This window comes from Microcebus murinus, chromosome 9, assembly GCF_040939455.1.
Source record: "Microcebus murinus isolate Inina chromosome 9, M.murinus_Inina_mat1.0, whole genome shotgun sequence".
Lineage (NCBI taxonomy): Eukaryota > Metazoa > Chordata > Mammalia > Primates > Cheirogaleidae > Microcebus > Microcebus murinus.
Genome location: NC_134112.1, coordinates 92,584,258 through 92,707,264, shown reverse-complemented (window position 1 = coordinate 92,707,264; position 123,007 = coordinate 92,584,258). Strand labels below are relative to the sequence as shown.

The following is a 123,007-nucleotide window of genomic DNA, read 5'->3' as shown; positions in this document are numbered from 1 at the left end:
AACTTTTTGGTGCCCTGGACTCCTTTGGACATCTGGAAAGCCCATGGTTTCCCTCTCAGAATAATATTAAGTGTGTAAAGTAAAATGCATTTAATTACAATGGAAGCCATTTATATCAAAATGTAGTTATAAAATTGAAGGGAATTCAAAAAGTTCATGGAAAAATACAATTGAAAGATCAAAATAAAAACTATAAACTTTATTACACAACATAAGCTCCATCAAGGTCAAGACACTTTTGTAAGCGACGACACCAGCCACTTAGTCCATGCCTAAGAACTGAGGGTCCCTGGCAATTTGTCCATGTCAATGTAGTCTTTTTTACATTGTTAACTGAAAAAAAAATGGGCATCTCATTTAGATATATATATTTTTTAAGATTAGGAAACGAAAGAAGTCAGAAGGAGCAAAATCAGGACTGTAAGGTGCATGCCTACTGATTTCCCATCGAAACTCTCACAAAATTGCCATTGTTTGAAGAGAGGAATGGGCAGGAGCATTGTCATGGTGGAGCAGGACTCCCCGGTGAAGCTCCCCCAGGTGTTTTTCTGCTAAAGCTTTGGGTGATCTTCTCCAAACACTCTCATAATAAGCAGATGTTATCATTCATTGACACTCCAGAAAACCAACAAGCAAAATGCCTTTAGCATCCCCAAAACTGTTGTCACGACCTTTGCTCTTGCCCAGTTTGCTTTCGGTTTAACTGGACCACTTCCACCTCTTGGTAGCCATTGCTTGGATTGTGCCGTCTTCAGGACTGTACTGGTAAAGCCATGTTCCATCTCCTGCCACAATTCTTAGAAGAAATACTTCAGGATCTCGATCTCACTGGTTTAAGATTTCCATCAAAAGGTCCACTCTTGTCTGTGGCCAATTTGAGCACAACGGTTTTGGTACCCACCGAGTAGAAAGTTTGTTCGACTTGGATTTTTTAGTCAGAATTGTGTAAGCTGAACTAGCTGAGATGTCTATGGTGTTGGCTATTGTTTCTACTGTTAGTCATCAGTCTCCTTCAACTAAGGCACAAACAAAATGAATGTTTTCCTTACAGATGGATTTAGATGATCTGCCACTGTAGGCTTCATCTTTAATATTGTCTAATCCCTTCTTATGATGAGTTACCTATTTGTAGACTGCTGATTTCTTTGGGACATTGTCCCTATAAACTTTTTGTGAAATGCCAATGATTTCACCACTCTTCCACCCAAGCTTTGTCATAAATTTGATGTTTGTTCTTGCTTCAATTTTAGCAGAATTTGTGTTGCTCTGATTGGAGCTGTTTCAAACTGATATCTTATCCTTCTTAGCGCGTCACACTCGATCCTGGTCAGACATCCTATAACAAGTTAGTATGAGTTTCTTTTGGTGTAGAACATTCTTGAAATCCATGCACAATTTTTTCATAATATTCATTTTCCTTGAACTTTTTAAATACCCCTCATATATTTGCTTATTTATGAAAGCATTAAATAAGAAAATATAGAGGCAGGTTCAATATTACCATAATCTCAAAGGAGTGATGCACATAAAGGATATTGTAAAAACTCTGCGACAACTTTCATGTAATATCAACATCTGTGATTTTATTGGTTAAAGACACAATATAGTATTAGTACCCCTACTACTGCTGCTTACCTGTATAACTGAAGTATGAGGAATCTCAGTTACAAGTTCATGAATATAAACATGTAAGGTCATGAACTCTCGATTCTGTCCATGGATCCTGGGAGAAGAATCCTGTTTTAGATAGTACTGTCACTGCACTTGGCTGGTTCCTTCTGTCCAAGAGCTATCCACAGGAGACCAGAAACATGAACCAGCAGCAGAAAGAATAGAAGGTATAATTTCACCTTGAGGCTGTGTCCCAAAAAGGACCAGTTAGGAAGTGCCAGTGCCACATTGGGGCATTCTGCCAAAGTCCTATATTTTTAGACTTTGGAAATGAAGTGATTAATATTGTGATTTCATTGAGGGTCAAGCCATAACCTCAGGTTTGGAGATTTATGAAATAGACTTTCCTCAGGGAGTCCCTTAAATTTCTTGGGATGGAAAGACTGGCAAACGGCAGGAAGAATATGTGTGTGTGTGTCTGTGTGTGTGTGTGTACATGTGTATAATTTTTAAACCAAAAGTGATATACTCTAATTCTTATAGCCTGATGTTTTATAATGTCACAATAGAGCATGAATAATTTTCCATGTCAACAAATACAGTTATAGAATATAATTAGTGGCTGCATAGTATTCTATTATAGACATATTTCATAATTTATTTAATAAATACCCAGGTTTGAACGTGTGGGTTATGTACAATCCTCATGATGTCAACAGTGCTCTGATGAGTGCTGTGGATTAAATATTTGCCCACATTCTCGTTTTATTTTCTTAGAGTATTTCTATAAATGGGACAGTTGTATCATAATTTAGTAATAACCACAACAGCAATGCATAGTTTAAAGATTCTTTTGATCAGTATTGTCAAACTGTCCTCCAGAAAGGTTGTTCTAGTTCATACTAGAAGTGGGACCTTTGGCCTTGGCTCAGAAAATGACAGAGACACTGGGAGAATGCCCCTAACTGGTGAGAGTAACAGGATCTCCATATAAGAAGCCCTGCAGGGAGCAGGAAGGAAGCTGGCAGGATTGTGCCTGGGATATTCTACTTTTTTTTTTTTTTTTTTGTACTAGAAATACCTTCAAGAAAAAATGTGGAATGAGACTGAGTCTCCAAGACCTGGGATCCCTCATGTTAACTAGCTTTAAATCATTTGGATAGGCCGGGCGCGGTGGCTCACGCCTGTAATCCTAGCACTCTGGGAAGCCAAGGCGGGCGGATTGCTCGAGGTCAGAAGTTTGAAACCAGCCTGAGCAACAGCGAGACCCCGTCTCTACTAAAAATAGAAAGAAATTAATTGGCCAACTAATATATATAGAAAAAATTAGCCAGGCATGGTGGCACATGCCTGTAGTCCCAGCTACTCGGGAGGCTGAGGCAGCAGGATTGCTTGAGCCCAGGAGTTTGAGGTTGCTGTGAGCTAGGCTGACGCCACGGCACTCACTCTAGCCTGGGCAACAAAGCAAGACTCTGTCTCAAAAAAATAAATAAATAAATAAATAAATAAATAAATCATTTGGACAGATCTAGCCTTATGTAGCTGTGCTAAGGAGATCAAGGGAAGGGGCTTGTATCCAAGTCTGGACCACAGTAAGGGATATATAATAATATATAAATATGTATTACTCAGGGAGCACCCCAAGGAGAGAGCAATTTCAGGTGGAAAGTGTGAGCAGAATGGCTACCTGGTGTGTTACCTCCTCACCTGGCCAGCCCCCTGTCAGTGTTTGCTCAAATAATGAGGGGGAGGGACTAGGGGTGTGTGGATTGCTGGAGTAATGAAGGCTTTTTCTTTTTCTTCTTTTTTTTTTTTGAGACAGAGTCTTACTCTGTTCCCCTGGCTAGAGCGCTGTGGCATCAGCCTAGCTCACAGCAACCTCAAACTCCTGGCCTCAAGAGATCCTCCTGCCTCAGCCTCCTGAGTAGCTGGGACTACAGGCATGCACCACCATGCCCGGCTAATTTTTTTCTATATATTTTTAGTTGGCCAATTAATTTCTTTGTATTTTTTTTTTTTTTTAGTAGAGACGGGTCTTGCTCTTGCTCAGGTTGGTTTTGAACTCCTGACCTTGAGCATTCCTCCAGCCTCGGCCTCTCAGAGTGCTAGGATTATAGGCCTGAGACACAGCACCCGGCCTTTTTATTCTTCTTTTTCTTTTTTGCCATCTTTCCGTTTTCTCTCCTTTGTAGTTAGACAATATATATATTCCACGAGGGCAGAAACCACTTGCTACTTCTCTTGTATAACCAACAACGGCAGATGTGAAAAAAGAAAATATTTTCTAATTCTCTCCACTGGTATCGGGGCCTGCCACAAACTGTACTGGATCATTAAAATCTAAGCAGACCTATAGCTGATTATTGTCTCTCCTCCATCATGGTGTTATAGATGTAGATTTGGTTTATTTCTTCATGTACCAAAGATCAATTGTCTCTCCATAATCCCATCTCCCAAATTTACAGATTGTCACTGTCTTCTCCCATATGTTCATCTGCGGTTCCATAGGATGTAGCTCCCCATTCATAATTTAAAGGTTAAAAAGTTGCATCCATCAGACTTGGTTTCCCTGTTAGGAGCCCACCCATGCCAGGGACCCCTGGCCACTGCCCTCCTCTCCAACCCCAGGAGGGACATAAAGGCAGGTGGCGACAAACAGACCCTGGATTAGCATTCGCTTCTCTGAGCACTAGCCTGGCTGCTCTGGCAACGTAGGGCTCTTTTTGGGTGTTGTTTGGACAAAAGGGTCTCCTGGCCGTTTATTATGCACCTTTTCTGGGTTCCACTTTTTGCCTGCTGCAACCGCAGTGTCTCCTTAACTTTTGCAGCTTAGATCTCAGCTCCTAACCGTGGGGCCGTGGGGCCTGCGGTATCTCCCGGGCCAGGTCCCACCAGCCAGAGAGCAATCTTCCTCTCTCTTTACTGTTCCAGGACATCCTCGCTCGCATTTGTCCCAGAAGACCAAGGCTCAGGAAAGTTAAATTGGATTTGAAGCGATGTCTCTTACCCAGGCTTGAGTCCTGAGATTTTTATTTCAGTGTAGCTGCGATTGAATTATCCGTATTTGCTCCCCATCCCCAACCAGGCCTGGAATTAGATTACCTGCACCGTCCCCACCCATCCCTGAACGTCGGAGCTCCGGGCACGGAGAAGTAGAATACACCATCACTTGCAGAGACTTCACGATGTGTTTGGGTGGCTAAAATAGCGCCCCTGAGACGCGGAGCAACCGAAGCTGTCTCCAGTCACGCTCCTGCGCGCGTCCCAGATGCGGCCCCGGGAAGAAAACAAGTGTTTGCGGAATTCGATGGCCAAGGCCCTTCAGCCCGGTTTCATTCTCACCCCACCCCACTTTCTCCCAGGGCATCTCCAGCCCCCGGCCCGCAAAATCCATCCACCAGAACCCAGGGGTGGGCTCTGGTTCCGTGCCTGGCTCCTGACCCCGAGCCGGGATTCTCCGAGCCAGCGCCGGGCGGGCACTCGGCGAGGGGCCGCGCGGGGCTGGGGGCCGCGGGGCGCGGGGACGCGGCGGCCGAGGCCCCGCAGCCCGCCCGGGGCCCGGGGGCAGCGCCGCGGCGCGGTCGGGGGCAGGGGCGGGGAGGCGCCCGGCGCAGCCAATCCCGGGGCCGCCCCCTCCCCGGCCGCGGCGAGCCGAGCCGGGGCGGGGGAGCCAGGCGGCGGCGGCGGCGGCGACGGAGGCTGCCGTGGGGAGGGATGGAGAGGGGAGGGGGGAGCGGAGCCGAGCGGAGACAGCCGCGGCGCTGCAGAGCGGCTGGGGCGGCGGCGCGGCTGCCGGTGCTCCCCCCGGTGCGCGCCCCGAGTCGGTGAGGGCCCGGCCCGGAGGCCCGGAGCCATGGGCTGCATCGGCTCCCGGACTGTGGGTGGGTACCGCGGCCCGGCGGCGGCCGGGCAGGGCTCGCCCCCTCCCCCACCCCTCGCGCGCCCCCGGGACCCCTCTCCGCACCCGCCTCGCCCAGCCTGGCTCCCGCACTTTCCCTCCGCCCGCTCGGGCTCCCTCCAGTCCTCCTTCCTCCCCGCTCCCTCGCGCCTCCAGGGCTGCCGTCCCTCCGGGCTCTTTTCCTTCTCTCGGTCGCCCTCCCCCGGGCGCGGTCCCTCGCTCCAGCATCTCTCCATCAGCCTCCTTTCCGCTCCTCTGTCGCTCGGCCCTACTCTTGGTCCCTCATCCCTGCACCTCCAGGCCATCCGCCTGGACTCAGGTCCCCTGCGCCTCCTCGCCCCCTCCGTCCTGGAGCTGCCCCTCTGCTGAGGACCCCCGCTGCGGGCCTCGGCCTCGGTCTCTGCCCGCGCGTCTTTCGCACGCCCCCACCCCACCCCCGCACCGCCTCCATCTGGCTCGGGTGTTTTGCCCCGTCCCTTTCCTCTCCGTTGCCTTTTTCTGTCGTTCCTGCCTCCTCCGATTTGCTTTGTTCACGTGCATTTTCCCTCTGGGGCGGGGGCGGGCTGCGCCGTGCCTCGGGGAGGGACTGGGTTCCGCGCCCGGAGGGAACGGGGCCGGGCTGGGGCGGGAGCAGCAGCGGCGGGAGCTGGAGGAGGCCGGGGTGAGGGACCCGAGGGGTCGGTAGCCGCCGCCCCGAGGGTGGGGCTGCACCTGTCGGCCGGGGCCGGCGGGGCGGGGCCGGCTCTTTATTTACCTTTGGCGGGAGGGGGGGAGGGAAGAGAGGCGCCTCCTAACCCGTGTTCCCCTGCAGCTTCTGCCGTGCTACGCGACCCCCCAGCCCGTGCACCCACTCCACGCTCAGCTCAACACATAGATCCAACCCTCTCCCCAAACCCCCAATTTTTCCCATTCCAACTCCCAATTTCTCCCGCCTACACCTCCCAGTGACCTCAGGCTGAGAGAATAATTCGTATTATTATTACAAACAAACTCACTCTCCAAGCCTGATTTCTGAGACCCGATTTATTTCCATGGATACCCCCTCCTCCTCTGCTGTCACCTCTCGCGTTCTCTTCCCTCCCCCTCCCTGCCCCCCGCGGCTCTGACTCAGCTCTCCCTCTTCCACAAAGGCCACCTCCCCTCCCTCCGGCTCTGCCCTCCCCCGGGGCTCTGCTCCTCACATTGTGCTCTGCTGCCCGGTCCCTGCTGTCCCTGTCCAGATGTCCACTTTCCTCTTCTTCCCCAGCCACAGCTTCTGGCCTGGCCCATCTCACCACTCCCCTGGAGCCCTAAGTGACAGCAGGCCAACTTTGGAGGGTCGGCCCCTTCCTCTGCTCCAGCTGTGCTGTTGGTTGTGCAGCGCATTCTGCCCAAGCCGCCCTTCCGTGCAGCACTTCCCAAGAATGGGCCCTACCCCTAAACTCAGAGTCACAAAGGCACACGTGTATACAGGACCTGTAAGGGCAGATGGTTGACCCTTTACATCCCATGCTTGACCCTTTACAACCACTAGCCCCAACTGCTGCTTCTCCAAGTAGTCTCCATTCCTGGGGAGCTGGGGCCTGACCTTAGCAATGACCATCCATCCTCCAGTCTCCCAGCCAGCTCTCAGACCCTGTCCACCCCCTCCCACTGTGTTGTCTTCTCTCTGACTTGAATTCCTATTCTTTTAACTCCTGTTTTAGAAAGTTCTCTCCTCTCCTGCCTGCTTCTCTCCTTCCTCTCCTCCATTCCCTCCACTTCAATCCATCCCTTGTCTCCCCACAGTCAGGGGAAATGTCTCCTCTCACCCTTCACTTCTCTGCTATCACTGCTTCTGGGAGGACACACCCAATTCCCTGCTATCCCCTCCGAGTCTTCTTCCTGAAGGACTCACCGACTCCCTGAGAGCCCGTTTAGGGAAGATACATTCCGCCCTTGAGAAGCTCTGCCTCAGTAGAGTGACGGCAGGGGCAAGGGCCAGCTCCCGCATAGAAACCCTCAAAGATTCCTCAGCACAGAGTAAGAATTGTTTTCCTGCTAAAACCCAGCCTCGGACCGCTCCATGTAAACAACAACAGACAAGGCCATAGAAAGAACACTTACTTTCTGAGTGTGCTATTCTTGGGTGAGCTAAAACTGAATATTTTGGCTCAGCGTTATTATTTCTCTCACCAAAAATGTGGGGCTGTGAGAGGAAAGGGGCCCCCAGCTGGAGGGAAGGGAGGGCTGTGAGGGGCTGGCCCCAGGGTGTGGCCTTGGCATTCTGTGGGGGCCACCCCGGGAGGTGAGGGCAGAGCAAATAGCCTCTGGCCCCTGCAGGGAACGAGGTGATAGCAGTGGACTGGAAGGGCCTGAAGGATGTCGATCAGATCAACATGGACAGCACCAGCTCGCTGCACGGGAGCAGCCTCCACCGGCCGTCCACTGAGGTGAGGCCCCCCTGGCCAACGGACCTCTGAGAGACCCGAGAACCACCATGAATAAGGCCCCCCAGCCTCTAGCTGCCTGATCCTTGAATTCTCTTTCTAAACCCCAAGGCAACAACATCCCAAACACTCCTCCTAACTGACACTTTCACAGAACATTTCTCCTGACTTTCCTCAAAACACATGCCAATCATTCCACACGGACATCCTAATTCCCTACGTCAACCTCAAGAAACCATCCCCACTCTACACACCCCTGGAGTCCCTCCGTCGAAGGTGGGGTTACTTGCATTCCTGGAAGTGGCTGGGATGCCCATTGCCTTTCCTCTCTCCTCGCAGCAAACTCGAACCGATTTCTCCTGGGACGGCATCAATGTGAGTGCAGCTGCCCCCAGACCTCCCCAGTCCTCCCTCCTCCTCCTCATACTCTCCCTTAGACCTTACACAGAACACGCTGCTCCCTGACTCTGCGAGCCCTCACATTCTCCACCTGTCCCCAGTTCCCAGGTGGTTGGGGCATACACCTCCTTGGGACTCTTGGCCATAGCAGTTTTCCTTACCACCTGCCCTAGCTCTGATCCTTCTTCCTGGAAATCATGACCTCTCCTCCATATATAAAGCACGTCCACACCTTTTTTATTCCTCTGCCCTTCCTGCCGTGTTCCCTATCCTAGCTCTCCATGGAGGACACCACTTCCATTCTTCCGAAGCTTAAGCGAAACTCCAACGCCTATGGCATTGGGGCCCTGGCCAAGTCATCATTCTCAGGTGAGACTCCCGACCTAGGGACACACCCTGGTGGGAGAATACCTTCGGGCTCCTGGTCTCAGTCTCCCTGCTCCTTCAAGCCCAATGAAGACCGGTATCCTTATCCCCCTGACCTGGCTGCCCTTCCAGTCAAGCCTCTGCCAAACTCCAGGCTACCCCCATCTCTGGAGTCCTGGGGACTACCTGCCCCAATGGATAGAGTCCCTGGGACTAAGGTGGGATAGTGGGGAGGGTCTGGTATGCGTATTGTGTGATATTCTGGAGGGTGTGGGAAATGTCTGGCCCTCTAGGGATCTCTCGAAGCATGAAGGACCATGTGACAAAGCCCACAGCCATGGGGCAAGGCCGGGTGGCCCACATGATCGAGTGGCAGGGCTGGGGGAAGACGCCCGCCATTCAGCCACAACACAGCCACGAGGCCGTGCGCAGGGACACAGATGCCTACTCTGACCTCAGCGATGGCGAGAAGGAAGCACGTTTCTTAGCAGGTACTTGTACCTTAGATCCTCAAGAGACACATTTTCAGGTTGGCCAGGGACTGACATTCCAGCCTGGCTCCCTGTGGCAGGATTGTCTCTAGCCATATGTTGACCATAGGCTTACATTTCCCAAACAGCTTGAATTTCAAGAATTCTGACTTGTTAATTCTGCTAAGTACCCTCAATCATATTTTTATGATCATTTCATAAAATGAGGGGAATTAGATGGAATTTGTGATCCTCCTGTCCCAGATGCTGTTTCTTTTCATCGTTGGGACTATCCAACCCCTGAACTCCCTTAATACAGGAGAAAAAAATGCAGGGGCCTTGGTCTTTGACAGGCCCTGCTTCTACTTACATTTCTAGAAGTAAAAGAAAGAAAGGCCTTGGGGCTCTCTTCTAGCCTTTGCCCACCAGCTTTTGGTGTCATGAATTCATTTGCGGACCCATTACAGTGACAACAACTAGGTGATCAAGAGAATTGGGTGCTGGACCAGGTGTCTGCAGAAACGGTTTAGTTCCAGGAAAGCAGTATACGTCCAATGATAGGCACACAGTGTGCCTGCAAGGGTGGCCGAGCCCTAGTGTCAGGTCTCAGTGAGAAGCCCAGGAAGAGTGGCAGGTCTGGAAGAGAAGGGAAGGGTCTTTGTGTTAGTGACATGGGTGGTAGAAGTATGGGTGAGGAGGGTGACACACTTACAGCGCAGGGTGGTGGCAGTGTTAAGCTTCAACTCACTCATGGCTTTGACCAGAATTGGGACCCCCTCCCCAAGTCTACCCACTCCCACCATGTGCCCTCCCTTCTCCCAATCCCTTGAACTTCCAACTTAATGTCATTGTGGACCCACAATCCCATGATGCTCTTGAAACCTACCTTCTAGGTTATAATTCTTAAAAACCTCAAAAATAAATTTCTGGAAATCCCTAATTTTAGTCCCCTAAGATATCTCATCAAAAGACCCCCAACAATTTCCCCTCAGGAATCCCAAATCTGACCTTTCGGGAAGCCCCCTACGATTTTGCCTTGTTTTGGGGTACACGCAAAGGCTGTGCTGTCCAGTACCGTGGCCACCGGCCACATGTAGCTCTGCACATCTCTGAATGAGGTGTGCTGTAAGTGTAAAACGCAGACAAGATTTCGCACCAATAAAAGAATGTAAAATATCTCATTAGTAATTTTTATACTGTTTTTAGGTTGAGGTGATAATCTTTTTATATCTTGGATTCAGTAAGATATATTATTCCAATTAATTTTACTTGTTTATTTTTAATTTTCTCAAATGTGGCTACTAGAAAATTTTAAGTTATATCAGTGGCTTGCGTTATATTTCTATTGAATAGTGCGGCACTAAGCTGTCTCCCCGCCCCATGCATGTGTCTGTGGGTTCCCTGAGGCATTTTGTGGTCACTGTGTTTCTTCTCACAGGCGTCATGGAGCAGTTTGCTATCTCTGAAGCCACACTCATGGCCTGGTCTTCCATGGATGGTGAGGACATGAGTGTCAACTCCACCCAGGAGCCGTTAGGCTGCAACTACAGTGACAACTACCAGGAGCTGATGGAGAGTCAGGGTGAGAGATGGCTCCAGAATCCAGCCCCTGGGGCCCACGAGGCCTCCCCAGCTATCTGGGCTGCCTCTACTCATCTCTGTTCTTTTGAGACCTCCCTGTCCATCCCTCAGCTTTCCTTCTGTCCCCTCTACTCTCTGTGTCCTCTCTGCCTGGCCCTCAGGGCTCTGTGCTGTCACTGCTGCCTTTGGTGTTCTGTGGCCCCACTGACCTCTGTGATTCTCTTTACAGATGCCCTGGCTCAAGCGCCCATGGATGGATGGCCTCACTCCTACGTGTCCCAGGGCATGTACTGTCTGGGGTCATCGGATGCCTGGGAAGCAAGCGACCAGTCCCTCATCGCCTCCCCAGCCACAGGATCTTATCTTGGCCCCGCATTTGATGACTCACAGCCCAGCTTGCATGAGATGGGGCCTTCCCAACCTGCTTCCGGATACTCTGCTCAGGAACCTGCGCCTTTGCTGGGGGGAGACAGTGACTGGGCTCCAGGGGTGGGCGGGGTGGACCTGGCACGGGGCCCTGCGGAGGAGGAGAAGAGGCCCTTGGCCCCTGAGGAGGAAGAGGATGCAGGCTGCCGGGACCTGGAGTCACTTTCCCCACGAGAGGACCCTGAGGTGTCCACCGCTCTCAGCAGGAAGGTGTCTGACGTCACATCCTCAGGCGTGCAGTCCTTTGACGAGGAGGAGGGTGAGGCCAACAACTAGTCTCCTCCCCCCAACCCTGGCTTCCACCCCCACCTGAGGGCCGTGCACCCTCCCTTCCCCCAGCGGTGCAGCTGAAACGCGGGCGAGGACGGCAGGGAAGTGGAGGAGCAGGAGGGGTTTTGCCCAGGCTTACACTCTAGAAACCACAGGTCTAGGAACTGGCACCCAGGCACCTAGATGGCTGTGCACTTGGCGTGGCTGTGGGAGAACGACCCGGGCCATGGGCTTCTGGGTCTGTGCCCGTCCGGGAAGCCACCAGTGCGTGCAGCCTGGGGACAGGAGCGCAGCGGCCCAGCCGAGACTGGACCTCAGTTCTTCACTCCCTGATTCCGTCTTCCAGGAGTCTTGACTGTGCTGTCTGAATACCTCCTTTCTCCATTTCACTCTCGCTTTCCCGACTGTTTTCTCTGGCCGTGGCCCCAGCTCACCCCTTCTGTGAGGAACAGACCTCGGGGGCCGTTGCACGCGGCTACACGGGCACAGGGCCGGCAGCCTCTGCGTGGAGGCCGGTCTGCCCTGAGCGGGTCACCTGGCTGCTGAGCTCGGCGTCGAGGAGGTGGACGCGGCAGCCGGGTTCACAGGGCGCGCAGATGTGGTTCTTTATGTCGAGGCCTGCCCAGAGACGAGTCACCGATGAGACCAAGAACCAGCACGGCCACGTGTTCTGGGATCTTGAACATCCCGTGGCTGAAAGGAGGATCCTAGAGGATCTGGGAAAAGAGCCTGCCCGGGGCTGGCCGCTCCAGCTCTTGCTTCCCTTCCTGCCTTCTTCCGTCCCTGCTCCGGGAGCCCGCGAGGGCTGTGTCTGCCCCTACCCGCCCCTAATTCTCTGGAGCTGTTTACACTTTTCTCTTTGCCTTTTCTACATTTTTATAACTTCTTGGGGACTCAGGGTTGAGTGGGGTGGAGGGAGGAGTCGGTGCTGTCACTCCCCAGGCCGGGCGGGGCTGCTGGCTGAGGGCCGGGGTGGGCGCTCGGCTCCTGCCCTTTGGTCAGCTCCTCACGGTGGCTGTCCCCGCCCCCTGCCCAGGCTTCCTGCCCAGGAAGAGAGACACAGCAGCGGACTCTTCCTTCCAGGACAGTTTACCGTGAGGCACAAGCTTGCCCTCCCACACCCTCTTGCACCCTGGTGGGGGCTCTGAGCAGCATGCAAGCCCCAGCACTACCGTAAGAGCGCATGCCGGCAGGGGATGGGCAGAGGACACAGTGCTGCAGTGGGGCTCCCTGGCCTTTGGCATAGGCAGAGTTTGGGGAGGAGAGAGAGGCCTAAGAGGTTCGTTGTCCTAGTTCCCCCTTTTCCTGTTGCAGGCTCCAGCTCCCAGCCCTGGTGTCCTACCCGCTCTCAGTCAGGGGTCCTATTAATTGCATCTTCTGTAGGGAGGGGAGCAGTGACATCTTCTCCCAGACCCTGGGCACAGACTTCCCCCGACCCCTGGACCCCAGACTTCTATTGCTTTGGAATGAGGAGGTTGAGAGTTGGAGGTGTTTCTGTCCATCTATGACCCCACCCTGCCACCAAGGTCATACTCATGAAGTTTACACACATGCTCCTGAAATGCAGACAGGGCAGGGGGTCCCATGTCTTCCAGTGGAGGGGAGAATGGTCATCCTGAGGTTAATTCTTGGAGAAAACACGGGAATAGGTGTGAGCCAAGGTAGGTGTGATCACCTAATCTCATGCAGCTTGCACATGTGCTTGACAACATGTCCTGACTCGACATCCCAGGACCACATTGCTAGGAGCTCTAGGAAGTGGTCTGGCATGTCACCCTGATGGCTGTCCCCTGCCCATCTGCTGCAGGCCCTGGGGTTTTGCATGCTCACGTGACCTTCCTCCCACGGGGTCCCTGGTTTCTCGCCTTCTCCAACTGGCTCTATCACCACGTCATCTCATCCCCTCAGTGCCCATATTCTCCCCCAGACCATGGTGGATGTCTGATCCATTGAGCGGGTTCATTCGTTACAGTTCCTTTTTGCCCAGGACCCTGGGAGTAGTAGGAAGGGTAGACGACAGCAGCTTTCTTCCCTCCTTCCCTTTCCCAAGGAAGCCAAATGGTCCTTGACAAACTATGACTAAAGGTCTGAAGGAATCTGGCGGAGCTGATAGATAAGCAGAGGCTTGGAGTCCCTGGGGAGTGGGCAGTCACTGTAGACCAGAGGTGGGGGGGTGGGCGTGCCTTTTGCAAGGAGCCCCCACTCCACTCTGAAGAGGGAAGAGACCCAAGGAGCTGGCCTGGGACCATCTTGGGACTCTTCTGGAGGGAGGGACTGCCTCTCTGGTGCTGGGCGCAGGGTGCATGGGGGTTTGCTTCTAGCCTATTTGGGGGAGGGGGGGGCATGTGCTGGAAGGGGCTATGGGGGGGTGGGAAAGGGTTGCTTTTCCTTTGGGGTTAAAGGCTGTGCAGCACGTTTTACAGCAGTCCTGGAACAGGGCTGTTTTTATATTCTTGTGAATGAAACTGCTCTTGCTAAATGATTTTCTTTTTGGGGGGAGGAGTGCACTTTCATTTTCAATTGACTTTATTAAATGAAAATCCAAATCTTCCATTCCTCCCCTTCCATTGCCCTCCCCCACACACCTTCCTTCTCATCCTTGTGTTGAGGAGGGGATCTGGGGAATGAGTTTATTGTCTTCTCCCTGTCCCCATCTGTATACCCTACACTTCGTCTTCCAGGTCTGGGAAATATCCATTTTTATGGCCAGTCTTAGCATGTTTTCTTAATGTGACACTCCCACCCCAGGCCCAAGAGAGATTCTATGACATATATTACAGAGAGAATTCTATATCAATATATATAAATATTATAGATTATGTACACACGGGCTCAGATGCCCCCCCCCGCCAGCTCCCACCCAGGCTTCAGCGTCTCTCTTGGCCTGGGGCGGGGGAGGGATGTGATGAGGAGAGGGCTAGAGGTGTTCAATGGCACTAAACAGAACGTGGTGGCATCCTCTGACTACGCGTGTCTTATTTGGGGGATGGAGGAGGTGGGGCACAGGGGAGGCGAAGGAGGGGAATGTCGGAGAGGAGGCCTGTGGGGTTGGGGTCGGAAAGCCTTGGGTGTAGAGCAAGGGTTTTGGGGTGCTCACAGCACAACTGCCAGCTCCCACTGCTGGTCCGGGGAGGGTGAGAATGTGATTGTCCTGCGTGTGGGCAGCACCAAAGAGGCTTGCCATCTTGACGCCGCACTTCCGACTTCCCACCCCTGGGACAGGCACTTGAGGAGCTAGTCTGTGAGGAGGCTGCTGTCTGAGTGACCCAGTGACCCAGCTGCTCTGAGCCTTAGTTCTTGGCAGGAGAGGCATCAGCCGCAGCAGCCCTGGGGCAGAGCTAACCCTTGGCAGGACAAGCCAGGGACTATAGCAGGGAGAGGGAGGATGCATTTCCTAGGGAGTGACCTGGGCACAGGAGGCTGTGCTGTGAGGTCGGAGGGCTTTCTGCCAGAGAGAGCCATGTGACACGGTGGGGACTGGTTGTTAGGGAACAGGGCAGCTGCCCCTTCCCCACCGAGCCTTTGGCAACCTTTCCTGACAGGCCGCTGCCCTCTCTCGTCCTTCTAGACGCATTTCACTGCCTGAAGCGGAGGAGGGGGGTGTGGTTGGTCGCTCGCTGCCCTAGTAATGCCCAGCCCGGGCCTGAAGACAGGGGCGGGGGCCAGGGAGGGCGGAGGCAGACTGCTGTGTTCATTGTCACGGAGAGAAGCAGCTGTGGCCTGTTCAGAGGCACATTCTGAGGTGGTCAGTCCCTGAGGCCATGAGCTGGTCCCATCTCCTCCAATGTGGCGCTTACAGGGCCACGGTCATTCTGGGCCTTCCTTCACCCACCTCCTGCAGATGCGGGAAGGCCAGGCAAGGCCAGCCAGGCGCTGGGACAGGAGCCCTCGGGAGTTGTGTGGGGGGACGAGGGGATGCAGAGAGGCAGGGCATTCCCTACCCACACACCAGGAAAACTCAGGAAGCCCCATGGAATAACAGGGGCCTGCCACCAGGGTTAGAACCACCTGCCTGTCTGGGAATTGGCCACGGCTCCTCCCTGCCCAAGTTCTGACTCCTCCTTTAAGATGATCACTGTCACATTTAAAAATCTCTGGGAGGGGCCAAGACTTTGGGGGAGTTCTCCAACCTCAGGACACACCCTGTCCCACACAAGTCCACTTGCAGTCACTGACAGTATTTATAAGGAGGTCCCAGGAGGCGGTCAAAGGATCAGTTCATCTTCATCCTCCTCATCTGTGGACCGCAGGCTGGGGCCCTGCAAGATGTCGGCCAGCTCCTCTTCTGGCCCCGGACCCTCCACCAGCTCCAGCTCCTCCAGCTCGCCCTCCGCCTTGGCTGGGGCCTGGGAGAGAGCGGGCTCTGGGGACGGGGGAGGCACGGGGCTCTCTGGGGAGGCAGGGGCCACATCCCCTGCTCCCGTGGCCCCAGGTCCGTCCTCGGGCAGGTTCCAGCCCTCTGCAGGAGGGAGTGGTCCCGCAGGACTCTTTCGAGTTGAAGTCGTGTTCCGAAAGCTGGCCAGGGGAGGACGGAGCTGCACCCCAGACTTGGTGTGCCCCTCGATGGCCTTCTGCAGCTGGGGAGCAGCAGGAAAGGGAAGAGGGTACAGAATTAGAAAGGAAAAGAAGATGGAGGCAGTGGCAGAGAAGCGGACAGGAAAGAACGGATCCTGCAAAAGCACAAGGGGATGGGAAAGCTACCGAGGGGCAGGACAGAGGCGACACAGAGCAATCAAAGGAAGAAGACAGAAAAGGACAGAAGAAGGGGCAAGACAAAGAGACCTGCCTGCACAGCGGCGAATCCCAAACCACCGCCTCAGACCTCGGCTGGCCACTTCCTGCCGTCCCCGTCCCCGTAGCTTACCACTAGGAACTGTGGCTCATGGCCTGAACCCCCATCCAAACCCACACCAGACACGAAGGCCACGTGGGTCCCATCTGGGGTGAAGAACTGTCTCCTTCAGGACTGTGGCTGCAATAGGCTTGGCAGCCCCCTCTACTCCCATTGGGTGCTCACCCCAGCCCCCCATCTCTGCATGAGAAATGGATAGGGAAATCTGGAGGATCTTCCAAGATGCTAACAGCACCCCTTCCCCACCCACAACCCCCATCCTGTGCCCACCCTCCCTCCTGCTGCTCCAGTGGGACACGTCCGGTTACCTCCTCCAGGGCCAGGACACCTCTGAGCTTCCCCATGCTGGTCACGTAAGCAAGGTGGAGGCCGAGGAGCGAGAACAGCGTGTGAGTCTGGAGGGAGAGCACAGGTCAGCCCATGTTCCTTGCCCACACCTCCCCTGCCCTCCCTGCAGCCCTGAGCTGTCAGCAAGGACTTGCCTTGTGCAGGGTCGTCTGCTCCACCAGCTGGAAGGGAGACTGGTCGATACAGCAGCAATCAAAGCAGACAGGCTGGCTCAGCTGCTCCTGCTCCCAGGCCTCGATCTGCCAGGCAGAGGAGGAAAGTCACCCAAATCACAGAGCTTCCATGACCCCCAGATACCTGAGTGTGACCCCAAATGGCCTTCCTGAACCTGCCCAGAATCCTGAAACATGCAGTGACCCATCCTAGACCCTCCAGGTCAGTGGCTCTCTCCTTCTTCTCGGGTGACAGTTCCTGCCCTGTCCTCTCTCATTAGGACCCCACCCCAGCCTGCACCCACCAGGCACCCAGAATAAGGATCCCTCTTCTAGTCTCCCATCCCTCCCACGCCCTGGTGCCCCAAACGTTTGTAATTTCCAGCCTATCTCTCCCTGTTTATTCTCTACTACTTCTAAAAGATCCAGGGCTCCAGGCAAACTAGACTGCTTTTTGCTCTTCAAACATGCCTTCCCCTTTGTTTGGCTGTTCTTGCCACCTGGGGTTCCTGTTGCAGCCCCACCCTGCCCAGCCTGTGTGTATTCCCAGATCTTCCGATCACTCGTGCTTCTCCTCTTTTTTGATTCTGTAGTACTTCGCCAGTTTCTTCTTTTCAGAAATGGCATTGGTCATGCTCACTCTTGTGTGGGCATCTGTCTTATCTCTGCCTACTGCGTGTGAACTCCTTGAGAGTGCTATGTGGTATCGATTGGTATATATTGTGAAGAAACCAGCACATTCACCTTTCCCACAGGAGATCACAGCAAATATTTGTTAAATTTGAAGAGCTGTACTGGATCTCATGGCACTTAGTTAACTCAAGCAAAGCCAGTTTTTGTTTGTTTTTGTTTGTCTACATCAGAAGCATTAAGGCTCAAAGGCGAACTATCCTCATGACTTTAGATATGCATACTGAAATCCTAAAGATTTCAAGTAATCCATTATATCTCTGGCTTTCATAAATTTATCTAAAATTTTCTAAAATAGCTTTTCAGCCAGTACCCTCTAACGATCTAGTACATTGTTTTCCTATTTGTCCAAATCTACATCTTGCAGGCTTCAGAGAATGTCACCAAAGGCCATTACCTAGTTTTAGGGTCTAGTGTCCAGTCCACGGTGACACTCCCTCCACCAGTCCTGTCCTGATATTTCTGGACTACAGTCATGCCTCTGCTACACTCTCATCTTCCTAATGGATCACACAGGGTTTAACCAGCTCTCAGAGCACAGGATGGACAACTATTTAGAAGGTGTATTGTAAAGAAGTTTTATGTATGGGATGGGGGCTAGACCTTGCCAATCCTAGTATGGTAGATCCTGTCCTCCTGGTCCCTTCTATGATCATTTGAGGACTTCTCAGGTTCCATTTGTACCTTTCCATAACAATACTAGCAGCAACATTTTCAGGGAACATTTATCAAGAACTTCCTCTGTGCCAAGCATTATTGTAATTGCTTTACATGTCTTAGCTCATTTAATCCTCTCCAACAATTCTATCATCTTCGTTGCACAGATGAGGAAACAGAGGCATAGATTGTTTGAATAGTTTGCCCGATTACACAGTAATTGGTGGAGCTGGGCTTGTAACCTTGACTGCTGATTGTGTTCCAGGTACACCCCTAGCTTTTGTCCAAGGGCAGGAGGATGTCGCTGTAGAGTCTGAGGTGTTCCCCTACTTAGAAACCTCAGCACGAGTTAGAAACCAGAGCTCCGTGCACACCCCAAACAGAGTATGCAGAATTAAACAAATTAAAGCAGGGACTTCTGACAACATATAATTGAATTCTTTCAACATTACCATACTGCCCCCATACTGTTTTTTGTCAACACCAACATCTTGATATTGTCAAGGGTGTCATTTTATCTGGTCTGAAAACCATGTTCAAAATATGCTGAATTTTGACTTCTATTGTTGCATCTTACCCCTCCAAAATGTCTCCAAGAATTGCAGGAGAGTTAGTAGCTTCTTGAAGTCTTCCTTGGAAAAGATATAAGCTAGAAATGTGTGATCTATCTTCTTCGTAACCATGCCTGAACATTATTTTCAGTGGTCATTAAATCACCACTCTGATCAAATAGCTGATTTTCTCTCTTTAATGCATTACATACAAAACCCTCATTATTATTGTTTTAGCAATCTAACAAAGTACTCCTTAATTGCAATTATGACCCTTCTGATTCTTGCTTGTGGGCAGAGGAATGGTTTTTCTTTTTCCTCTGTGATCATCTATTTGACTTTGTCATAAGTCGTTTATCAGAAGTGTGTGTGATTTGAGGAGTGGCAGGGGGAGAAAAGAAGGTTTCCTTTCTCTCTTGTCACTCAACAACCCCCTCCTCCAACCTCGTGGTGCTTTTAAACTTCAATGCATATTTACTCTGGAAGTCACATAAGATATTTATTTTAATATAATACCTACTATGGTTTTTTTGTCAGCTTCATACTTTAAAAGCTCTACCTTTCAGCCTTTGCAGTGAGACTCATTCTCTTTTACCATATGGAATAGCTGCTAATTGATTTTCTGTTGTTGTTCCTCTACACCCCCAGGGTGTTTTCTGATCAGGACTGGTTAGCTGCCTGTTCCCAGGGGCTGCTCCACATTCTGCTCCCGCCTCACAACCAAGCGCAGTCCCTATTGCTTGATTTTTCTCTCTCCCAGATTTGATAACTACCTCTTTCGGGAAATAGGCATTTGTCCCGACACCGTGGTCATTATTTGCCTTGTGTTTGTAGTTCCTCCCAGTCTTGCTGCCTGACATTTCCTAGTTGTCCTTGGTCTCAGGGCCCTGATCAACGCAGCACTGTAAGCCCTGCCAGGCGCATCTCCCCACCTCCCTTTGATGCTATTCTTCCACACTGCTCTGTTTCTCAGTCCCCTGGTGCCATCTTACTTCAGTAGAGCCCTGCCTGGTCTAGGATGTCCCTATTCTCTAAAAGATCCAAGGCTCATATTAGCACCATGGTCCCACTTACACATGGAGGCTCAAAACTTCCTCTTCTGAAACAACCGTGTCCCTCTGAGAGCATTGCCAAGTCCTGCCACATGCTCATTACTCTCTCCTTAACTGACCTTATTTCCAACTTCTCAAAATACTTTCCAATCTAGATTCGCATTTTATTATTACGACCACACAATATAGAAGGTAGAAAAAAATTAGCAATATCATCATTTGCCAGAACAATCCACCCCAGGTTGCTGTTTCCCTTACTTACTTCTTCAGGTGACATGGTATCCACTAAATCCACGGACTCCTAGAGAAGAAAGACAAAGATCCCAGTTCTTTATCTTTTTTTCCCCCCGGTAGCTGTGGTTCCCACTGAAACAACAGCACTTTCTCCTTGGCCAGAGCCACAGATGTCTCCTTGCCAAGTCATCATCTCTTGCACCTGGTCAAAGGTCTCCTCGGTGGTGGGTCCTCTGCCCCTCTGATTTAAGAACCACGAGTTTCTCCCTCCTCAAAGACTCCCTTTCCCCTGAACCTCCCGCACATGTCTCCTCTCACCTGGACTGTTTTCTTCTTTGTGGGGCGAGCCCTGCCCAGCAAGCAGCGCAGCAGGGATTGGAAGATGGAGAGTCTTTGACCTAAGAGGAGTGGCGAGCGCATGCAAATGGAAACCAAGCAATGTCCACCCTGGAGGAAATGGCCAGGGGCTCCCGAGTGGTCCCTGACACTTTGCCTCCAAAGAACTGCCCTTCCCAGCGGCCTCCACAGACACCCTCTCTGCTACCCTTCTAAATCACCCTCTGCCCCCACTCCTTGGCAGAGTGCATGGAGAATCAGTGGATGAATAAAGACCCCACCCCATGCCCCCCATCCCCTAGCCTCACACCTCTCAGGGGAGTAGCCCTTAGGAGGAGGAGGGCGCAGACATAACTTGGGGCATGAGTTGGGGTGCATGACAGGAGAGGTCACCTGCAGGCTCTGGCGCCTCTGGCTGCTGTTTGTGGTCTGGCAGGGGCCCGTTGGGCTCTTCTGGGGACAGGAGAGCGGTAGGAAAGGGGAGAGGAGGAGGAGAGGGAGGCAGCTGTAAGAAAGAGCAAGAATTTTCGGTCTCAGAGGCAGAGGCTGTCTGGGGCTTCCCTGCCTTCACTGGTGGCTGGGTGTCCAGGAAAATCTACCTAACTCTATTCTTGCCCCGTCCCCCGTTCAGAAATCCTATATCCCTTTGAGTTCTCATCCATGCCATCATCCACAACCTGTCTCCATCAGTCCAGGGACCCAGGGGCACTGGTCTCTTAGGCACTGGTCCAGAATTTCTGGCTTTCTCAAGAATCAGCAGCTCCATCCTCTCCCTACTTTCCCTGCACCTGTCCTGGCCCAGCCCAGAACCACGGGACGGTGGGACGCGACGGGCTGGCGACCCCTGCTGACGGCTTTGCTTAGCCCCCATCCATCTCGCTCCCGGCCCTTCCCAGCGCGGCCACCTCGGTCCTCCCGGAGAAGTCCTCGTCGTCATCCTCATCCACGAAGGCGAAGGACTCGGGCCGGCCGCGAGGCGCCCCGGGCAGCGCCCTCCCGTCGAACGGCAGCTCCGACAGCTTCCGCGCCATGTCCTGCGCCGCCCGCAGCCTCCGCTCGGGACACAGGTGGCGCTGCAGGAGCGACTGCAGCTCCGACCGCTCCACCGAGCCCAGCAGCACCATGGAATCTGCGGGGAACCGCGCCGGCCTGAGGCCCCGAACCCGCGGCCCGGCCCGCGTGGCTTGCCCCGCTTTCTCCCTCTCTTCCTAACGACCCGTTTCAAAGAGCCCCCGGATCAACCTCACTCAGTCCCTTTTATTTCTTCCATTCAGCAGGTACAGACCCGTGTGATAGAACACTAATTGGTGCTAATTTGTGCTTATTTTGATGCAGCTGCGTACATAAGACTGTTAGCGGATAGGTGAGTCGGTACTAAAACAGGCTAATCAACGCTGCCCAGATGAAAAGAAACAGGAAAAGCCATTCTAACAGGCTGAGATGTGAACACACTTTAAAGGAAGTCTCCAAGCAATACAAACATTATGTCTCTACCCTGGATGAAGGGGAAACAAGGGGACTCTAGCTTTTGTATCTGACGTTTAAAGAACCCGGGTTCTTCTAGGATATAAACAGCACGCCTACTTTTCCTGAGAAGGTCTTTTATATGTCGATAAAAATGCTGCTACTATAATTAACATTGCCATTAGGTGTTAAGGCCGTGCAACTGTGGCAGTGTTACTGAGACCAGTTCTATTAAGTCTCAGTCATTGCTATGAAAACCTTGCACCTCGTTGGCTGTGCCCCAGCTCCAATAAGCAGCCACTCCTGTAGAAGTTGCTTAGATGGTGTCTGAGATTTGGGGAAACATTTGAACTCATTCAATTTGAGAAATTTGGATACTCTGATTATCTAAAATCAGAATGGTCTTGACCCGGCGCGGTGGCTCACACCTGTAATCCTAGCACCCTGGGAGGCCCAGGCGGGCGGATTGCTCAAGGTCAGGAGTTCAAAACCAGCCTGAGCAAGAGTGAGATCCCATCTCTACTATAAATAGAAAGAAATTAATTGGCCAACTAATATATGTAGAAAAAACTAGCTGGGCATGGTGGTGCATGCCTGTAGTCCCAGCTACTCGGGAGGCTGAGGCAGGAGGATTGCTTGAGCCCAGGAGTTTGAGGTTGCTGTGAGCTAGGCTGTCGCCATGGCACTCAATCTAGTCTGGGCAACAAAGCGAGACTCTGTCTCAAAGAAAAAAAAGAATTAATGGTCTTACTAGCGCCAAATGGCCCTATATTATGTACACTAATTCAAACACCAGACAAGTATTTATTTAATATGTAGTAAATACCTGTAAGAAGGTACGCTGGGGACATAGAATGCATAGTCTCTACCCTGAGGGAATACCCAATTTAGTGAGGAAGACAAGACATAGATATACAAATCACAATAAGGAATAATACAAAGCAGGAAGTGCCAAAGATGGGCAGAAAGGATGGTGAAGGCAGAGAAATGTGAAATCACTATTTACTAAAATTATTCACTCCTCCATATGATACAGTTTCATCTCTCCCTTAAGTCGGGCATTAAAGAACAGGTATGATTTAGTTAATTAGCAAAGGGACCATATAAGGAGCTGTGAGATTCACAGTTGATCCTCATTATTCATGGAGTCCCTATTTGTGAATTCACCTACTCACTGAAATACACTTGTAACCCAAAACCAATAGAAGAGGCGCTTTCACTGTAATTCACAGACATGCACAGATAGACAAAAAATGTGAGTTGCCCAATGCCCCTATTCCCAGCTGAGACTGAAGCAGTGCTCTGCCCTCTAGTTTAAGCTTTCACATTGTAAACAAGTGTTCTTTTTGCAGTCTGTTTAATGCCACCTTTTTTATTTGCATTTTTAGGCTCTGTGTTGGTGATTTTGCTGTTGAAAATGGCCCCCAAGCCTAATGCTTAAGCACTGTCTAGCATTCCTAAGTGTGAGAAGGCAGAGATATGCCTTATGAGAAAATATGTATGTTAGGTGAACTTAATTCAGGAATGAATTATAGTGCTGCTGGCTGTGAGTGCAATGTTAATGAATCAACAATATTGATTAAATAAAGTGTCTTTCAAATAAACACACATAAAACAAGATTGTGTATTGATTAGAGGAAAATGATGTGACCAGAGGCACGTAGGAACCTAGCCCTGTACTTCCTCTAGGAGCAAATTGTTCAGTATGGTACTCACTAATTCAGTGTTCATGGTGACTTTATATTAATAGAACATAACTACTATGAATAATGAGAATGGACTGTATTTTAAATTGGATTTTTACCTTTTTATGTATGTGTTACGGCTTTATTTTTCCTTCCTCGAGGATGATCATGTTTCCTAAGGAGCATAGGCTGGGCCTCCCATAGCAGAATGGATGGCCCTAAAGACAAGTCCATAGCACAGTGCCTCCTCTACCTCTCTGTGACCTTTGTTCAGGTCACCAGCTCAGGAGTCTGCTTCCTTCCTTCCCACTGACCTTTTGAGTCAACCAGTGGTAAAGTCTTGACTGTGGTGGTCTGGAGCAGGGCTCGCAACTCCCCATATGTGCAAGAAGCTGAAACAAACTTCACATCACGTACCATGATGTCCTCAACAAAGATCGTATATTTGCTACGGAAGGAGAAAGCACGGCGGGTCAGTCCTACCACACGCCTTCGCTTTGCCATCCCTTTTGTTCCTCCCATGAGATTTATCATGCATTCACTCACAGTATTTATTAAGTGCATGGGAACATAAAAATGATTAAAAAACAGTGCTTCCCAACGTTGACCCTAAGCTCAGTCTCAACCTTAGAACCTCCCACCCCACCATCAAATCTGAACTAATTCCAGCTAGTGCCCCTGACCTGAGCTGGTTCCAACCAAGGTCAGGCAAGTAGGGTAGCTTCTTGACCTGGATGATGCTGTCATAGAGGGAGGGCTGCAGGCTCTGAGCCACCATGTTGGCCAAGATAACAGCCACCATCATGGGTAGGATGTGAGCAATCTGACCCGTTAATTCGAAGCAAATCACAGCTGTGGAGACTGTGTGAGACACAGCACCAGTCAGTGCTGCTGCTCCTAGAAGGACACAGAAATATACCTGGGGGTTAGAGCTGCCATTCCTGGCATGGAAAGCACAAGGGGATGTGATGGGAATGACACAGAATGGGAGACATGACCCTTCCTGGTCATGCCAACATTCCTGAGATAAGGACTTGTCAAGAGGAGGAGTTAGAATGCTGAACTCTTTTCACCATTTTGATCTTATTTCGTGACCTTCGGCAAGTCACAAAATCTTTATGCATGCCCAAATCTTCATTTATAACGAGATGACAGTGGTGTCCTATCCATTCCTTGCTATAAAAAGTTTGGATTGTTCTTAACTGAGCATTTCAAAACTCAGTTATGACAGTTTGCCTTGGGCTTTGGGTGCTGCTTCCAATAATTAATAAACAAATCAAGTGAAAATCTAAGAATCGTGTGTAGACTTGGAGCAATAAGACCTGTGTCAGATCCTGCTCCCACTATTTCTCAACTGTGTGAGTAGAGCTTAATTCCTCAGGAATCCCATGTTCCCATCTGTAAAGTGAAAGTGGTCGCTAAATGATTTCTAAGGCCCTTGCAGATCTAAAACTTCATGATTTCATAAGCACTCTGAAGATAGAATCTGTCTTGCTTATTTTTGGTTATTTTCCCATCTGCCAAAATAGTCCCTTGTGCATTAACTACATTTCTTATTTAAATATGGGGGAGATATACTATTGGGAAAATGTTGGGGAAGGCCTACACAAAAATGTAACAAGAAAAAGTCACAAAGTGGAAATACAGGAGGAAAGATACTACTGGATGTTGCACACAATATACTTCAGAACAGAAGCTATTGAGGACTTGAATACTAGGAAACATACACCAGGAAGGATGGGGAGGGACACCTGGTGGCCACAAAGATGGAGAATATGAGTAGGTGACTCTTACTGATGGAAGAGCCTTCTGTACAGGGACAGTGACGGGGCAGTCGGGTGCCACAGGTGCTAAGCTGGTCAACGCTTCTCCATCTAAGGGAGGCATGGCCTTAGATGTTATGAGATTTTGGTGAAGAAGGGAGGCAGGAAGGAAGCATAATAATTCCAGGGATTATATTGGTGTTAGGCATGGCTATATCTCAGAGGAAATTTTAGAATAAAGAAATTAAGGCCCAGTGAAGCAGCTAACTTGCTCCACGGTCATCTAGGTAGCAAGTGGCAGGAGCAAGTCTAGAGCTATGTTTCTTAGCCCTTAGTCCTGTGCTCTTAGTCCCCATTAATATTAGCACATTTCAGATGGAATATCTGAGCAAATCATCTGCATTGTTAGTTCCATGATTCTTAGGAAGGAAAGAAAAAACCCTTACCTAACAACCAGACATAATTCTAGGTGTTTTCATCTTTGTGATTGATTCCCTTTAATCCCCATAATCCCTTTTCCTTATGAGGAAACTAAGGCTCACAGAAGTTCAATAAGGGCTAATGAGAGTTAGTGCCATGGATTGATTATCTGAATAAAAGTTGAATTAAATAGCATTAAATCAAAACCATATTGTGTAGCCTGGAATGAAGATGTAATAGGAGTGTTGGAGTGTGAGGATTTGGGGTACTCAGTGTTTGGTTACAGGGGGGGTGGGAATATGTCTCACCAATTACTGCATAGCCGCCAGGTAGGATCTTGTAGATGATACCATCAAATAAGATTCCATCAGGGAATAGCATGGCCATGATCTCTCCTACCAGCCTCCCAAATGCAGCTCCTAGAGGGAAGATAAAACGAGGGAAAGTGTTATGAGATGCAAGTTTCTTATCCTCTATGTTTTCAGAGTCAATCTGTCTTTGGGTGTTAAGACCAAATACAGACCCCCTGCATCCTGGGCCTTTCTTTAAGATCTCAGGCCTCCAGCAGAACTTACCTATCACAAACACAGGCATGAAGCCTCCGCAGGGTATGGGCATGGTGGTGGCCACGATGGACATCCAGAACTGGAGTGAAAAGAAGCATCAGATCATAACACGCTCTCAACTCTATCCACATATATGCATACACCTCCTTTCTCACTATCATCCTCCTTCCTGCAGAAATCCTGGGATAGCTAATCCTTCTGGAAGCCACCTTGTCTGTCACCTTTCCTCCAGATCCAAAAACCATAGTGCTCTCAGACTAAGAGATCACCAAAGACAACACTACAAGAAAGTTCCTCCAGATGGCTAATCCAAATCCCTCCTACTTTGAGTGACTATATTTGTCTTTCAGCAGTCTACAACAAGGAGTAGAGCCCCAGAGAACTCCTCTTTCACTGCCCCAAAAGGACCCTTACCTACTATACCCATTGAGTCCAGAAAGTTCATCTCAGCAGAGTGGCCTGAAACTCTTGAAGCTGGAGGATACCTTTTCCTAGTCAGGTTATGTTTCTGAAAAGGAGCTCCAGTTATAAGTGGCAGAAACCACAAAGTCTCAGTGACTTCCTATGTGATTAATTTAGCTTCAAAAGGATCAAAGTATTCACAACTTTGAAATTGCACCAATTGTATTGAAAACTAGTGAGAAATAAATTTCTTAATTTTCTACACCTTAGAAAGAATTCCCCTTAGCCAGGGCTGACCTCAAGAGGCAGTGACAAAGACTCTAACAAAGATTCATCCCAGAAGCTCTGACATGAAGCAAACATATATTTCTTCATGCCAGAATATGACTACTTAAGACAGTTGAGAATTTCCAAGATAAATGTGCAAAATGAAGAGACTATAGACCGAGAATTCCTTGAGGACAGAGAGTGTATCGTGTTATTTCTGCCCTCCCTCTGCACTGGCAAAGTGCTCAGTAAATGTAGGTAGGTAAGAAGGAAGGAAGGAAGATAGGCTGGTCAAATATTAATAGTATCCATGCAAAGCAGAAAAAGCTCCTCAACGATAATATTTGCTAAAACATATAACAGTAATTAATGTTCACCCAGGGGAACTTGTTTAAAAGGCTTATGACCAGACCCCACTAGAATCTACCAAATGAAATTGTCTGGAGACAGGGTTCTAGGCACTTCTATTAATAGTTTAAGCTTCTTAAGCGAATCTAACACTTAACAGGTTGAAACCCCTTGAGCTGTCTTGTACCATCTCTTTGGGGTAAGTACATAAGAGCCATAAGGATTTTGCAGGCTCGGGTTAATCTGAGTGCTCAAGTAATTAAAAAAATAGGTGACCGATAGGTCTGATTTCAGAGGATGAACTTTAGATTACCCTCCAAGATATGTGTAAGAACAGTAACAGGATCAGAGGGCACTGAAATTGTCAACTCCTACAGCACGAAGAATGACACGTGAGATTAACAGACTTCTTTAGCTATTGGCACATGAAAGAAAAGATCCAGAAGTGGTGTGGAAACAACTCCCAAGATTTCAAACACCCAAGTCTAGAGAAATGGGACACTAGAGATGCAGGATCACAGATTCCGCTATATTTAGACTCTTCATAAGAAGGAGTGATAGGAACATCAGGCAAAAAGAATTCTAGAGTCTCTGGCTGTGCCTGGAACTTGATGATACAAGGTAGCAATGTTAGACTTACTCAAAAAGAACTGAGAAACTGGAATTACATTCATGCTCACTGTAAAAGCTCTTGACTTAGAATATGGTTATATTTTCCATGTCTTGAGATTGAGGAAGACACAAATTCCCTTCATCAATATTATAAAAGAGTTGAATTGGGAATCTTGCCTGCCTCTACTGGCAGAAGCACATAGACTAAATTTAAATCAGACTGTGGAAAATAGTTTTAGTCATTTTTATATTTTAATTTGGCTATGTATCCTATTTCCCACTTTTCAAAAAAAAAAATAAGGGTATGGTTATGTGTCCAATGATTAGACAGTGAAAATGCTGGGAAGGAGTGATGATTAAGGAATATCATGAATTTGTAACAATGAATAGCCTTATGTTTGTAAATATTATAGGATATTATAGGCCTGCTGCCAACTGTTGGGCTTGAATATAGCCCAGGAAGTATGTGTTTCTTTCCCTGATACACTTACGATGTAAAGATTATCAAGGATGCAATCCAGTGAAAGATTAATAATAGTGACATGTAGTTGAGTCCTTCTATATCATCCAAGTAGGTTTCTCAAAGTAAGCTTGAATGTGTGAAGTGGAATCCCAGCATATAGTTGAGAATCCAAGGAGAGGGGATAGGTGTGGAGGAAATGTTGAATAATATAGAGTATTTTGTTTCTACAAAACTTTTCAAAATCTTGGCATTTTAAAAGTACATGTGATCCCAAAGTTACCACATAGCTCAGTCTAGAATAATACCAGAAAAATACAGTCATTGTCATTGGACAATAAACTCTAAGATCCATAAAAACTTGGACTTGGTTACTGGTGATGGGTTTGACTACTCAACAATTAATTATGGGAGGCTGGGATTTATAAATTAGAGAAGATGAACTCTGTGATGAAAGTCCAAAAATCAAATCCTTAATAAGACACTGACACTTTGTGACAAAAGTGTCAAATCTTTTGAGAAAAGAAATAAAAAAGGATTAAGTTAATAAAGTGAGTCTGCAAAATATGGATGCTATAGACCCAATTAACCCACTTAGAGTGGAATGGGGAAGATCATACACAAATACAGCTTCCAGAAACCAACAGAAAATCCTGAGAATATAAGTTACAGAGAGTTGAAATCTGGTGTGCCAAGCACCTGGTATCTCTAGTCATAAGATCATTGACAAGTACACTAAAAGAGGAGCAAAAAACAGGAGGAAATTTTAAAATAATTTTTAGCATTGCAAGCATAAGATTAACGAAAGATGAACAATCAAGTAGTGTGTACTTGGCACATAGGAAATGCTTAGTAACATTTATTGAATAAATGAACCCACTGTAACCATTACAGTATAAATATGATTTAGTGACTCATATCCTGGGAAAATGTAGATTCATAAAAGGCATCACATATAAATTAACAGCAAGGTATGCAAAAGCCTGGAAGTTCAGTTTGGAGAGAGGTATAAATAACAACACTAATATACAGGGGAAAATGTTGGATTATTCAGGCAAGACATACCATTAGTAAAAAGGCAATCATCAAAAAAGAAAATAAAAGGTAATCAGCATTGTAATAGATGTCACAACCCGGGGTAGAAATAAAAGTACCTTGTGTAAGGCAGTAATTGAGAAGTCTATAAATACATCATCCTTGATGATGGGTAGATATGGAAAAAAAAACTGATGTAAAAGAAATCAGCCTTTGTTTCTTAATTGAAGCTAGGAGAAAATGGTTTGAGAACGGCAAAATCCCCACAGCCTCACTACCTAAATAGAGAATAATAACATTTATAAAAATTATTTATAGTCACTAATAAAATTGATTTAAATATTTTATCTCTTTTGAAATTCTAGAAGAGAGATTACCCACAAGACTAGGGAAAAAATGGATGTGTAAATCAGCTAAAAATGAATCATCAGATACATGGAGAATGAAGTACCTAATTATCTAATATGTGAAGGGAGATTTGGTTAATTAATCTGAAGTTTTTACACAGTTATCTATAAGGCTAAACTCTATTTTGTCCTTGTTTACCCAGCTCTTGTGATGGCTTAATAATGTAACAAGTAGATCCATTAGAAGGGTTGAATAACTAAACACCACCAACTATGACATGAATGGAGCAATTAACAAAGATATTGGTTCACTGCTATAGACAACAACTTAGGCTATGGTTTCCAAATGATTTCTCTTTAGCTTGGACAAAGACCAGATGAAGTTCTACCTCTTCCTACCCCATGCAAACCCCAGGTTCCCAGACTGAAGGCAGGTAGGGGGTTGGGGGTCAGTAGTGTGGGGAGCAGTAAGTACCTTCATGACAAAGAAGAGAGAGATGACGATGACGACATTGACCTGGGGGTGAATCCAAACAGCCGACAGGCCCAGGCTCTCAGGATCTCCCGTGTGTTTCACCCACGTGTTGTTGTCAAACAGAGTGCTGATGGCCTCCCGGGGCATGAGCTGGGAGGGGAAGCAGCAGAGGGACGTGTGTCCCGGGTACGCTGTGCTTCCTCTTCTTAGAGAGCCTATCCCCCAGCCTCATTACTCAAGGGTCCCTTGGGCACTTTTCTCAGGGAGAAGCTACCCATTCTACTTTTGGGCGAAACTACGTATGTTCCAAAGCCTGAGGGGCATCTGTGCTTCCTGTTTTCCACGTGTCCCCAGTCTTGGCTAAGTCACCTGACCCGCACCCTTAGAATCCCCTAGAGCTGACCTCTCCAGCCATGAATTGACCCATTCCTGGTGGAAAGGTGAATGAGGCGATGACAAAGGTAACAATTCCTGGATACAGCAGGCGGCTGGAAAAGAAACAGAGTTAACCCTGCCCCTAACTTAGCCACCCCACAGTGAATGGCACACTGAACTTTGGCAAGTGTTAGTTAGTTCCCTGTAGTCCCGTAGTCTCAGTTCTTTAAACAAAGAGTATTCTCTTCACCAAAAAAAAAAAAAAAAAACAATCTTTAAAGGGGAGAACACACGATTCACCTCCTCACCACAGTAGCAGGGCTTCCTCATATTTTAACACTAGCCACTTAAAGGCATCTAATGCCTTCCCCAAAGATAAAAAGGGAGGAACTCTTGGAGAAACCAGAAAGCAAATGTGTAGGGCAAAAGAAGGGCGGTGACTCACTGCTTAGCAAGAAACTGGCTGAGGGCCTTGTGCTTTCGGACGCCGAGCATGACTTGGCGATGCAGATACACAAACACAGCTCCCAGGAACCCGCAGCAAATCCTGAGGGTGTAAGTTACAGGCATGAGAGCTCTTGCCCTGGACCTCGCCACTGCAGGGAAGCAGATGCCAGGCTCCCGCCTTCCCTTTCTACCCGCCCCCTCTCAACAATCTCCTCTATCCATGCCCACCCCACCCTCTTCCCAGCTTTGGGTCCCTTCCAATCCACAGCCTCACCCCAATCCCTGCCCACCACACCCAGAGCTGGTGACCCCACTGACCCGATGACAGCAAAGGCTGGGAGTTCCTGCAGGTCAAAGGGGAAATCCATTCGAAAATTGGTTCTGAACAGAGCAGTGATGGTGACTACAGGACAAAAAGACAAGGATTACGCCGGCAACTCCACCAAAACCCCCAGATACGGAAACAGAGGTCATCTGTGTTAAGGATTAATTCCTCCTTTCTTCCAATCCCAATTCCTCCTCTTCTATTTCATTTCCGTTTTTCCATGTACAACCACTCCTTGGCCGTACTCCCCTACTCCGTGACATATATCCCTGTCCTATACCCAGGGGCCTTGGTCCCACTCCCCGAATAATACCAACCATTCCTTCCCTGCACTGCCCTACGGAGCTGCCCTCCGAGCCCGTCACCAGCATCCCTATTTCACACAACCTGCACCGAGGGCCCCCCATTACCAGCGTCCTTGTTCCACACCGCCAGCACGCGGAACACAAAGGCGCTGAACGTGGCTGCGAAGAATCCTCGCCAGTAGTTCCGGACGGCAAAGTAGGTAGAGGTGACCTCGATGCTAAACAGCACTCCTGTAGGGCACGGAAGCAGGGTCAGGTGCAGACACAAGTGCAAGCTCTCCCCCACGCTCCCCTCCCCTGGACCAGAGGAGCTTTTGCTGAAACTGAAATCTGGGCAGAAGCAGCAAAGGAAAGTAGAAATCTCTTGGAGTCTCGTGCTCAAAACCACACACCTGCTCAAGCTAGAATTATTCATTTACTATTTATTTGTAGACCAGGGATGTGGTTAAATAAGACACAGAGAAAAAGAGAAATGAATGGGCCCTCAACCCCTAAAATGTGAGGATCAAGTGGCCATGTCCTCTCCACCCCTAGAATGCAGGGTTCAATGGCGTTCACAACTGTTGGATATCCATGGAGACTCCAAGGTAGTTGAAAAAAATCTGCAGAACATTTAGAAGGGGGAACAACTTCCAGAGCAGGTACTTGACAGAGGTGGCAAGCAGGGCCCAGAATTCAGAGAGACTCCCCTTAGCATCTCCCTCCAGTCTTTCCTATCTCCCCCATACACTCTGGGGTAACTTTATAGGGAAGAGATAAAAAAAATAGGAGGGGCTTTGTAAGAGCTGGCACTGCTCAATATTTCCAGAAAAAAAGCAAAGGAGTCATACAAATTAAAAACAACAACAACAACAACAACATAAAAACCCTGATAAAGAAGGACCACAGCAGGGGAAAAACCAAGAGGCCAGAGAAAGACAAAAACAACTATGCTTTAGCAAGGCAGGTGCCGTAAAAGAAAGCTCGTTGGTAGTCCTAAGTAGTACTGTTTTGCAAGTAGGTGCTGCAGCAGAAAATGAGGGGGTAGATCTACAGAAAAGAGAACAAGGGTGGGTAGGGACAAAGTAAGGAACAAGAACAAGGGCATAAAAACAATATGCAAGAGATACAAAGAAACAATCTTTACACAGATCAAGAACTTGGGGGTTGGACTTGGATTAGGCGCAAAGTAAAAATTGATGACACGATGACCTAAAACCTGGCTAAGCCTCATCTTTACCAAACACGAGAAGGGGAGGCGGGGAATGCAGCACGGGATTAGATGAGCGGAGAGGAGGCCTGGCCTCAAGGAAACCCGGAACCCGGCAGGTCGCCTCCTCTCCATGGTCTGCCCACGACCTTCCACCTGCCCCCTCTTCGGGCAGCATGCCACATCCTAGTAATTTTCTTCTCCCTGCTCTATATTCAAAAGTCACACATCTCTTGAATCTCTCAGGACCTCCACCTTCTCTTCGATAGGTGTCAGTCAACTAGTTCCATTGAGTCATCCGTGCCAAGGAGATGGTGGCCTGGCGGTCACTCCCTCCTAGAGCAGCTGCTGCATTTGGGCAGAAGGTTTCTAGTGGGTCATCCCCAAGTCACCTTCTCTGGGAGGCCATCCCCCATCCTCCTCTGTAGGTGGAGAATGTCTATCTCTCATCCTATACTCAGAATTTTAGGCTGTTAGAGCACTTAGCATTTTCAGATCTAATTATTTATCTGTTTACCTTTCTGAGTTACCCCTAGGATTAAAAATTTCTCGGAAACCAGCAACTCATACAGTGCCTAGTACATAATCAGGGCTCAGTGCCTATTCTAGGAATGAACAATAAAGGAGAGAAGAGGAGAGGATGATGAAGAAAGATAACAGACTGGGTGGAACTGCAGAGAACGGAGCAAGGCGAGGGGTAACCTGGGGCAGACAGAGCTTTGTCAATCGTGCCTTCCACCCTGCTCTTCATATCACCTCAGGTAAGGCAGCTGCCTCTGGGCCTACAAGGAGGATTTTTAAAATTTTTTTTATTTTTTTGAGACAGAGTCTCACTCTGTTGCCCGGGCTGGAGAGCCGTGATGTCAGCCTAGCTCACAGCAACCTCAAACTCCTGGGCTCAAGCGATCCTCTTGCCTCAGCCTCCCTAGTAGCTGGGACTATAGGCATGCGCCACCATGCCCGGTTAAATTTTTCTATATATTTTTAGTTGGCCAATTAATTTCTTTCTATTTTTAGTAGAGATGGGGTCTTGCTCTTGCTCAGGCTGGTTTCAAACTCCTGAGCTCAAATAATCTGCCCGCCTTGGCCTTCCAGAGTGCTAGGATTACAGGCGTGAGCCACTGCACCCGGCCCAGATTTTTTTTTAAATAGAGATAGGATCTCACTCTGTCGCCCAGGCTGAAGCGCAGTGGTGTGATCATAGCTCACTGCAGCCTCAAACTCCAGGTTCAAGCTATCTGCTCACCTCAGCCTCACAAATAGTTGGGACACAGGTGTGTGCCACCATGTCTGGCTAATTTTTTTATTTTTCGCAGAGATGGGGTCTCACTATGTTGCCCAGGCTGGTCTCGAACTCCTGGCCTCAAGCAATCCTCCCACCTTGGCCTCCCAAAGTGCTGGGATTACAGGCGTGAGCCACTGCACCCAGCTAGAAGGATCTGACAGCAGGAATCAGGTAGAGTGAGTCTCTCTTCTTTACCAGTAACAAAAGCAAAGTTAGCTTTGATTTGCCTGGGTGTAAACTACCCAACTTATGAATATTTTACAACAATTTTTTGAAATCCTGGGCTAGGTTTTGTTTCTGGGACACTTTCCCTAGCAGTCTGTCGCTGTATGCTCCGGAATGAGAGCTAATTTTAATATTAGCCTGAGCCAAACATAAAATGTGCTGCTAAAAGGAAACAAAGCATTGAAAACACAAACAGCTTTTGGAAACTCTCGTCTCCTAGGCTCTGGAACATTGCTCTCTCCTCCCACTCTGGATTCCTTCTCTGTCTTCTCTGCCGCACCCAGGGCTTTGTCTTTGGTCGCTAATGTTGCTACCCATAGGCGCGCTTTCTCTCGCACTTTCATTTGTGCCCCTGGCATCAACCACACCTATACGCTGCTGGTTAGCGAAGCTGTTTTCCACCCAGTTCTGAGCTTCAGACTCACCAACCCGGCTGCCCACTTGACATCACCTGGATGAGCCCCAGGAACTTTAAACGCAATATACTCAAAGTAAAAATTATCAATTTCCCCAGATCTGTTTCACTCTCCATATTCCAGTCTTGGTTACTAACACCACCTGCCCCACTCACTACTGTCCTTGCTGGAAACCTGGGCGGCAGCCTAGATCCCTCCTTGTCTCTCATCCCTCATATCCTCACGTAAAACCAATCACCTAGCAGCAGCAATTTTATTGTCTAACTCTCACATTTATCATCCTCTTCTCTATCTCTTCTGCCTCTGCCCAGTTCAGCCTGATCATCATCAGGACTAGGACAATTGTCTTCTTGTTAATCTTGGCTTAATACTGATAATCCACAGGCCAATTCTATCCAGTGCACATCTGCCAAAGGGACGGCATGGACATTTAAAGCTGGCCATGTCACTTCCTTGTTCAAAATCCTTTCATGGCTTCACTTCACCCAGGACAGCATTGCCCAAAATCAGGCCTGCGAGACACTACGGATCCCATCAGACGGACCCTGCAAAAGGCGCTCTGTGGGAAATGCTGTGTTGGAGCCAAATTCACAATGCATGTCAGCACAGCCAACGTTCTGGTAACTTCTCCAGCTTAAAAAACTATCTGTTTAGACAAGCATTTTCCAACTGATTTGACCTTGGAGCCATTTTTACACATTACATCTATTAACACCACGAAGAAGTATGCACTGCAAAACACACTTGTGCAAATCCAACCTACAGAACAAAATCTACGTTCTTGTGCGTGGCCTATGGGAGCCTTCATAATTCAGCCTCCATTTACCTGTCCAGACTCATTTCCTGCTATTCCTTCCCTTGCATCCCCTAGTAAAACTCCATCTACTGTCATGAGAGTCTCCCGACCTTAATTTTGCAATGCTGTTTCCTCTGTCCAGAATACCTGGACAGAATACCGTCTTCCTTGCAAGTTCCTACTTATAGTTTAAGCCTCACATCAAACGCTATCTCTTTTGTGAAGCTTCACTGGCTCCCACAGGCAGCTAGCAGAAGGTTGTCACCATGCTTTGCCCAGGCTGCCACTGAAGCATGTATCTGAGTGGGCTGTGCTGATCTTTTTGCCTGTCTACCCTTTCAGCCACGAGCACCCTGAGGGTCCGGGATCCGGCACCATGCCTGGCACATAACGGCAGCGAGATGCTTGCTGTTTTAGTGGAACGTTGAATTATATTCCTTTCACTGGTGTAAGTAAGGCTTAATTATAAGCAATTAAGTTGACTACATAGTTAATAAATTATTTTAATGCTAATATTTTTCTGAAAGAAATTTTTAATATTTTCTTTCAGAAAAATATTTAATATTCATAAAAAACAAATTATATAATACCACCTGCAAATACATTTATCATTTAACACTTCATGCAAAGCAGCCTAAACTTTTAAGTGCTTAACAACGTCTTGTGTCAAGAGCAATGTTTCATCTGTAACTTTCCTGTGGTCTTTACTTTTCCCACACTCGACACAGGACCACGGAGAACCTTCCTGATTCATCTCAGAAATTCCAGTTTTATTAGGAATATGCAAATTCTCCTCACTCTAAAGAATCTGGCTGAGTAAAAACAAAACACCAAAATTCTTCCTGTCTAAAAATATTCTCTTGACCTTCTGGATTTGGAAGATTAAAGAGTAAATAAAGGCGACAGTGGGTATAAATATAAGTGTGAACGTTTAACATGTGTGGAAATTCAAACACACCATCCTCCCGAGACAGGGACTAATGACTTTAATGACTAGAGCTGAGGACAGAAGTGCAAACAGGATGCTGCCGATGCGTTTGCTGACTTGATCTCCTTATGCCGTGCGCTTTGGCACAGTACTGGCACGAGTTAGCGTGATACATGTTCATTAACTTCAAACTCTTAGCCATATATCATTCCCGAGCCAAGTCATTTAGCTACCTGGAAGACTCCTCTCTGAAAAGACTGATTGTATTTTCATAACTGAAAAGAAATCTCTCACAGCTGGCCATTTAAGAAGCATATGCCCTTCCTGCAATTATGTTTTTCCAGTTGTCAACTTGAGGTCCTTTTTATCACAGCGACGAAGCCAATGAATGATCTATGTAATCCTTACCCTGTTAATCCAGCTACAGCTGATTTTGATGGGTAAATAAACAGATACTACTGCTTCCTCTGACCACATCCATCAGTTAGTCATCCATGATAAGAAAAATAATCTGATAGATCAGTGTTTGCCTTATATATGTAGAAAGAGCTAAACTCAACTTTAAATTGCTATCAAGGAACAATTATCTTTCAACACCCCCTGCCCCCAAGTATTCCTCATTGAAGGCTTACCATTAATCTAAATAAGGTCCACCTAAACTCTCATGTCCTTAAGAAAACACAACAAAATGTAAATTTTCCCCTGGTGAAGGAAGTTCATAGAGTCCCCTGTTACGAGGTATAATAAGTGCAGGACAAAAATATCCAACAGCACAAATAGATTTTAATATAAGTGGGGGAGTCCTGGAGACTGCCTAGGTTTCAACTCCTGGCTCCGCAACTTGCTAACAGAATGACCTTGCTCAAGTCACTCGCCTCCTCTGTAACTGAGTTCTCTTCTCTTCCTCCTATGTAATATCTGTCTCCCACAGCTTTAGGCGTGAATAGACATAAAGTGTTTAAAACGGTGCCTGGCACATAGTAAATGCTCACTGAAAGTTAGCTATTCTTTCTCCAGCGAGTAAGTAACCTGGTGATGCTAGCACTCGTGGATGCCGACTAGAACTGTTCTGGGAGCCAGGCCCGCAAGCCGGCTGATACGGGAGGGATCGGTCACTTGCCTCCGAGAGGTGTCCCGAAACAACAGCCAACTCCGACAGCACAGCCCACCGTCAGGATGTCAGCGTAATAGTATGGCTGCTACTGGGGGAGAGACAGACAGAGGCAGGTAGAGGAGAGGAAGGGGGCAGAGAGGATAGGAGAACAAGCAGGGAGGGGGAGTAAGGCAGAATAAGAGGCCTAAGTCACAGAGAATTGTCCGGTCCCATTGGCCCTCAGATTCCCATTGCCCCAGGCCAAGAGAAACTGAGTGAGTTTGGCAAACAGGAAGTGACCTTGTAGCGCAAGGCTCAAAGTAGAAAGTGAAATAACAGGCAAATATATGACAGGCAAGTAAGTCAATAAATGATGGCCGGAGAGGGGCTGGAGATGGGGTTATTCATGGTGAGAAGTGGCAACAGCATGAGACAGCAAGGACTCCAGACTGAGCAGTACCAGTAAGACCTGCACAAAAGAGTAACCAGCCTCAAAAGAACACGCAGCCCTTTGGTGGGAAAATACAGGTGTCTGAAGCCTGGGGGCTGTGATCCATGGTCACTCCCTGGATGCCCACCCCAAAGCTTGTGGCAGCCACCCAACCCCACTTCCAAGCCTTGCTCAGGCACCAGGGGTAGGGAGGAAGTGAAACTTGCCTCCAACGGGGGCCGCAAAGCAGCATCCCACGCCCACTGCGCAGGCCGACACCAGGAGATCAAGCTGCCCAGGCACGGTCTGCAACAGAGAAGCAGGCAGACCAGACGAGCAGAGTGGAGACAGGGGTGGGGGGTGGGTGTGGGAGGATGGGGCGGGGGAGGGGATCCAGAGCGACAAAGGTATAGGGCAGAGCACAGGAGGGAAACAACAAAGGTACAGGGCAGAGCACAGGAGGGAAACGTGGAGGGAACCAACATAGAGGGGGTGCTGTGGACTCTCAGGGGTAGCATAGGATCAGACAGGGGCCAGGCCACCACGTAGGGACACAGATCAAGAAGGGGTGGGGCTCAGGACAGGCACAGGCTACAAGGTATTATGTGATCACGTGGCCAGGGTAGGCGGGTGGGGGCTGGAGAAGAAGGGAGCGTGGATTAGCGCGATGCCCCCTTCAGCCACACGGCCGGCCCAGAGCAGAGGCAGCCCTCCTGCCCTCCGACACCCTGCGCGCACACAGCCGATCCTTCTACCACCCGGCCCCTGCCCATGTCACTGTCTCCACCTTACCTCATAGACCCCACAGAACACGGACATGAACTTGCTGAGGACGGCAGCACAGATGCTGGCAATGTGGACAAAGGGGCCCTGAGAGGGAGGAGGAGAGTGCCAGGTCAGGAGCCAGAGCCGCCAGGAGGGTTTGTCACAGTCACCGCACTAATGCTCCAGGCACTGTACTAGGCACCGGAAATACAGAAGACAGAAAGACAGTCCTGCCCTCCCAGAGCTCCAGCCCAGCGGGGAGGGAGATGATAAGCCAGTATGTTACCCTTTGCTATGAAGAAAATCAGGGCAGAGAGATGGGGAGAGGGAGGCTGGTGGGTCGTGTGTTTATTTATTTATTTGAGACAGAGTCTCACTCTGTTGCCCAGAGTGCCATGGCGTCAGCCTAGCTCACGGCAACCTCAAACTCCTGGGCTCAAGTGATCCTCCTGCCTCAGCCTCCCGAGTAGCTGGGACTACAGGCATGTGCCACCATGCCCGGCTACTTTTTTCTATATATTTTTAGCTGGCCAATTAATTTCTTTCTATTTTTAGTAGAGATAGGGGTCTCGCTTTTGCTCAGGCTGGTTTTGAACTCCTGACCTTGAGCGATCCTCCCACCTCAGCCTCCCAGAGTGCTAGGATTACAGGTGTGAGCCACCACGCCCGGCCTTGATCATGTGTTTAGATAAGAGGGTGTAGGGGCCCCCCAAGCCAGGTACAATCTGGCAGTGCCGTGAACAAAGTGGGGAGTGAACAGCACCTGCAGGAGCCCTGAGCAGAGCCCAGCACAGAGGGGTTGAGGGTTGAAGACACACAGGGGAGAGGGCAAAGCCTGGAGAGAGAGGATCCAGAGCCCCAAGGCCTCACAGGCCAGTAAGCAGTTTAGATTTATTTTAGGTGGGATGGAAAGCCATTAGGAAGCTCCTGACCAGAGGTCAGATGTGGCTGGTTCCAGTTTTAAAAGATGAGCATGGCTGCTGGGTGGAGGAGGAGCAAGGACCGGCACGAGCATAGGACTGAGGGAGGCCTGAGTGTGCAACCTTGAAAACAGCACAGCCTCTTTCTCCAGCTCAGTTTTCTCAGATCTGTGCAAGAGAACTGGCCTAGGGTATGCTAAGGCAGCGGTTCTCAGCTAGGGGAGACTGTGCCCCCAGGGGCCATTGGTCAATGTCTGGAGACATGCTGGTTGTCACACTGGGGTGCTATTGGCATCTGGGGGTCAGAGGCCGGGGATGCTGCTAAATATCCCACTGTGCACAGGACAGCCCACAGCACCTCTTCCAGCCCTTGCCCCGCCCAGCTCTGAAGTTTTTGTCATTGGACCCCAAGCCCAGGACGTTCCAAAGCATTTCCCCCTCCCTTGTGACCCCGGCCTGACCTGACCCCGGCCCCCACAACCCACTTCTGCTCCCAGAGCACCCTGTAGATTCTAGATTCACTCCCGAGTGCCCCTCCCAGCTCATACCTCTTTTCCCACAGGGATGCCGCTGCCCAGCCCCGCGGTCAGGGCGACAACCTTGGCCACAAAGGCCTTGAGCGTGAGATATTCCTTCAGGACAACCCCACGGAGTATAGTCTTCATTTCAGGGATTCCAGAGCCTAAAGGGTTAAAAGATTTTTGTGCAGGTTCAAGGTGGAGGTTACAAGGGAGCTGAGAGTGGAAATGGGGACCCGGGGCGGGCGGGAGGGGCTGCAGGCGCGGGATGACGGTGAGCGGGGCCAGGGCTCTGCTAAGCAGGGAAGGGGCGGGAGGAGACCGAGTGGACCTTCTCATGCCACCCAGATCATGTTGGTCTGGTAGAAAGTTCTCACCAACAGCCTGGGGAGAGATGAGGTGGCAAAAGAGGGCGCTGAAGAGGATGAGGATGAGCGGGAAGGTGACCCAGACCAGGAACTGCAGGGGGAGGCTGGGCTGCATCTGTGCGTAGGTCCACTTGTAGGCTGCGGAGACATGCCTGGGGTTAGGGCGGGCGAGGGGCCACGTGCCCGGTGTGTTCTCGTGCCAGGGTTGCTCCGTTTGCCCCTCCTGGGATGGTACCACTGTCATTTCACACGTGGAAAACCTGAGTCGTGGGCGGTGAAGGGGCCTGCAAATCACACTCGCGTGCTGGGGCTACAGGAGCCTGGTTAGAGGCCATCGCGTGCCCGGCCTCCCAGTGTGTCAGATATGAGGGGTTCCTGGGACTCAGGGCGTTCGGTGCTAAAACTGGGAAAGTCCCAGGGACACTGGGGAGTTGGTCACTGTCCTAGAGGGGCACTCAGCTTGGGTGGTAGCAGCATGAGAAGTGGATGTGGGTCCGAGTCTGGTCTTGTCTGGGGCTAGGGTCCCACCTGAGCCCCTCTCTGTGCACATCCTCCTCCCCAAACACACCTGAAGTAGAAACTCTAGAAATGGCTGAGGGCAAAGGTCCAGGTTGAACCTACCCTGCAGGCTTTTGGCACTGACGTAGTCCATGCTCCAGCTGACCAGGGCCATCAGCAGTCCCAGAAGCACCAGAAAGATCCAGTCTTCCCCTAACTTCCTTCTCACCACGAGTCCCAGACGGTGGACACAATCTAGGAAGAGAAAAGGGTAAAAACAAGAGAAAAGCAGCTAACCAGTCACTACCGTGGGTGCAGGATGTGAGAGCGGAGAGGAGGGGTTGGGGCCTAGGGTCTGTGTGTTCATCTCATTCCCTGCATTTCTCTGCCTCTCTGCACCTGCTGCCTCTGCAGAAGGCACCAAAGTCCAACTCCCCATGAATACTTGAATTCCTTTCTAAAACTCTTGTTTCTTGGGGTTGGGGGAGCAATAGCAGGGAGCAGGCAAAGAACGGAGGTGGGGAGAGTCCTTAAATCTCAGAGGAGGGTTTTTAGGGGGGATATGTGCAATGGAACACCCAAGTTATTCTCCTAATCCTGGTACCTCCTAGTCCAGGTTCCTTTATTCCTCACTCCCCATCACCTTGACATTTGGAATAGTGATCCTCATCCTTGCTGTCCAGGGTAGAACTGGAGCCCGTCTTCTTGGGCATCCCCGTGTCCGGCACCCTATCTGAGACCTGTTCTTTGTGATGGCCATAGATCTGCAGAGAGGGAGAAAGGTCAAGGTCTGTCTTGTTGAAGAATAAAAAAGGGGGCCAGCACAGAGACTCACAAACTGAAGAGGAATCAGTTTGATTCCTGAACCCTGGCTTTGGGGATTGCATGCAGGGTCACCTTGAGGTCACCCTTCGTGGTCAACTGTCCTCAACTCTCCACTCGCCATCCTCATAGCTCCCACTCTTCACCTTTGTCCGTCCATCCCACCTTCTTTCCACCCGTTCTGCCACCTGTCCTCACCTCGGCCTATGGAAGCCTCCACCAAGGAGGCCAATTTCCACTTTGAAGCTGAGACACAGAGAACCGAGCTGAGCCGGGACCATATGAACCGGGGGTGTTTCATGCTTTCTGTGTGTCCCACCCTTTCCCCAGGTCACTCTGCATTGCCCTTCCTGCCAAGGGGCTGAACGTGGGCAGCCTGAGGACAGATTGGCCTTGCTAGCAGGTGACTCTTGCTTGCCCTGTGCCTGGTGCATCTGGCCTTCCTTGAGAAACCTCGTGTCCTCTGTCAAGCTTAGGTAAAGCCCTTCTTCCTCAACTCCCGGTGCTTGTACGCACAAACGGGAGTCAGCCCCGTCAAGGCAAGTCCATCTGCTTCTTCCCAAAGTGAGATAATCAGCGCTCCCCAACACGTGAGGAGGGCGGAGCGGCACCCCTTAGGGTTGGTGCCATAAGGCATGTGTGTCTTCTCTGCCCGTTGTTGGCTTGCCCCACCCCCACTACGCTCACTGTCCTCTGGGGCCGGGGTCAGGCCAGGCCATGTTGCTGATTCTAGGAGAACCTGAGTAGAAGAGATCTGATTTCACAATACAAGCAGCAGAGTTTTATGCCTCAGTCCCGAACAGGCATGCACTAATTGCCCTGCTCATGGTATGTCTTCTGGGTTAGTGACACAGGGAGGCAGCATTTCCCTCCAAACCCTACCTGGAACCCAGAGAGAGAAGACACTCCCAGTGGAGGTCAGACAGTGAGGCCATCTCAGCCCACTGAGGTCCTAGGCCAGTGGAAATTAGGAGGGGGGTGCTTCATATTATATACCTGGGCTGGGTACACACAACAGCCAGATCTGTCCTGGCTGGTCTGGTGCTAACCAGTACACCAGGGCAGGGATGGGAGAGGGGTATGGGGAAATCAACCCTCAAGTCTGCGACTGACACAGTATCTGGGATTTTTAAAGGACTCCAGTTTGTGTGGAGGGGAGAAGTTGGGAGAGGGAAGGATAGATGAAACAATATTGACAAAGTGTTGATAACTGTTGGATACTTGGGGGTTCATTATGCCATTCTATTTTTGTGTAAATCTGGAGTTTTCCATAATAAAAATTAAACAAAGAAAAACTGAAATCCAAACTCCTCCTGTGTGCTTTCAAGGCTCTGTGGAAACCAGCTCAGCCCTCCTCCCCCAAACTAACTCACCATTGCTTTCCAGCATGAAGCTTCCTGCTTGCTTGGCCAGTTCACTGTCGCCAGAAAGGGCCATGACTGCACTTCTACTCAAGTTGCCGTCCCACCCATGTTTGCCCACGTGCACAGGTGACAGTGAGCCAGAGGAGGGGTCTTCCTGTGCAACCCCCAGTGTTCAAAAGCATAGGTCAGACCCCACCACCTCCCGGGAGCCTTCCTAACTCACTGTTCCGGCCCACACTGACCTTCGTGTCCCCGCTTCCCAACTGAGTCCCTGGTGCTGCCTTTGCAACTGCCCTTGGGAGTCAGGCAGGGACTGGGAGTGGATCCTCTTGACCCAGGTGCTGAGGGCACCTGCACAGCCCACCCCCCTCAGATTCCAAAGGGGCAGTAGGCTGCCCTTTAGCAAAAACCCTTTTAAACTCTAACCTCCTGCCCCAGGCACATTTCATCCTGTCACGCTGAGTTCTTTGGTGCAAGAGGCACACTGACTTATTAAATGTCACCTGTACATTTTCACATGACAGTGTCACAACCTTTCCTTTAGTTGTGCTCATCCCCACTACCCTTTCCTAGGTGTCTGTAACCCACCAATTCCAACCCCTGGACGATACTCATCCTTGGACACCCCTCATTAATTTGCAAGCTCCTGTCACTGGGGATCACATCTCTGCACCTTTACAGGTGCCTAACATGCCATAGGTTCTTACGTCTTCTTCTTGCCTCCTGAAAGCTCGATTACATTCCTCTGCTCATTGTGACATTGGTAGGCCTTTGATCACTCATATGCAATTCAGTCTGTTTTCTCCCTTGTCCCAACTCCTTTCTTTTGCCTGCTGCAGAGGGCTCATTTGTGTGTGTGTTCTGCCAAGGGTCTCGGCAATCTGGTGGCGTGTGGGTGAGGGTGAGGGTGTGAGAGACAGCTTGCAGCGCCCAGCAGCGTGGGCTCCTACACAAACCACTGCACATAGGTTATGTAAGCACGAGCGATGCACGCGTGTGTGGCACTGCCACATCCCCGTAAGACCGGGGATTCTGTTAGTAACGTTGCATAACAGTGCACATACATCCAAGTGCGTACTTAGGTGAGCCCAGAACCTTGAAAGATTTTCCTATTTTGAACACATTACCATGTGCTATTTCTAAGTTTTAAAAAAAAAAAAAAAAGTAACACTGCTCCCTCTGTTCATCCAGTTCCTAATTTTCACCAATCTCTGGCACCACTGTCTGCCTTAATCCACTCCCCCCCCCCCAAGGACTTTACCTGCGTGGGGTGGACGTTGTGGCGGGGGCCTGCGTCCTTCCGGAGCCTGTGCTGCAGGCCCCCGTTCTCGGAGGGCAGTCCGTAGCTGGTGCAGTGCTCGAAGGGCATGTACTGGTACTGGGGGTCACTACCCCACCAGCTTTGCTCCCCCCCACGCTGCTGTGACTTGGATTGCTCCATGCCCCCACCCCCCCAGCCCCGGCCAGGCTTTGGCCTGCTTGCCCCCGTCCTCCCCCCAGTGTAGCTCCTTAAGCCTCTGCTCTTGCTGTCCCCAAGGCGTCTGGGGCAGCATGCCCACCTCCAGCTATTTATAGGCCCCTCTCCGTCACATGACCCCCCCATTGCCACATCTGATCTGCTTGGGGTCGAAGCAGGTGTAAGAGCAGGGCGGGTGGGGGCTGGGAGAGGACCTGAGGGACAGCCCCACAGGGAATTCCCTCTGCCGAGCCAGTAGCATTGTCCCCCTCCTTAGTCACCAGTAGGCTTCCAGGCCCATGTCACTGGTCCCTCTATAAATATCGCCTGGATGAGGATGGGGAACTGCTGAGTATGCTCTCAAACCTGCGTGCAGAGCTGGTGCTCTGAAGCCCTCCACGTTGGCCACCTCTCTTCAGCGTGTAGAAGGTGAGGGTGGGTGCTGGATGGAGTGACTCTATGGCTTGGAAGCCCTGGAGCGCCAACTCACCTGGCAGAGCAACTGGTGTCTCTCTGCCATCTCTCTCTGTTGGCTTGTTCTCAGCTCCGCGAACCCCCGGGGTTTAGTCCTCATCTGCATTGTAAACTTCTGTCTGGCCAGCTCTCCCAACTCTTCCCGTTTCCAGTTTTCTCCTCCAACTCTCTGCCCTCCTGCTGCCAGAGGCTGCTAATAACACCTGGTGCCACCCCTGGATCCCACCCTTTGCACCCCCTGGGTGTGGCAGGCTTGTGGGAAGCAGGGGTGATAGCCCTGGGTTCTGGCATTTCTCCCACTTCCCAGACTGATAGTGTCAGCCACAATGCCACCCCGGATTTACGGGGAGGGCCGAGCTTCCATTTGGACTGCGGAGCACCCACCATAGCCCCATCAGCACAGGTCGGATACTAGGGAAGGGGGGAAGTAGGCCAGGGCACAGGGACGGCGGGAGTGGCAATGGAGTGAGGGCTTCTCATGACAAGCTGACAAACAAGAAAGATGATGGGGAAGTACTCTCTGCTGTTCTTCCCTTTTCAGGCCAATAAATAATTTTTGGCCAAGGACAAACTATTAATATCTGGCATCACATTTTTTTCAACATTTTTTTCTAAGACATCCCTGCCCTATGAACTGTCACTATAGAAGAAAAGTTCTAAATTGAGCCAACGTGAAGTTTAGCATCCATCACCAAGTGAGGTCTGTCTCAGGACAGTTCAAGTTCAGGGACCAAACATTTTCATCAGGAAAATGCAAATCAAAACCACAATAAGGCATCATTTCACATCTGTTAGGATGACTATTATCAAAACGCCAAAAGATAAGTGTTGGTGAGAATGCAAAGGGAACCCCTGTGCGCTGTTGGGGGAACTGTAAGCTGGTACAGTCATTAAGGAAAACAGTACGGAAGTTGCTCAAAAATTAAAAACAGAACTACTGTATGACCCAGCAACCCCACTTCTGTGTATACATCCAAAGGAAATCAGTATCTTAAAGAGGTATCTGCACTCTCCTGCTCACTGCAGCATTATTCACAGTAGCCGAGATATGGAAACAACCTGAAAGTCTGCCAACAGATGAATAAAGAAAACGTGGAGCATATACACATGTGCACACACACACAAACACATACACACACACACGATGGAGTACTATTCAGCCTTAAAAAAGAAGAAAATTCCACCATTTGCAACAACATGGATAAACCTAGAGGAAATAATTCTAAGCAAAATAAAGCAAACAGATATACTGCATGATCTCACTGTGGAATCTAAAACAGTGGAACTCATAGAAGCAGAGAGTAGAAGAGGGGTTGTCAGGGGCTGGGCTAGGTCAAGGATGGGGGATTGGGGAAATGTTGGTCAAAGGGTACAAAGTTTCAGTTATGTAAGATGTTTAAGTCCTGGAGATCTAATGCCCATGGTGACTACAGTTAACAATACTGTATTGTATACTTGAAATTTGCTAAGAGGGTAGATCTTAAGTGTTCTCATCACACACACACACACACACACACACACGGTAACTATGTGAGGTGATGGATATGTTAACCAGCTTGATTGTGGCGATCATTTCACAATGTATATCAACACATCAAGTTGTATACCTTAAATATATACGACTTCTATTTGTCAACAGTACACGAATAAAACTTGAAAAAAAAATAAAAGCACATTTTCTAACAACAATCCTATAAATCTCAAGGCCTATAATCTATGCATAAAGATCACAGATGTGGGATGTTTTAGGGACTAAAGGTTCTGTGATGATACCCACCTTGCCTACAGGCAGAAAATAAGGAAAGACATCTAAAGGATTGGTGCGAAATGAATGGAATACTTTCTTAATAAAAAAAAAAAAACATACTACCAAAGTGAAATTATATTCTTTGGAGGGCTTCAGAAACAGAAAAGATTTTCATCTGTTTGTGGATTATGGCTCCCCTGAAGGTGATCAGTTTCTGTAGAAACTTGATAATCACAAGAAACAAATATGAGATACAATTATTATTCCTTACTATTTGTGAGAAACTCGGGTCCCTAACACAGAGCAGCCTGGTCCCACCCAGACTCTGAGATTTGAAGGCGGGGAGCAGTAGGGCTGGGAAAGTGCTCACACGTGACCACGCCAAGTGAAGTTAAACTTAAATCATGAGGTCTAGAAGGAAAGCGCCAACCGTAATTCTCAAAACCAGATTCTATGAAAAGCACCCACAGGCTGTTAAAGCTGGATGGCAAGGATTTGAGCATAAGTATCTAGTGTTTGAAATTAGAAACAGTGGCTTAAACTATTTAACCATGGGATTTAACCATGAGATATTGTCTTGCAAAAGAACAAGAAAACAAAATGTAAACTATGCCCAACTCTCACTCCAACATCCCATTCCATCTAGTGCTTAGGTTCTTATTTGGAGGGACAAAGATGGGCTTCTGGGGATTTCTATGAAGCTCCTAACTGTGGAAGCACATTCATAAGCATACATGAATAACATGTATCCTTCCAGGGCTTTAAAAGGATTCTTCTAGGGTCCATGGTACTAAGAGGTTAAAACCTATAGGCTTATGGAATTGCTATTTGAAGGAAGGTTGTACAGTGGCCACAGAGGATACAGCGTGGAGGAGAAAAGTTTGCGTGGAGGCTATCTGTAGGTGGTGGTTCTCCCTTTGGCAACCCCGAGTCCACTTGAGCACGCATTTTCTGGCTGGGTTTTACCCTTTTTTTCAGACTCTCACCTCTGGCCTTCCCAGCCCACTGGGCAGTACAACCATCACACCCTTTAAGGATGTTTTCAGTCTTTATTTTCCCTCTGCACATCTAGGCAGCATGGAGCCCGCGCCCATTTACTTTCTGAAATCTCAGCTAAGCTACTACAACTTCCTTGGAAGACCCTTTCTCTTTGTAGCACACTTCACTGTGGTTATTCCTTCTCTACTTTCTATTGGGCCTTGCCTTCCCTATCCTTTAAGAGTCCTTGGCCTTTTCCCAAGTCCTGTGTATCAGTGCTTCCTTGTAGCACTTGATGGGTCTCTTTCTCCCCCTTCTGGCTTTTCAAACATGATACACTTTTCCCTGAATTCCTACCGGGATAGTGCTAACATGGAATAAAAGTTTGGGGTCTCAGTTTCATTCTCCTAGTCTAATGGGAAGAATCGACAGCCCAAATAAGGGAGGAGGGAAAAAAAAAATCTCATGCCAGGAAAAACGTCATAGAAGCAAGATTGTTATTTAAGAACATACATTCAAGTTGACAAATAGTTTCACATCCTGGTCTCAGTTTCCTCAGAAAGCTGTAACTAGAGGGTTATAAAGATAAAGGAATGCACTTTAGTAAAGCACTGACTGTTGACTTGTATTAAACTGAAACTCATTTTGCTATAATATATACCAAGCATTGTTAATGCTTCAATACCATCCGATTTACATGCATCGTCACATTTAATTCTCAGAGAGAACTTTTAAGGTGGAAACAATTTTCATGTTTAGACATGGGAAACTGAGGCTCAGTGTTGGCTACCATGTTCAAGGTCTCTGATTATCTTCAAAGGCAGAGCTAGCATTCAAAATCAGATCTACTTAATTCTAGACTCCATGCCCTTAAAGCTACATTTCTTCCTCTTCTGATAACTAAAAGTCTCTGAGCCTCATTTCCCTCTTCTGTAAAAAAAGGGAAAATGACTGTGGGGAAGAAGGAATGGAAAGCTCCATGCTCAGTGCTACAGCATACCAAGCACTCGATCAGCTCTAGCTGTTATTAGTGTCTTCCTCCTTCTCAAATTAGACACCTCTCCCCTCCCCTCCTAATATCGCACCTTTGGTCTGCTATCCCACTTCTTCTATTCCTTCCTGTTTTCCTTCCTCCACTAGAGGAAACAGGATGGGAAAGGGCAGCAAGGGCAGCCCCCAGCTCAGGGAGGGGGATAATTTTAGAAAAGAATCCCCTGGCAGAGGTATGCGGGGGAAGGGAATAGAGCTGTGAAATTCAACCTCATACCCTGATTCAAGGCGGGGGTGAGAAGGACGTGGAATTTAGTCAGAGACAGATGCTGCTTTGTAATTCCCAAACATATCACACCTCCAAAAAGCTTTCCTTTCCTTTAAATGGGTCCTTACCTTATTCCTACTATTCTGGTAATTTCTTAACCTGTCCTACACTTTGTATTCTTCCCTTGAAGCTATCCATCCCACTGTTGTTTTTTCCTTGCAGTATAATCGACCAGCTTTATAGTCCAATTTTTACAGCCTTTTGCTCCCAGTATTCTTCTGCACCAAATTCCCCTCCATCTGGTGGTGTGCTTCAGCTCAACTCGACCCCCCTTGCTCTTCCTCGACAGTCACCCCTCCCCTGTATTCCTCAACAAGCTTCCACAGCTGTTTCTTACCAAAACACTCCTACAGAATTTCCTATCTCTTGTTAAACCTCCACAGCCCATCTGCACCTGCACTTGCCTCTCTAGGAATATACTTTAGATACAATGTGCTCCCATAATACCAACTTACAAATAGCCCATTGTTTTGATCTCTTTTGTGCTGCCTGATAATTCTCTTACAATCTGCGCCCACTCTAGAAACCCTTAAATCCAACTTGGACCACACGAGAAATGAAATTCTATTAATACTATCTCCTCCCTCTCATCCTCCTATTCTAACCCAATCTGTTATTTCAGCATCCATCCCATAATCTAAATAACCAGAACCAACACTGCTTCCATCTCATGTGATTGTGAGAAATTCCAGACTATGCCAACGGAGATGCACCCACACCTGCCTATTAAAAAATGATCATGGCAGCAAAATAAGAAGGGGTTTGCAGTTCTAGGTGTGCCTTACGAGCTAGGGGGAGATGCTGCCGTGTGAGGGGCTAAGGACATGAAAATACATGGGCTTCTCAAGATCGAGCACTGACAAAAACAGAGATATCAGGCACACATCAGTAATAAATATGAGCATTTATTTGGCACCTGATGGCAATACAAAATCCTGGCAGTGGGAGTGGAAAGGTTATATCATTCAAATACTTCCATACTATACTGACCCAAATGCAGGACTTGGCAGCAAGTCTTCAAACCACCTGGCTCACGCAAGTATTTATTGAGCACCTTGGCTACTACAGGCCTATGAGAGATGTGAAGGAAGCTGTCTCACACATGATATGTTCTCAAGTAGCTAAAAATACCAGTGGATAAAAACAAAACACACGGAAAAACACAGAGTACAAATACTAAACATGTATATTGTCAAAAGGGAAATTTTAGGCCGGGCGTGGTGGCTCACCCCTGTAATCCTAGCACTTTAGGAGGCCGAGGCGGGCGGATTGCTCAAGGTCAGGAGTTCGAAACCAGCCTGAGCGAGACCCCGTCTCTACCAAAAATAGAAATAAATTAATTGACCAACTAAAAATATATATACAAAAAATTAGTCAGGCATGGTGGTGCATGCCTGTAGTCCCAGCTACTCGGGAGGCTGAGGCAGTAGGATCGCTGAGCCCTAGAGATTGAGGTTGCTGTGAGCCAGGCTGACACCACGGCACTCACTCTAGCCTGGGCAACAAAGTGAGACTCTGTCTCAAAAAAAAAAAAAAAAAAAAAAAGGGAAATTTTATAAAAAAGCGGGATCTTAACTGGGGTTGGCTGACTTGCTTGCTTCCTTCCTTCATTCGACAAACATTTATTGAAGACTTACTATGTGCCAGGCACTGGGTACATACTGGTGAATAAAAGAGACAAGGTTTCTGCCCTTATTTACAGCCTAATAAAGAAAAATGAACAAGTAAAACAAGCAAATATTTATAATTTATAAATGGCAATGAAGGTAACAGACAGGATGTAGTGAAAGACACAGGAAAAGAATGCTTAAAAACACAATGACCAAAAACTCCACTATTAAGTGAACAGAATGGAGGGGGCAAGAATGGAAGTTAAAAAAGAAGAGTAAAGTTTCAGACAAGCAGGAATAAAGGAGGCTTCCAGGTTGAAGGAATAACAACAATATAGCAACAGCCTCACTGAAATACAGAATAAAATCAAAGGGGAGATTAATACCAACGCAGAAAGCAGGAACTAGGTATATTATATATACCTAGTTATTGTTTGGAGTGCCCAAACGATCCAGTGAAGTAGTATTTTGAACAGATTTGGTGGCAGAATTAAACAGAATGAAATGAAGGTAAAGAGGGAGAGATATAATGCAGGGAGCTAACAACTAGGAAGCTTTTCTAGAAAGCCAAATACGTGGTATAGGTGGATTGAATGGAAGTGAGAACAATAAGGAAGAGACATTTCAAGGAAGGAAAGAGGATACAGCGGGGTTACAGAGTCTGAGGAAGCACACCTGGCCTTCTGTGACACTTCCTACAAGTCTCATTTTAGTAACAAAGCTCAGAGGAAGAATGACCAAAGAAAGACCTTTGGGACTTCTACGGGCAAAGATCAATAAGGTATAGATGCAAGGCACCCATATCTAACCTATGAGAAAAGGCTGGGTGGCTTGAACCCAAAGGAGCCAAGAGTGTCCTTCCACTGGGTGGCCCTGCAGTACTGAAAGGAAAGCACAGGCCTCTTCCGCACACAGCAGCAGGGTTGTCTCTAGTCAGGGATGCCTCTTCGAAGCCAAATGTAAAATGTCTACATTAAATTTGGACACCTTCCAAACTCTCACTCTGGGACAAATGAGGTCAAGGATATGAAAGAAAGGAAAGATAGCAGATGATCTCTGAGACATCGTAACTAATGTAATAAAAGCAATTACTGAAGTGCTACTTATAAAAGCCCTGGGGGCAGGAAGTGAACACAAACATGGAGAAAAACCCACATGCCCTCTCCCCATGACACACTGTGTTTACAACGTCACTTGTCTGGCTCTTTAACCGTAGCCAAAACATTCCTGGCAATAGGTCCAACAAGAGCCGGCTCTACAGGGAAAGAGCTTCACAGAGGAGGAGCTGGCCTGCAGTCCCACACTCAGAGGTGGAGATGATGGGTACAGGAACCAAGCCTGGGAGATTTCCATGTCCCTGAGGGGGAAGAACAGAAATCGTGCATCCTGAAGAGAAAAGGCTCTATCACACCTCCTGTGATCCAGTGGCTTCCATCTGGCATGGATAATGGGGAGGTGGCATCATATGGGAGGGTATCCTGGGAACAGGTAGAGGTGACGGCACAAAGTGCTACAGTACTCAGACATCTCCTTGCATCGGTGGAACTCTGTGCCAGGGGCATAGCCTTCACGTTCCTTGATAAGTGCATTCACCTGGAAGGGCAGAACAAATGGATCCAAGTCTGAGAATGTTGGGCTATCATTATAGAAGCACAAGAAGGGCAAGGAGACAAAGAAAAACAGTGCAAGGGAAGAGAAGGTAGAACACTGGACATGCACAGGCTCATGAGCCAGCCTCAGCTGACTTACCTTAACCAGCATATCGGCCACATGCATGTCACAGGCTCTCTCAGAGAACACTTGGGTGAGGGCCTCAATGTACCAGGAACCCCGTTTGGTGTTCCGCATGGCAGCAGTCCCTGCGATCGGAAGAGCATGAACCACAGTGTGAAGGTCACCAGGTACTCTCAAACAGCTAGACTTCCCAAAGGAGACTTCCATAGCACCTGCACCCTCCCCATTCAGAGAGCCCAGAGTGAGAAATGCAAGTTTAGGAGAGAGTATAATCTTTTAGCATTACAAGCACACCTTGGACATATTGTGAGTTTGGTTCCAGAGCAAGGCAATAAAGTGAATCAAATATTGTAATAAAGCTAGTTACACAAGCTTTTTGTTTCCCAATGCATACAAAAGTTATGTTTACACCGTACTGTAGTCTATTAAGTGTGCAGTAACATTTTGTCTAGAAAGACAAAAATTAATTAAAAAAAATATTTTATTGCTAAAAAATGCTAACAGAGACACGAAGTGAGCACATGTCCTTAGAAAAAGGGCACCAATAGACTTGCTTGGTGCAGGATTACCACAAACCTTCAATTTATAAAAAATACAATATAGGTTGAGCATCCCAAATCTCACTGGACCATTTTAGACTTAGAATTTGGGGATTTGTGATGATCAGCTGGTTAAGTACAATACAAATATGCCCTCCCTATTCCCCCCCCAACAAAAATCCAAAATCAGAAGCACTTCTGGTCCCAAGCATTTCAGGTAAGGGATATTCAACCTGAACCTGTGAAGCACAATAAAACGAGGTGTGACTGTCCTCTTCTGGAATGGACGATACCTTTGAGGCAGGCATAGCCGCATATCATGTCTGAGCGGGTGGGCAATCTAATCCGCAGCAACTCTTCTTTCCCGGCATCACTCTCCTCGCACCCAGGGGACTCTGCATGGTTCTTTCCGTCCTGTTGGTCGACCCCGCGATCAGTTTCATCTGTACAAAGGCAGACAGAATGGACAAAGATTTTATTTCCTCTCATCTCTCTTGGACCCGTCACAGGCAAAGACAAGTTCCCTAAAACCTTGACCAGGAAGAGCCATTTCCAGCTGTTGCCTCCAACTTTTGGCTGATAAATGGGGGGAAAAATCATTACTTTCCTAACATGCATCCATTACTCAGGAGGTGCCTACCACAGGCCAGGCACCGCGCTCAAGAACATGCACATATATGTGGCTGGAGCATTTTCCATACTGTGTAGGACAGGGAAAATGCCAAATCAAATACTCCTTGTAAATGGAACTAAAAATCTAAGTCCACGATTCACTCGTTCGATTAGCAATGTACCTGGGAATCACAGTGCTTTTTACTGTAGTATACAATAAAATACAGATACATTTAGCTTTATTACATAAATAAGAAAAAACAAGTTAATAAATAAAAACTATGGTTACTACATGTATGTTATAAAAAAATCACAACCTCAAACTATGTATCAATAAAAAAATTATGAAACTAAGCATGATCAGCTGTTTCCAAGGTGGTTTTTGTATTTTTAAAGCAATTACTATTTGATTATTAATAATTTCATAAGATAAGTGATAACAGGCATCTAAGATTTTAAAAAAAATTAAAAGAGGAAGAACTTAAAATCAGGAGGATAATTTTCTCCTAAAAAATGGAAATAGAATGCCATGATTGAATTTTAGCAGTAGTTTCTAAACACACCCTGAGCACATGAGTAAGGTCTTGACCCAGGCCTTATCTATCCTAACACAGAATCTTAGAGCCTAACAAGGAAGGGAAGCTTGAAGAATTGTGGGGAAAAGGACCAAGACTCACAGATTCAATAAAAATTTACTGAGTAACTGGCATGTGCCAGGCACTGTTTTATTTTAAGCCCCAGTGATATACTGAAAAAAAAAAGTCCCCACCCTCATGGAGCTTATACTCCAATTTAGGAGCCAATTGGAGTATGGGGTGGTATTTTTACAGACAATTATATTAACCAAATAGAGCAGTAACAGGTGAGCTCCAATTTTCAAAGGACCAAAAGGCTACTGGTTACCTCTTGAAAGATTTAATTTTAAAGAGAAGGTGGAGAGGCAGAGCAAAACATTCAGATTACCCTAGAAAAATTTCTCCCTATCTAAATACAATGTTATATATATCTCCAAATATAAGAAAGAAAATGTCCACACATCTTTATTTTGCTAGTAATGATTCCTAAAGGAAATAGGCCAAGCTGAATGTGTCCCTCAAGAGAAAGGAAACTCTCCTACTTTCCTTCATCTCATAGATGTCATTCAATAAATGCTATTGGTTCTTTTACCAATATTCCCATATCTGTTCTCTATACCATTGCTACACTTAATCAGGCAGATTAATTTCCATCCATTCATTCAACACTTGTAAGTGCTACAGCACATCAGGTAGTGCTCTGAGCCTGGGGAAATACAAGTAAACGAATGAACAGTTAAGTTACTGCACCACATGCTCTTTCCTTAGTGTAGCCCTTGGCATGGGAACCCTTCTGGAAAAAAAATCTATCACATTTATTTCTTACTTAAGCTCCCAACAGCTCTGTACTATTATCTGTTGAAATCTAAAATCTCAGCTATGACTAAAGCCTTATAATCAGCTAGATCTACTTCACGTGAGCAGCCACATATCACTACATACCTACACAAATGCTCACTTTTTAATCAGATCTGGGCATTTTTTTGAGGAGGGGATGCCCCTTTAATCTTGTGCTTTTCAAGTTGCATTGTCCTTTTTCCTGTGCAAGACTATCTGCTACTCTACAAATATATATATCATATTATTCTGAGTCTAAACTAAGCCTTAGCCTATCCACAGAATCTTTTCAAACTAACTACACTTAAAATGATCTAGTCTTACTGCATACTCCTTCATATTACAGGTTGTAGCTCACTAATTTTACCCTTGTTTACATGAGGCCTTTGAACTAGTCTGAAGTTACTTCATAGATATTTGCTTTGTTTTTCTGCTAGGCTTCACAGAGAAGCTACATTTTATTTTGCTTTTGTGATAGTACCTAGTGTAGTCCTAGTCATGCTGTAGGACCTCAATCATATTCTACGGAAATACCAGATTAGGAGGATATAATTAATAATATTAGCCCTTTACATTTGGCCACATAATAGATTAAAAGAATCATTATTTGAATGTTTGGACAAAGAGACCTTTAAATCAAACTGTAAGTCCCTTGAGGGCACTGATCATGTTACAACTTGTACCTACCACTCTTTGTGGATTAACTATGAGGCAGGTATAGTACTAAATAAGTCCTTAAATGCAGAATTCCATTTAGCTATCACAATAACCTTGTGAAGTAGGTACAATGACTATCCATATTTTATATTATGGAAACTGAGGTGGAGCAATATCATGTGACTTCTTTAACCTCACACAACTAGTAAGTGGTAGAGCCAGAATTTGCCTCCAAAGTTAGAGCTCTTAATTATAACTATTTTCTCCGGGATGAAGAGCATGCTTGTATGTCTTCTGATCCTGGTCCCGTAGTCCTGGCTCTTAAAGAGGTAAAGCAGACTGCATGCAAGAAAGAAGATGGACAGAGGCAGCTCGGGAAAAAGGAAGGGTCAAAGGCTGATGTGGATTCCACACTGCTATCCTGCAAGGTCCACGAATGATAAATGAGGCAAGAGGGGAAGTATAGGTAAACAGAGAAAGAAAAGGAGCAAGTGGAAAGAGGGAAGAGAAAAGGAGTAAGAAAAAGATGAAAGAGATAAAATGAGAGGGACAGGAAAAAGAAAATGAGTAACCAAAAGTGCAGCAGAGTTAATAAGCACAGACAGAAGTAAGAGTTCTCAGAAAAGAAGGCAGACACTGATAAGAGAATCCTGAGAACAGGATATGGTGGTGCACAGAGAGCTGACCAGCCTGAGAGCCATGGGCTGCCCAAGTCCCAGCACACCCCATGCATTGGGAGACACTTACAGAGCAAAAGAGGCGGTGGCAGCAGTGAACAGAAGGAGGTGCCCAAGGGATCCAATAGCACCTGAGAGGAGCAAACAGGAAAGTGAGAGCTGGTGGGAGGCTGCCCAGGAGCCACCACCCAGGTGCTGGTCTGCCAGGGCACTCACCTCCACGGCAGGCCTGGATGAAGAACATTTTCGGCTTGTTCTGCAGGCTGGGGCAGTTGGCATTGTCAAAGAGCCGAAAGACCTCTTGTAGCTGCCAGAAAGAAATAAGGAAGAAGGAAATTTAAGTAGTCAGTCGGGTTTCCTGAAGTCCTATACATACAACAGCAGCCATTCCTGGAAAGAGCCACAGGAGGGGAAGCGGCCTAGTTTCAACAGCTATGCGCACCTGGAGCAGTTTGCCATCCACACCATAGATGGCGCCCTCCACACCATGCGAGAGGAGTGCCACGATGCAGGAGTCCGTTACACGATGTGCAGGTAACTGTGCAAAATTCCGGAGTTTCTCTTTCATTTCCTAGAAGAAAGGCAACTTTTAGTGTTGTTCACTGCAGTTAGCACCAATATAAGCACAAATCTCTGGTTTCTGATTGAAACCCTAAGTTATGAGGAGATAAAATATTCTACCTATATATTCTGTGGTTAATTATAAGTCAGAGACCCTTGCAGAGACCAAAGCAAGCTATGGACTCACCAGAAAATTGCACATGACTTCAGACACAACTCACTGAGATAGGTGAAGACTCCTGAATTAAAGCAAGTTACTAATGAGGCTAATTATGAACTAGTTAGATTTGATTCATTCCCTGATCATAACCACATCCTTCATTAGAGCAAGTGCCCTGGTATATAAATGGCACAAGGGAACCACCAGGGAAGCTGTGAATGAATAACATACCTCTTCAGCTACAAGAAAGTAAACTGCCCTGTGACATAGCCCTAAGAGCATCATGACAGTAGTGAACAGCACTACCTGTACACTGGTTTCTGTCTTAGATATTAAGTATCTAAGAGACAATGATGATCTAAGCATAAAATGCTTTGTTCAGAGAAGAACACATCACGCAGGAGGATTCTGTTCAGGACAGTCAATACATACATAATAAACAACTCTGTGGTCAGACCCATTTAGGTTTAAACCTTGGGTTCATAAATTGGAACAAGTTATTTAGCCCTTCAATTTCCACCTTATAAAAAAATTACAAGTAAATTTTCTCTAAGTTTGCAAAGATTAAGATAACTGTGGTAGAAAGGACTTATCACCGTGTCTAGCACATATTGCAAAGATCAGCCATTACAATGTACACAGTTAATAAAGGTTTTTGTTTTTTGTTTTCAAAGAAACCTATTACTGGTCAACCTTGTAGTCCAATTTAAGAATCTTGTTTATCCTGCACTAAGTTGCCATATATGAGTACCACTACCATTAGCATTTGGTCCACTGCACAGAAAGTTATACTGTATTTAAATAACAGTATAATAATCTGGCACAAAATTTTAAACCTATGTCTTCCTCTACCACTCAGGATGTCTGGGTCTTCTATTTGAGATGAACAGAGAGAAAACAACTTCATTTTATTATAAATTTGAATGAAATATAATAAAGATGAATACGCTACCTAGGCAGAACAGTTACAGCACACAAATATTCAACATTTACCACACACACTCCCATAATAAAAAGCATAGTTGTATAACATATTGCAGTGGTTCTCAAAGTGTGGTCCCTATAGCAGTAGCAATGGCATCTAAAACTGGTAAATGTGAAATTTTGGGCCTCAGCAAACTGTTTTAACAAGCCCCCCAGGTGATTCGACATGTTAATGTTTGAGACCTACTACTATTTGGGATACTTATGTTTGCAGATAATTAAGAAAGTAATTATATAAAAGATGTGAAAGTCTGTAATATAACTAGAAATGAAGAAATGATCTTGTTGAAAAAGCATGTATATTTTCTGGGTAAGTAGAAGCCAATCATAATAATGGAATCCTTAAGGTAATAAAAGACATACAAAATGCATTTGTTTCAAGAATATATAATTTCAAGAGAATATATAACTGTGAATGCTCCTCTGGAGCTGACCATAATAAAATCTAACATATAGTAGTTCAAGAAGTTAATTTTGCTTAAAGAAGTAAATAAAAATTATGTACTTGGGCACCTAATCATTAGCATTTTGAACTTAGTGAGATTATTAGGTCAGTAAATAGAGAACAATAAAGCCCAAGAAAGAATATACACATTTTGTAACTGAATTTAGTAAGATTAAAGGAGATTACTCATTTGGAGGAATTTTTCCACAAGGAACATAGCTTAAAATAGGATCTGTAGATTTATTTCTGATAAAATTACAGCACTTCTATAAATAGCAGGGTTCTTAACTCTTGCATGTGTTTTGGCTTGTGGTTGGGGGACACATGTGAAGAGAACCCGTAAATCCTCTGAAATTACATGCAAAACCATACAGGTAGCTGCATTTTCCACAGATGATACAAAGCTTGTCCCTACATCTTCTAAGCAGTCTGTCACCCAAATGCAAGTTAAAAACAATTAAAAGGAAATATGTCAAATTAAAATGTACTTAATTTCTTAATATATGGTAAATTGTAATCCTAGAACTAGCAACCTCATGAGGTAGATGCCATGAAAATCTGATAACAAAAAAACCCAAAAACATTCTTGAGTAGTAAGAATACCAGTGTTCTCTCCGGCACTGTCAAGGGAAGAGGATTCTCTAAGACTCATTATACTATTTCCTACTTTTAAATGGAATTTATCTCTAAAGTCAACAAGATCTGATAAGGGGAAAAAAAAGAGGATCTTCATTTTTTTTTTTTCGTTCTGTCTCTTTACTTAGAAAATAATTATATGATAGAAGAGTCTTGAGAGGTCCCACCAGGAAAGGAGTATTCTGTGCAGATGCCCAATGCACAGAATTATTATAACACCCATTTTAACTACCTGGTTTATAATACACGTTTCTTGTCTATACACCGTGCTCCCTGCCTAGGATGCCTTCGCCTCTCCTCTCTGCTTTAGTAACTTTAGGCTAGCTCAAGTCCCACTTCCCATTTATCCTTCTGACCATATCTACCCAGGCATTGCTTCTTGGCTATTACAGAAGATACTGGTCTCTAATCTTGCTTGGTCTTCAGGAATATAAGAGGATACGCTTCTTTTTCTACTGATGTCATGACTCCTTCGTCTAAATGAAATTCACTGAAGTTTAGGTCTACCTTTTAAAAATCTGATATCTCATAGTCCCCATGATAACTCACTCACAATTTAACTTCACTGCAATTCCAGTTACAAAACATAACCACAGAATTAGAATCCAATAAGTCCTTGAATCTAATGACTTGTTGACTTAGTATTGCACCTTTAACTATCAGGCACATAAGATCATTTATCAACTGCAAAGAATTTGGAGACCCATGACATAAAAAGTTTCTAGTAAAAAGAAATGGCTACACCAAAACCTCTAAGAAAACATATATAGACTACGTTTTGTTAAGTGACCTTATGTAAGAATTATGGCTGGTATCTACCCTCATTCCCTTCAGGCCCATCAGACCTCTCAGGAAAGCATATCATCTACTCCAATACTTGACAACTGAAGAAGCTGTTCCTGCCATGGCCTTCGAAGCAAGGCTGGATCTACTACTTTGCATGGGCTACTATTGGGAAGCCAGCAAAAACAGCATGTAAAGGACAATACCCAGGTACCTACTGATGAAACTGGCCTTCCCTAAGGCATAGCAAATACATAATTATTCTCCCAGAAGCAGGATAGCTGAGAAAAAGAAATTAAGACCACAGACAGTGCTGAATGCAGAATCAAAACAAAGAATCCCTACCTCAACAGATCAAAGTGAATCTCCTAAAAATTTTAATTTCACCACTGACAACTCCAACGGCAACTCAAGAAAGTACTATTAATCTGGAATAAAAATAAAGAGTTAATACAGGCCAGGTGTGGTGGCTCACGCCTGTAATCCTAGCACTCTGGGAGGCCGAGGTGGGTGGATCGCTCAAGGTCAGGAGTTCGAAACCAGTCTGAGCAAGAGCAAGACCCTGTCTCTATTAAAAATAGAAAGAAATTAATTGGCCAACTAAAAAAAAATATATATATATATAAAAAATTAGCCAGGCATGGTGGTGCATGCTTGTAGTTCCAGCTACTCAGGAGGCTGAGGCAGAAGGACTGCTTGAGCCCAGGAGTTGGAGGTTGCTGTGAGCTAGGCTGATGCCACAGCACTCTAGCCCTGGCAACAGAGTGAGACTCTGTCTCCAAAAAAAAGAGTTAATATAAATTTACAAATAGGCTGTTATTGATTTCAAAACAGAAATCCTTGGCCGAGTGTGGTGCTGTAATCCTAGTATTTTGGGAGGCCAAGGTAGGAGGATAGCTCAAGGCCAGGAGTTTGAGAACAGCCTGAGCAACATAGCAAGATCCCTATCTATAAATCGTAAAAAAAAAAAAATGGAAGGAAGGAAGGAAGGAGGGTAAGAAAGAGGAAGGGAGGAAAGAAGAGAGGGAGGGAGGGAGGAATCCTAAAGTTAACAAAGTCAGTTGTGCCGCTCAGTAACTGAAGTTCACCCAAATGAGCCAGGTTCGGTGGCACTTGCCTGTAATCCCAGCTATTGGGAGGCTGAGGTGGGAAAACAGCTTGAGCTCAGGAGTTCAAGAGCCGCCTGGGCAACATAGTAAGATTCCTCTGTCCCCAAAAACAATGTTACCCAGTAAGAACCCATAATGAAAATGCTTATGATTTGTGGAATCTAGCCCAGAGGCAATTTACCCTATACAAAACTGGGTAAAAGAATTTCCCCATATGTTAATTCATTAGACTGCCACTAAATAGTATTTACAGAGATAATTCTAGCAAACTTGCATTTGCAAGATTTTTATCTGCCAAAGTAATCTTTTAAATAATAATTGGACTCCTGAGTAGCAGTATCAACCAAGAAGTCAATGTCCTGTGTAGTCCTGGCTTATAAATATCTTTTCTGAGGTGGTTAGGGTGCATGTCAGCATCCCATCACTTCCTTAGTGATTGGGAATCAAGTTTCTGAATATGGAAAAGTGAGAACCCAACCCTGGACTATTATTCTCTCTGAAAGCACGGCTACCCAGAGATGTCAACACTGGCAGGCCCCAATTCTTTTTTACTAGATTACAAAGCAAGAGGAATAACAGAGTGAGTAAAAAGGTAAGGAGAATAAATGACTTCTAAATGACATATCCCAGCAGACACAGAAGAAACAAATGACTCTGGCCCTAAAGTGTTGCCCAGTCCTAATTTACATGTCAGTTTTTCCTGCCTCAAGTACCTGTGCAGTCTGGTCATGTAGGACATGAACATCATAGCCCAAAAGCTTGAAGAGGGTGACCAGAGTACTGTGGTCTACGTCTCCTCCAGAGCGAAATTCCAGGTCTTTCTCTCCAGTGAAGCACACATTGCTCAGCACCAGTGCCAGGCCACGAGGCCGAGACTGCAACCTATAGGCCTGGGGAGGAGAACCCAGTTAAATCATGAACTTCCTGATCAGAGATTTCAAGAAAACGAAGACATCACATTCTCCTTCTTAACCCCACCAGGTGAAAATAAAGAAGTGTCCACAGAAGGTATTCAATCGGCAATGACTTTCTGACTAGGCAGTAAGGAAATGCATATGTGAACTAGGTTCAGATGCCCAGGAAGAGCATCTCATTTCCCAACTTTTTTCCTCATCATTATGTAAAACTCACCAGCTGGCAGTGTGTCTGATAAAACTCAGGAGTGCAAGGCTTCACCTGAAGGCAGGGAGGACCATCTCCATTGTCTAAGGAATGTTCCACAGTATCTGTGGTATAGAAGGAAAGCCAAAAAAGCTAGTATACAATCTAAGCATTAATGCTAGCATGTCATTGTAACTTCAGGCATCCCTTTGAACTGGGGTTTTGATAAATACTGTCTCATTCGCTCCCTTAATCTGTAAGCTCCACAAGGGCAGAGAGTCTGTGAGCGTTCGCTCGCCCCTAGAGTCCTCTGCATTTAGTCTGCATGTAGTAGGTGCTCAACTTGTTGAATGGCTGAAGGGACTACCTGATAAAAGCCTGGTTGTATTCACTAAGCTACGACATAGTCTTTTCTCATTAAGCTTTACAGAGGAGACAGGCTAATCAGGCTAATCATTTCCTACCCATACAAGTTGCTCAAAGGGCCAATTACCATAAAAAATAATATCTGTGATATAAGGAAAATGAGTCCAACTAATACTCTATCCATAGTGTCTTGCTAGACCCTAAAAAAATTCACTGAGAGAACTATTGCCAATATGAAATACATCTCAGGTTAGGGCAAAGCCAGATATCAGTCAAGAAAAGGAAAGTCAATCTGTGGGACCCCTTTTATCTCATCAATTCTCACCTGTCGACAGGCGGAGCTGCTTGTGAGGGGGACAGGACTCACACACCGGGAAAGGGAGACTCAAGTCGTAGTCACAGCTCAACTGTAAGAAATCGGGACTCACTATGACAGACCTTAGGGAGATAGACTAGTCCAAATAAAATAAAATCTAGTTTCCCCCACCCCGTCTCAGAAATTACTCTCAAGCCAAATTAACCCTTCCCAACACATTTCGAGCGTTCCATACCGGTGGGAGTACACGCTGAAGACCAGAGAGGGTTGTGAGCAACATATCCTCCAGGTGGCCTTGCTTGGTCTCTCTCAGTGCCGCACAGAAAGCATCAAAAGCTTCGGGACCCCTTTTGGGCAGCAAGTTCAGGAGTTCCACATTCTGGCTGAAACTGCCCCCTTTGGCCTAAGACCGAAGAATAAAAGATGAAATCGTATTTACTTATCTAGCTATTAATATAATTCTATTTCTTCCCATTAGCTTCCTTGTAGTGTCCTCATCCATCTAAAGAATTCCTTTTATAAGGTAAGTATGTACATACAGGTAAAGTTCTTCAGGTAAAGTTCTACAGGTAAAGTACTGTTGAACTACGTATTTTTTCTGTCAAACGCTCTGAGGTGGAAGGGCATTTCCAATTCCTTAGTAAGATACATCCTTTCCACACTTTGTCAGTCTCCACTCCTACCCCACAATCAATTTATATTCTTAAATTCTCTCTGTGCCTCCAGTTTACCTGGATGAGCTCCCTCATTTCCAAAGTGATAATGTCCTTCTCCAGAAGATGTTCTAACAGCTCGCTCAGCAACAGCTGTTTGGCAAGCACCACGCGGTTCTTTTTTAGAGTTTCCTGATGGTCAGGATGCATGCCGCACACACCCAATATCCTACAGATAAAAAGGTAGTGGCTGTCAAGTGTAAGATCTGGCATGGAAGAGTAGAGTGGAAGAGGCATGGGTAGAAAGAACAAGACCTATTATAACCAAGATCAGGCACATTTTGTTGAATCTGGTTAAACCAAAGATGTACTAAACAGTAACATGTTGACCACAGGGAAATGATGTAGAATTCTTTACGGCATATGTCCAACTGAGACCATCTGAGATGAATGGCCTGACTAGGGGAGGGAAATACCAAATATTATCATCTTAGTCGAAATACTACACACAAAGGCACTTATGTTCATGAAAAGGAATACTTCTTTTTTGACAGGCCAATTTAAATTAAGAGAATTGTTCCAGAAAACATTTTGTATTATTTATCTAGACTGCTGAAAATGATGTAAGTTTAAAATAATCTTGGGTAAGGAATAATTTAATATATTGGCAGAAACTCAAGCCAATGGCCAGTTTTAACAGAAAATAAATAAGACAAATATAATACTCTCTCACTAGCCTACTTACACAAATTATAACTGCTTTTTTTAAAACTTTAAGTTCTTGTGGCAAAATGACACTAGAAACAGTCAGAATCTTGTAAGACATGGATAAGTAGAAAGAATGGCAGAAAGTCACAGTAGATAAATACCAATGTTGAACACAATCAACATAATTTGAAATTATTTAAAGAGTTAAAGAAAGTAAAGGTTAAATTATTTTGGTAATTTAGTTTATTAGGGACACCTTTATTTCAAAGATTCCTTAGTTTTGCTATTGGCTTGAAAAGAGATTATCTTCTGGTTATGAACTAAAAGAATCCTATTTTCAATATATGTCATCTATGTGCCTAGTTTATTTAAATCCAGAGCTCTTCAGCCTGCTTAGTCAGTTTTCAAATACTTAACAATAGTAAGGGCCTGACAGCAGTGAGAAAAGGATATAATAATGTCAGTTTATAACTTAGAAACCCATTTAAAAATGCATCCTGATTTCAAAGATGTTAAAATGTGTGTCTGTGGAGGGGGAATTTGCATCTTAGAATCAGTGAAATACCATGCATCTAAAGGAAAAATGTACTTGGCTTAGAGATGTATTTGGGTTAGAGATTTAAAGTCAGAGGGAAAAGCAGGGACTGAGGCAGCGCAATAAGACAACAAGTGGGATCCTTAGGCAGAGGAAGTGGGATGGAGGAGGTCAACAAATTTTGGTTAGGGGACAGTGAGTCGAAACTTCATTTTAACTTCTTTCTGTTCTGCTGTAAGATTTCTGCTACACCAAACCTTCAGTAAAATCCTGGTACATCATAATCTACACAAATCAAAAACCCCATTTAAGAATCACTTTAAAACACAACAAAGTAATAACAGTGATGACATATATGAACTCTGGTAGAAATAAAATAACATTGGAGCTGAGTGCTAAGTATTTCCATAGGGTGATACATAGCCAATGGTGGAGCAGATTTTTCCCCTAGATTTACCAGCAGCATTCCCTTCTTAAAACTTTCTCTTCCCTTGGTTTCCATGACACCATTTTCTCTGACTACTCTCTCTGCCTACCATGTTTCTTTTTTCTTTAAAAGGTCTTTGGTCTGCCCTTAATTGCTGATATTCCATTAGGACTCCCACCCTCAAATAGCCTCTCCCTAGATAATCTCACCCATACTCACAACTTACTGACTCCCAGTTCTTGAAACTGTCTCAAGTTCCAGACTTGAATTTTCAATCAACAGATACTCTTTAATCTGAAGCATCACTAACTCTCTGCATATTATTGTGGAGAGTCTTAAATGTGAACGTTCCAAAAGTTGCCCATCACTTAGAATTTTAGAACACATCTGGAAGGGAAGGAGGGGGCGGAGAAAAGGACACCAAACGAGTTCTTAAGTCTTAATTCTGTATCCTGCAGTTTCACGTTCCAAAAACCTAAATTAATCTGGGTCTATACCTGGAGGCATTAAAATATATGCTCCTGGGTTAAGTCTGCCATGAAATGGAATGACGGGGGTCAGAAACAGAGACACTTGAAGCCACAGGAACCTCCTTGTCCTCTGAAGGTACTCAACCACCAAAGCCTTTGGTGTTGACGTCTTTGAAAATCTGATCATAATATGCAAAGCAATGCAGATCATGATACAGTCAATACAGATCAAATGCACATCAGGGAGAGCACGGAGGTCTGCAGGTCTCATCGTTTTCTAAAGGAACAGACAATGGTTCCTCCTAAGGGAACCAGAGGAAAGGATGGACAATTGTTTAAGAAAAGCCTAAGCCCATATCTGGCGGGACTGGCAAGAGTGCCCCTTATTCAGAACCCCCCGGGGTGCACGAAGAGAGGCTGGGGTAGTCTTTGCTTAAGAGGGATTGGGCCGTGAAGCACGCATGCACGCCCCCGCGCCGAGTCAGCGCCGCACGGCTTAGCAGGGCCTCCCACCTTCGGCGGGAAGCGCGGACTCGGCAGCTTTCAGGGGCTCCAAGGGGAGGGGGCGAAGGGGTCCCCGCCAGGGGCCTGCGCTTCTCTTCCTTGGGTCCCACGACGGACCCCTAAGACCCTTCCCCACTCACCTGCGCCCCCTGTCAACAGCCGTTAGCCCCTTCTGTTGGAGGGCGGGCAAAGACCCCGCGCTCGGTGCCGCCATTTCCCGCTTTTCCCGGGCTATGCGTGCACCGCCCACAAGCCAAACAAACTGTGGGCAGGCGCTTCCCTCGCATCCCTCTCCCGGCCTTCGGCGCACTCCGCGCCTGCGCCCTGTCGTCCCTCCGCCTCTTCCTGGTGTCAGGCCAGTTCCCGCCCCCTCCGTCGCCGGTGCGTGCGCAGGCGCAGAACTCTCGCGGTGGGCGCGTCGTCCAATGGGGGGCGGGAAGGCGCTCGGCGGAAGGGGAAGGGGCCGGGAAAGATAGAGGGGCCGGCCCTGTCCTCCTCGGGAATCCGATTGGTTGTAGATTCCCGCGGAAATCACCCCGGCACCTCCCACTCCTCCTGCCCCGCCTATTGCAGTAACTTCACGGAGACAGGCGAGGTCGGCCTTTTCGTTTATTGAAGTTGAACTGTTGGGGCTAGGGTGCAGAGAAGGTGGAGAGCGCTAGAGGGCGCTAGACAAATACCCGCGCGGTAAGTGAAGGCCTGCATGGGGAGTGCGGCATCGGCGGTGCTTTAGCAGCTCTCAGTGGCCGAAACCTGTATCACAGCCGCAGCACACAATTCCAGAAAACCTGGTGTTACGTACTGGGATCTGAGAAAAATCGGCGGGGGGCTGGGTAAAACCCAGCGGCCAGAGCGCGGGGTGAGGCTGAAGCGACCAGAGACACTTTGCAAGTGGCCTGGCACTTCATGATAGGTAAACGAAAGGGAGTCTCCTTAGATACTACCCCTTCACCCCTCGCCAAGAAAGTCGCACGTCGTATTCTTTTTGGCCTTCACATCCACCCGTTGTTAAAACTGGAAGTCCGTGCACCTGGGACCATTTATTTACTCCACTGCTTTCGGATAAAATGGGGGACCCTGTATTGGGGGATGCTCTCTGGCCCCTGGGCAGGACAGAGGCGCAGTAGACGCTACCCACATGGAGCGGCAGGGACCTGATATAGGAGCTTTGATTAGCTTTGCTCCTCTAGGAGGCTGGGGATATCCCTCTTCACGCTCAGCCCACCCGTCTGTAGACACATTCTGGCCCACCATTCTGTCTGTATGCCGTCTTCCACCCCTCACCAGCAGTTGTCCCAAGATAGAGACTGAAATATGTGCAGGAGGCTTGGCTTCCCATTACCTTGTATTGAAAACACAGTAGGCTTTGGAATGAGGAGTTTGTTCAAGTTATTTTTATGCAGTGTGCTCTTGTGCAAGTTAACAAATTCCCATGACCCTTGGAATCCTTATTTTTCAACGAGAATAATAAAAGCCCACAAGGCCTGGAAGCAAAAGGGAACTAATAGGGGCAAAGCACCTGGATCAGAAGCAACATAGCTGTCACTCTGATGCTATTCTTTTCTTCTTTCTCCATCTTCTCAGAATCACCTCCTCACCTCACCTCAATCTAACTCTGGAAATACTGGATATGGGGTAGGTTACCGAATGTTGCCAGAAGGCTCAAATTACACCACCTACATCTCAATTGGGAAGGGCTTACTGTAGCGTGACTCCCCTCTGGGTCCAAGTACCCATTTATGATGTCCAGGCAGAAACACAGCTCCTGACACATAGAAGGCACTGGGAAATGGTCAAATGAATGCGTGGGTCTGGTATGGGGAGAGAGTAAATCCTGGGAGAGCTGTTTAGGGGGGCGACTAGTTGTCTTCACGGAAAACACTATTATCATCAGGGTGACCAAAGCAGACATCATAGGCAGGGGGCGGAGTAAGAGGCTCCAGTTTGTGGAGTGCTGCCAAGCTTCGCAGATCAGGAGCAGTGGACACGGCCCGTGGTCCCTGAAGCTGATGGCTGACTTGAATCCTTCCAGGGCTTCTTTCCTGGGCCATAGATCCCTCTGAGCCCACTCGCCTTTCCAGTCTTGTTGTGTGCCCCTCCTGCCCCTCCTCAAGTCCTGGGGGAATCACAACACTGCTGTAGGGGGGTGGTTGGTCCACCTCTTGGTGGTGGTACCGTGATTCCAACACTACCACAGACTCTTCATAGGCTGGCACCTCAAAGGCGTCATTGTCCCTGAGGGAGGAGAAAAAAGGTGGCTTCCTGAAAGCCCTTTTTCCCTTTCTGTCTGCCACCAGCAAAAGATCCCCTCTGGCACCTGACCCCTCCTCTCACTGTTGCCAGTGAAAGAGGAAAGCAGAGACCCTATGCCTTGGAAACTAGAGGGTCAGAAGGAGAATGGGCCTAAGGTATATTCCTCTCATCCTGCCCACCCCTTAACTCACCGTGCATTGCCTGGGGCCCTTGGGCTCTCGGACTGCATGGATTGGAGCCGGAGCCGGAGTCCCCATTCCACAAAACAGGCTAGGAGGCAGGCAAACAAGAAGAAGCCACCCAAGGCGAGAAAGAAATAAGCAACAGGGGCGAAGTCCGGCCGTACGCCCAGCAAAGCCAGCCCCAGGAGCAGGGAGGCGCAGCACAGGAAGATAAACGGCTTCTCCAGTCTCCCCCACAAGTGGCTTGGCACCATGGCCCTCCCAGGCTCCTGCAAAAAGACACACAGCTGTTGTGTCTAAACTAGCAATTGGCATCATGGCTCTGTCAGATACCAAAGTCACCATATTATACTCCTCTGTTTGGGTTCCTGGTTCTTCAATCTCAAATCAGATAAATGATCTACAGGGTCCCCTCCAGCTCCGCAATTCTCTCTCTGTATCAGTGTGTGTGGAATAGCCAGGAAACCACCCAGGAGCCCTGAGCCCCAGCGCTCACATGAGTTTACTGTGTCCCAGCTCTGCCCGCCTTCCTTTCTCTTTCCTCCCTGCAGACTCCCTTCTAGCTCTGTCCCTCTCTGCCACCCAGGATCCAGTCCTGGGTGCGCCCTGCCTGGGGCCTCTGTGCACACCAGCATCTCTGGAATCCAGGTGATGGGCCAGGCCCTGCCCTTTTCCTGTAATTGCTCCTGCTGGACCTCCACCCCCACCTGCCCAGCTAGGGGCTGGAGAGATAAGGGGGAGGGAGCCCCACTTACCCTGTCTGACCTGGTCTTCCCCTTTTCTCCACAGTCAGCCCATGCTCCAGCTGGAGGGAGGAAGTGCACACAGGATTAAGAGAGCCACAGGACACAACTGCCTGAGAAGGAATCTCACAGACAAAGGCCCAGGGCCACGGCCAGGGCCCCTGATAAGTCCGGTCTTCTTTGAGACCCCATATCTGCCAGGGTCCCCTTCTCACCCTCTGCTGATCCTAACCCACTAAACTCAATTTCAAGTTTCCTGCCAGGAGTTGGCCCAGGGTCTGGGAGGGGAAGGGGAAGCCTTTTCTTTCCTTGAAGCAGCAACAACCCCTGGCAGCCCGTACCCCAAAAGCGGCCTGTCGGGAGTCCCCAGAACGCTGTAAAGCAAGGAGCCGCAGACCCTCTCCTCAGACCTCTGTCCCGTTCCCAGGACCCTCCGCCCCCGCACCCGGCCCAGGAGTTCCTGGCTCACCTGTCTGCACAGACTCCGCAGAAAGTAAGTAGGGGGAGGTGGAGCCCACGGGCCCCGCCCTCTGCTCTGCCCAATCCTTCTGTCCCGGCCCAGCCTGCCTCCGCCCCTTCGTTCCCCAAGGCTGACCTCCTGAGACTGCCGCACCTTGATTTTTTCTGATTTTTGCTCACTCTGACCGCCAGTGCAGTGCTCTTAACGACAGGGCTGCTCTCACTCCCAAAGGGCTTTGTACTTAGGACCAGAGTTAGAATTAACCTTTCCCTCTCTTTTCTTCTCAATGCCTGCTGTATGTTAACTATGGCCCGGGGCACTTTGCCTTCCATTTGGGAAATTTATTTTGTGGCCGTCTCTCCCAGGTATCTGGCTTACTTATCTCCGTAGCTCTCACAGTGCGCTGCACCGTCAGCAGTGGGGTGGGCATGGAACGGGGCGCCCGGGTGCAGTTTCCGCGGCGCCCTGTTTTCTGCACAGGTGTTCGTGCGCTCCTCGGCCCCGCCAACTCTTGGTTCTTCAAAGTCCGCCTCGGAGATGACGCCTGCTGCGGAGCCTGTGTCCACAGGGCTTCCACAGCATTCCTCCCTAAATCTGACCCACCACTTACCTGGCCATACAGTAGTTTTCTGTTTACCTGTTTTCCTTCCAGTGTAAGCCTCTCAAGGCGAGTGGTCGGTTTCAGTCATCTCTGAATGTAGGAAACTAACATGGTTCCAGACACATAGTAGGCGCTCACTGAGGGGAGTCATGCTTTTAGTAGAAGGCTGTCCTTTCACCTGACCTCACCGCACCCAGGGGAGATCCAGGAGGCTCGCTTTTCAGTTGTGAGTCAGGCGGTACGTAGGTGTGAGGTGGGGAGCGGGTGGAGGCACACTGTGTCCTTGAGCCAGAGAAGGTTAGACAGGGCTGGGCTCTGTTCCTCCTGAGTGTTGCTAGTGGACAAACCCAGGCGAGCTGCGGACAGTGTGCACGCAGCCCAGCCAGGCTCCCCAGGGACTCTGTGTGTGTGTATTCCAGAGAGAGAGACAATGACAGTGAATGTTACCATGCTGGTGTGCACGTGCAGGTAGTGGTCTGTTGTCAAAAATGATTCTCTGTCCCAGATTAATAGTGGGGAGAGGAAGGAGACCTAGCAGGAAGGCCGTGGTCCTCTAAATGAGGTGTGTCTCTATTTGAAGTAGGAATGGGAGTGAGAGGAGGGCGGTTGTTGTTTTGTTGCCACGAATTTCGTTCCTATTCAGCTCATGTGGGCCAAGTATTTGGAATCAGGATTTCCATCTACAGTTCATATATGAATAGAAGGAAATTGGGGAAGGGTCGTTGGTATGTACGATAAGTAAGGGGGTCTGTTAAGGAGTGAGTTCTGGGCATGGGGGGTGGAGGCTGAGAGGCAAGGGGCCAGCTGTGGCCTGAACGGCTGGTGGGGGCTTAAGCAGTCTGGGAGAGGGGGACCTTTGTAGCTTAAGGCTCTTGGTTGCCGGAAGGAGGCTGCGATGGAGAGATTCGTTAATTGAGATTAGAATTGGATCCAAATCAGAGAGTCCACACTGCTGGCTGGCTGTGCCCTTTCATATATTCTCTATTCCAATAATTTAAAATCGATTTTCTAAAAATTGCAGTTGTTTAAAAAAAGTTACAAAACATCAAAAAGCTGAAGAAAATAATGACCCACAATCTCATAATCCTAACATGGCCATTTAAAATTTTTACATTTTTTTTCCAGGCTGTCAATATACAAACCATAATGTGCGCTAGCTGGAATCAGAGTCTATTCACCACTTTGTATTGTTAAGAAATTTTAAGCTTTATGTAGTATCTATTTCACCTGTCGATACAGTCATTATTGTAGTAATTTTTAACAGCCATAAAATATTTTATTGAATGCATATATCATAACTTAATTTACCCCATGTTACTCAATAACATGGAGCTTATTTTATTAAATTTTTTGGTCATTAAAAAGAATGCTGCAAGAGTCAGAAAGTAGACTAGATGTTGCTGGGAGTGAGTGGCTAGAGGGGAAGGAAAAACAGGAAGTAACTGCTAATGGGTTTCTTTTTGGGGTGATGAAAATGCTCTAAAATTAGATAATGGTGATGTTTGAGTAACTCTGAATAATACTAAAAACACCCCTCTGAATTGTATGCCTTAAAAGAGTGAATTATATCTTAATAAAGCCATTAAAAAAATAATGCAATATCTTATGTATAGTTTTCCCACTTTTTGGATTATTTCCTCGGGATAAATTTTAAGAAATGTCAGAGTGGCAAACAATATGGAAGTTTTTTATTGCTCTGAATATATATGGCCAACTTGTTTCCAAAAGATCTTCTTTCCCTTTCTTTCTTTTTTTTTTTTTATCAACTTAGTATCCTTAGCAAAACATGAATGCACCACTTAATTCAATTGGCATTCCCCTTCCTACTTGCCCGTCTCTGACAAGCCCTGCTGGAGATTGAATTATTCCTCTCTGCCCATGGTTCCTACCTCATTTTGTGAAATGACAGCAAAGGGAAGTGAGAAAGCAAGGAGAACAAGGGAAAAGCCGAGCTAATGGCCTGACTCCCACTGGGATCTGACTGCCTCTTGCAGTGTGCTTGTCTCTGTGGCTTTGTATTCTGTGATTTTGTGTTTCTGAATCCAGGTCTGCTTTATAGTTGTAGCCAACATATGTAGAATGTTTTGTGTGTACTGCTCACTGTCCTAAATACTTTACACAAATTAAGTAATTTAAAATACATACAGTATGATAGGAGGTAGTTTCTATAATTATGTCCATTTTATAGATGAGGTCAGAAACTCAAAGAACGGTGAGTAGCTAATTAAGGGCAGGGTTAGATTTTGAACCAGCAGTCTGACCCCAGCAACCTGGCTCTTAAGCACTGCGTCATTCTGCTCTGAACACTGTTTTGGGCTGCCCTCCTAATGATAATTTAACAAAACACCTATGGCGTTCTGAGATCGTTATTCTGGTCTTTTGTGGAGGAGAGGTTAGATTCTATTTCCCTTCACCATTTGGCATCTTCAGAAAAGGTTGGTCTTCAGGCAGCAAAGGCAGCCAAGGAGACCATCAGAAGATAAAATAAAGTTACCGACATAAAAGGCAGGATAGGGAAATTAAGATTGCAGGCTCTGTCTCAGGATGTTTACCTTTTATCAGCTAAGTAAGACTGATAAAAGATAGAACTTTTTTTTTTTTTTGAGTCAGAGTCTCACTCTGTTGCACAGGCTAGAGTGTCGTGGCATCAGCCTAGCTCACAGCAACCTCAAACTCCTGGGCTCAAGCAATCCTTCTGTTTCAGCCTCCCGAGTAGCTGGGACTATAGGCATGTGCCACCATGCCCAGCTAATTTTCTCTCTATATATTTTTAGTTGTCTGGCTAATTTCTTTCTATTTTTAGTAGAAGCGGGGTCTTGCTGTTGCTCAGTCTAGTCTCGAACTCCTGGTCTTGATCCTCCCACCTCGGCCTCCCTGAGTGCTAGGATTACAGTTGTGAGCCACCACATCTGGCCAAGATGAACCTTTTAACTGAATAGCCACAGAACCCAATGCAGGTTACTTCAAAAAGGATATTGGTGGTCATAGATATGTATATCTCTTTGTGTAGAAACAATTGATTTGGCCCACATACATGATTTCATTTGATCCTTAATAAAAGACCTGTCGGGTAAGTCTGATTATCATTTTCATTTTACAGAGGAGGAAACCAGCTTGGAGAAAGTGTACGATTTGTTTAGGTAAAACCAAACTCCCTGAACCTTGACCTTTTAATTCAGCTGGCTGTGTTTTTCTCTTCACTAATTCCCTGAGTCACAGCTCCTCCAAATGCCAGGGAAGGTGGATTAATGGTTTAACATGAAGTGAGTCAGCAACATTGATATTTCTGAGATGGAAATGCTTCCAATGAATCATAAATCCTCCAGCAGGTGAAGATAAATACATGCTATCACCCTCATCGACTAGTTGCAGTGTTGTACCAAGCTCACTGGGAAAGAACGGAGTGAACAGTGGGGTTGAGGCAGTCGCTCTAGCTCAGATATTCAGCGCTAAGCCACAAAAAGCTATTTGGGAATTTGAGAAATTGAGTGTGGCCGTTGCTGAGTAACAACAACAGAAAGGGCATTGTGTTTGATTGAAATGTCTACAGATACTGGCAACAGAGTCCCACATGAAAATGCCTCAAGACATGGGCAAACAGGAGGCTCCATGGGCCAGCCATGTGCTTTGCAGGTGGCCAAACCTGGTTTCACATCTCAGTTTCACCACTTAACTAGCCATGTGACCTTGGGTGAGTTCCTTAACCTTTCTGAGCTCCACTTTCCAAGTTTATTACCCCTTCCCCACCCTGCTCCTCCAGCTTAGTCAGCTACAGCCAAAGCCAGAGTTGTGGTTTGAATATTATATAATGGGTACATCTGTGTGACACCAGCAGGGGGCACCTTCTTGTCACTGGGACCCGATTTCGCCCTGGAGCATTTGTTTGTAACTGCATTGCACATGGCCCTGTGCTAACCTCTAAGGATATCTACCCAGGAAAGCTAACACATTTGATCTTGGTCTTTAAGATTTTCTGATGTGGATAGAGAGATAAGACATTCATATGAAATAATTAAATAATGATTAAAGACAATATCTAAGAAAGTGTCAATGTTTGGATATTTTCATATTTTAAAAAAAAACATAAAGATTTAAGATATGGATAGCTAAAATAGAATTATTTTAGTTAATTAAAAATAATGCATACTTCTGTCATAAAATTTCACAGTCAAAAAAATTATAGTAAAAAAGTAAGTTTCCTTTAGACCCCCAAACCTCAGACTCTCAGTCATTTTCCCTAGAGGCAATCTGTTTCCCAGCTTTTTTTTTCTGGGTATCCCCACCCCAGAGAGAGACCATAAATATGCAAAAGTAATACATATAGACTCCCTTTCTTTATATACATGGGAGCATGCTATAGCAATTGCTTTATATTTTGCTTTTTCCATCTAACAATATATGTTGGAGATTGTTCCATATCAATATATACAGAATGGGGGATGGACACGCTTGAAGATCTGACTTGGGTGGGACAAGGGAAATATATGTAACCTAAACATTTGTACCCCTGTAATATGCTGAAATTTTAAAAAATTAAAAAATATATACATCAACATATATAGACCATTTTATTGTGATTTATTAAAAACATACAGAAAAGAATTTTACAGTGAATACCCATGTACCCACTACCTAGATTTAATAATTAACATTATAGTATACTTGTCTTATTACATGTGTATTCATATATCCATCCCTTTTATCCATCAATGCATCTTATTTTTTTGATACATTTTAAAGTAAGTTGGGAACATCAGTACACTACTGCCTATATATTTATACTTCAGCATGCAGAGAAGTAATTAGAGTTTGATATTTGTTGATGGTTAATTTTTTTCCTTTGAGGTATAATTTGCCTACAATGAAACACACAGATTTTAGGGAACAATTGCATGAGTTTTGATAAAAACATACACTTATGTAACTCAAACTCTAATCAAGATACAAAACATTAGTAATACCCAGAAAGTTTCCTCATATATCTTCAGTCAATCCCATACGCAAAAATTATTTCTTTATTTCTTTGCATCTATTATATGTATATTTTTTTCTCTAGAGACAAGGTCTCACTTGTCACCCAGTCTAAGTGCAGTGGCAGGATTCACAGATCACTGCAACCTCTGATGGATATCTCATCTGCATTCAGGCGATCCTCCTGCCTCAGCCTCCCCAGTAGCTGGGACTACAGGTGTGCATCACTGCAGCCAGCTAATTTTTTAATATTTTGTAGAGATGGGGTCTTGCTATGTTGTCAGGTTGGTCTTGAACTGGCCTCAAGCAATCTTCCAGCCTTGGACCCCCCCCAAAGTACTATGATTGCAGGCATGAGCAACCACACCTGGCCCCATCTATTATATTCTTCCAAAATATATTTATATATTATAATACGTCATATAGTTAATTGTATTTTATTTTATAGAACAACTATTAATTTGTTTAGTGACTCTCCAACTGACAGCCATTTAGATTTTTAAAGGATTTTCCAATTAATATCTTTCCATAGGTGTCTTTATTCACGTCAGAAAATTCCTAAAAGTGAAGTTTTTGATGGATACTGCCAAATTGTCCTCTAAAGAAGTTATGACAATTCATATTCCCACTGACATTGCAGGAGTGCTTGCTTCTGCACACCCTGAGAAGCAGTGAGTTATCAAGCTTGGATCCAATACATTTTTTATTATTCACTTGCTGTGCAGACACTGGTGTAGACAATCATAGATTAGATAGGAATCACACTCTCAAGGAGCTTACAGTCCAGAAAAGGAAAGACGTCTATACAACTAAGTGTGAGATAAGGTACAAAGTGACAAATGTTGGGTGGGGGTTACAAAGTGCAGCTGGGGGTCAGAGAGGAGACTTAGGGCTGACAAGGGTGGGGATCAGGAATGCGTGTGACAGGAAGGACAGGGTTTGTTCACATTCCTTTTGTGTCCATCTCAGTGTTAGACATGGAGTAGACGATAAATATTTATTGTATTATTTATTGGTCATTAGTGAATAGTTGGTACTTTAATGATTCATGATCTTTTGATCCTCACTCACTTTCCTACTCCCACCCCCTGCACCATTTTCCAATTTGGTACCAACTGGAACTTGCCACACCCTTGGCTGTGGGCTTGGCTAAGGAGGGAGTTGGCCTCATGCAAGCCAAGGGTGTTAGTTTCTCCCAGGGACATTGAAAGAACTCCATGGGGTGGGATTAAAGGGGTGGGAACTCCATGGGGTGGGATGAATAAGGAGCAAGGGTACAGCTGGCCTCCCAGCCTCCCCTCCTCTGTTACCCAGGGATCTGAGTGTTTACCTTGTTCTGCTTCCACTTTTGCTTGTCCCTGGGGACAGCAGTTGTGTAAAGGGCTATGACTCCTCTGAGAAGGAGAATGACAAATCGTGGGCCCCAAACTCCTGTCTTCCACTTGGACTCCTGCATCTCTTTTTCCCTTCTCACTCACTTTCTTCCCGTGTCTCCGTTCCATGTGTGAGCATGCTTTGTTTTATTGTACTTCGCTTTACTGTGCTTTGCAGGTACTATGTTTCTTATAAACTGAAGGTTCGTGGCAACCCTGCGTGAGCCCAGTCCGTTGATGCCATTTTCCCAACAACAGGTGTTCTCTTCATGTCTGTGTGTCACATTTTGGTAATTCTCACAGTATTTCAAACTTCTGCATTATTATGATGGCTGTTATGGTCATCTGGGATCAATGATCTTTAATGTTTAACTATTGTAATTGTTTTGGGGCATCACAAATTGTGTCCATGTAACACAATGAACTTGACTGATAAAGGCTTTGTGTGTTCTGACTGCTCCATCTACTGGCTGTTCCCCCATCTCTCTCCGTCTCCTCGGGCATCCCTATTCTCTGAGACCCTGTACTGAGACTAGGCCAGTTATTAACCCTAGTACAATGGCCTCTAAGTGTTCAAGAGAAAGGAAGAGTCTCACGTTTCGCACTTTAAATCAAAAGCTAGTAATGACTAAACTTAATGAGGAAGGCATGTTGAAAGCCGAGACAGGCTCAGCTAAACCTATCACCCAACAGTTAGCTGAGTTGTGAATACAAAGGTAATTTCTTGAAGGAAATTGAAAGTGCTACTCCAGTGAGTACAAGAATGATAAAGCAAAATAGCCTCATTGCTGACATGGAGAAAGATTTACTGTTCTGTATAGACGATCAAACCAGCCACAACTTTCCCTTAAGCCAAAGCTTAATCCAGAGCAAAGTTCTAACGTTTTAAAAATTCAATGAAGACTGAGAGAAGTGACAGCACTGCAGAAGAAAAGTTTGAAGCCAACAGAGGTTGGTTCATGAGATTTAAGTAAAGGAGACGCCTCCATGACGTAAAAGTGCAAGGCGAAGCAGCAAGTGCTGACGTAGAAGCTGCAGCAAGTGATCCAGCAGAGCTAGCTAAGATCATGAACGAAGGTGGCTGTACTAAACAACAGATTTTCAATGTAGACAAAACACCCTTCTACGGGAAGAAGATGTTGTCTAGTATTTTCATAGCTATGGAGAAGTCAACATCTGGCTTCAAAGCTTCAAATGACAGGCTGACTCTTTTGTTAGGGATTAATGCACTTGGTGACTTTAAGTTGAAGCCAATACTCACTTACCATTTTGAAAATCTTAGGGCCCTTAATCTACTCTGCCTGTGCTCTGTAAATGGGGCATCAAAGCCTGGATGACAGTACATCTGTCTACAACGTGGTTTACTGAGCTTACTTTTAAGCTCACCATTGAGACCTATTGCTCAGAAAAAAGATTCTTTCAAAATATTACTGCTCACTGACAATACACCTGGTCACCAGAGAGCCCTGATGGAGATGTACAAGGAGATTAATGTCATTTTCATGCCCGCTAACACAACATCTATTCTGCAGCCCATGGAGCAGGGAGTAGTTTTGACTTTCAAGTCTTATTATTTAAGAAATACATTTTGCAAGGCTATAGCTGTTGGGAAAATATGATTAAGGAATTAATGAAACATGGCTTATAAGATCATTATTTTATTGTATAACCCAATATTACTACATTAAAGACAGAAACAGGAGTTTGCAGGGTTTTGCCCTGAAGGAATGTGTGGTCTCAATGGTTTATTTATTAGAGGCTACTATCGTGGGAGAGCTCTCTAATCTCTGATGGGGATGTTTTCTGGAAAGGCTTTTTGGTATCTCAAAATCTGTGAGCTTTTTTGTGTCTTGAAAGACAAGACAAGGCAAATATGGCTCACAGGATAAAAGCCAGAGACAATGAGTATACTTTGCCCAGAGATGTGCCCTGGTGGTTATAAACAACTTGTTTATTAGAGATGGGTTTTTTGCTCTCTCTTGTCTGTTTATTTTTAAGTCTATAACTAATTAAAAAAATATAAAGTTATTATATTTTTTGTTATACCTTTGTTAATTGACAACTACCTCTTAAAATGTAAAACTTAGCCCCTAAAAGACTTTGTATCTGTTTGTTCACCTAGATAGATTAAAAGCCCCTTGAGAGGACTTTTGACCCTAACCCACTACCTGTATCCCCTAGCAACTGCAATCCCTGATATGCAAATATATTACCCTGACAACTGGTTATTGATATCTGTAATTATAAAAACCTGTATGAATCTAACCATATTGCTGGTGTTTATAAAGATACACCAGTCTCGTTATATCTGATCTTTTTATACATATAAAACTATAAACTATACCTTAGTCTCTGTGTATTCTTTTATTTCTCTGTGTTGCCTGTCAGTTTCCTTATGCTCTGTGGCGACCCCTATCGTAGGGACTTGGCTCCGTGGAAAAAAGTAGCTCATCTCCTCGTGGGCCTGCCTCAAATACTCTCCCCTGCATGTAGCGGTCACAGAGAATGATTCCTCTGATGGATCTGGGCAAAGTAAACTGAAAGCCTTCTGGAAAGGACTCACTATTCTAGATGTCATTAGAACATCCATGAATCATGGGAGGGCGTCAAAATATCAGCATTAACAGGAGTTTAAAAGAAACTGATTTCAACCTTCATGGATGACTTTGAGGAACTCAAGAGTTCAGCAACGACGTGGTAAAAATAGCAAAAGGACAAGAATTAGAACTGGAGCCTGAAGATTTGACTGAATTGCTGCAATCTCATGATAAAACCTGAATGGATGAGGAGTTGCTTCTTACAGATGAGCAAAGAAAGTGGTCTCTTGAGAAGGAATCTACTCCTGGTGAAGATGCTGTGAACATTGTTGAAATGACAACAAAGGGTTTAGAATACTACATAAACTTAGTTGATAAAGTAGTGGCAGAGTTCAAGAGGATTGACTCCAATTTTGAAAGAAGTTCTGTGGGTAAATTCCTATCAAATGGCATTGAATGCTACAGAGAAATCTTTCATGAAGGGAAGAGTCAGTCAATGCGCCAAACTTCATTGTGGTCTTATTTGAAGAAATTGCCACAGCCACCCCAACCTTCAGCATCCACTACCTTGGTGTACAGTAACATGCTGTACAGGTGTAGCCTTGGACCAATAGGCCATATCACATAGGCTATTGTAGTAGGCTATACCTCCTAGGTTTCTGTGAGTACTGTACAGTCTGTTGTGTTCACACAACAAAGAAATTGTCTAATGATGCATTTCTCAGAATGTATCTCCCATTAAGTGCTACATGACTGTGTGTGTGTGTGTGTATACACACATATAATACCATATTTTAAAAATCCATTCATCTGTTGATGGACACTTAGGTCGATTCCATATCTTGGCTGTTGTGAGTATGCTGCAGTGAACATGGGAGTGCAGACATCTCTTTGACATACTGATTTCCTTTGGATATATACTCACAAGTGGGATTGATGAATCACATGGTAGTTCCATTTTTAGTTTTTTGAGGAACCTCCATCCTACTCTCCATAATATCTGTACTAATTTATATTCCTACCAACAGTGTAAAGGATTCTTTTTTCTCCATATCCTTACCAATACCTGTTATCTTTCATCTTTTTGATAATTGCCATTCTGACAAGATGTGAAGTGCTATCTCATTGTGATTTTAATTTGTACTTCCCTGATTAGTAATGTTGACCATTTTTTCATAAGTCTGTTGCCCATTTGATCTTCTTTTAAGAAATCTCTATTCAAGTCCTTTTACCATTTTTAATTGTATTATTTGTTTTCTTGCTATTGAGTTCCTTATATATTTTGAATATTAATCCCTTGTCCGATAAATTGTTTGAAAATATTTTCTCCTGTTCAGTGCGTTTAATATGTAAATATTTCAACACACATAAAAGAGGATAGTACAAAGAGCTCCCCCTGTATCCATCACTCAGCTTCAATAATTATCAACATTTTGCCACTCTTGTTTCTTCTATTCCTTCCCATCTCCCACCTTTTAAAAAGCATCTTGTCACTCCTATCCTAAATATTTTAAAATGCAATTCCAACTGATAAGAATGTTTTGTGCACAGCCACTCTGCCATTATCACACTTAATGAAATTAACACTAATTCTTTAATATTACCTAATAGTTCTTATCATTTTCTTTTATTATCTCAAAAATATATTCTTACAGTTTGTACATCCTTTAAAAATCTATTAAAGCTGGGCGCGGTGGCTCACACCTGTAATCCTAGCACTCTAGAAGGCTGAGGCAGGTGGATCGTTTGAGTTCAGGAGTTCAAGACCAGCCTGAGCAAGAGCAAGACCCTGTCTCTACCAAAAAGAGAAAAAATCGGCCAAGCATGGTGGCACATGCCTGTAGACCCAGCTACTTGGGAGGCTGAGGCAGAAGGATCACTTGAGCCCAGGAGTTTGAGGTTGCTGTGAGCTAGGCTGACACCACAGCACTCTAGCTAGGGCAACAGAGTAAGACTCTGTCTCAAAAAAAAAAAAAAAAAATCTATTAAAGACAATGTAGAAATTTCTCAAAACAATCCAATTAGAAAATGGGCAAAAGACATGAGCAGACATTTCCCTGAAGAGGTACAGATGTCAAATAGCACATGCAAATATGTTCTGTTCAACATCTTTCATCATTGGGGAAATGCACATTAAAATCACAATAAAATATCACTACACATCTATCAGAATGGCTAAAATAAAACCTAGTAATAACAGTAAATACTGGTGAGGATGTGGGGAAACTGGATCACTCATGCATTGCTGGTAGAAAAGTGAAATGGTACAGCTGTTCTGGAAAAAAGTGCAACTGTTTCTTACAAAACTAAACATGCACTTACCATAGGGCCCAGAAATTGTACTCCTGGGCACTTGCCCCAGATAAATGAAAACTTAGGTGCACACAAAAACCTGTACATATTTGGAGCAGTTTTATTTGTAATAGCCCCAAACTGGAAACAACTTAAATGTACTTCAATAGGTGAGTGCTTAAACACACTTAGTACATGCATACCATGCACTACTATTCATCAATAAAATGGAACAAACGTTTGCTACATGCCAAAACCTTGGCTAGATCTCAAGGGAAATAAATGGAAAGAAAACAAGCAAATCTGATTCCATTTATTTAACATTCCTGAAATGATAAGATTATATGAAGAACAGATCAGTGATTGGCGGGCAGGGGTTAGCAAAGTAAAGAGGAAGGAAAGAAAGTAGGTAGCTGTGGCTGTAAAAGGGTAGCAAGAGGGATCCTTAAGCTGGAATCATTCTGTATCTTAACTGTGGTAGTGTTCACAGGAGTCTGCATGTGATAAAATTATGAGGAACCATTAATAAATACAGACACACACCTGAATTGTGTGTAAAACTGTTGAAATCTGAGTAAGGTGGATGGCTCGTATCAATGTCGATTTCCTGGTTGTGTTATTATACTATAGTTATGCATGATGTTACCATTGCAGAAAGTATATGAAGAGTATATGGAATCTCTCTGTATTATGTCTTACAAGAAGGATATATGAAAAACTAGAATTGGAATGAGAGCAAGGAGGGGACTCTTCAGTTTTCACTTGTCTTGCCTTTAGTGTTTTTGTTTGACTTTATCATATGTATGCATTTTTTTAAATTACCACTTGTGTTTAGCCCTATTAAAAAAAAATCACTTCTAAAAAGTTTACCTAAGAAAATATAGATATAGCAAGGCTGTTTTGGAAGCATAAAGCTTGGAATTTTAATTATAATGCAAGAAAATGGCTCAGTATTGAATTCTGAGTATTGGGATAATTGAGAATTTCATATTACATTACAACTATTGATCAGAAGGGGATGGGAGGTAGACACTAAGAATAAGTATGAAGCCCTCCTTGGATTGGAAGAGAAGAGTACTCCTCTATTAACAAACATACAGTTGCTTTCCAGGCCTTGCCCCTTTCTTGTTTTGGATGCTATTTGGTAGGAGTTCAGAAATTATAATCTGGACCATGAACATAAGGATTAGTCTAGAAATTGTCTAGTTCCTCCCGAGAAGATTAGAGTTAGCCATTGGATTAGGAAAATAGGATGATGAGGTCTTTAAAGAAAGATTGGGCAGAGTGGGGAAATATGCATCTACCATACAACATTATACATTTAAGCCCTGGAGAAGACTCATGATCAAGTTAAGTAATTAATACATTTAGAAAACAATGGGAAGAATACACAGTTGTGCCACAATGTAAACCTACAAAGCTTTTTTTTCATTTAAATATTTTTTTGTTTACTAGAATGTGATCACTAAAAACTGAAAATTTAAAAAAGCATACAAAGAAAATGAAAAGATTTTGACATATTTTATTTGAGCATATATTAATGTTCTCTGTATTATGTTTTTATACATCGAGACATATTGAAATCATACTATACAGTTTTGTCTTTTCCTGTTCAATATTATATCCTAGGAACTTCTGAAGTTCCTAAAAACTCTTCAGAAATATAATTTTTGATGGCTATGAAACATCACCTCCTGAATGTACCACAATTTATTCACATATTCTCTTGTTGTTAGATGTTCCAGTTGTTCACAATTTTTGATATCAACAAATAGTGCTGAGATCATGAGCATCTTTATTCATAAAACTGTCTCCACTCACAATGTTCTGGGCAGCTTTGATTTAAAGGAAGTTACATTTTCCTTTAATTTGTTCTTATGTTTTTTTTTTAAAGATTGGACATCTTTCCATATTTTTATTTTATATTAGCTATACATGTCATGAAACTCCTTTGAAAAGGGGAGTACTTAATTTGGAGATGTACTTTTGATACTACTTCACAGATAAGCCTGCTGAAGATGATTTTACCCTGGAGGATGCTGGAGTCATGGAAAAGGAGAGAGGAGGGTGACAGAAAGTAACGGGGCATGAAAGGGGAAAAGGGGATATGAGAAGAGAAAGGACCAGAGGGAGGGATGGAAGGGAAGATGGCATCCACTTCCAAAGCCCCTCTACTCTATGGCTCTGCATTTGGTTCCCAACATGTGTCCAAGTGTGGTTTTAGCTTCCAAATAAAGAGCATTCTCAAAGAAGCCAAAATACTGTTGAAACTAAAAGGGACTCTAATTATTGCACAGTGGGCACAGAGCCAGTGACTTTGGGTCACTAGCGGAGGGACGGGAAAGCTCTAGGGATGTGGGAGGGAACAGGGGTTGTCCTAGTCCAGGGAGAGGCCTCGGGGTTTTCTCAGGGTCTCCCGTGCAACTTCCTCAGGCCACGGCCGCTATAGCCGGACTCTCTGCACTGCCTTGCCTTGGTTCTGCTGGTCTGTGTAGCTAGAGCTGGTTTAAATATCTGGGCACAAGCTCAGCCATACTCTAGTTCCCTCGCTGTTCACTCCCACTGGGCCTGTGGTCCCAGCCCTGTCTCAGTCACCATGGCTGGTGAGAAGACAGTAAATGCCAAACTAGTTACTTGGCAAAGTCTATCTGGCTTAGTCTTCTGTCCCTGACAGAGAGACCAAGGGACTTTCTGTGTAAGAAAATGGGGGACTATTCTGTCTTCTGCACAAGCTGCCCAAGACGAGCTGTGTGGCTGGGCTGGCTGGAAGTACAGGAAGAGCTCTTCTTCCCTAACCCCTAGAATAGGCATGATGTGTGCACGGGCATGAGAATATGCCAACAACCCAGGACAGATGGAGACCCAGAAACGTTCACCTACTGGCATTAGTTTTATTTTGTGGGACAGCAGAACTTAGGGCTCTCTGAAAGGCACGTAAGGCACAGAAGTACAGGCAGCCACAAGCCTAGGGGTGGACCCCTGCCCAGCATCCCTGGGGGTGGGAGAAAGACAGAGAATACCTCCACCACGTAGAGAAACCTGAACCCCACCCAGTGCCCTATGGTGTGCGCGTGTGGTGGGGTGGCGGGGGTGTAAGCAGATGGCCTGCTTTTTAATACCAATAGTTTACTTCCTCCGGGCAATCTTATCTTAAAGTCTGGCATTCATTGCTGGAGGCACAGGGCCCATCCACTTCTCTCCTAGATGAAGAAAATCACACATTCTACACACTGATCTCAGGTGTGTTAGCAGCAGACGTTAGCCCCACAAGTCCCCAGGAATTTTCTAGAAAGATCCTTCTTGGCTTCAAGGTACAGGTTTCCTTCTCTCCTATAGGGGTGAAGGCAGCCCCTCCCCATTCAAACTTGAGCAGCACTATCTGTATAAGGCTCTGTTGTTGGAAGTGCCAAGAATATTTTTTGCTCTGAACCCCTCCTTCTGGTCAACTGACATAATGGAGCTGGGGTTGGGGTCAAAGGCAGCGCAACACTGAACCTTTAACTTACCCAGCAGGTATGCCAGCAACTCCATCCGGTCAGAGCCAAATAACATGTGAGCTTGGCCATCCACGTGGGCCACAGTGATGGGCAGCCCAAAGGCCTGGAGAAAGCAGTTACAGTGCAGGGAGGAAGGGGATGGAACAGGTATTTGTCAGGTTGGCGTTGAAGGCTTTGACAAGTTGGGGTCACAGAAGCAAAGTAGCAAAAGAGGTGTTTGATAAAAGGCCCCATGGCCCCAGGTACCTTCTCTGTTTCTAACCCTCAGATGCTCTCTTTTCTCTCACCACCATCAGTCTCTTTCCCTTCCATCCCTTGAGCTCAGGGAAAGGAAGGGAGATGATGAAGGTTGTCTTAAGAGCATTAGGGAAGACTCATGATGGGGAGGAGGGTTTGGACAGGAGCATGGGGACCCACGCCCAGAGATTCTGTCTGTGCCTTGAGGTCAGGGGCCGGGCAGACACAGAAAGAGTTGCTCACCCCATATTTGCAGGCTGCCTCAGTGGTCTCCCTGAGCTGGTTCTTCACTTTTGGTGTTGAAATCTTTTCCAAAATTCCTCGGGCTTGTTCTGCAGTCATACCAGCCTTCTCTGCAGCCTAAAGGAGTATGGTGGGGAACACAAATATGTTTGCACTGTGGGAGGCGGGGGTCTCAGAAGAAAACTGATCGTTTTGTTTTCTGTCCCCAAGATCTGGCAATGCCTTTACCCACCCACAAGCAGGGATTTGTCCTTGCCAAAAGGAATAGTTTCCTTTATCCCAAGTCTTGAGATGGGTGACAAGAGCAGGTGGTACAGAGTCACAGTCACAGAAATTAATACCATAGGCTATCTTAGAGTCCAGCTAGCTAGACCTCTTCGATTCACAGATGAGGAGCCTGAAGTCCGGAGGTGCTATATTTCTTGCTCAGAGTTACAAAGCTTGTTAGTAGCAGAGCCAATTAAGTCCCTAGAATTCAAGCCCACAGCTCTTTCCTTCCTACTTCTCAGAATTCCTGAATATCTCATGCTTTATTTGAATCAAGAGATGGGTTCTAATTCCCATACAATTTCCTAACACATATGGCTGCAGCCACCCACCTGGCTTCCAGACAAGGATAAAGGATTCAGCAGTTTGTGTTTTGCTTTTGTTTGGGATCTGTGGTTCTCAACCTTGGCTGCACATTTGAATCTCCTGGGGAGCTTAAAAAAATCTCCATGTGCAGGATTTGGAGTTCTGGGGAGGTTATTGCCAAGGTGCTCCACGAAATTTTAATGTACAGCCAAGGTTGATAACCACTGCAACGTGACCACCTACACCTGAAGCAGGACTCGTCAAGTCATGCAGTCCATCCTAATGAGGCACTGTCTTTGGCTTTGCTAAATTAGAGAATTGTGTTCCAGACCAAATGTTTAACAATAGGGAAATGATTAAGTAAACACAAATAAGTCCACTGAATGGAAATGTTATGTGAAACTATACTTTCAAAGAGTTAAAAATGACATGGAAAATGACTGTTAAATATTAAGTAAAAAAGTTAGCCAGGCATGGTGGTGCATGCCTGTAGTCCCAGCTACTCAGGAGGCTGAGGCAGGAGGATTGCTTGAGCCAAGGAGTTTGAGGTTGCTGTGAGCTAGGCTGACACCACAGCACTCTAGCCTAGGCAACAGGGCAAGACTCTGTCTCACAAAAAAAATTAAGTAAAAAAGCAAAGTAAAAATCATGCATATACTTTGTAGGAATAAAGACACTAGAAGATATACTGGCAGTTCTTTATACATTTAACTTTTGTGTGACTTGTCATTTTTATAAATTAAATTTGAATATGCCTCAACGATGTTTTTGGTAAACTGGAAGGAAAATCTTGTTTTGAATTTTCTGATTTAATCCTGAAGAAAAACTTAACTTTTTATACCTCTGTCTACAGCTGGCTGGTCAATGTTTTGAACTATTTCCATTTGTTCTCACGCAGGTTTCTGTATAATTCTGGCATTAGTTAGTTACTTTTTTGTTGTTGCTATTGTTTTTGAAAAGCTTCTTTTTAAAAGTCTCCTGCTTTCCACTCTGGATGTGTTGGTGGGGTTTGTGTTGGAGTCCTTGGGGACTTGAGAATACTCCGTTCCTTACCATCTTTCTCCCGCTGACTTTTTTCATGAAATAAATTCTACCCATGTATTGTCCCTCTTGCACTTCCCCTTTCAACCATAAGATGCTCTTTTGAGACACTTCTTCGTTCCAAGTTTTCAGTAATTTGTCCCCTCAAACACAGACATTGTTTTCCCTCAAATGACTATGACCTTTTCCATACAATAAAAAAACAATTGTCCCCTTCACCCCCAAACGCCAATGGTTATCAGATTCCCCGTGAGCGCAGTGGGGGCGGAGCCAGGACACTCACCGCCAGGATGCTCTGGGGTTCCGTGATGTCCTCATCCTGCGAAGGAGAGAACGCTCAGCTGGAAGCGGGTGGCGAGGAGAGGGATATACGGGATGGAGGGCAGTAGGTCAGTGAATGACAGGGAGGGCAGGGTGATGGCCCTGGAAGGGGGCCTGGGGAGGGTCAGAAAGTCACCCAGGGTCCTCCCAGAGCCCCGCCCTCACCCGTGACCAGACGCGCATCCACAGCTCCCGGGACACTTTCTCCAGCATCTCCGGGTGCTCCAAGCTCAGGGCGGTGAGGAACCGCATGGCGGACAGGCTTCCTGCAGGGCAGAGGCACTTCCGATGGGGGACCAGGTCTTCCTTGCTTCTGACACTCCCCAGAGCTCAATCGCCCTCAGCCTGTCTCCTGTTTTTCATAACCGAGTTGCTCTCCCTCCCTCTCATGCCAGGCAGCCTTCAGCTCCCTCACCTCTGACCCTGAGGTGTCCCAAGGCATGCTTCATTTCGGTTAGTCCCCTGAGCCCTCCTTCCTGGTCCCCCAGTCTCGGACTTCTCTCTCTCCACCGGACACCACACCTGCTTCCCACTCTCTTCACCTTTTTCAAGGATCACAGACAAGAAATCCCCGGGGAACTGGATGGGAACCTGGAACTGCTGTCTCAGGAGCTTAATGTCCCCTCTCAGGTATTGCGCTTTGCGAGGAAGCAGAGCTGGCGGCTTGTTTCCTGCAAGTGGAAGGTGGACACGCTGGGGAGAGAAGACCTAAGGGTCCTGGGTCTTGAGCACAGGGCAGCTTACTAGCTGCCTGTGCCGATACAGAGACCCAGCTGAGGACAGCTCCCCTGGGCCACTGACATCGTCACCCCCCTCCCCGCAGCAAACCCCTCTCCCTCTGTACCGCTGTCTTTCATGATCCCCGCTATGAGGCTGGGCCGCAACTGCAGCCTGATGTTCCAGATGTTCTGATACCGGCACAGGACCTGCCAGGGCAGAAGTGAAGAACAAGAGCCAGGGCGTAAGACCACAACGTGAAACGGCCGAAGGAAAGGGAAGAGCAGTTTCATGGCAAGCATCTAGCCAGAGGCTGTACGCAGAGTAGACGAGGACACCCTAACTCATTTGGTTTGAAATGGCAAAACTCTCTCCACTTCTATAACTCGATTCCAGCGGATGGTTTCCATTCTGTTCTACACCCCGCCCCCCAATTGCCGTCGGAGGGCTAAGAGGTGGCTGTGCCATGGATTTCTCCTAGAGTTTTTGGAGTTGCCCCTGCTCTTCCCAACCACCGCGGGCAAACTACTGTCCTAGGACATAATAAGGCTCGACTTGGAGCCAGGACTTTATCCCGTTTAAAAGCACAAAGTGACCTTCAGCCCTGGCGCGCGCTCTGCTTATCCTGACTCCGTGGGCAGCGCCAGGAATCTCACGAGCCCTGCGTCCCTGCGCCCAGCGCTCGCTCTTCCCTCTGCCCTCGCCCTCCAGGCCCCGCCGGGGCGGCCCTCCCAGCGTTACCTCGAAGCCCAGCCAGGAGTAGGGGGACAGCACGTCGTAGAAGAGCTCCAGGGTGCGCGGTAGGGGCCCCATGGTGCGGCGCCCCGGTGGCGGTCGCGAAGCAAGCGCGGCTCCGGAAGAGCGGCGGCGCCAGTTACCTCCCCGCAGCGCCGGAGAGGAAGGCCGCGCCGGCCCCGCCCCTGCCCTCGCCCCGCCCCCGTCCGCGCCCCGCCCCCAACCCGCGCCCCGCCCCCAACCCGCGCCCCGCCCCGCAGCGCTGGCCCGGAGACCCGCGCGGGGGCGGGGCTGGGAGAGGAGGGCTCCCTGGGGAGCGCGCAGGCTGGGAGCGCCGAGCGCTGCGCACCTCTAGGTCACCGCTCTGCTCTGGCTCCGTGGAGTCTGGGGCGAAGCTGTGGTCTGTGATGCCAGCAGTGCCTGCCACTTAGCTGTGCGCCTTTGACAAGCCCCCCGACCGTTCCGAACCGCAGTGTCCTCAGGCCGCATACAAATGGGGGATACCTAATGAGAACCCCTACCTCACGTCCAGTAGTGAGGAACGAGGGGGCTCCAATAAATGTTAGGTCTTACTGTGTTTCTTGGCAGTTGCGTGAACCTCGGACTGGAGCAGAGTAAGGAGTTCCAACAGGACACGTTTTCTTATTACGCTCGCTTTCTCAGAGCTTAGCACAATGCCTGAAAAATATTTGACAAATGAACACATTTTTTGAGTGAAAGAAAGCAGGACAGGTAGGGGATGGGGAGTCCTCAATGCAGCAATAGTTGAGGATAACGGGGGAGGATCTGCCCTGTTTGCATTTGCAAGTACGTAAGCTATATTGGCTTATATTGGGATCACTTTTACTGCAAAGAAACAATTTTTTAAAAATTCCACTTAATTTTATTAAAATTATTTTTAACATTACTAATTTTATAAATTGGAAGACACATAATAGAAATTCCTTGAGGAAACAACTCTAGGCTATCAAGAACCCAAAGAGATAAGGTAAACCTCTCCGCGGGTTAGAGCCTACAAAATGGAGTGAGAAATGCTGTTATCTTCAACCACTTGCCAAGTAAACAACATTCACTGAAACTGAGCAGGTATGCTTTTGTTTTTCTTCAGTAATAATAATTTAAAAGTGTCCAAGAGCTAATTCAGCATAGTAATATAATATTTTAAAAGTAGATAATCATTTATTTTTAATGACCTTTATATTTGGAAATAATGTTAAGCTTATAGAAGAGTTGTAAAGAGAGTGTAGTTTCTGATTATGCCTCACACAGCTTCCCCTAATGTAAGCATCTTACATAAACATGGTATAATGATCAAAACCATTACATTAATATTAGTATATTACTATGAACTAAATTACAGACTTTATTCAGATTTCACCAGTTTTTCCACCAATGTCCTTTTACTGTTTGAGAATCCAATCCAGCATACCACCTGGCATTTATTAATAGTTTTCCTATCTCTTCAGTTTCCTGTCTATGCAAGTTTCTTGGCCTTTTCTTGTGTTTCATGACCTTGATGCTTGTGAAAAGTATTGATCAGCTATTTTGCAGAATGTCCCTCCATTTGAGTTTGTCTGATGTCTTCTCAGAATTAGACCGGAGTTAGGATTTTTTGCAGAATACCACAGAAGTGAAGTGCCCTTCTCTTTGCATCATGTCAAAGGGTACATGATATCAGTATGACTCATCACTGGTGATGTTAACCTTGATCACCTGGTTAAGGTGGAGCAGCTGTCAAGTTTCTGTACTGTAAAATAATTATTTCCCCTTTCCATACTCTGTTCCTTGGAAGGGACTCACTAAGTGAAACTTATACTGGTGGTGAGTGTGAGGGTTGGGTAGACTAAGTCTACCTCCTGGAGGGAAAAATATTAAAGAATTTGTTGATATATGTTAAAATCACCATTAATAATTATTAATTAATATTTGGGGAGAGATACTTTGAGGCTATGCAAATACCCTGTTGCTCCTTAAACTTGCACCCATCAATTCTATCATCCATCAGTGGATCTTGCCTGCAGCAATTACTACTGTGGTGTTCTCATGGCGATTTTCTGCTTCCCTCATTTCTCTATGTTTATTAAATGGAATTCTTCTGACAGGAAAATTATCACTTAGTTCCACTTATTTATTTAGTCCATCAGTTATTTATATCAATATGGACTCATAGATATTGTTTTAAGAATCATAGAATTGTAAAACACTGATCCGAGTTTCTATACTCTGCCTCCATACACGATGGTGTTGGCTCTTGTTGTAAATAATATGGAATGGGAACAACAACAACAACATGTATACTTAGGACACACAATGTACAGCTAAAAAAATAAAGAACAAAAGAAAAGAAAAGTAAATTATATATATTTATATATATATACTTCTGTGTTATTATCTTTATATGGCTGAGAGGGGTATTAAGTGTTAAAAAAAAAAAACCTTTAGACAAATTAAATTTAACAGAGATTTTTTGAGCAGAGAGGAATTCATGAATCAGGCATCACTCAGAACCAAAAGAGGTTGAGAAAGCTCTGTGGAAGCTTTGCGACTATAGCAGTGAGTATTCATAGACAGACCAGGGAAGTGAGGTGCAGAGATAGCTTGATCAGTTACAGCTAGATGTTTTGCTTTATTGGATGTGGTCTGATCAGTTGGTTGCCTGTGTGGTTGGCTGAAGCTTGGCTGATGCCTAGCTATCTGTCATGAAAAATTAGACTCCTAAGTTGAGTTTCAGTTTGTGTACTAAGTTAGGTTGCAGATTCTTTCATAGAAACTCAAAATATGGAGACAGCCTCAGGCCAATGTTTTCCTGCTTATTTAATTTAACACTAGATAGTTATTAGAGCATTGAAACAAGAAATAGTCGTGTAAATAGATCATTTAAAGTAGGGAAAGTACCCAAAGACGAACTACACATGATATAATTATCAAACATTGGAGGAGGGAGAGAAGGGGTGGAGGATGTAAACCAAATTTCCATCTTCCATAGATGAGACAATGATCTTGTCTATATTTGAAACCTTAATAGAGATTTAATTATGTAATTTGTAATTAAACAATTGATACTGGAAATGCTTTAGATAAGTTGCCTCTTCAAATCAATAAAAGATGGATTCTTCAATAAATGATATTGAGACAAGGGAAGTTTAAATAAAATGCAGTTGAACCCATACCTCAGACCTTGCACATGGCACATCTCTAAATGGATCCCATATTTTAATGTTAGAAAAAAAACTAATCAAGTACCTGACGAACTTAAGAAACATTTTTTAAAAATCTAGATACAGAGATAGCTTTGCTAATTCTAATACTAAATGGAGAAACCTTGGAAGGATGATACATTCAAAATTACATAAAAAAAATCTGCTTAGCAAAATCCAATGAGTGGAAAGCATAACTAGGAAAAATATCTGTCCTCCTTTCATAGTAAAAAAGCTCATTTTTATTATCCTAATGTAGAAAACACTAAAAATCAATACATTTAAAGAATAGATGCACAGTGGAAAAACAGGAAAAAGAAATAGAACATTCGCCGAAATGGACATAGACATGGCTCTCAAACATTAAAAAAGCTGCTTGTCTATACTTATGATAATTGCCAGTTAAAGCTATACTATAATATGCTTTTGTCCATCGAATTGGAAAAGATCAACAAGTTTGATGACTCAGTGTTGGCAGGGATTCACGGAAAGTCAACCTCTTACATAACCAGTGGGAGTGTGAATTGGTTCAACCTCTGGGGAGGAAAGTTTACTCTTGTATCTTTCTGCTCTACAAATGCACAAACCCTTTGAAACAGCATTTTTTAAGACTTTATACTATAAGTATGGTTGCCATATGGGATGTCCTATGAGGTTATTTATTATATGATTTTTTTAATTGATAAATTATAATTATATATATTTATGGGTATGATGTGATGTTTTGATATAGATGTACAATGTGGAATGATTAAAACAAGCTAATTAACACATCCATCACCTCATTTATCATTTTTTTGTGGTGAGATCTGAAATTTACTCTTAGCAGTTTTGAAATATATGGCACATTACTATTAACTGTAGTCACCATGCTACACAGTAGATCTCCAAAAACTTACTCTTCTGTCTAACTGAAACTTTGTACCCTTTTTACAATATCTCCCACTGCCCCTCCTGTAGTGCATCCTCTCCTGTAGTGAATTCTTATAATTTTATGTTGCCTTGGCATTAATTTTGAATACAGGTTTAACTTTCTCATACCAAAAAGTACAGGGCTCAGTAACCTTTGACACAGTTTCCAGTTAGTCACCACATCCAAATGGCTCGAGCCAGTGGCCAAACATAAGAACTTAGAGCCATCTCTCCTGCCTAGCAGGTTGGGCTCTCCACTTTATTGCCCCTTTCTTTAAACAGAACATTGAGGCATTTGCCACCGAACTTAAAGTGACCCACGCTTTATACTGCTAGTTGCCATGGGCTTTTCTCTCTTTCTGCCTCTTTATTCCTGCCTTGCATAATCTAAGGACAAAGGACTGCCCTCTTGACTCATGACATTCTCCTTGCCCAGGATCTATCACTGAAAATCTTTGAAATTGTTTCCTGTTGTGATGGTGTATTGAATTTGCACCTTCCATCTGAAGACGTAGCAGATGCCCTAGGCTGGGTATACCCCCTGGCCCCCAACCCATGAGATATGAGGAGAACACAAGGCTGGGCCCCCAGCACCAGAGTGATGGGCAGACAGGGATAAATTGGATATGGGTAAGATAAGGGTTACAAGGGCATCTGCCAGTATAAACAGGGAGACCTTCTGTGTGAGGGACCCTTTGGTTGCAGGTTGAACAACTAGGCATTTAGGTCATCCACCAGGTAAAATAAATATCCCATGACAAATACACTGTAAGTACTCACTTCTAGCTCCTCTTCGTTTCACTTAGGGCAGGATTGCTAGCCACACTGTTACTGGAACATCTCCATACTGTTTTCCATGATGACTGTGCTAATTTACGTTCCCACCAACAGTATACAAGGATTCCCTTTTCCCACATCCTCACCAATACTTATCTTTTTTATTATACCCATTCTAACAGGTGTGAGGTGCTATCCCATCCCATTGTGTTTTTAATTTGCATCTCCCTAATGATTAGTGATGTTGACCATCCTTTTTTACATCTGTTGGCCATTTGTATGTCTTCTTTTGAGAAATATCTGTTCAGATTGCCTATTTTAAAATCAGGCTATTTGTTTTTCTGCTATTGAGTTGTTTGAGTTCCTTATATGTTTTGGATATTAACCCCTTATGAGATGTGTGGTTTGTAGATGTTTTCTCCCATTTTATGGGTTGTCTCTTCACTCTTGTTAATTGTTTCCTTTGTTGTGCAAAAGCTCTTTAGTTTGATGCAATCCCATTTATCTATTTTTGCTTGTGTTTCTCATGCTTTGTGGCCATATCCAAAAAATCATTAACCCAGACCAACATCATGGAAAATTTCCCCTATGTTTTCTTCTAGTAGTTTTATAGTTTCAGGCCTTATACTTAAGTCTTTAATCCATTTTGTGTTGATTTTTTTATATGGTATGAGCTAAAAATCCAATTTCATTCTTCCACTTGTGAATATCCTGTTTCCAAACATCATCTATTGAAGAAACTGTCCTTTCTCTATGGTGTGTTCTTGGTACCTTTATCAAAAAGCAGTTTTCAGCCGGGCATGGTGGCATGGTCACAGCTACTCAGGAGGCTAAAGTGGAAGGATCACTTGAACCCAGGACTTTAAGGCCAGACTGCACAACATAATAAGACCTTGTCTATCTAAAAAATAGGCAATTGTCTCTTGTCTCTAAATACATTACATGTGCTTATTTCTGAGCTCTCTATCCTATTGCATTGGTCAATATGTCTGGGTTTTTTTGTTTTTGTTTTTGTTTTTGTTTTGAGACAGAGTCTCACTCTGTTGCCTGGTCTAGAGTGCCATGGCATCAGCCTAGCTCACAGCAACCTCAAACTCCTGGGCTCAAGCAATCCTCCTGCCTCAGCCTCCCGAATAACTGAGACTACAGGCATGCGTCACCATGCCTGGCTAATTTTTTCTGTATATTTTTAGTTGACCAATGAATTTCTTTCTATTTTTAGTAGAGACGGGGGGGTCTCGCTCTTGCTCAGGCTAGTCTCGAACTCCTGACGTTGAGTGATCCTCCCGCCTCAGCCTCTCAGAGTGCTAGGATTACAGGCGTGAGCCACCACACCCAGCCAATTTGTCTATTTTTAAGCCAATATCATGTTCTTTTGATTACTATAGGTTTGTAGTATATTTTGATGTGAGATAGTGTGGTGCCTACAGCTTTACTTTTTTGCTCAAGATTGTTTTGGCTTTTGGGGGCCCTTTATAATTCCACACAAATTTAAAGATTATTTTTCTATTTCTTTGAAAAGTGACACTGAAATTTTAATAGGGATTGCATTGAATCTGTAGATAGCTTTGGGTAGTATGGGCATTTTCACGATATTAATTTTTCAATCTGTAAGCATGGAATAACTTTCCATTTATTTGTATCTTCTTCAGTTTTTTCATTAGTATTTTATAGTTTTCAGTATCTAGATCTTTCACATCATCTAACCAATTTTAACCATTTGCACTTAAATATTTGTTGTTGATGTCATTGTTGTTATTATAAATGGGACTGTCCTTTTAATTTCTTTTTCAGATAGTTTGTTGTTAGTACACAGGAATGCTACCAATTTTTATATATTAATTTTGTATCCTGCAACTTTACTGAATTTGTTTATCAGTTCTAAAGGTTTTTTGGTGGAGTCTTTAGGGTTTTCTATATATAATATTACACCATTAACAAACAGAGACAATTTTACTTCTTCCTTTGCTGTTAGGATGCCCTTTATTTCTCTTGGCTAATTGCTCTGACAGGGACTTCCAGCACTATGTTGAAAAGAAGTGGTGAGAGTAGGCATCCTTGTCTTCTTCCTGATCTTAGAGAAAAGTATTTCAGCGTTTCACCATTGAGTATGTGGTAGCTGTGGGCTTGTCCTATATGGCCCTTATTGTGTTGTGGTATATTCCTTCTCTACTTGTTGATAGTTTTTATTATGGGGCTGCTGGCCGTGCTCTGTGTTCAGGCAGAGTTGCAGGCTGGGCTCTGCAGCCACATCTGACTGAGCAGGGTTGCAGACTATATTTCTGGGATGGGTGGTGGTACTGCTGTTTGGAATCTTTCATTGGGAAGGGCTTCAGGCTTGGTTTTGAGACCAGTGCATCTCTGGGGTCACTGTTTGGCCACTTGAGATGAGCATAGCCAGAGGCTAAGTTCCACAGCTATGTACAGGGTTGGGCTAGTCTCCCTGCCCAGGCCTGGAAAAAGCCTTAGGTCAGGCACTGATTCTGGGCAGGGGCACTGCTCGAGCACTAGGTTGTATGCAGCCAGGCACTCTGATCTGCAGATATGTGCGGACACGGGCTTGTTTACCTATGAGATTAAGTATTACGGCATTAAAAAAAATACTAATAACAACAGATTGGAGACTACTTAAATGTTCACCATTATGGGACTAATTCAATACATCAATATTTAGAATGTTTTGCAACTTTATGAAGAATTTGGAAGCTTTTTTTTAATACATTAATATTGGGTGATATCCTATATATTAACAAGTGGAAGAAAACCAAAATATAAAACAGTACATATTATTATTATTTGAAAGGGTTGAAATACTCTGTGAGTGTGTGAGTACAAGTGCACATATATACTTCTTGATATTGCTGAATGGAGACACAAAGAACTGACAAAATTGTTTCTGAGGAGGAAAGCTAGGTGACTGAGCGACAGGGTAGGAGGGAGAGTTTTGTTGTATATAACATTTAATACATTTTTATTTTTGACCCTGTGAGTAAATTATCTACGCAGAAAGACAGACATAAAGGAAGGAATAAAGCAGGAATAGGGATAGGGAAGGATAGAGGAAAGGAGGCAGGAAGAAAAGGTAATAAAGGAAGGAAGAAAGTTGCCCTTAGGTACTTGAACTGGCAGAAGAGGGAGGGGATTAGAAGAAAAATGTTATTATTTATGTATATTTTACTTTGCTTTAAGGAAAATGCCAATTATGAAGGCCATTTAGCAACACGTGTGACAAGATATAATATTTGCCAGGATACAACTGAGTATTTACATCACCGGTTCTCAGTGAGTGACATTTTCCTAAGGATTTCCCAAAGGTTATGTGAAATTCTGTGTGCTAGCTTTCTCACTTAAGAAAACATACCAACATGTAAGAGAGTGAAGTTGACATTATTATAATTCTAAACTTGTATATGTTATGCTATATGAAAAGAGACAAACGTTGGCAAACTGGGGTACTTTAAATATGATTAATAACAAATTTAGGTGGAACATCTCACATTTTGTCAGGACATAGCAATGTGACAATATCGAAGCTGAGAACAGCTAATATATGTTTTAATTATACCCTTATAAAATATGTATGCATATGCACAAAAACAAAAGAAAATGAAAAATGAAAATAGCTGTACTAGATATCATGTACAACTTTTCTTAATTCCTCAGACTCTCTTTAAGGCCTTGATAATGTTTTGCCCTTCCTTCCTCCCTCCCTTCCTTCCTTCCTTCCTTCCTTCCTTCCTTCCTTCCTTCCTTCCTTCCTTCCTTCCTTCCTTCCTTCCTTCCTTCCTTCCTTCCTTCCCAGCTTTAGTGAGGTATAACTGACAAATAAACTGCACATATTTAAAATGTAGACCTTGATAAGTTTTGACATGCATATGCACCTGTGAAATTGTCACTAGAATCAAGACAGCGGACGTTTACACCACTCCCAAAAGTTTCCTTGTGACACTTGGCAATCTCTTCCAGAGTCATTGTTTTGTACTGTCACCGTTGGGAGGCAGACTCTTGAAGATTAGAGTGGAGGAGCTTCATAAGGGTTTGATTTTATGATCACCGCAGGTGAGAAGGAAGAGACAGGAAAGGAAGGGAAGAAGAGAGCAGGGGAGAGGGTCAGGCCGAGGGGGAAGCCGGGCTGTGATGCCATGGTGTTCTCTTAAGGAAGGCCTCAGGCGACCCCACAAAGAATTCTGAAGCTGGATGGCCCTTCAGAGTCGTTCTGAGTGAGTTGGCTGGGCCTTTGCAGCTGTCTTGAGCCAGTCACAGGATATTTGCTGCCCTGGGAAGGGGCCTGACCTTGGTCAAGGTGACTCTTCAGCTGAGGGCTGTCCTCTGGCAGCGCCCCACTGCCTCGGGTTTATGTCTGAAGGGGACCTGTGCAGAACATCACAGTGCCCCCTGAGGTAATAATCCTGATACTTCTCCCATCCTGAGCAGTTCTTTGAAAGTAATGTTGTTAGAGATACAAGGTTCAAATGTGGGAAGGGAAGGGATATGGAAATATTTTTCACAGTCTTTTTTTTTTTAGAATTTGAAAGGACAGTGAGAGCAATCCTTAAATTCAGGTCAGAAAAAGGATTCATTTGTTCATTAGTTGGCACTTTCATTCATTCCGCTAGTGCAAGATTTCTCAACCTTAGCACTAGTGACACATTAGACTAGATGATTCTTGGTTGGGTGGGGCTGTTGTGTTTATTGTAGGATGTTTTTACAACATCTCTGGCCTCTCCCTCTGGATGCCAATAGCAACCCCCTGCACCCCAGTCATGGCAGTCAAATATTATGCTAAATGAAATAAGGCAGATGCAAAGGACTACATATGATGTGATTTTATTTACAGGGAATTTCCATAAAAGAAAGAGGGGAGATCAGTGGTTTCTCCTGAGGCTGGCAGTGAGGGTGAGGATTGACTGAAAATTGGCATCAGGAACCTTTTGAGGTGACAGAATTGACAAATGTCTCCTCGTGGCATGAAAATCACCCCTGGGTGAGAAGCATTGCACTGGTGTTTGTTGATTGTCTCTTCTGTCCCATGTACTATTTTGGGTGCTTGGGAATACAAGCATTGAGTTAATCCTTTGATGTGGGAGTCAAAAGGAAGAGAATTTGTTGGAAAATTCAATACGAAGAGAGAGAGAATGTGTGTGTGTTGGGGGGATGATTGGGACAATGAATCAGGGACGTTTTCTCAGGGGAAGTGACCCTAAATGAAGACTTGATGGGAGGCAGGAAGGGGACACTTCAGAGTGTCTTAGTCAAAGCTGCAGTTATAGAATACCTTAGACTGGGTGGCTTATAAACAACAGGAATTTACGTCTCACCGTTCTGGAGGCTGGGAAGTCCAAGAACAAGGGGCCTGCCGATTTAGTGTCTAGTGAGAGCTCACCTCCTGATTTATAAATGGTCATCTTCTTCCTGTGTCCTCACATGGCGGAAGGGACAGAGTGTGCTCCAGAGTCTCTTTTAGAAGGCAAATTATCCCATTTATGAGGCTTCCACCCTCATGACCTAATCACTTTCCAAGGGCCCCACCTCCTAGCACCATCACCTTGGGGGTTAGGGTTTCATCCTATGAGTTTCGTGGGACACAACCACTCAGTCTACAGCAGAGGGAAAGGTGGTGGATATTCTACACAGGACCAGCAACATCCACAAAAGCTCCTTGTCTCAGGTTTTGAGGAACTGAGAGAAGTTCTCTTCAGCTGGAGGACTTGAAGGAGGGTGGTGGCAAGAGGTAAGGCTAGAGGCTGGGTCATGTGATAAGTTTCACAATCTCTGCTGTAATGACCTTAAGCTTAGTGTCATTTTAAAAGCATCTTTTATAGAAGTAATTCCATTGCTTGGGTACTCAGAATTGCTCCCTATGACATAGAAAAATATACAGGAACTGAGACTTTAGTGATGAATCACACAGCCAAAAATATTTTTTATTTTTCAGCAAACACACATACTGCTAACTACATGTCAGACACTGTTCTAAGTGCTTTATAAATATTAATTTAATCTTCATAACAACCCTACAAGGTAGGTACAATCCTTTTTAACAACTTTATATATGTACCATAAAATCCACCCATTGTAAGTGTACTGTTCAATGATTTTTAGTATATTTACATCATTGTGCAGTGATCACCACAGTCCAGTCTTGGAACAGTCTCTTCATTTCAAAACGTCCCCTGTAGGCCGGGCGCTGTGGCTCACGCCTGTAATCCTAGCTCTTGGGAGGCCGAGGCGGGCGGATTGCTCAAGGTCAGGAGTTCAAAACCAGCCTGAGCAAGAGCAAGACCCCGTCTCTACTATAAATAGAAAGAAATCAATTGGCCAACAGATATATATATAAAAAATTAGCCGGGCATGGTGGCACATGCCTGTAGTCCCAGCTACCAGGGAGGCTGAGGCAGAAGGATCGCTCGAGCCCAGGAGTTTGAGGTTGCTGTGAGCTAGGCTGACGCCACGGCACTCACTCTAGCCTGGGCAACAAAGCGAGACTCTGTCTCAAAAAAAAAAAAAAAAAAAAAAAAAAAAACGTCCCCTGTCCTTCTTCTACCTCCGATCCTAGAGGAAACCACTGATCTTTATAGATTTGGTTTTTTTCTAGAAATTTCATATAAATGGAATGATACAATATATAGATAGTCTTTTGCATCTGGCTTCTTTCACTTAGCATAATGTTTTTGAGGCTCCTGCATGTAGCAGTAGTTTTTTATACTTTTTTTATTTTTTGAGACAGAGTCTCACTTTGTTGCCCAGGCTAGAGTGCCATGGCATCAGCCTAGCTCACAGCAACCTCAAACTCCTGGGCTCAAGCAATCCTTCTGCCTCAGCCTCCCGAGTAACTGGGACTACAAGTATGCACCACCATGCCTGGCTAATTTTTTCTGTATATTTTTAGTTTTCCAGCTAATTTCTTTCTATTTATAGTAGATACGGGGGTCTCACTCTTGCTCAGGTTGGTGTCAAACTCCTGAGCTCAAAGGAGCCACCCACCTCAGCTTCCCGGAGTGCTAGGATTACAGGCATGAGCCACCACGCCAGGCCTAGTTTTTTACACTTTTAATTACTGAATAGTATTCCATTGTATGGATGTACCACATTTTGTTTATGCATTCACCAATTGATGGACATTTGGGTTATTCCCAGTTGTTGGCCATTATGAACCATGCTGCTGTGAATGTTTGCATACAAGTCTTGGTGTGGACATACATTTCCATTTTTTTTGGGTAAATACATAAGAGAATAATTACTAGGTCTAATGGTAAGTTTATGTTTAATTTTTTGAGAAACCAACAAACTGTTCTTCAAACTGGCTATTTAGGTAGGTATGATCACCATCATCTGCCTTTTATTGACGAGGAAACTTGTACAAGGTCATAAAGCCTATAAATGGTGGAGTTAAGAACTGAACCTATGCAGTCCACAGCAGATCTCTGTAGACTTACCACTAAACATTGGTGGTGGCTATGTCCTTTGTTTGAAATTGTCCTCAGCTTCAAAGAATGAACTTTGCCTACTTTTCCTTACCTGATCTTGGTTCCAAAATGCTAGAGAACATGTCATTCAATTCTGTCTCAGGAAATTATGTCTGCAGGAATTTGTCATGTTCCTTTCCTTCTTTGCTTTTAAGGTCATTCCCTGAACAAACTGTAGGCCACTCACGTATTTTTATTTTCATGCTCCCTGTGTGAGAAAAATGAACAAACTAGTGAGTGTTTTACAACTGGGATTTGTAAATTCTTCAGTGACTAAGTCACCTTTCTTAGACCAAGAACCACCTTATTAGGACAAAATAACATTCTATTATAACTACTGACAGTCTGTGTGGTTGGTGAACTTCTTTTTAACACAGCAGCTGGTAGTCTACAGCTGTGGTCCCCAGCCCCAAGGCTGGACTGGTACTGGTCCATGGCCTGTAAGGAAGTGGGCTGCACAGCAGGAGGTGAGTGACAGGTGAGCAAGTGAAGCGTCATCTGTATTTACAGCTGCTCCCCATAGCTTTCATCACTGCCTGAGTTCTGCCTCTTCCCCCAACTCCCCCCTGGAAAAATTGCCTTCCAGGAAACTGGTCCCTGGTGCCAAAAAGGTTGGGGACTGCTGACTACACAGTGCACATGCCAGAGACAGCGTGTGGGCTGTCAGGAACTCACGAGCCAATTGCTCAAAGGACATTTTGCCTCTGGCTGGCAAAATTCATTCTGATTTCAAAGGTCATCACAGTCATCACCCCCTTCTGCTTACACAATTTGATTTGATCACCACCTTCTGCATCCTCACTTTGCTGAGGATTTCAAAAGAATGATACAGCCTTCTCTCCAACCTGTTCTGAGAGAACTAGTAAGGAGGTTGTAAGGGAAATTCATTTGTACAGGCAATAGGTTTCTCAGGCCAAACTGAAATAATTGCCGGTATGGCTTCTGCTGGCCTTCTGGAGAGGCAAGAGTTAGCACGGTTATGTAACCAATGCATTATTGCCTACGTGAACCCATGTGATCATACGTTCCCACAGCATGTTGCCACTATTGTTCTGAGCCATAATAAGTGCTCGCCATGTTCTTGGTCATGCTCTCGTCACTGCATCCCCCTGACAATAAAGAACATGTCTCATCTGCCTGCTGCAGCCCGTCTCTTCTTTCAACCCCCAGAAGCCTGCTCTGGTGCACTCACTAGCCACAGAGCCACTCCCCACAGAGGTGCATTTGTGGGCCTTTTGGTTAACACATATGTGATTGACAATATGCAGGGGGGGTTGTTCTTAAAGAGACAGGAATTACCTTGAGAGAAGGTTCATCCACAGTTAAGGTTATGTGGGATTCCTCTGGCGTCTTTGAGTTCTGGTTAGGGCTTCAGTGTTTTCTAGGTGCTGATGCTCTGGGATTGTAACTTGCCCCAAATCATAGATGTACAGCTGTGATCCTAACCCAGGTCTCAAATCTTAAGCCCTAAACCATGCTGCTTCCAAAGACTCTTCAGAACTCCTTTGTGAGCCTCCCGGTTAGGCTAACAATGTTATGTTCTTATGCCATCTGTGCATTCTCTTATCATAGACCTTACCATAGTACATTGAAACTGTCAGACTCCACCATATTGTAAGCTTCTGCAGGGAGGAAAATGCATGTGTGTTTTTTAACCTCAGGGACAGAGAGAGTTGAGTTAATCATTGCCTCAATTCATAGCTCACTGTTACACATACCAGTCTCCACCTTTGTTTTTTTAACCTTATTTTTCTTTTCACCCTGACCCCCTATGCATATTATTATTGATAATAATAAATAGACACAACAGTAGTGAGCACTTACTGCCAAGCATTATTTTAACACTTTGTATTAATTAATCTTCACAACAACCCCATGGAGTACTTACTGTTGTTATTAATATTTCCTATTATTCAGACAAAGAAACTGATTTACAGAGAGGTTATGAGACTTGCCCAAGGTGACAAGAGCAAGTCAGGGGGAGAGACAAGATTTGAACCCAAGTGGTGTGGCTCCAGAAGACAAGCTCTTACCTGCTGTGTGACAGGCCTCTCCCAGTTACATGTGCCGTTCTGGGTACATGATGTCCTTGGACAGGGATATCATGTCCTAATATGGAGAATGTTGTTTTGTGTAAGTTGTTTTACATAATCATAAATGGCCCTAGGCTACAAGTCTGCTTGTATTTTTCACTCGATAGATACTTTCTCCACGTAGCTTTTGGCACATGTAGTTCACTGTGTCTGACTGCTGCATAATATTCTATCCTGGCCAAAGATCACACTTGATTGGTACATTCTCTTCATTTCTGATGACTTCAACTTGCTACCTCCATAAATAACAAGGCCAGAAACATCTTTATTTATAGCTCCTCATGAACCTGGGCTCTCTGAGTAGAAGGGCATCTGAACATTTCATTCCACCAGATGTTGATGAATTGCTTTCCAGAATGATGGTACAATTTGACACTCTGGGCCAGTAGCACTGGGGTTTTCCTTTCTTCATATTGTTGTCAATACTTGGTAATTTATGGCTATTCTGATGAATATAAATGGTATCTTGTTGTAGTTTTACTTTGCATATTTCTGGTTATAAGCAAACCTGAGCACCTCTTCTGTTTGCTGGCCCTTTTAGTTTCCTATGCCAATTTGTATTTGTGTGTGTGTATCTGTGTATATATGCATGCCATTCTTCCTTGCATAGTCTACCTAGTGGTCTCTTGTAGAGTTTAGATGTTGTCAATGTCATCTCTGACTATACCTTTTACTGAACAGAAATTCAATTAATTTTTGACTTATGGTTTGAGATTTTGGGATCTTGTTCAATTAGCCATTCTATGTTTTCTTCTATTAGTTTTATAATTTAACCTTCCACATTTATCCATTTGGATTTACCTGGCATATAAAGTAGGAGGAAGGGATTTAACTTTATTTTTCTCCAAATATTACACCTTATTCCCAGTACCATCTAATAAATATTCTATTTTTACCCACTTATATATAATTCATTTTTATCATATTTAAGTTCCCATGAATAAATGAGTCTGTTTTATGCTCATTTTCCTGCTGTGTTAGTGTAACTATAACTTAGTATGTCTTAATATCTGGTAGGGATATTAGCTATTCAAGGAGCCTATTCTAAGCTTTAGAGCAAGTTGTTGAATTCATCAAAAAATGGTTATTTCTAGAAAGACGTAACAGATTTGTTGATAGGCAAATTCCTTGCTTCCATATAAACCTTATTTACCTTTATATCCTTACTACTTGGCACAGTGTCCCACATGCTCAATAAATATTTCTAGACATGAACCATTGTTGAACTGATTGAAGATCTCTTTTCAGTGACCGGGCAGGAAAACAAATTACGTGCTAATGGAAGTCAGATTTGAAGCCATCTTGTCTTCTTTTGAGTGAGAGGAGACACAAGAGGAGAGAAAGGCCAGAGAGTTGACCCCTTCTGTAACAAGGACAACTGTGGCTTTGGTTTTAATGCTTATAATAATTCACTAAGATGAGCAACTCTTGATTGAGAACGACTTCTACACAGAACTTTAGAGGTGGCTATATGCAAGGGCCGGGGGCTGGGTTCCCAGTGGAATTTCAAAGAAAAATATGTAGCTTAAACTAGGACATGATGACAGAAGGAAAAAGGTTGTCAGTTAATTCATGTAATAATGAATGAATGGTTTGTCGAAAACTTGAGTCGTAAAGACCTCTCTGCAGAAAAGGTTTGTGCTACGGAAGTGAGGAGGCCGCCATCTAGCGACAGAAAATCTAAACACCACCACTGGAGCTTCAGTCCTGAGTATGAATAATAAACAGGACCACACTTAAAATGCTTGCTATACATTACAACAGTAGTCCCGCGCGACATAGCTTATTATTACCCCTGTTTTAAAGATGAGGAAATAGAGGCTTATAGGAGTTAAGCAAGTTGCCAAAGTCACAGAGCTAATAATGTATTGAAATCTAGATTTTGTGGCTCAAGAGTTGGTATGTTCAAGCTTTTGACCATGATGTCTGAAAGGAAGAGAGAGTGGTGTGCTGGACTTGACCCCTACTAGCTGGAGTGAATGGTGTGCATTCCGTCCAACTCCACGTTCAGCGACGGAACGTCAGAAGTTTGAATTCTGTCATGGTGGGAGTATTTACAAAACAGAAACCAGAAAATTCTATGCATTGGGCTTTCCCCTCTTTTTTTTTTTTTTTTTTTTTTTTTTTTCCAGACAGCCAGTTTGCCAATATACCCTGGGTGAGAAAGACTAAGAATTAAGAGACATAGCCATACACTTTTTTTAGGGAAGCTGGAAAAGAGATTTGGAAAGTACTGAAAACTTGGTTTTTGAAAAAATCAGATAAAAAGATCTTAAGACTTTTCTTCTGATATTTTGTGAGTATTAGAACAGAAACAGGTAGTTTATGACTAATGTAGATACTCCTTAAACTGAAAAAAGACTTATGGAAGAGTAATGTAAGATTGTCCAACTGCTTTATAAGGACAGAAAACGAAACAGTTTCAGGGGCTATGCTGCAAAGTACATGCTAAAAATGGCAAAAGAAACAGATGATTCAGAAAAAACAAGCAGAACTTTTTTAGAGGCACTTAAGCTAAATACTTAAAGATTAGTATCTACCTAAAGATTCTTGAGGTGAGCAAAATTGAATTGGGAGTGTTAAAATTCAGAGAATAAACAACATGTATACCCATTTGAAGGGGATCAAATCATAGAATGTGAATAACCATGGCATTTAGGGGAAATGACACAAACTTGCTACAACGTCAGCCCCTCCCCCTTTCAAAATGCTTGCTACCACACCCCCCCACTCACACTCCTAATTGGGAGAAGATCTTTATTCTTTTTGGCTACATTCAGGAAACAACATCTTGGAGGGTGTCTTGGGCTGTTTGCTTTGCTACAAAGGAATACTTGAGGCTGGTAATTTTTAAAGAAAAGTTTATTTGGCTCACTGTTCTGCAGGCTCTATAAGAAGCATGGCCCAGCATCTGCTGCTGGTGAGGGCCTCAGGAAGCCTCCACTCCTGGTGGCAGAGGAGGGGGAGCAGCAGCACATGGTGAGAGGGAGGACATGAGAGAGAGGAGGGGGTGCCAGGCTCTTTTCAGCAGAATGGCACCAAGCCATTCATGAGGGATCTGCCCCCATGACCCGAGCACCTTCCACCAGGCCCAACACCTCCAACACTGGAATCAAATTTCAACATGAGATTTGGGGAGGTGCTAATATCCAAACTATATCAGAGGGATATTATAATCTTATTATTAGCATAATCATTAACAACATACATTTATGTTACATTGTGTAAGAAGAACACACCTGAGCTTTATTCCTCACACAATTTGTGGTAGGAAAGATGTACTTGGAGTTCCAGCCCATGTGCCCCTCCTCCCCACTACTTTTTGGGAAACGCCCTTGTAGCTCCTCGTGAAGGAATAGATACAATAAATTATATCATCTGGAACTCTGGCTATAATTCCTTAGAATAAGAGGCAATCCCTCACTCAAGCTGTGCTACATTATCCTCCGAGAATTTAAAGAAGGAAAACCATAGTATTGTATACTGGAGCTTCAAGTTTGTTTAGAGTTGAGGCCATGACAATCTCAAACTAAAGGAAAACTGGAATTATAAAGGATCATGAGATTGGTGGACATCCTTCCAGTGGATAGTGTTTGAACAGAGGAGCCCAGGACAAATGTGCAGAGAGATGCAGAGGTGAGTGCTGTTTAGTGAGAAAGTTGATGGGGAGAGGAAAGAGAATGGAGGAGAGAGGAGAGAGGAAGGAGAAGAGAGAGGAGGACACCTTGATGATTTCCCTGTTTTCATGAAGCCCAGTTATATTTCCTGCAAATACCTGAAAGAGTTTCCATAGGGGCCCCTGAATCATTTTAATAATTTTCCCTTTACTTTTGCTTCTTTCGGTTGATTTATATTTCTTGCATCAAAATGTTCCATAACTAGGGCATCATCAAAGCTGAATTAGAGGAGATAAACACAGGAATCAGCGGACACCCAGCAGCTGCTGCTCTCTTCCTCGCCAGACTTTCCTGGAGTGTACGTTCCGGGGGGTTATTTATGTATCTATTTTAAAAATAGTGTTAGTTTCTTTCTCCTTGGTTATAAAGCTAATGCAGAGAGACATCATCAAGATGGCTGACTAGCGGTACCTGGCACCTGCCTCCTCCACAAAGAAGGACCAAAACAACAAATAGGTAACCACACATTGAGTAGTGCATCTAAGCAAGAATACTGGAATTCAGCAAGGAAGTGACAAAGACCCTCTGAGGCATGGGAACTTGAGATGGTAGCATGGAGAAGGAAACGAAGTAGCCATCTGGGATTGGCTCAGAGCCAAAAAGGACTCCCCATTGTGGGGAAAAGGTAAGTGAGAGATCCCCAATAGTTCACATTCTCCACAGATGCCTGTAGTCCTGACTACAGGAGGGCCTCTTGGTCCTCCAGGCCCTGAGTCTCATATAGGGAGCTATGTGGAGTTGATGCAACTACTATGTCCCAGAGAGGGTATTTGTGCTGAGTGGGGACCCAAACGGCTACAGCATGATGCCATTTTGGGAGCAGAGCCACTATCAGACTACATCCTACTCTGGGGCCCAATAATTCCTGCACCTCCACATGCAGCCATGCAGTACCCTACACCCAGGGAACAGGTGGTCCAGCAAAGCAGGAAGACTGACCCCAGGACATACGGAGCTGAAGTGTACACTCCTCAGAACCTGAGGGCTGCCTGCCTGGGGCTGCTGCCACTGCTGCTGGTGGTCCCATGCCCTCCAGAGGCAGGGCTCTCATGTGCCTATGTGTATAACCCAGGGTCCCCCAAATTAGCCCACTTGGGGCCCACTGCTGCCACTGCCAGTGAACCTATCCTCTCCAGAGGTAGGGCCATCATACACCTGTATGTGCCCCTCAGGGAGCCCAAGAACCAGCCTGCCTGGTGTCCTTGTTCCCAGCAAAACCACCTCACAGCCTCTATGAATAGCTGCAGTCTGAGCCACTGAGGACCTCGCAGATACCACTGACATTGATTATAGCTGTAAAAGTCATGTGGGAACTACACTACTGCACTCACCCAGAACCAAAGCCAAAGCACTAACTGACACTAAAGATAGCTCCACAGGAAAAAACTCTTTCCCTATGAAAGATCCTCCATAAAATTGGAAAAAGCAAATGTTATACCAGATGTGCAGATATCAACATAGGGACACAAGAAACATAAAAAAGCAAGGAAGCATGATACCACCAAAGGAACAGAATAATTTTTCAGTAGCAGACTCCAAAGAAAATGGTATGTGTGAAATGCCTCAAAAAGAATTAAAAATAATGATCTTAAGAAACTCAACTAGATAAAAGAGAACACAGACAATTAAAAGAAATCAGATAAACAATTCATAATTTGAATGAGAAATTCAAAAATAGATTGATATCATAAAAAAGAACCAAACAGAAATCTCAGAACTGAAGGATTCAATGAATAAAATAAAAAATACAATTGAGACCCTAAAAGGGTAGCTCAAGCAGAAGAAAGCATATCTGAACCTGAAGATAGGTCTTTTGAAATAACCTAGTCAGACCAAAAAATATATATATATATTAATCAATCAATAAAAAGAGTGAAGAAAGCCTACATGGCATATGAGACATCATTAAACAAACATATATTTACATGATGGGAGTTTCTTAAGGAGAGGAGGAGAGAAAAAGCATAGAAACGCTATTTAATGAAATAATAGTTGAAAACTTCCCAAGTCTTGTGAGAGATATAGACATTCAGATACAGAAAGCTTAAAGATCCCCAAGTAGATTCAATTCACAAAGGTCATTTTCAAGGCACATTATAGTTAAACTGTCAAAAGTCATAGACAAAGAGAAAATTCTAAAAACAGCAAGAGAAAAGTATCAATCACATATAAGGGAATCTCCATCAGACTAACAGCAGATTTCTCAGCAGAAATCTTACAGGCCAGGAGAGAATGAGTTGATGTATTTGAAGTGCTGAAAGAAAAAGCCTGCCATCCAAGAATACTAAGTTCATTCAGCAAAGCTATCCTTCAGATATGAAGGAGAAATAAAGTCTTTCCTAGGTAAGTAAAAACTGAGGAAATTCATCACCAATAAACTGGCTGTACAAGAAATTCTTAGGGGAGTCTTACATCTGGAAGTGAAAGAATAATATCTATCATCATAAAAACATACAAAGTATAAAACTCATGGGCAGACCAGATACACAAATAAGAATGAGAAAGGAATCAAATGTTATCACTACTGAAACACAATAAACTGAAAAGATAAAAAATTAAGGGAGAAGAAATGAACAAAGGATATACAAAGCAAACAGAAATAATCAGAAAACAGTTAACAAAATGATAGGAGTAAGTCCTCATCTTTCAGTAACAACCTTGAATATAAACAGTTTAAATCCCTGAATTAAAATATACAGACTGGCTGGGTGGATTAAAATACAAGACTTGACTGTGTGCTGTCTACAAAAAGCTCACTTCACCTGTAAAGATATACATACACTGAAAGTGGAAAGATGAGAAAACATACTCTGCAAAAATTGAAACCAAACATGTGCAGAAGTAGCTACACTTATATCAGAAAAAATGGACATTAAGTCAAAAAACATAAGAGACAAAGAAGGTCATTATATAATGATGAAGTGATCAATTCAGTAAGAGGATATAACATTTGTAAAAATATATGCACCCAAGACTGGAGCACCCAGATATATAAAACAAATATTTTTAGAGATAGAGAGATAGGCCCTGATAAAATAATAGTTTAAAACTACAGTACCCCACTTTTAGCATTATATAAATTGTCTAGATAGAAATTCAATAAAGAAACATCATTCTTTTTTTATTTTTATTTTTTGAGACAGAATATCGCTTTGCTGCCCAGGCTTGAGTGAGTACCATGGCATCAGCCTAGCTCACAGCAACCTCAAACTCCTGGGCTCAAGCAATCCTGCTGCCTCAGCCTCCTGAGTAGCTGGGACAACAGGCATGCGTCACCATGCCTGGCTAATTTTTTCTATATATATTAGTTGGCCAATTAATTTCTTTCTATTTTTAGTAGAAACAGGGTCTCGCTCTTGCTCAGGCTGGTTTCGAACTCCTGACCTTGAGCAATCTGCCCGCCTTGGCCTCCCAGAATGCTAGGATTACAGGCGTGAGCCACTCCACCTGGCCGAGAAACATCATTCTTAAACTTCACTGTAGACTAAATGAACTTAACATATATTTACAGAATATTTCACCCAACAGCTATAGAATACATATTCTTCTCATCAGTACATGGAACATTCTTCAGGGTAGACCATATATTAGGTTATAAAACAAGTCTTAATAAATTTTTAAAAAGTTGAAATCACATCAATTGTCTTCTAAGACCACAATAAAATAAAACTAGAAAACACTAACAAGAGGACTTGGGAAATTGCACAAATATATGAAAACTAAACAATGTGCTTTTGAACAATATGAATCTGTGAAGAAATTAAGAAGGAAGTAAAAAAATATTTCTTTAAACAAATGAAGATCAAATCACAATATGCCAAAACCTATGGAATATAGCAAAAGCAGTACTAAGAGGGAATTTTATACTAATAAATGCTTATATTAAAAAAGTAGAAAGATTTCAAATAACCTACCTCAAGCAACTAGAAAAGCAAAAACATACCAAACTCAAAATTAGTAGAAGGAAATACTATGGATCAGAGCAGAACTAAACAAAATAGAGACAAAAAACAAAACAAAAGATCAACAAAACAGAAAGTTGGTTCTTTGAAAATATAAACAAAACCAACAAGCCTTTAACTAGACTATGAAAAAAAGAGAGAAGACCTAAATGACCAATGATCAATAAGTTTTTTTAAAAAAATGCTCATCGGGAAAGTGCAAATCAAAACCAGTGAAATATCATCTCACCCTAGTTAGAACAGCTGTTATGAAAAAGACAAAAAGTAACACATGCTGGCCAAGATGTGGAGAAAATGAAACTCTGATACACTGTTGGTGAGAATGTAAATTAGTATAGTCACTATGAGAAACAATATAGAAGTTCCTCAAAAAACTAAAAATAGAACTGCCACATGATCCAGCAATGCGACTACTGGGTCGGATTTCCAAAGGAAATGAAATCAGTGTATCAAACGGATATCTGTACCTCCATGTCTATTGCAGCACTATTCAGAAAAGCCAAGACATGGAGTCAACCCAAATGTCCATCAACAGATGAATAGTTAAAGAAAATGTGAGATATATATATATATACACACACAATTGAATGCTACACAACCATAAAATAGAATGAAATTCTGTTATTGACTGAAATATTTATGAGCCTGGACTATAGGTGCTAAATGGAATAAGTCAAGCTAAGAAGGATAAATACTGCATGTTCTCATTCATATGTAGGAGATAAAAAAAGTTGAGCTCATAGAAGTATAGAGTTCAACTGGGGTTATTAAAGTCTGGGAAGGTAGGGAGGGAGGATTAGGGAGAATTTGGTTAATGGATACAAGAGTATAGCCAGATAGGAGGAATAATTTTTAGTGCTCTATAACACCATAGGGTGAATAGAGTTAATAATAATTATCACATATTTTCACCCTCTAAAAGAGAGGATTTTGAATGTTCCCAACATAAGGAAATAATAAATGTTTGAGGTGGATTAATATGCTAATTATTCTGATTTGATCGTTACACATTGTATACATATATGGAAATATCATAAATATGATATAGCCTTCATAAATATGTACAATTATTACATGTCATCTAAAAAAAATCAAAGCAAAAAAGTTGAATTCCAGGAAATATAGAGATCTTTACCAGAAGAATGATGTATATTTTGGTATATTTCAAATAGTGTGTTTCAGAGATGGATTGGAAATCCTAATTAATTTTAATAGGAATTAAAAATTTAGCTGAAATCAAAATAACCTACAAATCTTTTGGGCTATTAGCAGTCTTTGCATGGTATAATAACCCTCCTCAATAGTGTGTACTGGCAACATGTTGATGGTTGAGTAATGGATACATAGGTGATCAGTGCACTGTTTTCTCTACTTTTGTGAATGTGTGAAATTTTCCAAAATTAAAATAAAAAAAGAACCAAACCAGAAGGCCCTTTAAATGATTATACTTAGTAGAATGAATGTAATAAGGCACCAAGAGCTGTCAGGAAGGGCAGTCTTGAGATGCAGTGTGAAGGGCTTTGCATGCCAGTTGGAAGGTTTATGGGTAATGGGAAGCCTTGGGAGGATTTCAAGCTGGTGGAGGGTGTGTGTGAGTGTGTGTGGGTGTGCGCATGTGTATAAGAGCCTACAGGAGTGTGTGTGTAAGGTGCGAGTGTGAAGGTGTGAGTGCGTGTGTGAGTTTGTGGACGTGAGTGTGTGATGTGAGCTGTGAGTGTGAGTGCGTGTGATGTGTGAGTGTGAAGGGGAATGTGTGAATATGAGTGTGTGTTTGTGAGAGTGTGTGTATACGGTTTAAGTGTCTGTGTGTGTGCGTGTCTCTTGTTCAGAAAGGAACGGAACTGAAATGAATATCACAGCTGTTGGTGAAAGAAAAGTAAAATGTGAAATCTGAATACAGCCTTAGTCACTGTGGTGGCGCTAGGGTGACCAACTGTCCCAGTTTTTCCAGGACAGAAAGGTTTTCTAGGGTGTAGATCTTTCGGTTTTGAAATCTGGGTGGTTGGTGCCTTAGTGGTGGCAACCGATAAAGGGTACAATTTGTGAGAGAGTTGTATATTTGAAGGGTGCTTGATGGATAAGGAAATAGAAGAGAAACCAGGCAGCTGAGCAGAGATGGCAGCCAAGGGTGAAGATCTTCAGATCAGAGTGAGTGCTCAGCAGTGCACGTCCCTAGGGGATCAGAGACGATGAAGACTCAGGCTCACATCCGACTTTTTAAAAATAACTTCTTCAGAACAGGACTTGCCAGACAGATTTTTTAGTTACTTAGCCTTCAGAAACAACAGGTTTGCACCTTGGACTTCGGGGTTTGGGCTGTGGCTCGCTGGAGTGTTGCTCTGTCTTCTCAAACACAATCCAGTCAGAGACCCGCAGTCACAGGGCCTTTCCTTTCTGGTACCTGAATCACCTACGGCCTGTGTCTACCTTTGACTTTGCCTGTCCCCTGTTGCTATCTTCGCACATTCCATGAGTGTAGAGAAAATGCTCCCCCAGTTCCACTCCCCAGTGCCATTACCTGTTGGGAATTGCTCAAGGGGAGAGGGGGATCCTGACAAGTCCACGCCAGGGCAGGGGCGGGGGGTGAGGAGGTAAGCCCAGGCCCGTCTTGTCTCCAACCTCAGAAATGGCTACAAAACTCAGCTCCCCTCGTCCACACCCCCATAGAATCCGTGTGGCAGATATTCCATTGCTCCCCGAGGAGCCAGGCCATGGCTTTGAGGAAAGGTTGGCAGGTGGCTGCAGGGTCCTATATAAATATGACCTCCAATTAGTCTGAGTTTTCCGAAGCATTTTCTGGGCCTTTGAATTCAAGGGCAAGGACATTTTTCTCACTGCATTTATGAGTGGAGTGGGGGTGTTTGGTGCTTCTCCACTGAGCAGTGAGTTGAGAGAAGAATGGACTGTGGGGCCTTGGTCTGTTCCAAGAGTCACACTGCCGTGCTCTCCCTGCCAAGCATTTCCATCACTCACAATCCCAGCTGCGTTCAGGACACCAGCCATAATGTATTATCCAGCAACTGGTTTGAATAAACCCTGGATTTATTTGTAGTCTCCAAGGGCTCTAGGCAGGAGATGCAAATAGCAGCTTTCCCTAGGGAGGGTGGATGTAATGGGACCCTTTCTGTTTTGCATTCCCAGGCTCAGTTGGAGAACTCTCAGCCCCAATCTCTCCTACCTGGCCTGGTAAGGCTGAGAGAAAAGGATTCTGCCCTGAGTTCCCCCTTCCTCATGGGGGAGCTAAAAGAGGCAGATCAAGATTTTAAAATTTTTTCAGAGGGTAGGAGTTTTAACTGTGAACATTTGAGGTTTAAGGTACAGTGCTGACCTCACAGTACATAGGCCTTGTGGAAGTATTTCCCACATTGCAATTTAATCAACTGCTACTTCCCAGACTATTCACTCTTAGGGGATGAAATTTTTGGTTGAATTGGTTTTTGAATTAATGAATACATATTTGTTGAAAGAATAAATGCACTAATCTTTGTATGGTAGTTTATATTTTATTATATACATTTATTATTTCCCTTGAGCTTCACAGCAACCCTGTGAAGTGAGTGTTATGATTATCTTTGCTTTCCAGACGGGGATATTGAGGCTCAGAGAGGTTGAGTGACTTTGCTAAGATCACCTGGAGTGTGGACTCAGACCTAGAGCTTTGACACCAAAGTGTAGCTTCTTTCCACATGCTACACTGACTCTAGGCCTTCCCCATCATCACACAATAAACCAGCCTATTACAACGTCATCTAAAAAGGACACAAAAAATACAAACATTGCCATGCTGCATCAGATCCATGAAGAACACCACAGCCTGGTGTTCAGCCTTGGCAGAGGTGGTTTAGAGGGGCAGGACTACTCCAAGCTATGGTCTTCAGACATTCCTGAGGACTCTGTAGGAGCCTGCTTACCACTTTTTACTCCATGTTACTGGACAAATAGCTTCAGGTGATCTCTTTCAAAGGTTTAGATAGAAACAAGTTTTGAGACCTGTGTCTGTCCTCAGTAGGTGGAAGACAGGAGACTAGGACATTAGCTTTTTTATTTGTTTGCTTTTTTTAAAAAAACTAAAGGATTATGTTTTAAGGATCTCAGAGGGGTGGCGACAAGGTAGAGAAATTGAAAGTGACAAAATATTGTGAACGTTGCAATGTTCAAAATGTGACAAAGTTGTCACGATAAATATCCCTGGTTTACAGGGAAGTGTACCTGGGATTTGGGGCGTCCTCTGCCTCCCGGGGCTGGAGAACACACTAAGTATAGGATCTGCAAACTACAGCTTGGGGCCAAATCCAACCCACTGATTCTTTGAATCACACTGCAGCTTCTCCAATATATAAAAAAAATTAATGTCCTCTGACCTCTCCTCTAAAGGCTTCAATTGTCTCTAGAGGGGAGGAAGAAACACAAGAAGGATGAGAATGGGATCCCTCTCAGTGTTTCTTCTTCCCCTTCCATGATTGCACTTGATATCTGTCCTTGGTTTCTCTCCACCAACACAAGACTTGTTTAGGTTGATAGAACTTGTCGTTTCGTTCCCTTATTAAATAGATGTTTCTCTGCCTTCGAGTACAAAGTAAAGTATACTTGAGAAGACAGGGGAAGATATTTCCTGTAGAGTAAACTCAAAGAAAAATTGGAACTGCAATGGAATTTTAGCAGATGCTGAGATAGTTGGAAGAAGATGATATTGAATGTGGGACAATCTGGTGACCCTCAAGTCACAGCCCTTAGATTGGCCCTTGTTACCAGTCTAGCCATCATTTGCAAAGACTTGAGCAGGTATGGGGAGCAAAGGCAGACACCCTGCCTCTGCCCTGGGCCTGCCAGATTGGAAGCCCCAGCAACCAGAATCCCCTGAGCTGCTCCGCATGGTAGATGATACCTGGAGCGACTCTGTGGGTAAAGGAATACTTCAAACTAAAACTTTAGCCCCCTCTGGGGGAGGGGGAGAGGGAGATCATACACTTTGATTTGGGATCTGTCTAACCTTGGTCTGATCAATAGCATTCTTTTTATGTTTTCCTTGGTAATTGTGACTTACAAAATACCTAATGAAAGAAAAACACAAATTTCTAACTTTTGAGTTCCTGGATATCCAAGGAGTCGTGTGTCTTATTTTGTGAGCAACCCTTTGAGACAATGCTGATAGAATCATCCTGAAGAGTGACAACAAGAATAATGTTTTCCTTCTTCTCTAGTGGCCACTCCCAGGTAACCTGCTCTTGCCCCATTATTTACTTGCAGGTTACCCGGAATTGGTAAAGCCAGAGGCACACAGGTGCCACTTGCATTGCCACAGAGTCAGGAGCAGAGCAAAACCCATGTTCGCTTATTCTGGCCTCTTTCTTTTCTCTTGCTGTTTCCTGCTCACTTTCTCCCATTTGGAGAAATAAGGCATTCACTTGACCAGCCAGGTATACATCTGTCATCCTATATCTCATCTATGTCTCCAAACAGCTCCCCTAAATTATTGCTTTTTACATACTCCCTTGCTTTTTGCATTACCTTCTCTGGAAACTCCTCGAATAAAGATGTCACCCTGTCACTCCACTAATAGTATACATGGCCTCCCTTTAGTCAAATCCAAAGCCTTTTTCTTCACCCTTTACTTCCCTTGAAACCTCTGTAGCACCTGATAACTTTGGGCAGCCTTTCTTTCCAAAATCCCCTTTCTCTGTATCTACTCTGGTTTCCCTTCTACCTGTTGGACTGCATGCTGGGCTCTTCTTCACTGGCCATCTTTTCTGTAATTATGGGTCACTAGGGTGTCTTAAGTGGGGTGACAATATAATTTCTCATCCAGACCAAAACATCCTTGAAAATTAGAGGGTGCTCAATTGACAACAGAGGGTAATCCCAGGGATCATCCCAGGACAGCCGAACTGAGATGTCTGGTCACCCTCTCCTTAAGGATCATGGGGAAGAGAAATTGGAAAAGAGCTCAGGGCAGGATATGAATGAGCATAGATGAAGGAGCTTTCATAAGTCCATCGTCGGATTACCTAGTTACTTCTGCTTAGAATATCAAGTTAAAAATTTAGCTTCACACTTAAGAAAGAGTCCAGTTACCTGAGGAGAAGTATCCAAATAAATTTGGGGGAGAAAAGATGAGTGTAAAGAAAGGTCTAGATGAGGCAAAGGCAGAGCTGATGGGACTAGGTCCCCTGGGTCCCAGTCACAAAGTCTGTCTTCTTAGGAAAAGGCCAACTTGGTGCTGAAACTGCTTCCAGGCTCTTCTCATCCCAGGGTTGCCCAAGATCAGTTGCAAGGAGTGGCCAGCAGGGTAGGCAGCCATGATGAGTTTGCACAAAATATTCCAGAGACTATAGACGTGAAAGATGCTGGACAGGGAAAGAAAGAGAGCAACTGCATTGAAAATGTACAGAATGAGAAAGTAGCTGGTGCTCTTGATGGCGCCCACGTGAGCCTCCATGCTGGGGTCCCTGGAGCCGGTGGCATTGCTTCCCATGTGTAGGATGTGTCTCTTGAGAGAGAGGATCAGCAGGGTGGCTGCCAGGATGAACACGATCAGAGGAATGAAGATCCCCAGGTTATAGAAATAAGCCAGGTTGACCACATTGGTCTCAGAGAAGACCTTCTTCTCAGTGGAGTTGGAGGAGGGGATAGGAATGGAACTATTCACATACACGTTGAAGATGTTTTTAAAGAAGGGAAAGGTGAAACATAAGGAAAACAACACTGACAGCCTCACAAGCCAAGGCAGCAGTGCTAGGATTTTCCTCTTCATCATGAAGAACAAAGGGTGAGCAAAGTTTGCAATTCTAAGACAATAGAAGACATTGAGCCAGGTGGCAAACCAGAGGTTGGCATAGTTGAGATGCATGATGGTGACTCTGAAGAGTGTGTACACTGAGTTTTGGTTGTAAATTAATGGAAATAGTAGACTGTAAATATTCTCCAGCATCATCCAAAGCTGTAGCAAAAGCCTGGAAAAGCTCAGCATCAACAGAATGCAGTCCCCAGTCGGGAGTCTTTTGGCCCTGACCAACTTAGCCCCATAGATGGCTGTAATGAAGCCATTCCCAAAGGTGCCAGTGATGCATTCTATTCCAGAGACCACCAAGGTGATGGTGATCCTGAACTTGGTTGCATCTTTCTCTGCGGTGTCTATGTTCACCACTGCCATTCTCTTCAACCTTGACTTTCGGGTTTCTGCTCCAAGGACTGGTAACTGCTCTGCAGTGTTCTGACCCTCACTCAATGTTATTATAATTCCATCCCCCCCTAGTTAGTGGTTATTTCCAATTTTTCTCCATTTGCTTGTCACATGACTGCAAGTTAGAGGCTTGACATGCAAATCATGGGAGGATCTGGTTACTGGCTCTATCTCCATTTTTCATAAAGATTCATTTGTCTTGGGCTTTCAGGAGCTTGCTGGAAATTTGAGGCAGGTTTCTGGCACAGGGCCCTCCTACCTTATTTGCTTTAAGTCCATATTCACCTCACAGGGCAAGAATCCCAGGTTAGGAATCTTAGCATCCTCGTAGTCTCTTTATTTGTTTCACAAGATTTCCATTACCTGCTAAATTATCTGTGAAGACACATACAGTTTCTTTTATCTGCCTTCCCCACTTATTGTCTTGTCCCTCTTATTTTGGGACAGGTTTTGACTTTGATGGCTGTTATGTTTGTGAATAAGAAATTCCCACCAGCTCATATATAAACATCTTTTACTTAGAATTGAGTTTCTTCCAGAAAGGTCTGCTATTATAATGTCCTTGGATAGTATACAGAGAAGCCCAAATTGGATGCTATTTGAGTTAATCAGTGACAAGAAAGTCTCCATAACTCCCCGTTTTTGTTGTGTGAGTGCGTGCCTGTGTCACAATGACAACTTACTGAGGTTCATGTGACTATTTGAGCTCAGAATCAGGCAAAGTGAGCCTGGGGAGAATTCAGAGTGTTCTGAACATGGTGTTGAAGTTGGGAAATGTGACAAGAGACTGTAACTTGAAATTTAATTTCCTACTTCTTAACTCTGGCTGTGAACCAGAATGAACTCTGGCACTTCAAAAATATATATAGATGCCCAGGGCTCATCCCAAATCTACTAATTCAGAATCTGGGATAGGGCTCAGGCATGCTCTTGCTTTAAAAACCTAAAAGGTTATGTTGTTTATAGCCAGAATTGAGAACCGAAGTTTTTTTTTTGTTTGTTTTGTTTTTTTGAGACAGTCTCACTCTGTTGCCCGGGCTAGAGTGCCTTAGTATCAGCCTAGCTCACAGCAACCTCAAACTCCTGGGCTCAAGCAATCCTCCTGCTTCAGCCTCCTGAGTAGCTGAGACTACAGGCATGCACCACCATGCCCAGCTAATTTTTTCTATGTATTTTTAGTTGGCCAATTAATTTCTTTCGATTTTTAGTAGAGACAGGGTCTCGCTCTTGCTCAGGCTGGTTCTGAACTCCTGACCTTGAGCCATCTGCCGGCCTCAGCCTCCCAGAGTGTTAGGACTACAGGCGTGAGCCTACCACGCCCAGCCAGAGAACCTAAGTCTTACCTAGAAATCAAAGAGCCTTGGGCTATATTTGGCCTGCACTTGTGTTTTATATTGCATTGTCTAATATGCTGGGCAGCATTAGTTCATCAGTGCTTAACTTTTTTTTTTTTTATTGGACACCATTTAAATTGAGAAGATTACATACATGCACACAAAAAAATGTCTTCTTTTGAAAAATAAGAGGATTCGGCAATATCAGGTTTGCATGGTGAATTGCTTGAAGCTGAGTAGTGGCTGCCCATTTTGAACAAGGCATATACTTTTCAGTTTGTTGACAGTACCCACCGATTTTTAGTGTCTTCTTGAGACCCAGGCTGAGGGCCAGTTGCCACTTTCTGGTGTGCCATAAATGTAGGGATTACAAAAATGGATTTCCATATCATAAATTTACCTTATGTAACATAAAGAAGTCAGAGATTTATTATTATTATTATAAAAATACTTTGTGTTATGAGATCATATTTGTATAGAAAAAGCACCAGGCAAAGCAGTAGACTGCAAAGTTGGAAAGCATTGTTTATAGCAATTAAAACTTATGTCAACCCAGAGACCTGTACAAGAATGCTCAGTGCGGCTTTGTTCATAATAGCCAGGAACTGGAAACAATAAGATTCACTGACAAGTTCTGCATTTCCTATAAGAGACTCATTAACTTCTGTTAGTTCTCCTAATTGAGGACAGCAGGATTTGTCAGCAGCTTTCACATATTCTAAAGCACCAAACTGGTCCTTTGGTTTATTTTGTCCCCTCATGTGCAAGTTTGTAGAGAATGATACCTCTCTAAATTTCTGGCACATAATTGTTGATTTCCATTGCTCTGGTACCGTTTTCTCTTGGTTTTCTTTGATGTTTTTCAATGATTCTAAGAGGGGGGTGGTGGGAGGAGAGCAGCCAGTGGTGTGCGACAGGAGCCGAGGCCCCAGGCAGGCTGGTGGGCCAGGCTGCCAACTCCAAGCCGCTCACAGAGCCATGTTTGTAGTGATGTGGGCCAATTCATTTTAAATTCCATGATATTGCATCATTCGGGAAGCTAGAATGGTGGCATCTCTCCTTCAGGGAAGTTCTCATGTGGTCCCTGAAGACCAAAACTTTCAAATTCTTAGCTGTTGAGTTCAAAAGCATTGGGGCAGGCGTAATATAGAATATGTTTGGGAGAAGGGATGATCAGGGGGAATATTTTTCTTTCTCTTCTCTCTCGACCACCACCATGTAGACTAGAAAATGCTTTTCCCAGTTGGAGAGGATGAGAGAGGAGGAGGCAGGGAAGAGCTAGCTCTCACCTCTCGGCTGGCTCGCTGCTCATGGCTGCACGCAGATGTCAAAGGCAGACAGGGCTGCCAGAGAGCCCCTGAGCCTCCCACAGCCCATCCACCCTTGGGAGAGCCAACAACCCCTCCTGTGCCCACAAAGAGGGTTTGGGGATCTGCTAAGGGAGCCAGTGGATTCTGCGAAGGGATCTGGCAGCCACATCAAGGAGAGTTTGCAAGTGTGGGTTCAGATAAAGTGTGGACATGTGAGTTGAAGCTGATATAAGGTGGGAAGAGTGGCCACGGGATAGACTCTGTACCACACCCCCACGCCAAGTGTCTGCGTGACCCCCCAGGGAGCAGAGATGTCCCCTCAAGGAAGACAGGAGGGAGAAGCCATGAGAAGATCTAGTAACAGGAGTGTTTAAGCCTGGCATGACTGAGAAAACACTAAAGTATACTTAGTTATGAAGAAGTGTCCATTCACCGAGGAGGATAAGCACAGTATTTCTTCAATCATAGTGCTCAATCTGCTCTGTGCTGTTGAGTCTCCCTTCCCCTTCCCATGGTGATATCTTGAGCAGGTTTCAAATTTTCTAGTCTTTTTTTGGTTGCTAATGCTCAGTCCAGTTTAGTTTCATATTTAGTTTAAATCCTATCCTCTCCCTCTCTGCTAGCACAGTTTGAGCCGAGACCTCATCTGGTCGCATTGGAGGGGTTGGGCTGGGCTCTGAGACACTGTGTCTCTCCCTTCAAGCCCTGGCTGGTGTGGGAGAGGGGACAGGTGGCAGAGTCGCAGTGTTTCCCTGGCTGCTGTTGCAAACGTACTCTCTCGTGGGTGCTGCTGCTCCCTGGCCAACACCATCTGCCCGTCCGTGCCTTCTGGGTGCCAGGGCTCCATATGTTGGCTGTCATGTGAGGACAAAGTGAGAGGGCTCTGCAGCAACTCTTCACTCTGGCGCCTGTCACTAGCGTCATTGCCCGCCCCTTATCTTCTTCTGCTAATCTTTTTATATATACAGACTTTGGTGCAAGCTTGCTGCTGGAATTGTGGTGGTTGCAGCAGGGTGGGTACTGCCACCTCTTGTTAAGCTTTGCAGGTAGGTATCTGTTGCTTTCTTTAGACCTCTCCTTCTTAACCCTGTGCACATACTAGAATTACCTGAATGACCTGAAAGGTTTTTAAAAAGCACCCATACTCATGTCCTACGATTTCGAATAATTGTTCTAAAGAAAAGCTAAAGCTAAACATTGGCATTTTCAAAGCTACCAATTATGGTTCTTGTATGGAGCAAAGGAGTACTGAGAATGACTGCCCTCTGGGGGCACTTACCCTTGCAGTTTATAGTAGGGGCTCTAGGATTAATTCTGGGGTGATAGGAAAAGTGACACTCACCATCCTGTGGAATTGATTGAATGACTTCCCGAAGAAGACTAAGATGTCCTTCATCAGGTGGAAGGAGACCAGATCCAGAGGTTGAATTATAGAAAATAATTATAATATTTTGCAGAACTGAGTTTTTGGCTGGTGGAAGTCACACCCCTCCATATAGGGTTAGAAAAGTGGCATATTTCTTGCACTCATATCTCTATGAAAAGTAGGAAAAAGAAGGTAGACTGAGAAGGTCATATGTTCCACTTTGTAAACAGAAGATCATTCCTATGTACTTATTTGGCAAAGGATGTAATTAAAGAAAACAGGCTGGAAGCCATTATGAAACAAAACACTGTGATCAAAACCTAATGGGAAAACAAAAAAAACCCCTAATGGGCTGAAAAGAGAATTGAAATGTCAACAAGGTTTGTCTTGGTTGTTTGTAGAATAAACAGTCATGTATGTAAATGAAAAATCTGCTTGAGACATCAAATTCTTCACAGATAGTATGTTGTAAAAGAGAATCCACTGAATGTAGCGGAAATTGTGTATCCTGAAAAGATATAAGCAGGTGCCAATGTAAATGTAACTAGAAATACTGTTGCTCGATGCAATGGAAATATGGTTAAGAAACTAAAAGAAAAATTAGGTGAAAACATTTTTAAAATGGTGAAATTTGCTATTGCAGTTGAAGATATTAATACATATTTAGTAATGCTTAGATGTGATAATTAGTTCTATTAATCATCATGGGGTTGAGAATTTTTTTTTTATTTCGGCATATTATGGGGGTACAGACTTTAAGGTTTCAATAAA

The 123,007-nt window shown here is 44.9% G+C and overlaps 6 protein-coding genes across 12 annotated transcripts; 1 reads left to right on the top strand and 5 right to left on the bottom strand.

Annotated features, from left to right (window-relative positions):
* Positions 1-5,290: 5,290 nt before the first annotated feature.
* FAM131B (family with sequence similarity 131 member B) lies at positions 5,291-13,779 on the top strand. 4 transcript variants are annotated; one of them, XM_076006685.1, is made up of 8 exons: positions 5,293-5,492; positions 7,811-7,920; positions 8,257-8,292; positions 8,592-8,685; positions 8,976-9,173; positions 10,591-10,734; positions 10,963-11,418; positions 12,466-13,779. In XM_076006685.1, the coding sequence occupies exons 1-8, from the start codon at positions 5,465-5,467 to the stop codon at positions 12,525-12,527; spliced, it is 1,128 nt and encodes a 375-aa protein (XP_075862800.1). In that variant the 5' UTR covers positions 5,293-5,464; the 3' UTR covers positions 12,528-13,779. The 4 variants fall into 4 exon arrangements, with proteins under 4 accessions (XP_075862801.1, XP_075862800.1, XP_012623558.1 ...); XM_076006686.1 differs by lacking the exon at positions 8,257-8,292 and having other exon boundaries at positions 5,291-5,492; XM_012768103.2 differs by having other exon boundaries at positions 5,295-5,492; positions 10,963-13,779.
* Positions 13,780-13,827: 48 nt separating this feature from the next.
* On the bottom strand, positions 13,828-44,655 carry CLCN1 (chloride voltage-gated channel 1). Its single transcript, XM_012768097.3, has 23 exons — positions 44,476-44,655; positions 41,672-41,792; positions 41,152-41,283; positions 40,540-40,668; positions 40,193-40,326; positions 38,752-38,829; positions 37,557-37,635; positions 31,703-31,828; positions 31,286-31,370; positions 30,966-31,067; positions 30,549-30,633; positions 30,146-30,295; positions 26,209-26,278; positions 25,942-26,052; positions 24,134-24,347; positions 23,765-23,898; positions 21,207-21,430; positions 20,695-20,806; positions 20,284-20,363; positions 19,994-20,032; positions 16,764-16,868; positions 16,590-16,676; positions 13,828-16,006 (listed from the first exon to the last, which is right to left on the bottom strand). The coding sequence occupies exons 1-23, from the start codon at positions 44,653-44,655 to the stop codon at positions 15,635-15,637; spliced, it is 2,949 nt and encodes a 982-aa protein (XP_012623551.2). The 3' UTR covers positions 13,828-15,634.
* Positions 44,656-50,072: 5,417 nt separating this feature from the next.
* Positions 50,073-66,530, bottom strand: CASP2 (caspase 2). 3 transcript variants are annotated; one of them, XM_012768095.3, is made up of 11 exons: positions 66,327-66,530; positions 63,621-63,771; positions 63,125-63,292; positions 62,899-62,980; positions 62,238-62,332; positions 61,820-61,996; positions 56,871-56,999; positions 56,645-56,735; positions 53,364-53,513; positions 52,547-52,656; positions 50,073-52,390 (listed from the first exon to the last, which is right to left on the bottom strand). In XM_012768095.3, the coding sequence occupies exons 1-11, from the start codon at positions 66,398-66,400 to the stop codon at positions 52,259-52,261; spliced, it is 1,359 nt and encodes a 452-aa protein (XP_012623549.1). In that variant the 5' UTR covers positions 66,401-66,530; the 3' UTR covers positions 50,073-52,258. The 3 variants fall into 3 exon arrangements, with proteins under 3 accessions (XP_012623549.1, XP_075862798.1, XP_075862799.1); XM_076006684.1 differs by lacking the exons at positions 50,073-52,390; positions 52,547-52,656 and adding an exon at positions 56,499-56,559 and having other exon boundaries at positions 53,404-53,513; XM_076006683.1 differs by lacking the exons at positions 62,238-62,332; positions 62,899-62,980.
* A 1,035-nt stretch (positions 66,531-67,565) lies between these two features.
* Positions 67,566-69,918, bottom strand: TMEM139 (transmembrane protein 139). Its single transcript, XM_076006682.1, has 4 exons — positions 69,834-69,918; positions 69,377-69,426; positions 68,631-68,890; positions 67,566-68,421 (listed from the first exon to the last, which is right to left on the bottom strand). The coding sequence occupies exons 3-4, from the start codon at positions 68,873-68,875 to the stop codon at positions 68,046-68,048; spliced, it is 621 nt and encodes a 206-aa protein (XP_075862797.1). The 5' UTR covers positions 68,876-68,890; positions 69,377-69,426; positions 69,834-69,918; the 3' UTR covers positions 67,566-68,045.
* A 14,555-nt stretch (positions 69,919-84,473) lies between these two features.
* Positions 84,474-89,147, bottom strand: GSTK1 (glutathione S-transferase kappa 1). 2 transcript variants are annotated; one of them, XM_012768090.2, is made up of 8 exons: positions 88,969-89,147; positions 88,355-88,436; positions 88,053-88,181; positions 87,676-87,776; positions 87,473-87,508; positions 85,576-85,692; positions 85,105-85,198; positions 84,474-84,798 (listed from the first exon to the last, which is right to left on the bottom strand). In XM_012768090.2, exons 1-8 carry the CDS (start codon positions 89,038-89,040, stop codon positions 84,749-84,751), a joined length of 681 nt encoding a protein of 226 aa, XP_012623544.1. In that variant the 5' UTR covers positions 89,041-89,147; the 3' UTR covers positions 84,474-84,748. The 2 variants fall into 2 exon arrangements, with proteins under 2 accessions (XP_012623544.1, XP_075862796.1); XM_076006681.1 differs by lacking the exon at positions 88,053-88,181.
* Positions 89,148-117,211: 28,064 nt separating this feature from the next.
* On the bottom strand, positions 117,212-118,232 carry TAS2R40 (taste 2 receptor member 40). The gene has a single exon (XM_012768215.2). It carries the CDS (start codon positions 118,194-118,196, stop codon positions 117,225-117,227), a length of 972 nt encoding a protein of 323 aa, XP_012623669.1. The 5' UTR covers positions 118,197-118,232; the 3' UTR covers positions 117,212-117,224.
* Positions 118,233-123,007: the final 4,775 nt, after the last annotated feature.

What these genes read in the sequence shown, in the direction of transcription:
- FAM131B (XM_076006685.1), top strand. Translation starts at nt 5,465, where the DNA reads ATGGGCTGCATCGGCTCCCGGACTGTGG. An exon ending in TCTCCTGGGACGGCATCAAT is followed by an intron (nt 8,293 to 8,591) that starts GTGAGTGCAGCT and finishes TCCCTATCCTAG; the next exon opens with CTCTCCATGGAGGACACCAC. An exon ending in GGAGCTGATGGAGAGTCAGG is followed by an intron (nt 10,735 to 10,962) that starts GTGAGAGATGGC and finishes TTCTCTTTACAG; the next exon opens with ATGCCCTGGCTCAAGCGCCC.
- CLCN1 (XM_012768097.3), bottom strand. Translation starts at nt 44,655, where the DNA reads ATGGAGCAATCCAAGTCACAGCAGCGTGGGGGGGAGCAAAGCTGGTGG. An exon ending in ACTTCTCCGGGAGGACCGAG is followed by an intron (nt 20,807 to 21,206) that starts GTGGCCGCGCTG and finishes TCTTTCTTACAG; the next exon opens with CTGCCTCCCTCTCCTCCTCC. An exon ending in AGAGGCGCCAGAGCCTGCAG is followed by an intron (nt 20,364 to 20,694) that starts GTGACCTCTCCT and finishes CACTCCTCTTAG; the next exon opens with GTCAAAGACTCTCCATCTTC.
- CASP2 (XM_012768095.3), bottom strand. Translation starts at nt 66,400, where the DNA reads ATGGCGGCACCGAGCGCGGGGTCTTTGCCCGCCCTCCAACAGAAGGGG. An exon ending in GCTGTTGACAGGGGGCGCAG is followed by an intron (nt 63,772 to 66,326) that starts GTGAGTGGGGAA and finishes TTTTATCTGTAG; the next exon opens with GATATTGGGTGTGTGCGGCA. An exon ending in TACATGACCAGACTGCACAG is followed by an intron (nt 57,000 to 61,819) that starts GTACTTGAGGCA and finishes CCTTTCTTCTAG; the next exon opens with GAAATGAAAGAGAAACTCCG.
- TMEM139 (XM_076006682.1), bottom strand. Translation starts at nt 68,875, where the DNA reads ATGGTGCCAAGCCACTTGTGGGGGAGACTGGAGAAGCCGTTTATCTTC. An exon ending in AGGGCCCCAGGCAATGCACG is followed by an intron (nt 68,422 to 68,630) that starts GTGAGTTAAGGG and finishes CTCCTCCCTCAG; the next exon opens with GGACAATGACGCCTTTGAGG.
- GSTK1 (XM_012768090.2), bottom strand. Translation starts at nt 89,040, where the DNA reads ATGGGGCCCCTACCGCGCACCCTGGAGCTCTTCTACGACGTGCTGTCC. An exon ending in GGGGATCATGAAAGACAGCG is followed by an intron (nt 88,182 to 88,354) that starts GTACAGAGGGAG and finishes TTCCACTTGCAG; the next exon opens with GAAACAAGCCGCCAGCTCTG. An exon ending in AGGCAGCCTGCAAATATGGG is followed by an intron (nt 85,199 to 85,575) that starts GTGAGCAACTCT and finishes TGCTTTCTCCAG; the next exon opens with GCCTTTGGGCTGCCCATCAC.
- TAS2R40 (XM_012768215.2), bottom strand. Translation starts at nt 118,196, where the DNA reads ATGGCAGTGGTGAACATAGACACCGCAGAGAAAGATGCAACCAAGTTC.